The 129,288-nt window shown below is 43.3% G+C and overlaps 6 protein-coding genes and 2 long non-coding RNA genes across 12 annotated transcripts in view; 7 read left to right on the top strand and 1 right to left on the bottom strand.

The window, feature by feature from the left end:
- LOC106584369 (tyrosine-protein kinase ZAP-70) overlaps nt 1-3,793 on the top strand; it is an 8,108-nt gene extending 4,315 nt beyond the window's left edge. For both annotated transcript variants that reach the window (XM_014169597.3, XM_045706107.2), the window contains 12 exons: nt 1-156; nt 303-463; nt 553-691; nt 803-884; nt 995-1,017; nt 1,156-1,195; nt 1,310-1,520; nt 1,768-1,974; nt 2,172-2,364; nt 2,498-2,638; nt 3,034-3,146; nt 3,274-3,793. The exon at nt 1-156 is cut by the window's left edge and continues 330 nt beyond it. In XM_014169597.3, the coding sequence (XP_014025072.1) occupies nt 1-156; nt 303-463; nt 553-691; nt 803-884; nt 995-1,017; nt 1,156-1,195; nt 1,310-1,520; nt 1,768-1,974; nt 2,172-2,364; nt 2,498-2,638; nt 3,034-3,146; nt 3,274-3,391 (1,584 nt within the window). In that variant the 3' untranslated portion in view covers nt 3,392-3,793. The remainder of the gene's footprint in view (nt 157-302; nt 464-552; nt 692-802; nt 885-994; nt 1,018-1,155; nt 1,196-1,309; nt 1,521-1,767; nt 1,975-2,171; nt 2,365-2,497; nt 2,639-3,033; nt 3,147-3,273) is intronic.
- Nucleotides 3,794-9,390: 5,597 nt separating this feature from the next.
- LOC106584370 (MOB kinase activator 3A) lies at nt 9,391-12,798 on the top strand. Its single transcript, XM_014169599.2, has 4 exons — nt 9,391-9,770; nt 10,778-11,318; nt 11,995-12,197; nt 12,407-12,798. Exons 2-4 carry the CDS (start codon nt 10,901-10,903, stop codon nt 12,434-12,436), a joined length of 651 nt encoding a protein of 216 aa, XP_014025074.1. The 5' UTR covers nt 9,391-9,770; nt 10,778-10,900; the 3' UTR covers nt 12,437-12,798.
- A 6,613-nt stretch (nt 12,799-19,411) lies between these two features.
- Nucleotides 19,412-36,672, top strand: LOC106584368 (MAP kinase-interacting serine/threonine-protein kinase 2). Its single transcript, XM_014169596.3, has 14 exons — nt 19,412-19,554; nt 20,132-20,341; nt 20,820-20,904; nt 21,046-21,147; nt 21,252-21,349; nt 23,477-23,556; nt 23,774-23,847; nt 24,178-24,282; nt 24,674-24,729; nt 25,227-25,322; nt 32,619-32,813; nt 33,019-33,183; nt 33,314-33,354; nt 33,498-36,672. Exons 2-14 carry the CDS (start codon nt 20,291-20,293, stop codon nt 33,760-33,762), a joined length of 1,413 nt encoding a protein of 470 aa, XP_014025071.1. The 5' UTR covers nt 19,412-19,554; nt 20,132-20,290; the 3' UTR covers nt 33,763-36,672.
- Nucleotides 36,615-43,499, bottom strand: LOC106584367 (uncharacterized). The gene is made up of 2 exons (XR_014382313.1): nt 41,729-43,499; nt 36,615-39,891 (listed from the first exon to the last, which is right to left on the bottom strand). It is a non-coding gene; the product is annotated as an uncharacterized LOC106584367 (long non-coding RNA).
- Nucleotides 43,500-43,554: 55 nt separating this feature from the next.
- LOC106584366 (RNA exonuclease 1 homolog) lies at nt 43,555-55,992 on the top strand. The gene is made up of 16 exons (XM_014169594.3): nt 43,555-43,931; nt 46,500-48,448; nt 49,435-49,536; nt 49,630-49,840; nt 50,094-50,251; nt 50,340-50,477; nt 50,727-50,850; nt 51,052-51,177; nt 51,275-51,412; nt 51,521-51,634; nt 51,767-51,840; nt 52,077-52,187; nt 52,305-52,420; nt 52,533-52,671; nt 52,775-52,895; nt 54,698-55,992. The coding sequence occupies exons 1-16, from the start codon at nt 43,745-43,747 to the stop codon at nt 54,784-54,786; spliced, it is 3,897 nt and encodes a 1,298-aa protein (XP_014025069.2). The 5' UTR covers nt 43,555-43,744; the 3' UTR covers nt 54,787-55,992.
- A 6,028-nt stretch (nt 55,993-62,020) lies between these two features.
- Nucleotides 62,021-64,398, top strand: dmbx2 (diencephalon/mesencephalon homeobox 2). Its single transcript, XM_014169593.3, has 4 exons — nt 62,021-62,159; nt 62,504-62,685; nt 63,224-63,399; nt 63,603-64,398. The coding sequence occupies exons 2-4, from the start codon at nt 62,511-62,513 to the stop codon at nt 64,059-64,061; spliced, it is 810 nt and encodes a 269-aa protein (XP_014025068.1). The 5' UTR covers nt 62,021-62,159; nt 62,504-62,510; the 3' UTR covers nt 64,062-64,398.
- A 6,044-nt stretch (nt 64,399-70,442) lies between these two features.
- LOC106584364 (casein kinase I) lies at nt 70,443-120,836 on the top strand. Of its 4 annotated transcripts, none has more exons than XM_014169589.3 (12): nt 70,443-70,710; nt 73,478-74,268; nt 98,551-98,620; nt 104,278-104,426; nt 104,688-104,922; nt 105,283-105,368; nt 110,643-110,727; nt 110,849-110,994; nt 111,269-111,349; nt 112,340-112,447; nt 117,576-117,682; nt 117,953-120,836. In XM_014169589.3, exons 2-12 carry the CDS (start codon nt 74,050-74,052, stop codon nt 118,005-118,007), a joined length of 1,341 nt encoding a protein of 446 aa, XP_014025064.1. In that variant the 5' UTR covers nt 70,443-70,710; nt 73,478-74,049; the 3' UTR covers nt 118,008-120,836. The 4 variants fall into 4 exon arrangements, with proteins under 4 accessions (XP_014025064.1, XP_014025063.1, XP_014025067.1 ...); XM_014169588.3 differs by having other exon boundaries at nt 110,846-110,994; XM_014169592.3 differs by lacking the exon at nt 112,340-112,447.
- A 3,627-nt stretch (nt 120,837-124,463) lies between these two features.
- On the top strand, nt 124,464-127,247 carry LOC145862998 (uncharacterized). The gene is made up of 2 exons (XR_014382312.1): nt 124,464-124,827; nt 125,108-127,247. It is a non-coding gene; the product is annotated as an uncharacterized LOC145862998 (long non-coding RNA).
- The last annotated feature ends 2,041 nt before the right edge of the window (nt 127,248-129,288 follow it).

Raw genomic sequence — 129,288 nt, 5'->3', positions numbered from 1 at the left:
CTCTGTGAGTTTTACAGTAAGGATTCAGATGGCCTGGTGTGCACCCTGAGGAAGCCCTGTCTGCGCTCCCCAGACAACCCCATCAGAGCAGGCGTCTTTGATAACCTGAGGGACAACATGCTGAGGGAGTATGTACGACAGACCTGGAACCTGGAGGTGAGGGTTGGGTAAATTACATTTGAGTAATTTCACAGACGCTGTTAACCAGAGCGACTATCACAGGATGAGAGGCAGCAGGGCCTGAAGTCACATAAACACTTTCTCTGATGTAGTTTCCTGTCTGACTTTGTGTCTGTGTTCAGGGGGAGGCCATGGAGCAGGCTATCATCAGCCAGGCTCCACAGCTGGAGAAGCTGATCGCCACCACCGCCCATGAGAGGATGCCCTGGTACCACAGCAAGATACCTCGCCAGGAAGGGGAGAGGCGGCTCTACTCCGGGGCACAGCCAGATGGAAAGTTCCTGTGAGTCATGAAATGCATTTTAGTCAAACACTACGCAAAGGTTCTAAAAACACCCACAACATAGTTTGATTTGGGTTTTTATTCATCAGAGTCAGAGACAGGGAAGAGTCCGGCACCTTTGCCCTTTCTTTGATGTACGGAAAAACGGCCTACCATTACCAGGTCCTCCATGACAAATCAGGGAAGTACTCCATGCCAGAGGGAACCAAATTTGACACTGTGTGGCAGGTAGGCTGTTCTCTCTTCTCCAACAAATGAGTCCAAGTTTATTATGTCTGCTACCTAATGTTTAAGACAAAGATAGTTATCTTTCCCTGCCACTCTCCCTCCCTTCTGCAGCTGGTTGAGTATCTGAAGATGAAACCTGATGGGCTAGTGACAGTTCTGAGAGAACCGTGTGTGAACCGCAACAACACCAAACGTACTTAATCAACATTCTGTTCACAATCATCAAATTCTTCTTATTGTTTCACTAAACTTTGTCCCTCATGCCATTGAATTAATTTTCTTCTTTCTCAAATCCATTTTCAGAGACTCCTGTTGTGCCCTCGGGGGTGAGTATCAAGAACATTTTCTAATTTCTCCATGGTAGATACTTTCTTTCCAATGTATTTATTGAGGCATCTGCTAAATGGCTTATTATTATTATGACTATTATTATATTACTATTAAATACAGTACATTTCTTTCAGAGGCGGCCCAGAACAAATGGATACACACCGCCACCTGGAGGTAGGTCAATAACATTACAACAGACACACATGGCCTTTCCACCAAAACCCACACATACACAAATCACTAAATTAGTCTTTAAGACATTTCCCTGTGGTTGTCCCTTTCTTACAGTACCTCTGGGGGGCTCCAAGGAAATCAATACTTCGCCCCCCACAGACCGTCAGATGCTGCCCATGGACTGCAGTGAATTTGTCAACCCTTACCATGACCCCAATGACCTGAAGAAGTTCTTCATCAATAGGGATCAGCTGATGATTGACGAGGTGGAGCTCGGCTCGGGAAACTTTGGCTGTGTCAAGAAAGGAATCTTCAAGACAAATAAGTGAGAGGGGGGTGACCTGCTTTTTGGATGAATCAAACCAGAACATCAGATCCTGAGTTTAGAACCTATAACATCAGCCTAGAGCCATTTATAACAATTGATAACTACGTTTTAGGTCAGAGGTTTCTCATTATTTTTACTGACAAAATTAGCTGATCAGGAAAAAATCTGGACCCCAGTTACAGGCTATAATTAGGAAAAACATGGGGCCCTATTCATAACACCACTAATTTCTGTGTGGTTCCAGGGGCCACACTGATGTGGCCATCAAGGTGCTGAAGAGTGAGAATGAGAAGCTGGTGAAAGATGAGATGATGAGGGAGGCGGAGATCATGCACCAGCTGAGTAACCCTTACATCGTCCGCATGCTGGGGCTCTGTCAGGCTGAGTGCCTGATGCTGGTGATGGAGATAGCTTCTGCTGGGCCACTCAACAAGTTCCTCTCCACCAATAAGTAAGGTCAATTATTTCACACGTGTACAGTATATACAGTTTCATAAGGCATGTTATTCTCTTAGTAGTGACATTGATCATAGAGAGTTATGGAAATGCCATTAATGATAGCACTACTAATACTCAAACAATACCATGACATACTGTAATTTCCCGAAAGGTTAATTTGAGTTACCTTTCTGTCCTTCTACCTCTCAGGGATAAGGTCACAGTGGAGAACATTGTGGGGCTGATGCACCAGGTGTCTATGGGAATGAAGTACCTGGAGGAGAAGAACTTTGTGCACAGAGACCTGGCAGCTCGCAACGTCCTGCTGGTCAACCGACAGTTTGCCAAGATCAGTGACTTTGGTCTGTCCAAGGCTTTGGGTGCTGATGACAACTATTACAAGGTAGGAGTCTCTTGCACGTGTCATGTGCTATAATCTTGGTCTGTTTTATATAGTCAAATGCTGCAGTTCTTTATATATTATTCATGTGGTATGGTATGTGTGTGTGTGCGGGCGGGCGTGCATGGGTACATAGGCACGCATAGCAGGAAAATGGCCGCTGAAGTGGTATGCTCCAGAATGCATGAACTTCCACAAGTTCTCCAGCAAGAGTGATGTCTGGAGCTTTGGTGTCACCATGTGGGAAGCCTTTTCTTACGGAGGAAAACCATACAAGGTACAATCTGTACAGCACCTGCAAGACATATAACCACAATATAGTTAAATGTTTATACTGTATTATAAACTGGGTGGTTCGAGCCCTGAATGCTGATTGGCTGAAAGCCGTGGTATATCAGACTGTATACCATGGGTATGACAAAACGTTTCTTTATACTGGTCTAATTACATTTGTTACCAGTTTATAATAGCAATAAGGCACCTCGGGGGTTTGTGGTATATGGCCAATATAGCACTGCTAAGGGCTGTATCCAGGCACTCCGTGTTATGTCATGCATAAGAACAGCCCTTGGCCATATACTTCATCCCATCGTGCATTATTGCTTAAATAACAGCCTCCAACACAGTGCTGTCTAGATTAACTTAATCTGCGTCTTTACCAAATATGATCAGAAAATGAAAGGTCCGGAGGTGATCAGTTTCATTGCCAGTGGGAGCCGGATGGAATGTCCGTCTGGATGTCCAGATAGAATGTATGCACTGATGAAGGACTGCTGGACATACAAGTAAGTGAGAAACTAGAGACCTTCTATTCATTTTCACACCACATGGGAAGTAGGCTAATAGGCCACACCACTGCCCATTTAAAAGTAGATGCATCACATCTAAAGTGTCTGACCTTTCTCTTCTCAGACACGAGGACCGGCCAGGCTTTGTGAAGGTGGAGGAGCGCATGCGAGTCTTTTATTACTCCATATCCAACAAAACTCCGCCTGAGGTGACCGCAGACGCTGCTGAGCCTCTCAAGTAGACCAGGGACAACAGACACTCTGTCCCCCTGCCATACAATGCATTCTTTAATATAGACAAAGAGCTTCTTATGAACTAGTCTGGGCACTAGCTGACAGCTTCAGCAACAGGCAGCTACAGTAAACAGCTAAACAAGCCTTATATACACAAATGTGAGTTTGTAATTAAAGTCATTCTTGAGAGGATGCTCCTCTTCTGAAAGGTAGCTCAAGACTGCATCATCTGAGGTTTGGAATAGTTTGAAAGAAACGCTTCATAAAGAATTGTGCATGGTAAAACTGCATTTTGAAAGTGTAATGTTTCCTTGAGAGTACTTATACTATAGGTCTAGTGTGAATTATATTTAAGTGCTCCAGCACTGTATACATTCCTTAATATGTCATGATTAAACATTTTCACAGAATATGGTGTATCTATATCAAGTAATTGTGAAAAGAATTTGTGAATGAATTATGAAAAGTAAAAAGGCCAGAAACATCGGCTCAAACAGGCAATCTGCAGTTGCTACAGTACATCCATTTTTGGACTTATAAATTAATGATATGTACCCTTTGATTCTTGAAGAATATATCTTATAAATTAATTATATATACCCTTTGATTCTTGAAGAATATATCTTATAAATTAATGATATATACCCTTTGATTCTTGAAGAATATATCTTGTAAATTCTTCATGAGCTTAGATCAACTGTCGCACCCCATCAGATCCAAAATATAAGCTTGTTTTACTTCAATGCTTGTAAACAAAGTAAATATAAACAAACACTATATAACCTCAAAACATGATTAAAACTATACTGAACAACAATATAAATGCAACATACAATAGTTTTAAAGATTTTACTGAGTTACAGTTCATATAAGGCAATCAGTCAATTGAAATAAATTCATTAGTCACTGATCTATGGATTCCACATGACTGGGAACACGATATGCATCTGTTGGTCACAGATACTTTGGGGTGTGGATCAGCAAACCAGTCAGTATCTGGCGTGACCACCTCATGCAGCGTGACACATCTCCTTCGCATAGAGTTGATCAGGCTGTTGATTGTGGACTGTGGAATGTTGTTCCATTCCTCTTCAATGGCTGTGCGAAGTTGCTGGATATTGGAACTGCAACACGCAGTAGTACACGTCAATCCAGAGCATCTCAAACATGCTCAATGGGTGACATGTCTGGTGAGTATGCAGGCCATGGAAGAACTGGGGCATTTTCTACTTCCAGGAATTGTGTACAGATCCTTGCGACATGGGGCTGTGCATCACATGAGGTGATTGCGGCGGATGAATGGCATGACAATGGCCCTCAGGACCTCATCCCGGTATCTCTGTGCATTCAAATTGCCATCGATAAAATGCAATTGCGTTCATTGTCCGTAGCTTATGCCTGCCCATACCATAACCCCAACGCCACCATGGGGAACTCTGTTCATAACGTTGGCATCAGCAAACCGCTCACCCACACAACACAATCTGCCCGGCACAGTTGAAACTGGGATTCAACCGGGAAGAGCACACTTCTCCAGCGTGCCAGTGGCCATCGAAGTTGAGCATTTGACCACTGAAGTCGGTTACGACACCGAACTGCAGTCAGGTCAGACGACGAGCACGCAGATGAGCTTCCCTGAGACGGTTTCTGGGCAGAAATTCTTGGGTTGTGCAAACCCACAGTTTCATCAGCTATATGGGTGGCGGGTCTCAGACGATCCTGCAGGTGAAGAAACTGGATAGTCCTGGGCTGGCGGGATTACAAATGGTCTGAGGTTGTAAGGCCTGTTGGACATACTGCCAAATTCTCTTAAACAATATTGGAAGCAGCTTATGGTAGAGAAATTAACATTAATTTCTCTGGCAACAGCTCTGGTGGACATTCCTGCAGTCAGCATGCCAATTACACGCTCCCTCAAAACTTGAGACATCTGTGGCAATGAGTTGTGTGACTAAACTACACATTTTAGTGGCCTTTTATTGTCCCCAGCACAAGGTGCACCTGTGTAATGACCATGCTGTTTAATCAGCTTCTTGATATGCCATAACTGTCAGCTGGGTGAATTATCTTGGCAAAGGAGAAATGCTCACTAACAGGGGTGTAAACAAATTTGTTCACAACGTTTGAGAGAAATACGTTTTTTGCGTGTATGAAACATTTCTGTATATTTTATTTCAGTTCATGAAACATGGGACCAACACTTTACATGTTGCTTTGATATTTTTGTTAAGTGTACTTTCCCCAAGCGAAGGTTCTTCTCTATGAAGTAACGATAGAAGTAGCTGAATACGGGCTACATAGACACTGATAAGACAATTCAAAGGGGGAAACACAGCATGAACAGTCGAAGTCGGAAGTTTACATACACTTAGGTTGGAGTCATTAAAACTCATTAAAACTCACTCCACAAATTTCTTGTTAACAAACTATAGTTTTGGCAAGTCAGTTAGGACATCTATTTTGTGCATGACACAAGTCATTTTTCCAACAATTGTTTACAGACAGATTATTTAACTTATAATTGACTGTATCACAATTCCAGTGGGTCAGAAGTTTACATAAACTAAGTTGACTGTGCCTTTAAACAGCTTGGAAAATTCCAGAAAATGATGTCATGGCTTTAGAAGCTTCTGATAGGCTAATTGACATAACTTGAGTTAATTGGAGGTGTACCTGTGGATGTATTTCAAGGCCTACCTTCAAACTCAGTGCCTCTTTGCTTGACATCATGGGAAAATCAAAATAAATCAGCCAAGACCTCAGAAAAAAAGTAGACTTCCACAAGTCTGGTTCATCCTTGGGAGCAATTTCCAAACGCGTGAGGTGTGAGGGAGGATGAATGTGAATATGTTTAGGAGGGCGGGAGAGAATGGGTGTGTGGATGCATAGGGTAGGGGTTGTATGTGAATGAAGGAGAATGGCTATATGGATGGGTGTAAGGGTGTCTGAGGGGAAGAGGGGGTGGGGGGGGGGGTTCTTGAACATTCAAGAGATTATGAGAGGATGTGGTTTTCACTTCAAAAAGGAGAAGTATCATATTTAAAGAGGAGCTGGGTTAGAGAGGCATATACTGGTGTAGGCATCCTGATAAATAAGTAAATAACAATTTTCCCTTATATCCCAGCACACGGACCAAGAAGGCCATTTTCTAATCTTAAATTGTACCTTACATGGTACAATTCAAGGAACCTCCAAAGAGACTGAAAATGTTCATCTCCACAAATAATTTACAGGAAACCTAGAGATTACTATTCCCAACTACAAAAGACTACTCCTTTTTTTCTCAAAGTAAGAAACGCTATTCAAGAATTGACTAAATTGTAATTCTAAAAATGCACTCAACAATATACTGGGTTAAAAAATACATGACATAGCGATATTTGATCATTCTCCTGTATCATGCTTAATTACACCAATAGAAAATTCATTTAGTGACAGAATATGGAGAATGAACAGAGCACATCTTCAAGACCTGAAATGTATTAAATACAAAAACATAAAGACCTTTACCATTACAAATGTAGACATATAGGACAGAGAATAGCCGACCACCTAAATAATTGTGGATACTTTTAAGGCGTATGTGGTGGCAGGGTAGCCTAGTGGTTAGCGCGTTGGGCTAGTAACCGAAAGGTTGCAAGTTTGAATCCCCGAGCTGACAAGGTACAAATCTGTCGTTCTGCCCCTGAACAAGACAGTTAACCCACTGTTCCTAGGCCGTCATTGAAAATAAGAATTTGTTCTTAACTGACTTGCCTAGTTAAATAAAGGTAAAATGTTAGGGGAATGATAATCTCATACTCGGCATTAGTTAAATCTGAGTTTGAAATTAAAATGAAAGAAACATTTTAAATAAATGACTATCTTAGAAAAATACTATAAAAAATCTTTACAAGGCAAAGAAGAAAATATAATTTCTGAACTTAAGCAGGAGTATGATGTTTTACTTTTGAAGAGAGCCAAAAACTACAGGTTAAACTCAAATGAAGCATACTATTTAATGGCAAATAAACCAGGTAAACATTTTGCAGCAGTCACAAAACGAATAAATGCCAAACCAGTTCTAATTTTAAATGACAAGGACACAAATGCTTTATTTAGAAACAACAACTCTATTAATAACAATTTAAAAGCTTCTATGAAAATCTACATAAATCAGAATTAAACAACAGTTTGACTGATCATGCAGCCTTCTTAGTATTCTTAGACTCAATAACCCTGAACCAACTATCAGCAGACAGAAAATATCATACAAATTTGAAATCACACAGAAATAAATACTAGACACTGTTGAAGCATTCGCACGGAGAAAAGCACCAGGTATGGACGGCTTTCCCATATAATTTTATTTGAGTCAGTTTTTAATTGAGGGTTACTCAAATGATAACACACGTCACTCAATTCAGTGCTTCCAAGTTCCATGTATCATACAGTTATTTCAGTTATATTAAAACCATGAAAATCTGGAGAGTCCCCTGAAGATTACAGACCCATAAATGTAATAAATTATGACAATAAAATAATAACAAAACTCAAAAGCAACAGAATGGCAAAAGTCTTGATACATATTAATCAATCAGGGTTGGTTAAAAATATAAATTTACAAACAAATACAAGAACATGTTTCAGTATAATGCAATACACTAAAAAACAAGATATAGATTTATCAATAATGGCTGTTGATGCCGAAAAGGCTTTCAACCGAATTGAATTACCTTTTCTATTCAAAACCAAGTTTACATCTGAAACAATAGATTTTATAAAAAATATTATATAAATATCCTAAAGCTAAACTATACACAAATAATACATTATCTGATTAATTTGCTTTATAAAGGGGCACAAGACAGGGATGTCCTCTCTCACCCCTCCTGTTTGCAGTGGCAATTGAACTTTTTGCAGAAAGAATTAGACAGGAACCAAACGTAACAGGTATCAGTATTGGTAAACATAAATAAACTAACTTTATTTGCAGACAATCTCCTGATATACCTGACTAATATTGATAACTCAATGCCCCCCTTGTTAAACATATTTTCAGAAGGCTCTAAAATCTCAGCATATAAAATGAAGGTGGAAAAAATGAAATAATGGCAATAGAATTTTTTTAATTATAACTCATGATCATGTAAGTGGAGCACAAAAAAAGATTCAATATTTAGGATGCTTAATAAGTGACAACAAACAAAGATACTTTTATCCCTTTACTCAACAACATGAAAGCAGATCTAATTAAATGGAACAATATTCCCATAAATCTTACAGGTAGAATAAACCTCTTTGGAATGGCATGGCTCCCAAAGTTTCTATATTTATTTTTCGGTAATACCAATTACCCTACCTAAGACATTATTTTAAAAGTGTACTTGACATAACAGACTTTATATGGACAAATAAACCTCACAGAATAAAAAGCAAAGTTTTACATCTGGGTGGTTTTAACTTTCCAAACCTGTGACTTTATCAACTCGCCCCCCAAGGCTTTTACTTGCGACATATTGTTAAATGCACTAAATACGAACAATGGGTACATATTGAAGATGTCATGCACATCCCTAGAACATTTTCACGTGTCTATTTTCAATGGATAAAGCTAAGAACATGAACAACTTCATAACACTATAACAATATGGAAGAAAATGAAACAGATTCTACTAGAACCAATATCACTCCCCTAAAAACACACCCATATGGAACAATCCTTGGATAGCTTTTCAGAATTAACAGATAAATTGGCCCACATGGGAAAACAAAACAAAGGCATAGAAACCGTAAATTACTTGGTAATAGGAAATACATTTAGTCCAATTTGGACTGACCAATGTAGACATTCTCAAATACATGCAACTTAATTAAATACAAAGAAAAACCTGTCAAGCTCACTTAGATCTTGCTGTGAAACTGTGTGTGTGTCTGTGTACTGTGTTTGTATGTCCTGAATGTAAACACATTTTGCTTTAACAATTTAACATTCGTTAAACAGCACCCCCTGTAGGCAACTACAACCAGGAAACTCGGAAATGTCCAACTTGCTAACAGACTGGCCCCAGTTATACTCGTGTCGTGTACACCAGTTATCGAGTAAAAAAGTCCAAGTTTCCGAGGTCAGACTATCCTTGAACGCGTCACTAATATAAAACGAAATACTGTAGCGCCTGCTTGGTTGTGTAAAGTGACGTAAAATCAGAGGAAGTGCTTGTTATTTCTTTTCTTTTTTGGTAGGGAGGGGTTTATTTTAGTTGCCTAAGTAAAGACTTAGCTATGCTCAGAACTACTGTCGTTATACATTAATTAAAATGTAGCCGTTGTAATACATTTAAAAAGGATTAGCAAAGTTTATTATATTCAAGAGAACACAGCAAGGGAAGGAACATTAAAGCGGAACAAGTAAGTGATAACGTTAGCCTATCTAAGTTCGGGGGAAGTGGTTGCGTTTACGGTCAGCTCGTTTGGGAGCAATTTACTCCCATTATTTCTACGTTAAATGATATAATGAATAACATGTTTTGAGGAGTAGTTTGTGGTTACCTTAATCATGCGAAAAGCAAGAAGTGCGATTGTTATCCTTTTTTCTCTCATGAATAAACGTGGCGCCCTCATCTTTGAAGCATCGTAGCATCAGTGCTCCGGCGACCGCTAGGATACATCATGAACTAACGTTAGCTTCTATACTTAGGTTGTTTAACTTTTGCTCCTGACCACTTTATCTGTCTGTTGGCTGGATATAGTCATATAAGTAACCTCAATATATGACATGGCGTTATTGTCTGAGGTCACTTCATAAAGTTGTGCAAGGTTGTACATGCTGTCTCGCTTGCCTGAACCAGGCCATAATGTATTGTGAAAAGTAGGAAATTACTCATATAGCTTGCAACAAATTGTAACTACATTCTAACAACCCTCACTTTTTGCAACGTGGTAACTAACTCTGTGACAATACTCACTTTGCAACGTTGTAACTGATTGGGGTTATTCTTCTCGAAGTTGATGTTCAGGTTATGTTGGAGGACAGACTTCCGTGAATTTACCACTCTTTGGACAGCAGTCATAGATGTGTTATATATTTTGCTTAGTTAAATATGGTTTATTAATTTGATTAACTGATTAATCAATAGATTTTTTTACATTTGTTATTAATTTTCAATAATGGATCAAGACACCACAAACACTTACACTATTATGCATTTGTACCAAACAACAGAACTAATAGTGATGCAGATTTGTGAAATGTTACAGATTTATAAAAGTGCCACCAATAAATACATTGTGGGCCTACGTTGTTGGCATTGCAGCACCAGACTGAATACTGCACGTTACTGCTGAATTGGACAATATGGCATATATGTGAATCTGACAAAAAATATTTTTTCCCCTCTGATTTGACCCTTCATCAGCCTCAGGACCAAAGCCAGCTGCAAGAAAAATACAACCATTGTATAACTGCTCCACTGTTTATATCTCCTCGTTCTAACCAGTAAATCATTCATTAAGACATAAACAAACTGACACATGCAACAATGTCCATGGCCCTGAAGCAAGTCTTCAACAAGGAGAGGACATTCCGTCCGAAGCGTAAGTTTGAGCCCGGGACACAGCGCTTTGAGCTGCACAAGAAGGCCCAGGCGTCTCTGAATGCAGGCCTGGACCTGAAGCAGGCGGTGGCGTTGCCCCATGGAGAGGACCTGAATGACTGGGTGGCTGTTCACGTGGTGGACTTCTTCAACCGCATCAACCTCATCTACGGCACCATCAGTGACTCCTGCACCGACCAGACCTGCCCCGTCATGTCCGGAGGGCCCAAGTACGAGTACCGCTGGCAGGACGAGCACAAGTACAAGAAGCCCACAGCCGTTCCAGCCCCAAAATACATGAGCCTGCTGATGGACTGGATTGAAGTACAGATCAACAACGAGCACATCTTCCCCACCAACGTCGGTATGTGCAAAGAATGATAACTAGGTAGATGGGATCTGTTATTTGGCTATTCATGATGATGATAAATGGGTCTGAATCATCTTGATGGGCTGAATTCCTAGAGTTCTCTGTCATTATAAAGTGCAACAGTTGTATCGGTTAATCTACTATAATTCAGAAATTCTTAATACGTCCTCCCACCACACATAACTTGCTGTCTGACTGGCTGTAGAAACAGCCAAGCAATGGCTTTAGAAATGGTCACATAATCTACAGTAGGGTATAAATAGGAATGCATGTGCAGATGTCCCCAGGAATGCATTTTAAAATGCTATTAGATTAGTGTAAGAGGATAGACTGATAACTTCATCTATTCTTGATGGATGAAGGGAAACATGAATCCTCTGCCCTAGGGGTGGTAATTTCCAAGGCTCACATATCTCAATCAAGTGATACAAGCATGATCCTCCAGTACACAAGAAAATAACAGGCCTCACTTGATTTACAAAAACATTGAATATTTATATAAATTGTATTTGCACCCAATGTAATATTTAAAGTTGAGAATTAATCTGACAATTAAACTGAACCAACCACAGAGATGAGGTTGAGAGAATGACCACATTTGTGTTTACTTTACATGTCCCAGGAGGACACGTCTTAATCTTTTTTGCCATCTTATGTTTGGTTTTTGAAGGTACTCCCTTCCCAAAGACCTTCATGCAGGTAGCTAAGAAGATTTTGTCTCGCCTGTTCCGTGTGTTCGTCCACGTCTACATCCATCACTTTGATCGTGTGAACCAGATGGGTGCAGAGGCCCACGTCAACACCTGTTACAAGCACTTCTATTACTTTGTAACGGAGTTTAACCTCACAGACCACAAGGAGCTCGAGCCACTGGTGAGTGAGAAAAAAGGATTCAATTGTCTATCTTGTGGAAGGCGAGCTGAAATTGTAATTTTCATATTTTCTTACATATTACGTTTGTTTTGCAAAGGAAGCTGCAAAGGAAGTTATGATGCCTGTAATGCACCCTAGAATTGTGATGTTTACAAGCACATTTGTGTACTTTTGTTATCATAATGTTGCCATCACTCCTGCCCCTACAGAAAGAGATGACATCACAGATGTGCCACTAAGGGAGCACCACTGACCACTTGACAAATTCCAGCTTGAAGACTAGTTCCGTCCATATAGAAGACTGAAACAGGAAACCAAATCTAAAATAGTCTTTATTTTTATAAACAAGTATCTTGTAAACATTATCTTTTTTAGCCATGTAGGTTTGTTTAACCAGGAACCTTGTAAGGCATTCTCTTCATTTTAATGTTTAGAAATTGAGCACAGTATTAAGAGATTTTACTTTTTTTTAATTTGAAGTTGAATCAATCCTGTAATTTAGTTATTGGTCTTTTCTCTAAAATGAATATATGTTTGTTTGTACATATCTAAGATTGTAGTATGTGGAGACATTAAATGTACTCAGTGTTCCTGCTCTAAACTCAGTGTCATATGTTTAATTATGAAATGGGTAGTTTTGATCCTGGATGCTGATTAGACGAGCAGCGTTCGAAGCCGCGCAGTATTGTCATACATTGTTGTTTTTCCAGAATATACATTCAAACTGCTATATTGTTTGTGTATTACATCTATTCAATGGTGTTGTTTTGTAAAATAACTGAGAACAAGGCCTGTGGAGTGAGGCCAATCAACGTAGTAAAACAGTCATGCGGTCTTAAGTTAGTCCACAAGGTGGCGAAAGGAGCACACATAAATACGGCTGGTGAAAGGGTTGAGTTTATATTGTGGCAGGAAGTCCATTAAGTGTTAAATACCCCATAACTCAAATGGAAAACATATCTGGCTACCTTAGTACCATGCAAATAAAGTTTTAAGGACACCTTTGGCAATATAAAGTTACTTTTTAAGTTAAGGTTGTCTGTTGGAAGTGATTGATCTGGACTAGCCCTACGTTTGAGTAAAAGCTTCTTCAAATAATATGCCAAACATAGTAGTCTTGAAGTGAACTGAATATGTTTCATCCAGGTGTGCTGATTGTTCACTGATCTCCTTTGTTACTATTGTCCCAGTTTGAATAAGATGAAATGAATGCCATATTGCAGGGTTCCCCAACTGTTGTTGGACCTAAAAGACTTAAAAACACCAACTCAGCTCCTAGTCATTTTAATTCTGGAAATCTTTTCCAAAGTATTCCCACGCACAATAAAGAGAGACCGTTGAAGTCGGAATTTACATACACTTAGGTTGGAGTCACTAAAACCTGTTTTTCAACCACTCCACAAATTTCTTGTTAACAAACGATAGTTTTGGCAAGTCATCTACTTTGTGCATGACACAAGTCATTTTTCCAACAATTGTTTACAGACAGATTATTTCACTTATAATTAATTGACTGTATTACAATCCCAGTGGGTCAGAAGTTGACATACACTAAGTTGACTGTGCCTTTAAACAGCTTGGAAAATTCCAGAAAATGATGTCATGGCTTTAGAAGCTTCTGATAGGCAAATTGACATAATTTGAGTCAATTGGAGGTGTACCAGTGGATGTATTTCAAGGCCTACCTTCAAACTCAGTGCCTCTTTGCTTGACATCGGAAAATCGAATGCAATCAGCCAAGACAGAAATTGTAGACCTCCACAAGTCTGGATCACCCTTGGGAGCAATTTCCAAACGCCTGAAGGTACCACGTTCATCTGTACAAACAATAGTACGCAAGTATAAACACCATGGGACCACGCAGCCATCATACCACTCAGGAAGGAGACACGTTCTGTCTCCTAGAGATGAATGTACTTTGGTGCGAAAAGTGCAAATCAATCCCAGAACAACAGTAAAGGACCTTGTGAAGATGCTGGAGGAAAACGGTACAAAATGATCTATATCCACAGTAAAACGAGTCCTGTATCGACATAACCTGAAATGCCGCTCAGCAAGAAAGAAGACTCTGCTCCAAAACCGCCATAAAAAAGCCAGACTACGGTTTGCAACTGCACATGGAGACAAAGATTAGACTTTTTGGAGGAATGTCCTCTGGTCTGATGAAACAAAAATGGAACTGTTTAGCCATAATGACCATTATGTTTGTAGAGAAAAAAGGGGGAAGTTTGCAAGCCGAAGAACACCATCCCAACCGTGAAGCACAGGGGTGGCAGCATCATGTTGTGGGAGTGCTTTGCTGCACTTCACAAAAGAGATGGCATCATGAGGATGGAAAATTATGTGGATATATTGAAGCAACATCTCAAGACATCAGTCAGGAAGTTAGAGCTTGGTCGCAAATGGGTCTTTCGAATGGACAATGACCCCAAGCATACTTCCAAAATTGTGGCAAAATGGCTTAAGGACAACAAAGTCAAGGTATTGGAGTGGCCATCACAAAGCCCTGACCTCAATCCCATAGAAAATTTGTGGGCAGAACTGAAAAAGCGTGTGCAAGCAAGGAGGCCTATAAACCTGACTCACTTACGCCAGCTCTGTCAGGAGGAATGGCCCAAAATTCACCCAACTTATTGTGGGAAGCTTGTGGAAGGCTACCCAACACGTTTGACCCAAGTTAAACAATTTAAAGGCAACACTACCAAATACTAATTCAGTGTATGTAAACTTTTGACCCACTGGGAATGTGATGAAAGAAATTAAAGCTGAAATAAATCATTCTCTCTACTATTATTCTGACGTTTCACATTCTTAAAATGAAGCGGTGATCCTAACTGACCTAAGGCAGGGAATCTTTACTAGGATTAAATATCTGGATTTGTGAAAAACTGAGTTTAAATGTATTTGGCTAAGGTGTATGTAAACTTCCGACTTCAACTGTATATGTGCAAGATGGCATCGACAGATAGAGCAGCTCTGCTTCTAGCTCCTATATTTCTTACAAGCATTTCGCTACACCCGCAATAACATATGCTAAATGTGTATGTGACCAATAAAATATCATTTTATGTGATCGTATACAAATGTATGCAAGGTTTGGAATTATTATGTTTTAGTCAAATGGTATATCTGTATGATCTTCTTGTGGTCAATTCGCTGTCTACAAATTATTTGTAATTATGTTCCGGACCTCTGACCATCTGCCAAAAATCGGCTTGCGGCTTAATCTTGTTGATGATCCCTGACATGGGGTGGGCTGACCAATAATATACCCATTCAGTGCACATTTGAGCAATTGTACATTTCCCTAGTGGGAATTTCGTGGAGAGGGCATTGGGTCGGCAGGCTGTATCATGTGTTGTCTCTGGTACCTATAACTTACTATAATAACATTTGATTTAGCTTAAAACGTGTAGTTCTTTTCAATAAGCTGTGCACCCGCACCCGCACCCACACCCACGACACATACACACATTAGTGGACATGTAGACCCCCCTGAACAAAACACAAGAGACACACGCAAGAGACAAACAAACATGTTTGTTTTGGTTTTAATTCCTCCACAGTTATTACTGTAGTTGTAGGTCTATATGATGTAAGTACTTACTGCAAGTATGTTGTTTAAATGAATTAGTTATGTCGCTATGTTGTGAGCTACTACACATTAAAAACGGTGTCAGTGTACAGACAGCTGGTTGTTAATGTATAGTGAGTGTTCTGATTCATGTCAGTCATACATCACTCAGGTGATTGGGAGTGAATGATTAGCCTGTTACAAGTGCTTAGCAATCTTTAGGAAAAAACTGTGTTTGATCAAATACAAAGTTATTTTACAGAAAACAAATTAAGAACAGACTTTCAACATGCTTATAGGGAAGGGCACTCAACATGTTCAGCACTGACACAAATGACTGATGACTGATAGAAGATTGTGGGGCCTGTTTTGTTAGACTTCAGTGCAGCTGTTGATGTCATTGATCATTATCCATTGCTGAAAAAACATAGGTGTTATGGATTTGCATCCTCTGCCTTATTATGGATTGAGAGATACCTATCTAATAGATCTCAGAGGGTTTTCATAAATGGAAGCCTCTCATGCAAATTCGGTTGAGTGTGGTGTACCGCAGGGCAGCTGGCTAGGGCCATTATTGTTTTCTGTTTTTACAAATTACCTTCCACTGACCTTGAATAAAGCCTGTGTTTCTATGTATGCTGATGACTCATCAGTATACACGTCCGCTGCAACAGTAACAGTGGTTATTTAACAAGTTGAGGAGACTAAACTTCTGGGTGTAACCCTAGATACAGTAGCAAGCTGTCATGGTCAAAACATTTATACTCAATGGTTGCTAAAATGGGAAGAGTTCTGTTCATAATATGGCACTGCTCTGCCTTCTGGACATCTCAGTCGACCAGACAGGTCCTATAGGCCCTAGTTTTGTTGCACCTGGACTACTTCCCAGCTGTGTGGTCATGTGTGGCAAAGAAGGACATAGGTAAATTTAAGTTGGTCTAGAACAAAGCAGCACGTATCGCACTTAAATGAACACAAAGTGAAAGTGTCAGTAACATGCATGTCAGTCTCTCCTGGCTCAAAGTTGAGGAGAGATTGACTGCATCACTATTGGTATTTGTGCAAGGTATTGATGTGTTGAAGGTACCGAACTGTCTGTTCAAGCAGTTGACACAAAGTTCAGACACTCATTGGTACAACACAAAACATGCAACCGGAAGGTCTCTTCACAGTGCCGAGGTCCAGAACAGAGGCTGGGAAACGCACAGTATTAAATAGAGCTATGACTACGTGGAACTCTCTGCCACCCCAGGTAACTCAAGATAGCAATAAAACAAGTTTTAAAAAAACTGATAAAAGAACACCTTAGTGCACAAAGGGGACTGTAAAGAGACACAGACATTTTATATATATTGTATTGTAATTTGCACTGTATTATATATTAGACCTAAATAGTATGTGTATGTAGTGATATGTAGGCTATGTGTGATGTTTTGAATGTATGTATTTCAGTCTGACTAATAATGTTCTGTACTATGTATTATGTCATGTTTCATGTGGACCACAGGAAGAGTAGCTGATGCTTTTGCAATGGCTAATGGGGATCCTAAAAAATACCAAATTAATTTGTATGACTGTAGAACACAAAGTGCGATATAAATGCAATCCATTGTTATTGTCATCCTGTAAGCCACACCTCCTGAACTCAGCCAATCTGTGAACAGGCAGAAATATCCCCTCTAAAAGAATACCTACACTAGAATGTTGTTATTGATTTTGAAACTCATTCATGTCCACTGAGGAATGAGGCTGCTACTGTTACCCTGTAGAAAAAGTTCCCTCCTCAGCCCCATGGTTTGTTTTCCAACCTAACTTGGGATTGTGTCATGTGGTCCTGGCCCTATTGAGTAGCAGCCAAGCCTTTTGCGTAATGTTCGCTGCAGTTTAAGGCCAAAGTTTATGGGCCAAAATACACTGATGGCCCAGGGAGAGGAAAGAAGAGAGAAAACACAGTCACACAAGATGCTCCTCCCCTCATAAAGAAGCTGTAAAGGGAATTTCAAGGTGAAACAAAAAGGAGAGCAGTCGTTGGTAAAGTCAAACAAAAATCAACCTGGTTTAATACAAGTTGCAACAGGGAGACAACCTCCAGCATGGGAGCATAGAAAAATGTCTAACGAGCCATCTCTGAGCAGGCCATGATATCACATACATTCTGTAAACACATTTCAAAAGACATAACACAAGGAAGTGAACCACAGTCTCACAGAATACAATAATAACACGTGTGTCCTCAGAACTGGTACCTTTAGACTGGCGCCAACACCATCAGCAGATAGAACTGTCCATAACATTCAAGTCTAGTGACCATCAACCTTGCACAAAAAGAATCATGTGTATTACAGAAAGAAAAAGTATATTACAATGTGTTAATAATCACTTAACTGAATATGAACTTCACTCATCTTAAATGTCCCATTACACAAGCCCTACAAGGAAACTAGCACAAAGCATGCTTCTCATGGCAACTTTACAGTTGGTAACAAATAGGTAAACAATAGAAAGAACATGACCTACAAGTATGGGTCATGGCAATAATTCAACATATTTTGCACAACCATTGAATTTGAACATATCAAATATTTTTTGTGTAGTATATGTAATTGATAATTTTTTAGAACTTGCTCAAGCTTGTTTTAAACATTGTGAGACAGCAATCCATTGCACATTACCAAAATAAATGGAATCACTCTTTTACTCATTGTGTCAATGTTGCTTAGGCTTAACTTGCTCTTTAAGCAACAGGAAAGATAACTCATTTGAAAATCCTCATAGAGAGTTATTTCATTATCACTGCTGTGAGAGAACATTGATTGGCTGTGTATCCCCTCCTCAGCAGTTTCTGAAATGTGTCGATACTAAGTCACGACTCACAAGATAGCATTGTACTTGGTGAGGACAAATATCACATGAATACACATTAGACATGGCAAAATGTATAGAATTGCAAGAAAATGAACTTTGAAACTGCTAAACTTTCTTTGCATCTGTGACAAAATGTGTAGAATTGCAGGAAATAAACATGATCGGTGTGAACAGTTTTAATCATGAACAGTTCTTGTGCCCATAAAAACAGAAGTGGGATGTTCCCCAATGCTGGAAGGGGGGGCTTGTGGGAAAATATTTGGGATCCCCTGTTTTAAATAATCCCACTCCTCACCAAAAATTAAAAAACGTTCCTAAACAACACTTGCACTTGAACCCTCCTTCTAGCTCTGACTTTTCTGATAACTACTTTATCGAGGAAATGAGTACTTACTATGCCTGTGATGTGTGGTTGTCCCACCTAGCTATTTTAAGAATAATGTACTAACTGTAAATTGCCCTGGATAAGTGTCTGCTAAATTACTAAAACGTAAAAAATGAAAGCAATCCACTTTCGCCAAGTTCCATTTATGTCCCCTGTCCCTTCTAAAACCAATCACTCAGATTTCATATAACTAGTAATATCAGATCTGTGAAGGGTGAAGAAGACGAGACGGTGTTAGGAATGAAGGAAGCTATATGAACTGAATTTGAATCAGACCTGTAAAATGCACACGTCACCCCAGCCCATGTGATAAACTGTCGGTTGCTGTGTTTCGGGGGCGAGTACTCAAGTGACTGGATTATTCGAGAAATGGGCGGAGACAATGTGAAATTATAAATGCTTGTTGGGCTGCGATTCGTTCCACCTTCCACACACTCACGATCTGGCAAGTCCTCGACCATCGCTGCGGCTTTAATGAAAGCAGTGTGTCAAACAACGGTGTTTACGCTGGAGCTCTGAAAAAAGACAAGGGGGTAAGTTAAACGTAGTTTGTCGATAAGAGGCTAGTTACTTTTGCTTAACGTGCTTTCTGCTCGGCGTTAATCGAAATGAATGCTTCTGGCGGTGGTTTATTGACAGCGTTAGCTTAGCTACAGTAATAGTTAACGTTAGCTATCTGGCTAGCCAAGGCGATTAATTGACTTAAAAATGTCATTCCATATTGCTTCACGCTTATTTTTTTTTTGTCGGTTGACGTTGGTAATTCATTATGGGTAGGATAATGATGTAATTGATTGATTTTTAAGTAGCTAGTTGACTAACTGCGTATTCGCGTTACTGTGCAGTGATCCAGCCGTGTCCAGTGTGCACATACGCAGCCAGTGTTTTCTTCTAGTCTGACTGTGTTCAATTAACGTGTTTTGATGTCAGACAACGGGCCATGCTGCGATACTTGTGAACTATTTTGAAATGTAATATTAAGCTCTTCGGTCAAGTATCGGAGTATTCTTAAATTGTTTCACCGCATATTTATCTTGATGTATGGCCTAGGCTATTATTGACCACTATTCCCGATTGTCTAACGTTATGTTATACATTTTTTTTTAACAGTGCTCCGGTTAAGCGCTGCATCATCTTGACCAGAGAACGCAGGGATCATTTGCTTCAGTCTCTGAAGAAACATTTTGTTTCGGGAGAGGGTACAATTTGATAGTACTTACATGCTGCAGCCGCCATCAGTCCTTCATAATAATCTTTAATCGAAGCAAAATGGTGCAAAATAAGATCACCGAAGTCACTGGATTCCATCGCTCTTTCAAGGTGAGTTAACGTTACGGTCTCTATTAGGTTGCGTTTGTTACAAGAGAGAGAAGTGGAACTAGGCTGCATCTTGCCATATTTAACTACATCCGTCTATATTTAATGACATCAGTCTTCACATTTTGGTGACAAACGTGTGTCCTTGCCACCAATGTTCACAAGTGCAAATATGGGTGATGACAGTTGTCTAGGGAACGGGTCTAATTGGACAACGTTAAATGGCACAACAGATTGAGTGAAATGTGGTTCAGATGCTGTTATTGGATATGAAGCCTTGGTTCAAGTGGGCAGTGCATAGAATTTTTCACTGGACACGTATCAGCTGTGAAATTCTTCAATTGATTCCAATATTGTAGTGGATGCCATGAGACCATGGCCGCTGGAGCTAATGGGTTGATCATTTTATCATACAGTTTTATGGGTCATTTTGAATGCTGAACTGTTATTCGTTGAAATTCACACATCTGTTCTCATCTAGGGCCAAAATCCCTTTGCGGGTGATGAATTCACAAATGGTTCCCTCCTTAATTCAGACTTCAATTTTGATTCGTCAAATAGACATGGTAAGTGTGTTCCTTATTTTTTTTTTACTGTACACTTAATCCAAGAGGCCAATGTCAGCATCCTGGGACACCAACTCAGTAGTAGCATTTCCTATGTTAAGTAGCACCCTAGTATTAATACAGGTTTTTGTGATTGTGTAGATATTACCTCCAGCAAGCCTATTGACATCCCTGATGCCAAGAAGAGAAATAAGAAGAAAAAGCGTTGTAGGGCAACTGACAGCTTCTCTGGCCGATTTGAGGGTGAGCCATTGTCTTATTTCATCTAAAGGACAGATTCTCTAGATTATGGTACAAAATATTTGATCTATCTGGTGAATTGTTTTCATATAAATTTGTCCCACCAGATGTCTACAGCCTGCAGTCAGAGGTTCTTGGAGAGGGGGCTTATGCAAGAGTACAGACCTGCATCAACCTCATCACTAATAAAGAATATGCTGTGAAGGTAAGATGTTTCTCATGCTGCACAAGTTCCCTGAAAAGGAACCCCAATATAATTTGTGTGCCTGAACATGTTATTGTCTTGAGTGGTTTGTTTCAAATTTGGATGAGGATGTTTTTTAGGAATGGTTGAAAGCTCTCCCAGGATATTGTGACCCTCAGAGGATAATGTTTGACGTGTGTCACACTTCTGACAAGGGCCTGTGACTGCTGTCATCTTAAATTTCACTTCCTTGCTGCCTTGGCATGTGATCAATATGGAGATAACTGCACACGGTCACCTGATCATTAGACCCACTGGGAGGAATTGCTATGGAAATGTAGACCCTGAATCAATTTATTGGTTTTAGTGGTATAACCTATAGATACACTTGAGGGTGTGGACTACATCGATGTCCTCTCTGGCATCTAAATTTGTAGCATGTACTCTTGGAAACTTGTTTGGGACATTGTGTTGTTCCCTAGACAGATGTCGTCATGTTTGTTCTGTTCAGCCCTTTGAAACGGATGTCTGAGGCTCTCACTCAGTGTTGTGCTGCTGCTGTAGTTTTATGGGCACTGGGGGCCTAGCTACTGCTAGCACAGAAACTTCCCCCTCACTGTTTTTCTGACTCTGTCAGCCAATCCGAGCCAGCGGAAGGCTACATCCACCCCCTCTTTTCTCTCATTTGTCAGCCAGGCTCCTAGTGGTGAGAACATTGTGTACTGGCAGCAGTGCCAAAACATGTTAAGGGTTATGACCTAGGGTGTTTACTTTTTTTTTTACAAAAAAGGGATGTAGATTGAAAAATGTTTTGCATTCCTGTGTCTTGCTGCTTTTTCTCTTTCTGCCTTGAGCAAGTACATGTTGTGAAATTCAATTTTGGCAGTTTTTCATTTTGCATAAGTGTTGAAAGATTTAGTTTGTTCCATATTTTGTATGGATTCCTTGTATACTGCTGCAAGACTGTTAATTTTGCATCCAGTATATTAATGTTATTTGTTCCCTTTCTAATAAACATACTGGTGTTAAATAGTTTACTATAGAGGAATCCTTTGAGGAGAATTATAGGGTGGGGTGTGGGAGAACCAATGACTCGAGGTCAGTTGGGTCTAGGAGGGGACTTCAACTGCCCAGATGTCCTTGACAGCCACCCCTCCCCCTCTCGACAGCTAGAAGGGGGGCAGGGGCTCCTGGTGTTGCAATCCCAACAAAATCCAAAGCTGCAGGAAAACAAAGGGGCCTGCCTGGCTAACTGCATCCTGGGGTCCTGCATAAGGAGTGCTCCTGGGTGTTCATACATCTGATTTACAAACCTGCAGTATGACTCAATGGGGCCCTCCTAAAGCCATGCTGCAGGGATTTATAGCCCCTGGAGGTGATGGGTGACTGTTTGCAACAGGACAGTAAAACCCCCACCGCCCTCCAAGGACAAAGGGCACCCACCCCCACAGCGTTAGCTCTTCATTTAGCTATCAATTTTTCCATTATGAGTTAATCGATACTGGTGTCTGCTGTGCTACATGTAGGCTACTCGTTGGAGGTTGTGATCAGGAGAAAGTCACTGGTTGGGTGTGGACTCTGTTTAGAGCAGTGCCTAGGCTTTGGGAACACACAGGCCCCTAATCCTAGACACTCATTGTGCTCTGACCCGGTGGGGTTCAATGGCAGCCCTAATCCAGCTAGCAGGAAGAGCATCACGTACACCCTCAGACAATGAGAGGGGGTGGCTGGAAAATTCAGGCCTTTGCTTTTGGTGTCAGCAGTCTCCCTTGGCTGTGCAACAAGCTGGGCTGCCAGGCAGCGACCCATAGCAGCATTAGAACTATATTTAGTCGTTGCTCTATTGTCAATACAACTCTTTCGGAACCCTTTGCCTTGTAATTTCATGGCGCAAGCATGGAAGGTTGGAATATGGTATTCATATGTAAACAACATTTAGAGGTGTGGGGCCTTGGGTGGGTAGGCACTTGGCAGACCCCAGAAGTAGGTAAACTCTTCAGCCTAACTGTGCCTAAAGGTTGGAAGGTGAGAGAAGTGAACCTAAGGGCACAACGGTATATTTACAGTCCTTACACAGTATATTAATAGGATGTTATACATGTGTGATTGTTACCCCAGCGGCCCTTAACCCAGACTTCTCCATTCCAGATCATTGAGAAGAGACCCGGTCACAGCCGCAGTCGCGTCTTCAGGGAGGTGGAGATGCTGTATCAGTGCCAGGGTCACAGGTAAGATGACTGCTTAGACACCCACCCACAGTGACTTCTGAAGAATAGATTTTAGTGGAAAGCAGCTTACCTCATTAGACCTTCATGGCACTGTAAATGAGCAATGCCCTGCGCATAGTCTTATAGTTATTCAATAAATTCCTTGACTGACAAATCTTTTTAAGTAATGACTGTCGTGTGATTAGTTGTGACCAGTGTCCTGTTTCCTTCACTGCAGAAACATCCTAGAGCTGGTGGAGTTCTTTGAGGAGGAAGACAAGTTTTACTTGGTGTTTGAAATGCTGAGAGGAGGTGAGTGCTTCTAACATGGTTTAAAAGCTTTAAAAGTAATATGTACCATTTCCTTCTGCATGCTTCACATATTGAATTTCTTAATGCATCTTAATTAGGGTGGCAAAATTCCTGCAGCTTTCTATAAATTCCCTGGTTTTCCAGAAATCCCGTTTAGAGGATTCCTGGAATAAGGAGGAAATCCGGTATCATGGAACCAGGATTTCTGGAAACCTTGGAATTTATTGAAAGTTACAGGAATTAAGAAACCCTAATCTTAATACAGGTACTCTTAATACAAGCCAATGTGATAGGGTTAAGCAGGGTAATAAGTGTGGTGTTAACCTGCAGGTACAGTCCTGGCTCACATCCACAGGAGACTACACTTCAGCGAGCAGGAAGCCTGCGTTGTGGTGCAGGACATCGCCAGCGCTCTGGATTTCCTGCATAACAAAGGTAAGTCTGCTACAACCGGGTTGAGCCACATACCAGGCTTGCCTGGCAGGCCAAGGGGGTGGATGGGGATTCATATGGGGACTGGGAAGGGCCTGGCGATGGGCTGGCTGGCATTTATCATGAGGGCTTTACAATGCAACTCTAGCTGATCCGGTTTCAGCAGATAAAAGGCCCGGCCCACTTTAATCTACTTCTGGGTAGAATAACAAATGGTTCAAAGGTCTCGCGTGTTCCCTCAACACCTGGGCTGTTAAGTCAAAGCCATGGTTCCCATGTGATCCCTAGCAGTGGCCCAGGCTGGTCATTTGACACATGCTAAAATGCATGCCTACCCCTTCTGTCTATTGTCTAATTATACATGCATCAGAATGACTGCTTTTCATTTTTACAGGAATGGCACATAGAGATCTGAAGCCGGAGAACATCTTATGTGAGCATGCGGACAAAGTACGTTTCCATTTACAGGTGTCTGATTTGTAGATATCTGTAGCCACTGGGGTATTGGCCACTCTAATCTGGAGTTGAAGTATGATTACGCAATAAGGCCTGGGGGGGTGTGGTATATGGCCAATATACCACGGGTAATGGCTGTTCTTAATGCCTGGTGCAACGCAGAGTGCCTGGACACAGCCCTTAGCTGTGGTATATTGGCCATGTATCACAAACCCTCGAGGTGCCTTACTGCTATAAACGGTTTACCAATATAATTAGAGCAGTAAAAAATAACTGGTCATACCGTGGTATATGGTCTGAAATACCACGGCTGTCAGCCAATCAGCATTCAGGGCTCGATCCACCCAGTTTGATTGGCCATAAATCGCCTTCTGTCATCACACTCAATGGAGCCGTAGACCACAACCAGCACCCTAGTCAACAACGTTTTGAGAAACAGCAGAAATGTTTTATAACATTTCTAAAACGTGCCCATTTCCCTTCCTTTGTAGATCTCGCCTGTGAAGATCTGTGACTTTGACCTGGGTAGTGGGATCAAGCTAAACAGCGACAGCTCTCCCATCTCCACCCCAGAGCTCCTCACTCCAGTAAGTCTGTCTACTACACTCTGTTCAGCCAGTCCATTTTTGACTCTATGTAAAAATAGGCCTGTGGCAATGCTTTGGGCAGGTGACATAAATTCTATGAAAAGCAGAGGTGGTGTGAATATTGGCATGTGGCACAGCAAAGCCCCAGTGAGGGCTTTCTTGTGCCCTTGTCTGAGGCAGGGTGGTTTTACAATTCTGCTCCCTATGTAGATTGGCTTGCCTGTACGGTATTGGACAACCCCAGGTGGCGTCACTTGCAGGAAGCCCCCTCATTGGGAACCAGGGAGAAAGTGTGCTGGTATCTAAGGACAAAGTTAACTGTTGGCTGGTTTCATTGTAATGATGGGGATTGACTCTCAGCCCGTGTATAAACACATGCTCCTATCTGGCAGCTCCTATGCTTAGATATCTGAGAAGCACTTATCAGCGCCATTCAGATTCCTAAAAGTCTAATGTCCACATCCTGCTACTTATCAGTGGAAATGGTGAGGCACATGGGGCTAGGCTATGATGGGTTAAGCCAAAGTTTCATTAAAAATAAAAACTGCCTTTAATCCCTGACCGGCACAATGTTACTAGAATGCTTCAAATGTAAAGGGCACCCATCCCATTCTGTGCCTCCTGTCAGGGAGATGTATGTGAGCAGATGACCAGGCTAGTTAGAGGGAGAAATGTAGGAGGTGGGGGATTTTGCACTGTAACCTGACCTAGCTTGGGTAGCCTGTTGGCAGGCCAGCCCTGGCCTAGACTATTTGTGGGTATTCTAGTTTGGCCCATGTTGGAGACAGACAGGGCGGTGTGAGCGCTGAGTGGTCTCCCCCTCTATGATCGTGGGTCTCAGCTCTCAGGGCAGTCTGAGGATAGCCTTGTCTGCATCTCCCCCCGTCCTCAACAGACTGGTATTTGTTATCAGAGATTGACCTGGCCCTGGGTCAGACTGACGGACCTCTTTGAATAAAGGCATTTTGTCATTCCTGTGTAAAGAACTAGATATAATATCCTTGAGGCAAGGCTACAGGGAACAGATTGCACGTTTGTGCAGACCGCGAGGCCAAACCATGCTACAGTATGTGGAAGTGGTTGAATGAGAAGCTTATTTTCCTTAACAGTAATTGGAACGAGACCATGTCTCCCGTCACTGATCCTCTGCTACATTCCCCTGGTAGCACTTGAGCTGTAACATGCAGAAACCAAAATAACATTGCTGCCCACCCTCTGGTCTCTGCTCTTGCACTGTAATCTCCACCCACTTTCTCACCACATTTGTGCAAGCCTGCATTTCTCTTTGTATTCATAACACAAAAGCCCCATGTCTAACGGTTGTACTAGATAAATTGCCCTTGTGCCTACTAGCAACTGTGCTTTGATTGGTTGAGCCAGGGGGAGAGGGAAGGAGTGCGGGGGAGTGGTGTATGTACCCAGCACTGCTCATGCGCCTCTCCCTTGTTTTTCCTAGTCTCTGTTCAATCTTATCTGATTTTCTTTCCTGACAAACTTTTTCCCTTTTCCCCACATGCCTGCACTTAGTGCGTTATTCCCCAATGTTTCATAGTATTTACAGATGTCATGTGCTTGAGTAAACTGAATTTGAAAGAAAGGGCTGCACCCCCCCCCCCCCAGCCTGTGACTGGCACATGTTTAAAGAGATCTGTGTGGATGACGTTGTACTTAAACTACTAGAGGTCAGGAAAAAGGAGGGTAAAGGCTCAGGTGTTGTGAGCATTGTGCCAAACAGTTGCTGTTAGATTACAATATTTTTTTCCTGACCATTTGGAACAATTTAAATACTGAAGTGTACCAGAGTCTGTTCTAACAAATATGTATAAAGCCTATATTACAGCAGACTAAACAGTTTCATGCATTCTTGAATTGTTTTATTTATTGTTTAGACTAATTATTCCAGTCTCCCTTTAGTTTCATTTAAAAAAATGCTTGATTGCATTTCAAAGAATGATTGATTCAGTAGGCTATTTATTTGACAAAAAAAAATGGTCTAAGTTGAGGTATTAAGACTAAACAGGACACACTCTTAGGCCTACAGCTTGATGGTGGTTATAGAAGGATAATACACAGCCTTTTAATGATAACATGATGTATTATAATTGTAACAATAAGGAGATCAAGAGAAAGGGTGGTATAGGAGCAAGCGCTGCATGTATGTGTTATGAGGTGATGTTAGAATATAATATTTTTCTGCCTGTTTGGAACTGGGTTAACACTTAATTATAACTACCATTCTGTTCTAACAAAAAATATATAAGGGAAGGGCTGTTTCCGAATTGTCATCCCAATATCCTGGTTTACTTTGCTATTGTGCACATAGCAACACAGGGAAAGGTGTCAATTTTACGGCGCACTGAAGATTGTTTCAGACCCGGACGGGGAACATATCCAACATTGGAGAGTGCATTTGATATAAAATATTAGATTTGTTGCATCATAATTTGAAATACTATAACCATATAATATTTCAGTATCATGTCTTAGAGTGGACTGTGCCATCCCCTTGGCCTCCGCAATGGAGTAGTCCACTGAGAAAGGCACGAATCAGACAAGTCCTGTGCACCATGGGGTTTATTTTTATAAACGAAAGATTTGACTAACTGGTCAGTCCTATAGAAAGCACACTTAGGCAATGTGGTTACTGTACTTGTAGCGTTTGAGCTTTAAGGGGGTTTACTTTCAGGGAATGGTCTCTGTTCTGAGAATCATGTTCAAGTGGTTTCCTGAAGTTAGTGGTGTAATCAGGTCTGCATGAGGCTGTGTGCAGCAGTGTACATACAGGCATGTGGTGCACCTTGAAGCTTCAATGGAACTTTTTGGGCTTCCTGACAACTCAGACGTGAGTTATAGATGTGTCATTCTCATTGAAAGCAAGTCTTGGAGGCAGTAGATCTGTTCTGTGCTCTATTTCTATGCTCCCTGTTTTCTGTCTTGATTTTGTACACCAGCTGAAATTCAATAGCGCTTTAGCTAGTACAATGATTATTTTGTCAAACTGAAATTAGGGAAACTTATTTTAACAAACTGGAAATGGGGCAGGAATTCTGTTTACTGCAGCTTTAAGGGGAATTCACAGGACTTTCCAGACATTTGTCAGGTGCTGAGGTGCTAATGAAAGACCAGCGCCTCTTTCTGTAAGCTGTCAAGCAAAGGCAGCTGTGTTATGAGTTGACTGGTCATATGGTTAGGAAAGCTCCAGGTTGCGGTGATTTCTGTCAACAAATCCTCAATGACGGCTGATTAGCCACCATCTCTGTCACCACAGGAAGGATTAAAGAGTCGAAGACCGATGCAAGTCTTCAATAGTATTGCACCAGCAGGATGTATCTGCTGTTCTACACATCAGTTGAGCAGAGCTCCCTCACCTTATCCCCTGTTGCTGTCCCATATCCTTGTCATAGGCTGGCTAGCTCAGGCTACTGGGCTTAGCCATGTTTTTGAAGGGTGCTCTGAAACACGAGTACTCTTTTGATTATCATACTCCCATTCCTCCTCCAGCACCTTGGTGGACATATATTTTGTTCCATGTTGCTAGGCAGGGCAAGCCCATTTTGCTGAGTTCTGATATCATCAAAATCAATTGCAGTATGTTTTTGGACTCATTCAGTATTTTCTTTAACTTGATTTAAGTACAATACCATTGGAAATGTTCAATTTATATTCCTAAAACTTAAGTTGAAAATGATGCTGTCACTGCTTCCTTTGATAAATGGCCCAATGTCAGTAACTTTGTCCAATTCAATAACCAATCAACGAGCACCTTGCACACTTACCAAAAACCCTGTTTTGACTAGTGGCAAATCACTAATAAGACATTTTTCAAAATTGTTTTTTTGTGGAAATCGGGTTGTACGCTTTTGAAACTAACGCAACTAAAAAAAACGCATAACTTTTTACATCACTGGTTAGACAACCTACAGGAGATGGTGAGCTACATTTTAGTGATGTATTTTGAATTGGGGTCGCCAGAACACAACACCCAACACTGTCAACTCATTACGATATCGCTTAAATCATTTGCGCGAGGGGATGGACATGAGGTTGCACGTCCTGTTAACTAACGGCTCAAAAACCACAGAATTACCACGTGGGAATGTGTACGTCACGTTAGAGGACAATTTGTAGAAGACTGCTAGCTGCATTTTGAAGTGTTGCATTTTGATTCAAGTGGGTCGCCAATGCGGTAACGCAACACTTTATGTTTTGGCTAAATCACTTCCATCGATCACGCTGAAATCAATAGAACAGGGCATACATTTGGTGTAGCACTGAATCTAACACTTTAAAGGCCACACGGAAACTTGGAATAAACTATACATGGTTGGTTACATAACTTGTAGAAAGCGTATCTATATTTTGTAGGATGTTGATTTCGGGAGGCTGCCGTCACAGTAAAGGTAACAAACCACTTTCTCAACTTAACCAATCACGACACGCCTTAACTTCGAGATCGGTGTCCCTTCCATGGGACAGTTGCGCTAATGTAGGCTAATGCGATTAGCATGAGGTTGTAAGTAACAAGAGAATATCCCAGGACAGACATATCTAATATTGGCAGAAAGTTAAAATTCTTGTTAATCGAACTGCACTGTCCAATTTACAGTAGTTATTACAGTGAAAGAATACCATTTTATTGTTTGAGTGCACAACTTTATACATGAAGTTATTAATAAACAAATTAGCCACTTTTGGTCAGTCAATGCAATGGTTCATTGGCTCAGTCTAAAACTTTGCAAATACACTGATGCACTGATGCCACTAGATGGCATATCTAAATTGCACCTGGGCTGGAATAATACATTACAGCCTTTCTCTTGAATTTCAAAGATGATGGTACAAAGGAACAGTTTATTTTACCAGATCTATTGTTATATTCTCAAAATTCCTTTCACATTTCCACAAACTTCAGTCTTTCCTTTCAAATGGTACCAAGAATATGCATATCCTTGCTTCAGGGCCTGAGTTACAGGCAGTTAGATTTGGGTATGTCATTTTAAGTGAAAATTGAGCCTTAGGTTAAGATATCACTTGACGACTGTTGGCTGTTAAGTGAGTTTAACTGTCAAATCCATGTCTTCCCTGTGGATCAGTTGGTAGAGCATGGTGTGTGCAACGCCAGGGTTGTGGGTTCGATTCCCACGGGGGGCCAGTACAAAAAAATGCATGAAATGTATGCATTCACTACTGTAAGTCGCTCTGGATAAGAGCGTCTGCTAAATGACTAAATTGTAAATGTATTGGCGTGTGTGGCTAGCGACTTATACAGACTACCCTGAATTTTCCATGCCGTTTCATTAAATCCGCATTCTAAGTGGTTCCAAGTCGTGCGCATCCCTGAGCGTGTGACACAATCAACAGTATGAAACCGAAGATGGTAATCTGTTTTGAGCTATCAAACTTATATCCTCATGACTAAACTTTTATACTTTTAACACAGATTGGTGATAGTATGTAATTCCAATGTTATGGGGGGAAAATTCAAGCTTGCGTAAGGTAGTAACACAAACTGTCCACATTAGGAAAATTGGGGGGGTGGCGGCACAATGCAAATGGTCTGGATAATCATTTGTTCAGGAGTCTTAAGGCTTGGGGGTAGAGGCTGTTTAGAAGCCTCGTGGACCTAGACTTTACGCTCAACTACCGCTTGCAGTGTGGTAGCAGAGAAGTCTGACTTGGGTGGCAGGAGTCTTTGACAATTCTTAGGGCCTTCCTCTGACACTGCCTGGTATATAGGTCCTGGATGGCAGGAAGCTTGGCCCCAGTGATTTACTGGGCCGTTCGCACTACCCTCGGTAGTGCCTTGCGGTCGGAGGCCGAGCAGTTGCCATACCAGGCAGTGATGCTCTCGATGGTGCAGCTGTAGAACCTTTTGAGGTTCTGATGACTGTGAATGTTGACCTGTAAAGGTTTTACTCACATTGGCTGCGGTGAGCGTGATCAGTCTTCCGTTACAGCTGGTGCTCTCATGCATGTGTCAGTGTTATTTCCCTCAAAGCGAGCATAGAAGTAGTTTAGCTCGTGCCACTGGGCAGCTCTTGGCTTTGCTACCCTTTGTAGTCTGTAATGGTTTGCAGGCCCTGCCACATCCGAGTGTCGCAGCCGGTGTAGTATGACTCGATTTTAGTCCTGTATTGACGCTTTGCCTGTTGATGGTTCGGAGAGCATAGCGGGATTTCTTATAAGCTTCCGGGTTAGGGTCCCGCTCCTTGAAAGCGGCAGCTCTAGCCTTTAGCTCAGTGTGGATGCTGCCTGTAATCCATGGATTCCTTTTTTTTAAAGTAAAAGGAACACAAGTCTGCTTCAAACCACCCCCACAAAACTGAGCTGTTCAGAGCCCTGGTGCTGTAGCAGGCTCTCATTCATAACATGTTTGATTTTTACCAGAGGCTGCTTGGGTCTCCTTCAACCAGATGCACTTTTCATGATAAAACTAGCCAATCAGGAGTTGTAAGTGCATCCTTGATACCTCTGCTGACCTGAGCTCTGGGTTTAGTTTCTGTGGTCTGGTCATTCTAACACCACAGATTGAATCTGTTTTTTCAGAAATGTTTTTGACTAGTTCCTTAAGATTAAGCAGAGTTTTTTTAGCCTTACTGGAACTAAAACTAGAATCTTTCAAACACCTGCATTTTCCCAGCGGTTGTTCAGTTTCTCTGAATGTAAACTGAAGAGAAGCTCATTTGATGAGTAGGGCAAGCCAGCTCCTAAGGAATGTCTTTGTTCTCCTGTCCTGCAAAAACCAGCAGTGACCCACATCTCTTCACTGTGTTTTGGAAAGTATTAACCCCATTTGGTCATTTGTTTGTTGGTGTTATGCAACTGTGCTTTCTTGGACCCCCCCCCCCCCCCCGGCAATTGTCTTTTCATAGCTCAGTGTCTGACCTAGTTTCACATCCTACGCAGGCAATCATGCTGACCCTGTAGCCTGTTCAGTCAGTCCACTGTGAGCTTTGAGTGCTAAGAACATGCTGTCGCACAGGGCCCTAGTCATCACTCACTGCCCTACCCTACCTAGGTCATTGAACATGTTCTCCATGCCTCCTTAAATTTTCCACAGAACAGATGTTTTGGAAAGCAGGTGCACTTTAAGGACTCCATCAGTGTGGATAATCCTTCCCACTAGTGAAGAATGCCGCTGTCCAAAAAAACAACTTGTTCAGGGACATTGGACAGCATAGACACTTCCTTTCCACTGTTGTACCCACAGCATTACACTTGGCTCTGTTTAACTGCAGCAGTATTGCTCCCAGCCCAGAGCTAACTAACCCCGCTGTGTCGGTCTGTTTCCTGCAGTGTGGCTCGGCAGAGTACATGGCCCCTGAAGTGGTGGAGGCCTTCAGTGAGGAGGCCACCAACTATGACAAGCGCTGTGACCTGTGGAGCCTTGGGGTCATCCTCTACATCCTGCTGAGCGGCTACCCGCCTTTTGTGGGCCGCTGCGGCAGCGACTGTGGCTGGGATATGGGAGAACCCTGCCACACATGCCAGGTAAGAAAGGCAAGGCCACCTCTGGCTGACCTAGATTCTCTCATTTGTTTAATGTGCTTTCCAGAAACTGTCCTGTTTGTTTAGGGGGAAGTGTAAGTAATATTCCTAGGTGCACATTAACAAGACACTGACTTGCACACAATTGTGAAATTCAAGCGTTGAGTTTCCTTACTATGTGATGGTAATGAAAGCTCTTTATCCCTAGAACATGTTGTTTGAGAGTATCCAGGAAGGGAAGTATGAGTTTCCAGAGAAGGACTGGGCTCACATCTCCTCAAGTGCCAAAGACCTGATCTCCAAACTTCTTGTTAGAGATGCCAAGAACCGCCTGAGTGCTGGCCAGGTTTTGCAGCACCCCTGGGTGCAGGGGGTAAGTCGTCGTTGTCCCCCCCCCCCCCCCCCCCCCCAGGCTCCTTTAACTCTACGTACATTTCAGTGGGTAGAATGGGTGGGCTTTCTTTTCGTCTAACCACCTGCTAAAGCATTTAATTTTTTTTTAGGGATTCTCTGACACACTGCCAACATCCATCCTACCTCAAAGGTGAGTTAATCTTTGAGTCCCTGAGGGATATGGGCTATGTTCTTTAGTGTAGTGTATCCTCATCACTTCCATTATAGGAAAGTACAACTAGTGTAACTAATGTCAACTTCTGCATTGTTCGGTTGCTCCTTCTACCCTTTCAGGAACAGTGCCAAGGACCTGACGTTCTTTGCTGGCAAGGCAGTGGCCATGAACCGGCAGCTGGCTGAGCAGGCTGTGATGGCGGAGCAGCAGCAGCTTGACGAGGCTCCCACTGTCATCACAGCCAGCTCCACTTCCATGCACCTCTCCCCTCCATCAAACTCCAAGCTGGCCAAGCGCAGGCAGAGCCTGCTAAAGACGGGGCCTGTCTCTGCCTCTGAGCTCTGCCAGCTCCTCGCCCCCCTCGTCATCACGTCATCTGCCTGAATCACCGCCTTTGACCATCCCCTCCCACTGATTCAGATCTCCAGATGACCGCTCAGCCTGGCCCCTGCCTCGCCCTGGCCCCAACTCAACCACACTTACTGACTGCAGGCATGTCCCCCTCTTTAACAGAAGAGACCGCTGCCATGCCTGGCTCCTAAAGTATATTTCAGAGCGCATTGATGCAGAGCCAGCAGCCCAAACGCAGCGCAGCTCCACGTATGAGTCCTCTATTAATTGAAATGTGATGGCAGTTGGAGAAATGGCTTGAGCTGCGCTGAGAATTAGAAAAGTACAACACTGCTGTGTCCACTTTGGACTCTGTTAAATGCTTCACTGCCTTCTGCCCCATAGCAGCACTTGTAAAGCACATTAGCCAGGGCCTGCATATATGGCATGTCCAGGCTGAGGGGCTGCTGGGCCTTCTAGGGATTTTGGCAGGGGGGGGGCTCTTCAAGCTGTTTTTTTCTTTTGAGTGTATGGCAGAACGGTTGAACCAAGCTCAGACACCAAAGGACTACCTGTTGTGCTGCTTCCACATGTTACAACTGGATCCACTGTGAATGAAGTTTATCTGGAATGTTCTCCATGTCTGTGAATGTCCCATCAGCAGATGCATACACGCTGATACAATGGCCAATATGAAGGGTTTTACATGTGGAGGTATTCAGTGGAAAGAGTTCAGAAGGCTGGAAGCCAATGCTGCCAGTGTCTGGTGCAGTCCATTGTTTGGATAAATTCCTCTTCAACTGAGCCTCCTCTGTACTGTGGGCTTAGACCTTCTACAAAGGTTGTGGCTGTGCCCATGAGCCTCTAGTACCAGAGAATGTATCTATAACCAGCCCTTATTACGCTACAATGCCTACCAATGCAGTTTCATAGATGAAATGAATTATGCCAAACTACCAATTGCCATGCATCATTCAATTTTCATCTACTTTTTCTGATATCGGCGAATTCCTCCTGAATTTCTACAATAATAGGGGTTGAATTAAATGTTGTGCCTGCCTCTGCAAAAGTTGCTTTATGCACTAACCTGAAGTTCTTGGCACATGCAACTCATTTGATACCAGAACATGAACTGGGTTGGCCTGATGCTACCCTCAAACATGGAGCAGAAAAATTGCAAATTTGGTTCCCCATGCCAAAGCTTCCCATGCCACATTGGGTACTAAGTGTTGTTGTCAAACCATAAGATGTATTAATGTAAACATCTTTAAAGTTATTTGACTGCTGTGTAAAGTAATTATGCCATGGCTGTCATAATAATCTGTCTAGTTTAGCGGTGTTAGAAATGCTAATTTTAGCCGATGTGACTTGGCTAATGTATTTGGATTTGTTCAGGGTTTAATCAGGCTTTTCGGTTAAGAGGTTAACATGCTATTGACCTCTATAATGTGACACCCTCAATGATTCCAAACTGCATCACAACTGCAAAACCTCTTGGGAGAAATAATTTGCATTAAATATGGTGAAGGAGACAATGGAACAGTCTAAAAATGGAATGGCATTCCAGAAAAGTCTTCCGAGGACATGTAGCTGTATTAATGACTTATTTAAAAAGTTAGCTATTTTATGTTTAACTCCATGTTATGCTTAACTGTGCCACTTTTTTTTTTTACATCTGTTTTTAAGCTTTTTTTTATGTCAACCTCATGCAGGTGCTGTTCAGGTGGAACACCAGATGTTCCTTTTTTAAGATTCCTTTTTTAAAGTGTGATGGGGAAGTTTATTTTTATCTGGAGCTAAATTAATGCCCAGTGAATGTTCTTTTAATGTTATTTTGTAATGCAAAAGTGTTGGCTACAATCTGTTTAGAAACAAGTTTGGCTGTTAGGAAGTTGACAAATTATATTACAGTGATGGGTTCTCAAGACACTGTAGCCAATGCCAAAGAGGCTAAAAGTCATAAACAAGTGACAATGTGCGTGTTCTCATCACCAAGGAGTACAATGACTAAACTCATGAATGTCAATGTAGTGTTACCACCGCTGCAGTTTGGTAATCTTGGAAGAAATGGCTCCCTTACTGTCAAAAGGCCCATTATGCTGATTCATGGGACACTGATTGTAATCTTTTTAAAAACCTTTCTACCAATGTATGTTTCTGGGGTTTTATGTCTTATAGTAAGACTTACTTGAATTTGTGTATGCAGCTGTTCTTTGTTTGGGGAAACTAACTTGCTATCAAGAATCTGAACAAAAGCATTAAGCTGCGTAAGGCATTTTTTGGGGTTGTGAAAATGCCTATTCAATAGAGTTTCTGCCTTTTTTTAAAAATTTTCCCCAGACAAGTGTCTCCCTATTCTTTTTATTTATTTTATATTTTATAATTCTTTCTTTTAGGATTGTGATTCTCCGAAATGCACATGTTGTACTTACATCTACGGTGTGTTCTTAGTCATAACCATTTCTACTTTTGCCCAATGCAGTAGTTTTGGACTGCCTTTTATTTGGGGAGAATCGATAGGAAGCAATCCCTTAATTTTTGACATTGCAAGATAATTTTGAAACAATGTGTAAAATGAGAGATGTTCAACTGGACAGTCATAATCCACTTCCCCACTATTTGAATGGCTCCCACAGGCAATGCATTAAAGATTTTAACAATAACATTGGAACATTTGTATAACTATTTTAGTTCGAGGGAGGTAACGTAAATGTTTTTCTACGTGGTTCTCTACTCGAGCCTTCTCTTCGGAGTTGTTGCCACTTGTTTTTAATTCTGTATTTTGTCCCAGCCCAAAATATAATTTTTTTTTTTTTTTTTTTAGAATCATACTTCTGAGAAACATTGAATTGAAATAAGCACTTTACTGTAACATGGGACTGATTTGCAGTTCACGCAAAGAAACATGACTTGCAGAATTTTTTTATTGTTTTTTCTAAATACAATAAATTGCTTTGAACATAAGTATTCTCCACTTATTTTTCTGTTATTTGTCTTAGGAATGGTTAGAAGCCTTGGGGCCAGTTCAAGTATGTAACTGCTGAACCATTCCAACATGTTTTCACTTGTTAACTGGCACAATCACCCTAGTTTTACTCTGCCAGTTCATCGCTTGGCCAAGGCTTAAGTCTTGATGATCTATTCTACTGTAAATGGCTCTCGGATACAAAGCTGAGTAAAGGACACAGTCTTTGCTTGGGGGCAGTTAAGTAATATTTATTATCAACCTAGTCACATGTAATTGGTTTGGTCCAGAGTCGGTGTTAAGGATTCATGACTGTCTATACACACACAAGGCAAGTGATGCAACTCGCTGCAACCGTTGCCACTGCGTTTCCCCAGGAGATCTGGTAGTGTTGCTTATCAACCCAGGGGCTGGGGACACAATGCCTGCTAATACTCGGTACACTAGTCATATGCTCAATCTGATACTGTAATTATCCATTTGCTCAACAGAATGTAGAAAAGCAATGTCAACTTGGGTTGTATAAGATCTTATTACATAAGATGCACTACTAACCGATTGCGCAAACATCACCAGGGATTTCAAGGAAATGATGTAATGTTATTTTGCTTGGCGAGGAGTTCTGGCTCGGTACGCCAGTGTCAGAGCATTGCTAAAATCATGAGTCTTCCCCCTACTGTTGACTTTATAAAACAACTCCAGCTCACCTAAAAATATTACACACAATCAAATGGGTATTTATTTGATATGTGGGTCAAACCTAAGAGCAAACCTGTGGTGCAAAATACTTCTCCCTTCAGGACTGTGGTTAGGCTGTGGGAGTTCTGGTGTTAGTTACTCATTTCTGAGGATGTTGATGACACCGGCTCCACAGGGACATCCTTGGAAGCTGCTGGAGGGTGTCTCTTGTCCAGGTTTTTGGCCACATCCTTGAACCTCAAATGCCTACAGAGTCCATTATCAGTTTTGGGTAACCCCAGTTCTTGTGTGCTTTCTTTTTCCTCACATTGCCCTCCAAAGCCTCTTTCTGTCCGTCAGTCAAAAATGGCATGTCGCTCGTCAGTACCTCAATGTCATATTTGGGCTTTGGGAAAACCCTGCTGGGATCCATTTTTGGTGCCTTGGGTATGAGGGCATTAAGAGATTTCTGCACCACCAGAGGCAGACCACAGAGGTGTTGGATTTTTTTGCGTTTGATGTGGAACTCTAGCTTGTCTCTCTTTTCTTTGCTGATAAGTGCCTTCGAACAATTCAATTCAAACTCTACCTCTGACACTTCCTTAGGCTGAGGAGTTTCTTTGGGTGTGATTAGTTCCATGGACTTGCTGAAGATGGTAGGTGCTCCCAATCCATTTGCCAAATGCTTCTGTTTCAGGTTCATCTCAAGAAGTTTTATGGATTCCTTTCTCATGAATAAAATATTTTTCACTTTGGGTTTAGGGATGCGCATACCTTGTCCGACTAGCTTCTTTACCAACCTTTTCGGAGGAACCCTTCCCTGTGGCATAGACAATCTGATTTCCAGGCACTTGCTCTTCAGTTCTATTTCAAATTTGGTCCTGGGATAAGCTGTGCTAACTTCCAACGCATCAGGTTGAGTGGCTGTATCTAAGACAAGAACGCTGGTACATACACTTTCCTCAGTAGAATAATCGTCAGACTCACTTAATGCTGCAGAGAGGGATTTGTCCCCCTCTGTTTCTTGTCCCGGTGATGTTACTGATGTTACTGTTATTGGCCCTATCTCATTCTGAAGTTGTTGGCAGGTGATCAGAGGCTGGGAAATTGTTTCAGCGTTACTGTCTATAATCAGATTTCCGTTGTCCATACTCTTATATCTCTGACAATTAGCGCCTTCTGACCGAAAGGCTTTTATATACTTCAAAGCAAGCTTGGGAAGAGCCCACTGCTTTTTTATCACTTTATGCTTCACATGACACTCAAGTCTGTTTCTTACCTCCTGGGGGAGGAATGGGGTTTCTACACCATGGAAATCCAACTGAACTGGCTGTGGTGTGACCGGAGTGACCTCCTCGGCTGCCGTCTTTTCCAGGGAGTCTGAGTAGAGAGTAGGCACTCCCAGTAGGTGGTGTAGTCGGTTTTGCTTCAGAGTCATCTCAAGGAAATCAGTTGTTTCCTCTCCAATCATACGGATTAAAAATGATCTTGGCTTGGGATATGCAAAAAGATGGACAAAACATTGAGGACGAGGAGTCTCCACCAACCCTGGATATATTTTTGAACCTAAGGGCTTGCTAGATGTTCTAGTCTCCATCTTTTCCCGTTTCAGATCTTTCTGACTATTGATTGCCACCTGGGATATAACAGTAGTGTTGTTTTTTTTAAATGTGGTCTTTGCTTGGTCGTGCTGGTCGGGATCTGTAACTTTGTCACGTACCATTGGTTGATTTTCCTCTTCAACAATGAAAAGAATTTCAGGAACCCTCTTTGTGGCCTGCTTCAGTCTTTCTGGAAGTAGCATCCCAATAACTCGAACCGACAATATGGCACGTCTCCATAACCTGCGTATGATCTTTCGGCGGATGCTGTGCTCTAGATTGTGCTTCCCTTGCATTTTTCCTGACAGTGGGTTATTCAACTCTGACCTGCCAGCAGGACCTTTGTTAGTAGAGGATGGCTCATCCTTAAAAACCACTGGTGGAGCATGGACTGTTTCACTCATCTCAGACACAAGAGTGGATAGATTGGATGTTGAGCTGAAGGAGGACCAGGAGGTAAATGAGCTGATAGAATCAGATGACCCCATAATGTTCAGAGGCCAAAAGCTGTACTCAGTCTCACTGCTGGTGGTGGTATCGTTTCTGGACTCTGGAGTGTCCACTCTGATGTTGACGCACCTGTCACCATCGTTGTTGCACAGGTGCATAGACCTACACTGTTGGCAGTCAGACGGTAACTCGACATGACGTTTGGAGGAAAATAAAAGTTCTCTCTTTGTTTCCAGTTCACTGGCCCTGTCGTAGAAAAAGTCATATTCATTGTCATATTCAGAGTCACATTTAGTAGCAGGGCTATAATCTCGGCTGGAGTCAAGATAGGAATCTGGAGGCTGCCTCCACCGTAGCTTCCTCTGTCTTCTGCTCCCACAGCTGACCTTGTGCACAGTGTTCTCTGGAAGATCATCCAGTTCATTCACATGGTCTAAGCAGATACAGTTTAGAGTGTAGCTCTGGGTGGTCAAATCCTTCAGCATGTCCCTTGTGAGAAAAGATATCACTGATATTAATTTTAAAGACAAATGTATGAAATTCCTCAAGTGTTGGCTAGAGCGCGCACACACACACAAGGCTGGTGGGAGGGGCTATAGGAGGATGGGCCATTGTAATGTCTGGAATAGAATAAATAGAACTGAGCCCAAAGTGTGGTTTCCATACAGTACCAGTCAAAAGTTTGGACACCTACTCATTCAAGGGTTTTTCTTTATTTATACTATTTTCTACATTGTAGAATAATAGTGAAGACATCAAAACTATGAAATAACACATATGGAATCATGTAGTAACCAAAAGTCTAAAACAAATCCAAATTTAATTAAGATTTGAGATTCTTCAAAGTAGCCACCCTTTGCCTTGATGACAGCTTTGCACACCCTTGGCAGTATCTAAACCAGCTTCACCTGGAAAGCTTTTCCAACAGTCTTGAAGGAGTTCCCACATATGCTGAGCACTTGTTGGCTGCTTTTCCTTCACTCTGTGGTCTAACGCATCCCAAACCATCTCAATTGGGTTGATGGTCGGGTGATTGTGAAAGCCATCTGATGCAGCACTCCATCACTCTCCTTCTTGGTCAAATAGCGCTTACACAGTCTGGAGGTGTGTTGGATCATTGTCCTGTTGAAAAACAAATTATAGTCCCACTAAGCTCAAACCAGAAAGGATGGCATATCGCTGCAGAATGCTGTGGCCTTGAATTCTAAATAAATAACCTAGTGTCACCAGCAAAGCACCACTACGCCTCTTCCTCCATGCTTCATGGTGGGAACCATACATGCAGAGATCATCCGTTCACCTATTCTGCGTCTCACAAAGACACGGCAGTTAGAACCAAAAATCTCAAATTTGGACTCATCAGACCAAAGGACAGCTTTCCACCAGTCTAATGTCCATTGCTCATGTTTCTTGGCCCAAGCAAGTCTCTTCTTATTGGTGTCCTTTAGTAGTGGTTTCTTTGCAGCAATTCGACATTGAAGGCCTGATTCACGCAGTCTCCACTGAACAGTTGATGTTGATGTGTCTGTTACTTGAACTCTGTGAAGCATTTATTTGGGCTGCAATTTCTGAGGCTGGTAACTCTAATGAACTTATCCTCTGCAGCAGAGGTAACTCTGGGTCTTCCATTCATGTGGCGGTCCTCATGAGAGCCAGTTTCATCATAGTGCTTGATGATTTTTTGCGACTGCACTTGAAGAAACTTTAAAAGTTCTTGACTGACCTTCATGTCTTAAAGTAATCATGGACTGTCGTTTCTCTTTGCTTATTTTGTCATTTCTCTTGCCATAATATGGACTTGGTATTTTACCAAATAGGGCTATCTTCTGTATACCACCCCTACCTTGTCACAACACAACTGATTGTCTTAAATGCATTAAGAATGAAATAAACTCCAAAAATTAACGTTTAAAAAGGCACACCTGTTAATTGAAATGCATTCAGGGTGACTACCTCATGAACCTGGTTAAGAGAATGCCAAGAGTGTTGCAAAGCTGTCATCACGGCAAAGGGTGGCTAATTTGAAGAATATCAAATATAAACAATATTTTGATTTGTTTACCACTTTTTTGGTTACTACATGATTCCATATGTGTTATTTCATAGTTTTGATGTCTTCACTATTATTTTACAATGTAGAAAATGGTAAAAATTAAGATAATTGGAATGAGTAGATGTGTCCAAACTTCCGAATGGTACTGTATGTATGATGTGTTTGATACCGTTTCATTCATTAAATTCCAGCGACTACAATGAGCTCATCCTCGTATAGCTCCTCCCACCAGCCGCCTCTGTCACTCACACACAAACATGTTTCTAAACTTACAAAAAATCTGTGTCATCATAGTCTTCATCATTTCCTCTCCATAGATCCCATAAGCACCACAGTATGACGCCCGAGCAGAACAAAAACACAACGGTCTTGACAAGGATTGTCACATCAAGACCTAGGAACAAAGGCCGAGAAGAGAAATTCTCACCGTTCCTAAAATAATTCTTTGCTGTAGCAAACATACTGGCGACGGAAGCTATCATCTAGGCCTGCTACATTTAGTGTTCGCCATTTGCCCCGTTAATGGCGCGTTTGAAGGCTGGTTTAACGGCGAGCAAATGTAGCAAGAGCATAAAGTGGACCGCTCTAATCATGATTATTTTCTGTTGTTGTTTTTTTTAGATTATAATGTTACAGTTAAAGCGTCATAAACTATTGCGTAATGCGTTCTAATTTGTGACACAGTTGACACAAACGCCATTTGAAGCAGATCAATTAAGGTCACTAGTTAGTAAGGAACTCCCCTCACCTGGTTGTCTAGGTCTTATTTAATAGGAAAAAACAAAAACCGGCAGACATTCGGCCCTCCGTGTAATGACTTTGACACCCCTGTTCTATCCTAATCCTGACAAACGTATGGGAGGGCTATGTCTATACCAAACAATTAGCTTAATCGATCGGCTTGACGCGCAGGTGAACTGTAGGCTATAATTGGGGAGAGTTTATTTTGTATCAGCGAGTTGGTGACTGAGTTTGAGTTCAGGAAGGTATATATATATTTATTCCCTCCCATAAAAATACTGGTGTCGTCCCCATTATGTAGGCGTATTTTTTTTAACAGAGGGAGCTTTGATTTATTTGTTTCTAGCTCAGGCTCATACAGAGACTCATCCATGCTTTTATTACGAGACTTGACTGCTGTAATACTCCCCTGTCTGGTCTACCCAAGCAAGCCATTGGTCAACTGCAAAACATACAGAATGCTGCAGCATGGGTACTGACCAAGACCTGATGGAGAACAATCATTACACCGGTTTTAATATCTCTGCACTAGTTGCCTGTGAGTTCTAGAATTACTTGTAAGGGTTTTCAATTGTTTTTTAAAATCAATCCACGATTGTGAACCAGAATACATGTCAGACATGCTTTAAAGTGATGTACCCAGTGGGTCCCTCAGGCACTGGCCGTTTAACTATCCCAAAGCCTAGGACCAAGAGGCAATGGAGAGGCTGCCTTTATGCCCCCAACTTCTGAAATAGCTTGCCAGAGAACCCGATGGCTGCCGACACTGGCCATATTTTGAAAAGATCTTAAAACACACTATTTTAGCATTTTCCCCTGTGAAGCGTGTTGCGTTAATGTTTGAAATGTGCTATAAGTAAAGCTTGATTTGATATGGTTAGTCTATACTGATTTTATAGAACCATATCCTACATTGTAGCCCTATTGGGCCTAACTGTTGTGCAAAATCCTGTTGTGCAATTTTGGCTACAAAAACCTGCTTGAATCAGACTAAACGCACAGGTATTTTGATGCGATATGTAATCAGGCCTTTGACAGACGATGGCCCAACAAGTTGGTCTAACCTTGGACCTTGCACATACTACACGTAGTAGAATTCAAAGGCAAATCTAGTGTATGTTACAATATTCTTAGAAGCTTGAGGTAGCAGGGTGACCTAATGGGTTCATTTTCATAATCACTTTTGTAAGTCCTTAGTTACATTTAAAAAATATTAGATAGCACATGTTTTAAAGGTAAGACATTAAACAAACAAGCGCAGACCGCGGGTACCTTACATGCTGATGATCTGGGCTGAATTTACACAGGCAAATATTTAGAGTTCTAAATGACGTAGTTATGTGCGACGTGGGGCTTTTTGCGAGAGTTTCTTTGGCCATCCAACATGGCGTCGTAGGGATTCTGTTGTTGTTGTATTGCACGTAGTTATGTGAAGGAAACCAAGTGGATTCATCTCCATTTACTCAAACTAAAAAACAAACCAACTAACTACTAGATTAAATTGTGTCGGTCTCGATTCGGCGGGTATGAGAGAGGTCTGGGAAGACTATGTTGAGATCCACCGGTTTCTTCCTTGGGATTGATTGCCCGTTTTACACGGATAGTTGCAACGTGAAAAGTGTCAAAGATGGGTGCAAAAGACCGTACTGTCACTTCAGACACAGTCAACAGAGACGGGCGTCTCATGGATCAAATGACATAAGAAAATCAAACGAGTTTTACTCCAAACAAAAGGGTGAGTTGCAATTATATTGTATTAATGTTATATGGCTTACGTTAGCTAGCTAACTAGCGAGTGTACATTATTATACAGTGGCTGCACAGTGTTTAACTTAGTTATATGTGAAAACATTGAGCTAGCTAAATTATTCACTTACTGAAGGGTTGACAACACAATTGCAACTTGCACATTACATGAATCCTCTGAATCAGCTATACTGTGTAATTTCTTAGCTGCATTAACTAGTTAGCTAGCTAACTAGAGTAAAGTCAAAGTGATATACCGGGTTTTATTTATTTTTATTGAACCTTTATTTAACTAGGCAAGTCAGTTAAGAACAAATTCTTATTTACAATGACGGTCTACCAAAAGGCCTCCTGCGGGGACGGGGGCCAGGGATTAAAAATACATATAATATAAATATAGGACAAAACACATCACAACGAGAGACAACACTACATAAAGAGAGACCTAAGGCAGCAACATGACAACACAGCATGGTAGCAACACAACATGGCAGCAGCACAAAACAGGGTACAAACATTATTGGGCACAGACAACATCACAAAGGGAAAGAAGGTAGAGACAACAATACATCACACAAAGCAGCCACAACAGTCAGTAAGAGTGTCCATGATTGAGTCTTTGAATGAAGAGATTGAGATAAAGTTGAACAGTTTGAGTGTTTGTTGCAGCTCGTTCCAGTCGCTGGCTGCAGCAAACTGAAAAGAGGAGCTACCAGGGATGTGTGTGCTTTGGGGACCTTTAACAGAATGTGACTGGCAGAACGGGTGTTGTATGTGGAGGATGAGGGCTACAGTAGATATCTCAGATAGGGGGAGTGAGGCCTAAGAGGGTTTTATAAATAAGCATCAACCAGTGGCTCTTCCGACGGCTATACAGAGATGACCAGTTTACAGAGGAGTATAGAGTGCAGTGATGTGTCCTATAAGGCGCATTGGTGGTAAATCTGATTGCCGAATGGTAAAGAACATCTAGCCGGTCGAGCGCACCCTTACCTGCCGTTCTATAAACAATGTCTCCGTAATCTAGCATTGGTAGGATGGTCATCGGAATCAGGGTTAGTTTGGCTGCTGGGGTGAAAGAGGAGCGATTACGATAGAAGAAACCAAGTCTAGATTTAAATTTAGCCTGCAGCTTTGATATGTGCTGAGAGAAGGACAGTGTACCGTCTAGCCACCCTCCCAAGTACTTGTATGAGGTGACTACCTGAAGCTCTAAACCCTCAGAGGTAGTAATCACACCTGTGGGGAGAGGGGCATTCTTCTTACCAAACCACATGACCTTGTTCAGAACAAGGTTAAGGGTAGAGAAAGCTTGTTGGACACTAAGAAAGCTTTGTTGTAGAGCATTTAACACAATCCGGGGAGGGGCCAGCTGAGTATAAGACTGTATCATCTGCATATAAATGGATGAGAGAGCTTCCAAATGCCTGAGCTATGTTGTTGATATAAATTGAAAAGAGCATGGGGCCTAGGATCGAGTCTTGGGGTACTCCCTTGGTGACAGGCAGTAGCTGAGACAGCAGATTTTCTGACTTTATACATTGCACTCTTCGAGAGAGGTAGTTAGCAAACCAGCCCAAAGACCCCTCAGAGATACCAATACACCTTAGCTGGCCCACAAGAATGGAATGGTCTACCGTAGCAAAAGCTTTGGCCAAATCAATAAAAATAACAGCACAACATTGCTTAGAATCTAGGGCAATGGTGACATCATGGTGACGACCTTTAAGGTTGCAGTGATACATCCATAACCTGAGCGGAAACCAGATTGCATACCCGGGAGAATACTATAGACATCAAGAAAGCCAGTTGATTATCAACAAGTTTTTCCAACACTTTTGATAAACAGAGCAAAATAGAAATAGGCCTATAACAGTTAGGATCAGCTTGATCTCCCCCTTTAAATAAAGGACGAACTGTGGCTGCCTTCCAAGCAATGGGAACCACCCCAGAAAGGAGAGACAGGCTTGGCGATGACAGGGGCAACAACCTTAAAGAAGAAAGGGTCTAAACCATCTGACCCAGATGTTTTTTTGGGGTCAAGTTTAAGGAGCTCCTTTAGCACCTCAGACTCTGTGACTGCCTGCAGGGAGAAACTTTGTAGCGGGGCAGGGGAAAAAGAGGGAGAAGCATCAGGGATAGTTGCATTTAGAAGGGGTGGGAGATGAGGAAATGTTGGACGGGCAAGGAGGCATGGCTAAGTCAAATAGGAATCCTGACTTAATGAAGTGGTGAGCCATGTGCTTGTCAGTAACTACCACGTCATCAACATTAAGGGATGCAGCTGTGTCTCTCTGAGGGGGACGTGTCTCTCTCTGACGGTGGGCGAGTAAGTGGTGTCTGGATGTTAACCCTTTGAATTTGAATATTTCTGCATCTCAAGTCAGGTTGGTTGACAACGGCATTTGAAACCTTATTTCTCTCATCACTCCAAGGCAGACCGACTAGAATGTATTCAACGGAACTGTTACAGTACTGTAAAACTGTACATTATTCTTACAGTTGAAAATTATAGACAATTTGCTCATTCTAATCTGTATCTCATGGCTCTCTCCAGAGCAATGCGCCTATGTCCCATTCAAACCAGAGGTAGTGAGACCTGAGGAGCAACAGAATGGGGAGCCTGCTGCTGCAACAGTGGACATGGGTGCCTTGGAGCTTGAGTTGGTCAATCGTGCCATCGAGGAGGTACGCAGTGAGGTGGAGCGGGAAAAGAAGAAACTCTCACGAATCGGGGATCAGGAATATGACCCTACCAACAGTTCCCCCAAAGTGGTTGCTAAATGGCCAAAACCACTGGCCGTGACATCACACTTGGCGTATGACCCAGGCAGTTATCAGATGACTACAACAGCTGATTACAACCCTACCCCTCGCTCCAGTAAGTACACCTTGGATTCCGACAGCAAAGACAACCATGCCAGCTCCATGGAATATGTGCCCACCTCAGTTACCAAAATAGCTGTGAAAAAGCCTGTTCCTCGAACACAAACTCCTCATCTACACTCTTTGCCTACTAGTCCTAAATACTCCACTATTGCATCCTGCTCCAAGAATAAGTACACAGTGGATAATTCTAAACCGTCCACAGACATGGAATATGACCCTCTCTGCAACTATTCAGCAAAAATAGCTGGCAAGAATAAGAAAGACCAGAGGACAGGGGCTACTAAGGGTGAAGGAAAAAAGAGACCTCACCTGTCAGGGACAGGAAAGCAGTCAACAGATGAGGAATATGTGCCAACCATTAAGAAGCCTTGGCAGGTAATACCAGACCCACTGAAGTACACTGCCAGTTTCTCTGAGTCTGATGAAGAGAGCTCTGGGACAGAGTATCGACCCACCTCTCTCAGCCGTCTGCAGAGGAGGAAAAGCAACAGTGGGTCAGTGGAGGAAGCCTCTGGTCCAGGGAAAGGAGAGAGGACGGAAGGAGCCGTAGGTGGGCTGAAACAACAGAGGAGTCAGGAGTCTAAAAAGCAGCAGGACGCCGCACACTGGGAGTCAGAGGACTTGGAGAACCAGGAAATAGTAGCTAGGCAGAAAGACAAGCCAGAGACTGAAATAGTGGCAGGTAAAACCAGCCAAATGAAGAGCAGCAAAGTAAAGAAGGTGCATAAATCTGAAAAGGAGTCTAGTAAAAAGAGTGGTGCTGGTGGTAGTAGTAAAAAAGGAGCAGGGGACGGTGAGAAAATAAGTGATTCAAAGAAATCAAGCCACGAAACTGCAAAGAAAGACCGCAAGAACCAGGGAAAGAACGAAGAAAAAGGCAAGATAAAGCATACATCCATAGACATAGGCAAGAAGGAGGGAAAGGGAGAAGAAAAAGGCAAGATAAAGCATACATCCATAGACATAGGCAAGAAGGAGGGAAAGGGAGAAAAGAGAAGTGATGGAAAGAGTAAGGTAAGGACAGACAAAGTTAAAGAGGAGTCAAGCAAGAGGGAGAATGAGAGAGAAAATGGAGGTGGGGATAGTAAAAAACTGCAGACTTCAGACAAGGAAAAGGACTCTAAGTTTAAAGAACACAAGAATGGTAAATATGACAGCAATGAAAAAGATTCAAAGAAAGTTAGCAAAGGGAGTTCTAAAAGCGGTAAAGACAAGGTGAAGAAAACCAGCAGTAGCTCCTCTGATGGCAAAACAGGAAAGTTGGAACAAAGATCTCTGAGTCACGTAGATCTGTTTGGTGATGAGAGTGTAGAGGAGGAAAGTGAGGAGGATGAAGACGATGAGGAAGAGGAGACAATTGTGAGGAAGTCAACTGCTCCTTTCAAGAGGGGGAGTTTGACTCGGAGGAATGTCTCAGAGCTCACCCCCTCATCCTCAGAGGATGAAGATGTTGGTGCAGAAGATAACGGAGGCTATGATGACATGGATGGGGTGGATTACTCCAGTCTGCAGGTGGACATGGACTTTGACCTGGATAATGACCCAATGGAGGAGTGCTTACGGATCTTCAATGAATCCAAGGATGTGAAGACTGAGGACAAGGGAAGGCAAGCCAAGGTACCCATAGATTGCCATGTCCCTTCATTGTTGCTTGTTTTGTATAATATTTCCTTGGTTTAGCATTCACTGCTCTTTATCCTGTTCGTTCAGGTCAGTAATGGTGTCATTATTTTAAGAATGGGACTGAATGTAATGTTTTTGTCTCCAATATCATACTGAACAAAAAAAATAATTTTACTCCATTACAGTTCATATAAGGAATCTGGCAATTGAATTAAATTCATTAAATTCATTCATTCATCACATGACTGGGCAAGGGCGCAGCCATGGGTTGGCCTGTGAGGGCATAGGCCCACCCACTGAGTAGCCAGGCCCAGCCAATCAGAGTTTTCCCCACAAAAGGGCCTTATTAAAGACAGAAATACTCCTCAGTTTCATCAGCTGTCTGGGGGGCTGGTCTCAGACGATCCCGCAGGTGAAGAAGCTGGATGTGGAGGTTTACACGTGGTCTCCGGTTGTGAGTGAGGCCGGTTGGACGTACTGCCAAATTCTCTAAAACGACGTTGGAAGTGGCTTGTGGTAGAGAAATGAACATCAAATTATCTGGGAACAGCTCTGGTGGATATTCCTGCAGTCAGCATGCAAATTGCGCACTCCCTCAAAATTTGAGATATCTGTGGCTTTGCGTTTTGTGTCAAAACTGCCCATTTGTAATGGATTTTTATTGTCCCCAGCACAAGGTGCACCTGAGTAATAACAATGCTGTTTAATCAGCTTCTTGATATGCTACACCTGTCAGGTGGAAGGATTAACTTGGCCAAAGAGAGATGCTCACCAACATGGATGTTAACACATTTATGCACAAAATTTGAAAGGAATAAGCTTTTTGTGCCTATGGAAAATGTCTGGGCTCTTTTATTTCAGCTCATGAAACTTGGGACCAGCACTTTACATGTTGCGTTAATATTTTTATTCAGTATGTATTTGTAGAATATTGTATGAAATGTACTGTACATTTTCTCAAAGTTTCTCTCCCTTCCCAGCCCTCTAAAGTTTCAGAGGATGAGGATTCCACAGAGAGCAATCAAACCACTCTTTTCCCCGGTCAGAGGAAAAGGGTTTCACATTTCTCAGCCAAAGGAAGTGTGAGTTTGTTCCCTGGTATTTACCCACCTCTCTATGGTAACTCAAGTAGCAAAAAGCCTTTCATTGATTACAAACTGGATTCTGTGTTTCAGACTGAGGCAACCCCGAAGCCTCCACCATACAGGAGACTGACTGCCCAGGAGATCTGTTACCAGCGTATGCAGATAGCACAGCAGCAGGCTGCCCAGCTGGCTGCAGCTGTGAAGACTGCCTCCACACCCAGGCCTAACCCCAGCCCTTTCCCTGGGGAGAGGAAGAGATTAGCCCACCGCCCCACCCCTTTACCATCCTCTTCCAAATCTGGTAGGAAAGCTTGTCCATTCTTATTTATTTCTTATTGTCGAGAAGGAACCTGCAAGTAAGCATTTCTTGGATGGTGTATACCATGTGTGTTCCGTACATATGACTAATAGAAGTTTCAAGTTTTATCTTCCACACCATGTAGGTCATGTCATCTAACACAGTTTACATACATTACGATTGCACAAACAATATGAGACCAGAGAAGTGTAATTTAAGGTGTGTTGTTGAGAAACCTTTCTGTATCTGACTGAAGGGCTTGCCGCGGCGAAGTCGGCGGGCAGCAGAGTGTTGTCGCTCACCAGTACCCTCCCAGCAGGTCTCTCTGTGAAGGCCCAAACATCAGCCGGCATCCTGTCAAAGACCACCACCACTATTGTACAGAAGAGGGTGGCACACACTCCCACAATGAAGGTAACGCCAGACATTTATATTATGCCACAACAACCCATAAAATGGATCTTAACGTCCATTGTAATTGACATGATTTTTCTTTTCTCAGAGCTCTGCAATGAAGCGGCCAGTTATTCCCACCGCGTTTGGGGCCAAAGTACCCACCAACGTCCGCCAGCGATACCTCAACACATTTATAGACGAGTGTATGAAGTTCTGCCCCTCAGAAAACATGGCCTTCCAAATGGTATGAGACCACACAGGGTTGAACTGATTCATCATCAAATCCATCCATGTCTACAGTAAAGTATGTGTGCTCATAGCACAGCTAGTGGTATCCCATTTCAGAGAAGGGTGGATGAGTTATGTTTGTGAAATCTTTGATGTGGGTTCAGTTGGTTTATCCTTACACAGTTTTAGGTGCTTATTCATAGTGTGCCACTCTCTTTACTTGTATATATGGGTTGATGGTTGTAACAGCTGACGGTCTCTCTAGGCCCTGGAGGAGGAGAAGGTGGTGTATGACCGGAGCAGCAGTAAGAACATCTACCTCAACGTGGCAGTCAACTCACTGAAGAAGTTACGCAGCAAGAGCAGCTCCCCCAACTCACTCGTTGCCAGTATGTCACTGATACATACAGTATCCATGTAGCAATTCCAAACAGATGGTGTTTGGTGTCGTTGCAATGCTCATGTTAGTCATTGCCGTTTGGCACAGATCTAGGAGAAACATTACCCCCCAAAATTCACATTTTTACCATTAGGTGAAAAACACCAAACTAACTGTATATCAGAGTCTTATCAGCTTGCTTGTCTTTCAGTGAACCCTGCAGTGGTGGGGAACAGGAAGTCCCAGTCCCATGAAGAAGTGCTGGGGGGGCGCCTCGCTGCCAAGACCAGCTTCACGATAAACAGGACGGGCAAGCAACAGGCAGAGAAACTCAGTGGTGAGTAGCTAGTCCTCATCTGGTTGGAGCTGGTTTTACTGGTGGCAGAGGCAGTGGGGGTTTGTATTCCAGCTATGTGTTATCTGGTCTGCTGTAGGCGCTACTCTGTACCGGAAGCTGAGGGACTATCTGATGACGGAGGAACGGCTGCAGGAGCATGGATACCCTAGGCCACACCCTGAGCGCTCAGGTCGAGCCGTGGTCCACAACATCCCAGAGAAGAACAATGTTGACCGTAAGTCTTTACAAAGCACCTACAAACCCTCCTCAGTCTGGGGGTGGATCCTTCTCGACCAGACACATACAAAAAAATGTTCTTCCACTAATCTCTTCTCGTTTCAAGCGTTTGCTAAGGTGTGCTGTCGATGTGGGGCCGAGTATAAGATCACTGCCAACGGCAACTGTGTTCGCAAGGAAGAGTGTAATCACCACTGGGGCCGTCTGCGCAGACATAAAGGTCTGTTATTCTGTCTAATAACTTGTACGTTGTTTTCATTTTTGCATGCTGTAAAGGGCAAGATGTTAGGATTTGAATGTAGTTGCCCATTTTGGATGGAACTAGTAAGGGCTTCTGTCCGTCTATGAATAGTGTCGGGAGGCTGGGAAACCAACTACAACTGCTGCTCAGGAGCTGTGGGCTCTCCTGGTTGCTCCGTGTCTAAGGTAACACCTCGCAGTTCCTCTGCATTGCATTTATGCAAACAGAACCCAGTAATAATGTGAATACTGAACTGTTATGGGAACAGAAGGGGGCAGTGTTGTCCATGGCACATCGTGACTGCTACTTCATTAGACCTGATGCCTCCTCAGAATCCCATCTCTGTGCTTATATTTAAGAATGAGTAAATTCCACCATTATTTTTAAAAGGTGGTCCACCTTGCGTCTTCTCTGTTCATAGCAACACGTTCAGGACGGACGCAAAGAGTCTTTGGGTGGCTACGTTCAGACCTTTGAGAAACAGCTGCCCCCGGACGGCAACTGTGGAGTCTATGCCCTGGACTGTGAGATGGTGAGCTGGCTGCTGCGCTGCTTTCCTTCGGGCACAATTAGCTGTTTGAGTGCTGAGAGTGGCTCTCAATACCCTATATAATGTGTCCTCTCTCTTTCTCTCTCTCCTCGGTAACAGTGCTACACAAAGCAGGGTCTGGAGCTGACCAGGGTGACTGTTATCAACTCTGAGCTGAAAGTCATCTATGACACATTTGTTAAACCTGAAAGCAAAGTGGTAGACTACAACACACGGTAATGGATACAGAAGATCTTTGTTCAGTCTTTAGTGTGGAGATATAGCTAGCATGCGCGCACACGCGCACACACAAGGACAAAATGACAATGTTCATCATGTTTTGCACAGGTTTTCGGGTGTAACGGAGGAGGACCTGGAGAATGCCAGCATCACCCTGAGAGATGTGCAGGCGGTGATGCTCAACATGTTCAGCGCTGAATCCATCCTCATAGGACACAGCCTGGAGAGTGACCTTTTTGCCCTCAAGGTAAACATACACATTCCCCTAATCTGATTGCCCTCTGGTCGTTATGCGTGTGTGGTTGTGATGTGGCCCACTCACTCTGTACCTCTCTCTGCTGTCTTCGTAGGTCATACACAGCACTGTAGTGGACACAGCCATCGTGTTCCCCCATCGCCTGGGCTTACCCTATAAGCGGGCCCTGAGGAACCTCATGGCAGACCACCTCAAACGCATTATACAGGACAGCGGTGAGCAGCGAAACCCTCATTACCGTGTTTATTATTGTTTTTATGATATACAGTTGAAGTCGGAAGTTTACATACACCTTTTCACAATTCCTGACATTTAATCCTAGTAACAATTCCCTGTCTTAGGTCAGTTGGGATCACCACTTTATTTTAAGAATGTGAAATGTCAGAATAATAGTAGAGAGAGTAATTTATTTCAGCTTTTGTTTCATCACATTCCCAGTGGGTCAGAAGTTTACATACACTCAATTAGTGTTTGGTAGCATTGCTTTTAAATTGTTTAACTTGGGTCAAACGTTTCGGGTAGCCTTCCACAAGCTTCCCACAATGAGAGTTGGGTGAATTTTGGCCCATTCCTCCAGACAGAGATGGTGTAACTGAGTCAGGTTTGTAGGCCTCCTTGCTCGCACACGCTTTTTCAGTTCTGCCCACAAATTTTCTATGGGATTGAGGTCAGGGCTTTGTGATGGCCACTCCAATACCTTGACTTTGTTGTCCTTAAGCCAATTTGCCACAACTTTGGAAGCATGCTTGGGGTCATTGTCCATTTAGAAGACCCATTTGTGACCAAGCTTTAACTTCCTGACTGATGTCTTGAGATGTTGCTTCAATATATCCACATAATTTTCCTCCCTCATGATGCCATCTATTTTGTGAAGTGCACCAGTCCCTCCTGCAGCAAAGCACCCCCACAACATGATGCTGCTAATTTCTCTACCATAAGCTGTCTCCAACGTCGTTTTAGAGATTTTAGAAAGTATTTTCTAACCGGCCTCACAACCGCAGACCACGTGTAACCACACCAGCCCAGGACATCCACATCCGGCTTCTTTACCTGCAGGATCGTCTGAGACCAGCGACCCCGGACTGTTTGCACAACTGAAGAATTTCTGCACAAATTGTCAGAAACAGTCTCAGAGAAGCTCATCTGTATGCTCGTCGTCCTCACCAGGGTCGTAGCAGACTTCAGTGGGCAATTTCTCACTTTCAATGGCCACTGACGCTGAAGATATGGGCTCTTCACGGATGAATCCTGGTTTCAACTGTACCGAGCAGATGAAAGACAGCGTGTGAGCAAGCGGTTTGCTGATGCCAACGTTGTGAACAGAGTGCCCCATGGTGGCGTTGGGGTTATGGTATGGGCAGGCATAAGCTACGGACAATGAACGCAATTGCATTTTATCGATGTAAATTTGAATGCACAGAGATACCGTGATGAAATCCTGAGGCCCATTGTCGTGCCATTCATCCGCCGCCATCACCTCATGTTTCAGCATGATAATGGACGGCCCCATGTTGCAAGGATCTGTACACAATTCCTGTAAGCTGAAAATGTTCCAGTTCTTCCATGGCCTGCATACTTATCAAACATGTCACTAATTGAGCATGTTTGGGATGATCTGGATCGACGTGTACGACAGTGTGTTCCAGTTCCCGCCAATATCCAGTAACTTCACACAGCCATTGAAGAAGAGTGGGACAACATTCACAGGCCACAATCAACAGCCTGATCAACTCTGTGAAGGAGATGTGTTGCGCTGCATGAGGCAAATGGTGGTCACACCAGATTCTGACTGGTTTTCTGAACCATGCCCCTACTTTTTTTGGTACATTTTCTGTGACCAACAGATGCATATCTGTATTTCCAGTCGGTCATGTGAAATCCATAGATTAGGGCCTAATGAATTTACAGTATTTCAATTGACTGATTTCCTTTATATGAACTGTAATTCAGTAAAATCTTTGAGATTGTTGCATGTCAACAAATCCTTAGTAGGTCATTTCCCTCTCTCTGGTTTCAGTTGAAGGTCATGACTCCAGTGAGGACGCCTGCGCCTGCATGGAGCTTATGATGTGGAAGATCCGAGAAGACGCCAAGGTGAAGAGGTGACCTCTGCCTTCTCTTATCTGCCCACCTCCCCTCTAACCGGACTGCTGCAGACAGACAGGGAGGGAGAGAGAGAGGCAGGGCGCTGGAGGCCCGGAGAAAGAACTGTCAGTCTGAGAAGCCATCAGCCCAGCACTTGACAAGAAAGAAGTAGCGGAACGCTTCAGGTATTCCAAAACAGCCACAGCACTTGAGTTCCACTGACTGGGATAGGACCTTGACAGAGGGTGAGAATAGGCTCCTCTGCAGAGATCTGCACAGACAGCCAATTCACTACCTTGCCTGGACAGGTGGGCCATTGTGAACAGGTGCTGCTCCGGCCTTGTTGGAATACAGCAGAGCCAGAGCCCTCGATGGAGCAAGCAGGGAAAGAGCAGAAATCAGCAGTGTTTTAATTTACTGTTTACTCATTTCAGTTATAAGATCTATGATCATGATTGTCACCAGTTTTTGTTGGTATCTATTATTCTCCTCCCGCCATCTATTTCTGAAAGACGGGGGGTTACATCGATGGCTCCCATCAAATATAACCTTTCTGTCAAATGAAAATGACAGACTTGTCAGGGCATTGGATTTGTTCACATTGTTAGGGTGAAAATGACAGACTTGTTCACATTGTTAGGGTGAAAATGACAGACTTGTTCACATTGTTAGGGTGAAAATGACAGACTTGTTCACATTGTTAGGGTGAAAATGACAGACTTGTTCACATTGTTAGGGTGAAAATGACAGACTTGTTCACATTGTTACGGTGAAAATGCAATTGCTGCCGAGTTGCATCCTTGGCCCAACTTGCACTCTCTGTTCTCACGTTACATTAAATGTGGTCAGTCTCTTAGTATTTTGGTGGCTCTCAAACGTCATTCATCATGACGGACTTGGTCAGAACCCAAACCAGAAATATGAATGTCTAAAATTGTCCTGGAATGGATGATAAGAGATATTGTGTTGAATAGCTTGACCGTGAAATCTCACCATCTCGGTTCTGTACACGGCATTAAAGTAACTTAGTTTCTATCTTTGCCTATGTCCACATTATGCAGCGATTTAGTTATTCAGTGTAGACCGATATGAAACCGTTTATATTAACAAACGCCTATCAATTTTTATATGGTATAACATATACTGGTAAAAAAAAAATTGTGCTGTAAATATGCTGTAAATTGTTTCCTTTTGTATTATCTTTTTGTATTAAAAAGATTGAAAAGATCTGGTTTACTTAATCATTTCAAAGTAAACCTTTTTTTCTGCCAATGTCAAAGCAGGATAAACATAACATCACTAACGAGAAGTGCCTTCTTCACTGAGTGTACAAAACATTAAGAACACCATGACACAGACTGACCAGGTGAAAGAGTTGATCCCTTATTGATGTCACCTGTTAAATTCACTCCAATCAGTGTAGCTGAAGGGGAGGAGACGGGTTAAAGAAGTATTTTTAAGCCTTGAGACATGGGGTATGTATGTGTGCCGTTCAGAGGGTGAATGGACATGACAAAATACTTAAGTTCCTTTGAACAGGGTGCCAGGCACACCGGTTTGTGTCAAGAACTGCAACGCTGCTGGGTTTTTCATGCTCAACAGTTTCCCCATGCGTATCAAGAATGGTCCACCACCCAAAGGACATCCAGCCAACTTGACACAACTGTGGGAAGCATTGTAGTCTACATGGGCCAGCATCCCTGTGGAACGTTTTCGACACCTTATAGAGTCCATGTCCCAACGAATTGAGGCTGTTCTGAGGGCAAAAGGGAGGTGGGGGGGACTCAATATTAGTAAGGTGCCCTTAAAGTTTTGTACACAGTGTGTAATGTATAGTTTTCCAAATGTAGGTTGTTTATTTATGTTAGTGCATATCATGTGTGTTTATAGTACAGTACATTCTTGCTATTGCAGCTGTCATATCTCTACCCTGTGTGTGTACTCTGACGGAAGGTGCGTTGGTATTGTCTTTTCTTCGCAGATGTGTTAGGGATACAAAACGGGACAGAAATGCTAAATGGAGAGGCCCATTCTTTATTTTTCACCAGGCTCCACATTTTTGCCTCTTGAGCTCCTCCCGTCACATGTCACCATGCATTTCCCCAACTGAGGCCAGAGATCTCTTGACCTCAGGTATTAAAGACCCAGTTAGCACAGATCAATAACCACACAGTGTTCTACTGACAGGGAGGGGGATACCTAGTGTTTGAATGCAGCAGAGATTTGAGCATGTGGGGAGAAGCATCTCTAAGAGCGTCTAGAGAGGTCTTCATTATCAAAATCGATCAGTGTGCTCCCTCTGTTCACCTTTGACTGCTGGGGGTCGGTTGGTGCTGGCTCTGTGCAGGCGGGAGCACTCACGCTGACCCCATGCTGGGAGAAGTCTGGTTTATCCCTCAAAACACTGAACAGAAGTTACCCACTAACCACATCCCTATCAAACTTATTGAGAGAATTTGTTTTATGACCTTTGGTTTCTTTTGAACGTTTTCTACTTTGGTGAGGTTTCTTAAAAATGTACCTTTTAACTTATTATTGTATGATTCCAGTTGTACTATGCATCAATGGCATATTGTGACAGGACAGCATAGTGTTTGTTGCTTAGGACTGAAAAGTGCTCAACCTTTCCTGAATAAACGTTTCATATTGACCTGAAAGCGAGCAAGTTTTTTTTCATGAGTTGAAATGTAAATGATTTTCTGCAGTTACCTTAACAAATCTGTGTGAATCATAGCGGCTGCTTGCAATTTGACTAAGGCCTTTGTTTTGACTTTGGATTATGGCCCATAATAGGCGAGTCTATTTGAAAGATCATCTGTGTGTGCTCTCTTTGGTCCTCGCCAGCCTCTACCCCGGCCCTGCGCTGCTTCCCTTGACTCCCCAGGCGGGCCTCGCAGCCACCTGTCCTTCTCTCTGTCATTAACTCAGACTCATGCTGCCCAATTAAGTGACTGATCTTTACTCAGTTCCTCATATTGATCTGCCAGAGGAGCTGCCTGTGGCAAATCTCCTTGGGGGTTGGGTGGAGATCATATGAAGTTAATGCCTCTAGGCCTCATACGAATGGAATTACTAATGCCCAGTTAACCAAAATCAATGAGTTTCAGAGATCCCAACGCTCCACTTCAGATCTATTAGATGAGCTTGATAGATTGGTTTGAGGCTGGTTGGACAATTTTAATGGCTGATAGTTACGAGAGCAACTGGTAGGGATCAGTTAAACATTTTTTCAAATTAAGAACTGTATGCAGAGATATTAAGATATGCTGTTCAGGTTCTATGTCCTTAGCATTCAGTATTACTCAACATGTTTAATTCTATTTTTTTTAAATTCTAAAGCAGTTATTCAATGGAAAAGGAACAACACAGATACCCCTATAGCTCCCATTTATTATTTGTCTGTCATAGCTAGTGTCAGGGCTCACGGCGTGATCCTGGCACACACTGGGGCTTAAGAAGAGCTCCTGACCTGCCGCTCGCTATCCCTGTCCCCGATGGGTGAAAGGGCAGCCGGTCCCATCGATTTCCCCCAATGAAGAAGTCTTCAGCCCCTTACCCGCTTTCTTCTGGTCCCCATGCCCCAGTCCTGACTGGGCAGGCCTGAAGGCCTCTATTGTGTTAGCGTGCCGATCGATCCAGTTGGTGTCCAAGGGGCCTCTCCTTTGAGATGCTCTCCCGCTGTTAACTGACAACTACAAAGCTCCTGTCTTGATAGCCACTTGTCAATACAAATTTCCACTATTGATAAGTAATTGAAGAGAGAGGTGCTTTAGGGGGTGTTCCTCGGACTGCTGCTCTCAAACGGAAACATCTGCTAAACAGGAGACATTAACAAAAACACTTTTAGAATACAAAACCAGCCCCCTCTGCCCTCTCTCTCCCCTCTTTTCTTTTACCAATCTGAATATTATTAAAACAACGTTCAGTGGATGGGCAGGATGGAACACATTGGAGAATCTGGTAGCTTTTTGTTCTTCAAACTGTTCCTACTCCAAAGTGTTTGATAGTGGGAGTATGAACTTGCTCTGTCTTGTTTCATTCATAACATTAGAATTTTAGCTTTTACCAAACAATCATTTCTTGTTATCTATTACACACAATGTTGCTGTCAGGATTGCTTTCTCCTTGTGCAACATTCCATGCAACAGGAAAATGTTTTCATGTTTTGTCCGTGATTATATTTTTCACCTTTCCAACAGTATTTTTATTTTACATATAGGCCCAATAATACGCTCACTGCAGTTAGACCTGCATGCTCCTAGCTGCTAGATGGCAAGACCATTGTGACGTGACTAACTAAGGATAACCTTTGTCTTTTAGTTCCAGTAATCCGTGCCTGTGTAAGTGGATCCACCAGGAAGAGGATAACTCCCTTAAGATCTTTTAAACACTACGGGAGGGACTACAAGCCAGTAACTTATTTTTGCCTCTGTTCTCACAGTAATCCAGGTTATTTGCAGAAATGATATTCTCAACTGTGTTGAAAAGACATAGCATGTGAATCATAATGCCTGCTGATAGATCCAACTGTGTTGAAAAGACATAGCATGTGAATCATAATGCCTGCTGATAGATCCAACTGTGTTGAAAAGACATAGCATGTGAATCATAATGCCTGCTGATAGATCCAACTGTGTTGAAAAGACAGCATGTGAATCATAATGCCTGCTGATAGATCCAACTGTGTTGAAAAGACATAGCATGTGAATCATAATGCCTGCTGATAGATCCAGTTTCAAATTGTGAATTTTGAGACATTGCTTACAGACACATATCATTCCACATCCGTACTGTGTATTCTTCCAGGTCTATCACCTACTACTTAATGGATGGTGTCTGGGGTTTAAAACAAACAAAGCAATCAGTGAGGAGCCCTTTGGATGACTTGGAACAGTGGGAGAAATCAGTAATGACAACCCTTATTTAGAGTGGAACCCAGTTCTGTGGGGATGGGGAGGAGGTGGGCCTTTTGGAGGAGAAGGTTTCCAGGAGGGCAGTGGGTTGGGGTGGTGGCTATGGGGAGGGGGTTGCACACAACCAGAGTCTTTGTGTCTTTAATCCCCCCAGCCAACACAGCTTTGGCCAGGTTTCATCATGAAAGTGCCATGAAATAACTACTTTTTTTTCCCTTAGCAGTAAATCTCCCCTAATCCTGCAGGCTGAGTAGACAAAGGCCTCTGGGACCTAATCCTGGACCGTTTAGTGAGGTTCCGGGGCTGGCCTACAGAGCCTCTTCTAAATGACTTCTTTTTATCAGACACTAATATAGCTTGACAGCCAAGAACAGCGGAAAAAAGCAAAGAAAACATATATCCACATATTTTAGGAATCTAAATGTATGAACAAGTACTGTACAAGTATGAACAAAAATGTTACCTTTTATGCCAAATGTTCAGTTCCTATTGGGCAAAACAACTACAAAATATATATATATATATAATGTATCCAACAAGTGTTGAACGAGTTTGTAGTCACAAGCTTTATAAAGTCATTATTCAAATGGGGGACTAGATACATGAAGTGCTTTCATTTCTAAACGTAAAACAAATATATGAAAATATACTCTCAAAATAAAAGGTTTACTGTCACCTAATATTAAACATTTGATCTCAAATCCAAATTGCTGGGGTATAGAGCCAAATTAAAAAATGTAGCTTCACTGTACAAATACATATGGTGGTGAGTGTAAAAGTCATGGGATTGTGAGACCCCTGAGACTGACTGTGTGGGTCACTGATAGAATGCAGCAGACATTTGAACAGAAATATGCCTGATAGTGAGGGAACCACCCAAGAGGTCTAAGAAATATATTTGCTACACCCACAATAACATCTGCTAATCACGCCTATGTGACCAGTAACATTTGATTTGATTTGACCTTTAGTCATGGTATTAGGCAATTAGATTCCTACAGAAATAGCGGAATCGAGGGCAAAAATTAAAACATCTTAATTTATCAACCAGCCAGACTTTTGCCTTGAGTTTCAGAGTAACAGGGAAGAATGAACGTTTCAGTAACAAATGGAAGATGAGGACACGGAGGGCTGTTAAAAACATTGAGGTGGCTGGTTTTCGCTCCAGTTGTGGTAATGGCCCCTCCTCTCCTGACTGTATGGCTGGTGTACTTGGTGTGTGTTTTACTCTGGGACACAACTGATACTCGTGGGAAGCATAATCTGTCACTGAATGCTTTGCCTTTCCACCCTTCGCACCTCCGCTAAGGCCTTAGTGGAATTTACATGTCTAAACCCTTCAGCCTAAAGCTAGAGCTGGGTTATTGGAGATGATCTTATTGGAGTGCTACAATTTGAAATGTGTCACAATGCACAGGTGTGCCAGGACTTTGGGGCGAGGAGAAATAGATTTTGTTAGATGGACTGTGATATCCATACTAGTAATTGGGTTTTCATATTTTCATTCCACAAGATACAGATTTCATTGCACCAATAGTAACATTTGGATATCATATTTTTATTCTGATACACATTTAATTCCAACGTACTACTTTACATGACAATATATTGTACACACCATTGGCTTAGAGCATGATTTAGTCATGGACACTGAAGTTCTGAACGTTTCTCAGGGTGTGCAGGGCAGCAGCCTACTTTCACAAAGTGTAATGTCATGTTTACTGCATTTGTGAAAAAAAGTAGAGTTTTATGCAAGTGCTACTGAAAAACACACTCCACCTAACCTATTTGCAAATTAGGAAAAACCATTTGCATGTTGTGTTTTATCATTATTTTCCTTATTTTAGTGGGATAATAGTTCTCTTTCAGGAGATCTTGAATCTGGCTCAGTTGAACCTTAGGAAATTGGTCTCAATGGCCAATGTCCAAATTGTATTTCACAGGCTGACAGTTTATGGGCAAAATATGTAGCCTGTTAGCAAAACAAACTGCAAAGCAAACCCCATCCAAGTGGAGATTGACAAAGCAGGGAGTTTAAGAGAAAGGAGGCTGAGAACAGGGAACAATCAACGGATCTTATTTGAATCTGGCCCTCCACTGAGATTAGCAGACCACATTGTTTTAATTGTTTTAACAGGAGGGAATGAAACGCTCGTTTATTGAGGAGGGATCCTTTGTGTAAATCTCCCCAAATTCAATAGTTTAAAAAACTTGAGCCCTTGGACCCCCTCTTTTCCCTCATCCCACCTAATCCAGGGTAATACCTTTCTTTCTATTGGCTAATGGTTGAGGGGAGCTGGAGTAAATGGTTCTTTAAATAGTCGTGGGTGAGAATGGTCTTCAGATAATTAGATCCATGCCATGACAAAGGGTAGCGGCGTAGGAGGATAAGGCCTGCATTTCGAACTATTGGACTGTATACTTGGACTTCTGAAAGCTCACGAGAATAGGTTCATTTCTGCTGTTTTGTGTGCTTCTCAGGTAAAATAAAGAATACTGCAGAAGTTATACTTTTTTTGTCTGATCTTTGTTTTGGAAATTGTTTTCTGGATGTTGGTAGCCAACTGAAGTAAAGTGGCAATGGTTTATGCGTAAAGAATAATTACTTTCAATTACTTTTAATGATCAAGAAAGTTGCTTATGTTTACCATTTGTTCTGTTTTTATTTAAGTGAGTTAAGACTGTAGCCTAAATACAAATTGCACAGTGCAAGCGTCCTACATACATTGTACAGTAAGCTATAGGCTATATACTTTTTTTTCTCCATTGTATGCCTAGTTAGTATGGTGTAAGTCCCATATAACTTAAACAGTTTTACCCTTTAGGTCCGCTATGAATGCCTTAAATTTCTGCGGGGGATCCGACAGTGGCAACGGACTCTATCCTCTGCACAGCGTCAACTCCGTATTTTTCAACCCCCACCACCAGATGGCAGACCAGTACCCGGTTTATCCATCAGCCAATCCCTCCTCGGTTCACACGTTCTCTGTTGCTGAAAGACTTGCAGGTATTTAGAAAAGACTACTGTCATTTATGACTGTGTCTGTAATCGATGCATGCAATCAAACAAATGCAGGTGGAAAAATAAAGAGTGTTATAATTTTAGGGCTCCCGAGTAGCGTTGCCACTGTCGGATCCCCCGCAGGCACTGCAGCTCAGTGCTAGAGGCGTCACTACAGACACCCTGGTTCATATCCAGGCTGTATCACAGTGCGCAGCCCTATGGGAGTCCCATAGAGCTGCGCACAATTGGCCCAGCGTCGTCGAGGGTTTGGCCAGTGTAGACCGTCATTGTAAATAAGAATGTGTTCTTGACTGACTTGCCTAGTTAAATAAAGGTTATATTTAAAATTAAATAATTTGCCATTCAAAAGCATTGCAGCTAAACTGGTATTCTATTGTCAAAAGATCCGTTTCCCACCTGAAAAAGTTGTTGAAATTGTTAATTGCCATGCTGGTATTTTCAGTGTAGCCTGATATCTCACATGCCCTCCTAATGTTTCACCACCTCTAATCTTGTTGTGGCTTGTCTTCTGTCCCCACAGAGTTGATACTGGAGGCCCGTTATGGGAATCAGCAGAAGCAGCGTCGGAGCCGCACAGCCTTCACTGTGTCTCAGTTACAGGCTCTAGAGAAAGCCTTCCAGCAGACCCAGTACCCTGATGTAGGTATGAGAGAGAGACTGGCTGTCTGCATCAATCTGCCTGAGGCTCGCATTCAGGTCAGTAAAGGTCGCTCTTCAAAGAGGACCAGCCTGTGCGCATGCTTTCATTCATGATATTTATTTGAACTGCTGCTTTTAGTAACTTTATTCTTGTGATATATATAACAGCTGTGGTGCTATTACCTTTTTAAACTTTTGATCAATATTACTGTTATAAATACGTCAACCCTTCACCAATAACTCAATTATATGCTCTCCAGGTGTGGTTTAAGAACAGAAGAGCAAAGCTCCGTAAGGGACAGAGATGCTCCCCTCTTCCCAGAGAGCAAAGCCTGGAGGAACCACATCAAACCAAGGCAGGAGGGGAAGAGAGGAGTACCAAGGATTCAAAAACACAAAGTGAAATAGCTCCTCTCTGGGAAGTCAGTGATGCTCCCACCATTTCTTGTCCTGGAGACTCCATTGTATCTCAGAACCACTCAAGATTACATTCTCCTCCCGTTTTTCCCTTTGTGGGTGGAGAGCGGTACCACCTTCCACATCATCAGGCTTTAGGGATGTTATCAGCTGGCCTACATTTCACCCCCACATTCTGGCCCATTCTACAGCAACACAGCCCGGCTATAGGAGTTGCCCCACTGGTTGGTAAAAACTGCAGCCTTTCCCTTCAGACTTCCTGTCCCAGTAATGCTGTACCCATCCCCAACCTGGGTCTATAACTGCACTACCAACAACAACAACGTCTCTTCAGTGTGTGTTGGCAAAAAGGGACTAAAAGGAGAAAATCGTACACTGCTGCACTGGTATCAACATGGACACAGATAAACTACTGATTTTATACTTTGACTCTGTACAACTTTGTGAGTACAAGGAGCCTTTGCTAATTGTCCTGGTAGAGTGCATCTGACAAGTGAATATGTCTGTAGATAAGTTTGATTAAGAAACACTCAAAGGGGCTAGTATGTTGTGTTGTTGTGAGCATTTGGGATTGCAACCTGGAGTGGATTGGTACATGCTTCATTTGCATAAAGATGTTACTTTCAGTTTTTACTCACTTATCATAAGCACTTAGGAGAATAGAGAATTGTGATGTGGTTTGGGGCACTTTTCTTTTCACTTTCAAATCGAATATCCATTTGTTCAAGACAATTTTCTGTAATGTCTCACAGTAGGAATCTTTATTCCTATCCTATGTTAATTTTATGGTTATACACAACAAAACCGTAATTCAACTGTATGTGAATTTAAAAAAATGTTTTACGAATAAAATTATTTAGAATGTCTTTTTAGTTTACATTTGTTTATTCTGCAAATAGGCAATTTCCTGGTAACAGAATAATGCTGAAGTAGCAGTGTTGATTCCGTCCGTCTCCACGCCCCTACCTGGGCTCGAACCAGGGACCCTCTGCACACATCAACAACTGCCTCCCATGAAGCATCATTACCCATCACTCCACAAAAACCGCAGCCCTTACAGAGCAAGAGAAACAACTACTTCAGTGACGTCAACGATTGAAACTCTATTAGCTCACACCCTGCTAACTAGCTATCCATTTCACACCGGTCACACTAAGACGCAGATATATATAAAAACGTTTCAACAACATAGCTCAGGCAGTAGGATCTATTTATATGCAGATGATCCAGTTTTATACTCTGCTGGCCGCTCCCTGGATTGTGTTAAACGCTCTACAACAAAGCTTTTTTAGTGTCCAACAAGTTTTTTCTGCCTTAACCTTGTTCTGAACATCTCCAAAACAAAGGTCTTGTGGTTTGGTAAGAAGAATGCCCCTCTCCCCACAGGTGTGATTACTACCTCTGAGGGTTTAGAGCTTCAGGTAATCACCTCATACAAGTACTTGGGAGGGTGGCTAGACGGTACACTGTCCTTCTCTCAGCACATATCAAAGCTGCAGGCTAAATTTAAATCTAGACTTGGTTTCTTCTATCGTAATCGCTCCTCTTTCACCCCAGCAGCCAAACTAACCCTGATTCCGATGACCATCCTACCAATGCTAGATTACGGAGACATAATTTATAGAACGGCAGGTAAGGGTGCTCTCGACCGGCTAGATGTTCTTTACCATTCGGCAATCAGATTTGCCACCAATGATCCTTATAGGACACATCACTGCACTCTATACTCCTCTGTAAACTGGTCATCTCTGTATACCCGTCGGAAGAGCCACTGGTTGATGCTTATTTATAAAACCCTCTTAGGCCTCACTCCCACCTATCTGAGATATCTACTGCAGCCCTCATCCTCCACATACAACACCCGTTCTGCCAGTCACATTCTGTTAAAGGTCCCCAAAGCACACACATCCCTGGGTAGCTCCTCTTTTCAGTTCGCTGCAGCTAGCGACTGGAACGAGCTGCAACAAACACTCAAACTGGACAGTTTTCTCTCCATCTCTTCATTCAAAGACTCAATTATGGACACTCTTACTGACAGTTGTGGCTGCTTCGTGTGATGTATTGTTGTCTCTACCTTCTTGCCCTTTGTGATGTTGTCTATGCCCAATAATGCTTGTACCATGTTTTGTGCTGCTACAATGTTGGTGTGCTGCCATGTTTGTGTTGCTACCACATTGTTGTCATGTTGTGTTGCTACCATGCTGTGTTGCCATGTGTTGGTGCCATGCTATGTTGTTGTCTTAGGTCTCTCTTTATGTAGTGTTATGGTGTCTCTCTTGTCGTGATGTGTGTTTTGTCCTATATTTATATATATTTTTTTTTTATCCCTCGTTGCCTTTTGGTAGGCCGTCATTGTAAATAAGAATTTGTACTTAACTGAGTTGCCTAGTTAAAAAAGGTAAAAAAATAAACTTTGCATCTGCACTGTTCTTCAAATACATGTGTTTTTGTAAAATTGTTGTGGATAGAGTTGTATGGTTTGTTTAACTTTACAATGTTCGGTTTTTGTTTGGCATACATTTGAACCAGTTACGCCTGTGGGAATTGGCCTATATGGATAGGGCTAAATTTAAATGTGTCTTACAGAAGAAATATGGAAAGAATATGCATAACCATGGTAGCAATTGAAAGGGAACCATTTGGAAATGATGGGGAAATTATTAGACTAAAAGGTGAGGACACAACAGTTCACCTGACAAGACTGAATCCAAACATTACATTGTTGATTTTGCGATTTTACATTTACTGTACTTTTCACGGCATTTGTTGATAACGAAATCTGAGAATACTCTGGATACATTAAGTATATGATCAGAATATTATTTGAAAATGTGGGGTAGGTGCAACATAAGACAAAACAATTCCAAGGGTTTGAGAGAAAGGTCAAACTGTTGTCTCCTAGTGGTCATACACCTCTCCAATATGTGCACAGTTCCTAAGTAATTTCAATGCACTTTTATGACTCAAAGAAGAGTCTTCAAATATAAGGTGCTTTTTGAGCTCTCCTAGATGTGCAGTCGAGGAACTAGAGCAAGAACACTTGTAGTTGTTTTGTTTGGAACACAGCCCTACATCCCCGCCATCAAACAATTATTGTTGTTGTTTATGCAATCCAAAAATGGTCCATTATAAATCGCAATCTGGGCCGGGTGGGCATAATTTGAAAGCTTGTTCTAATGTCAACATGACTAGCTAAATTACCAAATACGATTTTACAGTGTTAGGCTTTCACAATGCAATTCAGGGAAGCAGATTGTAATTTTGGTGAGCATAGAATGGAGTCATGGACTGCATTCAAATGTGTGGTCCGCAGCAAATTAGGGTCATTCTGTTCAGGACAACCCAGGGTATAACGCCATGTCATCTTGTAACTGTACATCAAACATAGTGATCATAAACGTTGACACTGTGTATAGCACGAGTTTTATCATATGGGGTAAAGCAAACATTTTGACGATATTAGCCCACACAGCTACAAGGATGCATTTTCATACTAGGTTTAGGACCTCATATTGAAGCTTATAGAGACCCCAACTGATGTATAGAACAATCTTAAAATGATCTACTTTGGTTTAGATTCAAGCATCATGTAACCTCTAACACAGTAAATTCATTTGACTTTGTGAAATTAATTTTTTGGGACCTAACCACTTTTTACATGTGGTTTCTTCCTTCATATCCCATCTTACATCACTTGTTAACGGAAGCCAGACCTGATGCTAATTAGCTATCAAGCATGCACCAAACACCTGTGTGTAAAAGCCAAGTTATGCTTGATCCAATAAGGTCGAGAGGCTCTAAAAAGGAGGGTGTGACGCAATTGCGGAGGCCAAATCGAGCTACATACAGCAATGCCATGCGCCTCACACAAACTTACTACCTTGACAATAAACATGGAAAACTTTGACAAAAGACTACCAGAACAAGTTCATGAGTAAAATGTATCTTTATGATACCTCATGTAGGGATTTCTAAGATGTGAAAATTAAATAGAACTCCTGGAAAGAGATTGGGGAGGTAATGGAGATAGATTCGGTAAAGAAGTAATTGGAATGCAGACCATGGGCGATGGAAGGACACTGGATTGGTGCACAATCAACAAATCTGATCTAACAAAGTGGATATTTGTAAAATCCGTCATGATTGATGATTTGTAACCGGCCCACAACGTTGTTACTAAAATCCGATTAGGATATACAATTGAAGACAGGAGTTCACGTACACCTTAGCCAAATACATTTAAACTTAGTTTTTCACAATTCCTGACATTTAATCCTAGTAAAAATTCCCTGTCTTAGCTCAGTTAGGATCACCACTTTATTTTCAGAATGTGAAATGTCAGAATAATAGTAGAGAGAATTATTTATTTCAGCTTGTACTTCTTTCATCACAATTCCAGTGGGTCAGAAGTTTACATACACTCAATTCGTTTTTGGTAGCATTGTCTTTACATTGTACAACTTGGGTCAAATGTTTCAGGTAGCCTTCCACAAGCTTCCCACAATAAGTTGGGTGAATGTTGGCTCATTCCTCCTGACAGAGCTGGTGTAATTGAGTCAGGTTTGTAGGCCTCCTTGCTCGCACATGCTTTTTCAGTTCTGCCCACACATTTTCTATAGGATTGAGGTCAGGGCTTTGTGAGGGCCACTCCAATACCTTGACTTTGTTATCCTTACGCCATTTTGCCATTTTGCTCGGGGTCATTGTCCATTTGCGACCAAGCTTTAACTTCCTGACTGATGTCTTGAGATGTTGCTTCAATATATCCACATCATTTTCTTTCCTCATGATGCCATCTAGTTTGTGAAGTGCACCAGTCCCTCCTGCAGCAAAGCACCCCCACAACATGATGCTGCCACCCCCGTGCTTCACAGTTGGGATGGTGTTCTTCGGCTTGCAAGCCTCCCCCTTTTTACTCCAAACATAACAATGGTCGTTATGGCCAAACAGTTCTATTTTTGTTTCATCAGACCAGAGGACATTTCTTTGTCCCCATGTGCAGTTGCAAACCGTAGTCTGGCTTTTTAAAGGCGGTTTTGGAACAGTGGCTTCTTCCTTGCTGAGCAGCCTTTCAGATTATGTCAAAATAGGACTCTTTACTGTGAATATAGATACTTTTGTACCGATTTCCTCCAGCATCTTCACAAGGTCATTTGCTGTTGTTCTGGGATTGAGTTGCACTTTTCGCACCAAAGTACATTCATCTCTAGGAGACAGAACGCGTCTCCTTCCTGAGCGGTATGATGGCTGCGTGGTCCCATGGTGTTTATACTTGCATACTATTGTTTGTACAGATGAACGTGGTACCTTCAGGCGTTTGGAAATTGCTCCCAATGATGAACCAGACTTGTGGAGAGCTACAATTTATTTTCTGAGGTCTTGGCTGATTTATTTAGATTTTTCCCATGATGTCAAGCAAAGAGGCACTGGGTTTGAAGGTAGGCATTGAAATACATCCACAGGTACACCTCCAATTGACTCAAATGATGTCAATTAGCCTATCAGGTGCTTCTAAAGCCATGCCATAATTTTCTGGAATTTTCCAAGCTGTTAAAGGCACAGTCAACTTAGTTTATGTAAACTTCTGACCCACTGGGATTGTGATACAGTGAATTATAAGTGAAGTAATCAGTCTGTAAACAATTGTTGGAAAAATGACTTGTGTCATGCACAAAGTAGATGTCCTAACCGACTTGCCAAAACTATAGTTTGTTAACAAGAAACTTGTGGAGTGGTTGAAAAACTAGTTTTAATGACTCCAACCTAAGTTTATGTAAACCCGACTTCAACTGTATTTGACTGTTTTTGCTGCATAACATTTCAAAGTTGTCACTTTCAGGTTTAGAAAAAGTGACTGCTAAATTTGAACTCCCACTCGTATAAACTGGTAGCATAGTTAGCATACAGAAATCGATGGTGGCAGTCAGTCGTTTTTAACTGTAATGCAGTTGATTGATCACGATGATATGAACATGAATTGGGGTTGACATCCATACAAAGCATTATACTTATATTTATTTGAACATAGTGTGAAATACAAATATAAACAATAGCCTAAATATAGACACATTTTGCTGTGGGGGGCAATGGGGAGATTCGGGATGGAGATGCAGGTGGGAAAACTGTGCTGCCTTTTTATTTCATGCTATGTTGGCTGAGCTCCAATGTCAGCACCGGGAAACGGACTCCAACATCTCAGAAGAGGTAAGGTCTTTTCGTTTAGCCAGTCGCTTGTAATTAGCTGGATGGCTATAGAAATTAGCCCTGAATCACAATGAGTGGTGCGGTGCAGACCAGTTTATTGGATGCATATGATAGCTCCCTGAAGCACAAGAAGTTTGAATGTTCGGACTTCTAAAGAGGCCGCAAATGCTGTAAACCAATGCAGACATCAGACTGACTATAAATATGTTTTTAGCTGACTGGGGAGGTTGTGTAGGTCGTCAACTGGAGGCACTAAACTGTGGTTTTCAAGAGAACGTGTTAATGGTTTCCTAGAAACAAGGGCTACTCAATTTGCCCCACTCTCACCTACTTTTATGTCTAGTGGTAGTGGGTTATATAGAAAGCACCCTCAAGACACCAAAGTTAAACAAATAAATACTGGTATGCGTTACCAAATTACAGACCAGTATTTCACAACAACTCAACATTTGCATCTCCGTAAATTGTACGGCTGGAAACTGACCCAGCATCTACGCACGAATATTTCATGGTAGGCTTGATCTGTAGTACGGATTTAGTCATATTCTCCAAGTGAGGTGCGCTAGTTAACCAGCGCCGATGGGAGAGGAAGAAGGTGACGCTGAATTATCGAATGCTTACTTAGTTATCGGCTGGGGAGGCTTAAATCGAGACAACAACATCAAGCCCTAGCTAGCGAGGGGCGAAGATATAACATCTCATAAATACGTGAACATGTTGATGCATCCACTTTGAACATACAGGGAGGTAAATATGTTCTTTGTTGATACTATACACGTTTAAATAGGGGTGCTTTTTTTCCGAAGGCATTTACCCGTATATTAACTAGCTAACGTTAGCTAGCTGCAAATGGATTTCGGTTGTGAAGATTAAGGAGTTGCCCGCTGATATATTTGGGAACTGAATAAAACGCAGTTTTTTTGTTGGTGAAATGCACTTTATTTTACGTACGGCTACAAGCCTCGTATAATGTTATCTAGCTATGTCTGCTAGCTACCAAACTATATTAGAAGGGTGTGTCTTGATTGATATGAAATGAAGGTTATGTAATTAATATTAGATGTTCTGCCCAGTTTTAGCTTGTTCTACTCGGCGCCATTAGCTTGCTTAGCTGTACGGGACTGATCGCTGTGTTTTGGGAGTAATCAGTAACATTAACCTATGGCATTTTCAATTATTGCCCGATGAGTATACTAACTACAGTAGCTAACACTTCTCATAGTTTGCAAAGTGGTAACCTAGCAAAGAAAGACGACAAACTGTTGATAAGTCACTATCTCAGAGACTGTTGGCCACTTCCCAAATGACCTGCAGTGCTAGCAGCAGCTCAGCTGCGATACTAGTAGCTAGTTTGCAACTATAGCTAGTTTGCAAGTCTGAAACGATTTGATACATTTTCCACGGTTGAAGCGACTCACGTTTTCACTATCACGAAGTATTTACGGAGTTGACAAGTAGAAAAAGATTAAAACCACAGATGGATCATAAGTATTGTCCTCTTCGTACAGGTAGCGGTTGTATAGGTAGCTAACTGGATGCCTTTCCCACACAACTTGACAGCAGGTGCCGCCCATAGAACCGCTAGCACGACGAGAAAGAGCTAAATTAGCGCGCTACAGCAGTAGCTTGATGTGAGGCCTTCTTTAGCCTGTGCCAGTTGCCTTCGTCGCAGAAGCTAGTTTTAGGTTGTCACTTTATGCTTACTTGTTAGCTAGCTAACTCATTACAGACGCAATCGTCTAGTTGGTCTGTGTCACTGTTATCGAGCTAACGACTCAACTGTCTGGATATAAATTGAGAATAGCAGGTTAGGCCAGTAGCTAGCTAGTTAACAAGCAACATTGCGTAAAAATTCGTCTAGCTAACATGCCCAGCATTCATTGTCTATTTTCCTTGTCCAATGCCTACCAAATGGTTCAATCACTATGTTGTCATTTGCAGCGATAATATTTATTTATAGCTAGCTAGTATCTTTAGCTTGCTTGAAGGATAACTATATTGTAAACAAAGACAGTTGCTACTCATAACACCACATGTTGTTGGCAACTTGTCAGGTGAAAACTAAGGTGACAATATAATATTTGGTAACTGTTTGGTCATAACAGAGTGGTATTTAGTGACTAGTCGTTGTAGTATAATGTTCTGTTTCTGTGGCTTCTCAATTTCTCCAAGTTGATTGGATAGAGACTCAAATAAAGTTATTTTTACTTTCAGATTGAAATTTGGTTTCCCAATTAAAACTAGCCACACTTGCTACCCCACTCCAAACAAAACTCCCTCTTTTTTTTTTTTTTTTTTTTAATCTGTGTTTACATGACTGAGATGGAAGAATTTATTATATTCAGTACTCTATTTCATAATTTGTGGTGGTGGATATAAGTGAAGGGGCTTCCATTTCATTCATTGACCTGTAAGTAGACAATGATTGAACACTTGCTTATTGTTTCACTCTTTGCACAGGTGAAGAAACACACACATTCAGCCTATTCTACACGTAGAATAAACTAGGCTAACTTAGACTACTACTGTAAGAAGCTTTCTGGGCATTGGGAAAGTTGTTTTACTTTTTCTTTACATCTAATACTTTTTCATAATTTGAATGATGATTAACATGGATATTATAGGTAAGCCATGTGGTTTCAGTTGAAGTTATTCAGTTGTACAACTGACTAGGTATCCCCATTTCCCCACCTCTATTTCAATGCATCTCCTTTACTCTATGACATGAATCAGTTTCCCAAGCTACATGGATTAGGAGAGGCATTTTGGCAATCATTGATCAGTTTAAATGCATTGCCTGAGGACAGAATAGCTGCCTGACAATATTGCTGGCATTACCTGCTCTCCACGAGTATCCACAACATCACAGGTCCCAAGGGGAGGAGAGGGAGGAAAGCTGGGCCTCAGGGTTATACAGAAACCTTCATTCATGCTATGAACTATTCAAATGCTACCAGTGAATACTGATATGATGATGAACTTGTACAAAGCTCAGGTTATGTAGCACACTACAGTTGAATTTGTCCATTCAAAAAGCCCTATGAATCGGTCACGGTTTAGCCTTTACAGCTAATAGGCAAGGACCACATTTTGTCCAAAGCCATGGCCCAATAGTGTGTTTAGATGCAGGTTTTTCGGGCATTCGAAGATGGTACAACATGGAAAGATGTGTTGTTCTCATCTTAAAACTCCATCTAGTATGTGATGTTTCCACCCGTATTGATTGTTTTATTAAATTCACTGCATGTGCTACTCTGAAAATGGATCCCATTTCTACTTCAGGCTGGAAATGTATGAAAGATGAGTAGCCTACTAACCTTTATAAGATCTTATCTCAGACTTGTTTGGAGATGTCATGCAGATTTCTCTAGTCTTTTAGGCTTATCATAAAAAAATACATGTAATTGATAACTGATCACGGCAAATGTGTTTTCAAAAGTATTTGGCAAGATGTTCTGGAATGGATTCAGTTACACCTAATGGCTAATTTAGTGTGTGTTTGCATGTCTTTCAGATATCCAACTAAACCCAACAGGACTACTGCAGTACCTCATCATTGTTGACACTGCCTCCACCATTGCCTCTTCTGCCGTGGCACTGGAACATGAAGAATGTCTGCTGTATTACCAAAGACTGACCAGAAGGAAGCAATGAGGGGCTTTGGGGGAAGTTGCCAAGCTGCGTCGTGGATCCAGTAGCTGGGATTCAGAGTGCTTGTTGTGTATGAGTGTGTGTTTGTGTGTGCGTGGGTGCATGCTAGCACAACCTGCCCCCTTCAGGCAGGGACATGCTACTCTGATATTGGAGTTGGAGAAACGGAGAAGAAAGGAGTCGACCTCCATAAACGAGGAGAAGAAAGAAGAGAAGAGCGCATGCAGTACAACTTTGCCAGATATAAATACTGTGTGTTTTGGCTGCAGTTTAACCCAGTGGAAGTGGCTTTTAATACACTGCACATTTCTATACAACACCTTTCCTCTGTCTTTGTATTGCCTCCCTCCCCCCTAAGAGTCCTTGTTGTTTTGGCCCCTCTGTGATTTGCATGGCCGGGGAGTAATCGTGGAGAGGCCAGGGTATCACAAGCTTATGGATTTTGACAAGAAGGTGGGTAAGGGAGAGACGGAGGAAGGGAAAAATATGTCTAAGGCGGCTGGCAGCAGGACTGTCCGAGGTACAGGGACCAACTCTGGGGTTCTTATGGTTGGCCCAAACTTCCGCGTCGGAAAGAAAATCGGCTGTGGCAATTTTGGAGAGCTGCGGCTGGGGAAGAACCTCTACACCAACGAATATGTGGCCATCAAATTGGTAAGGCCAACATGCTTGACTAAACAGCATGGCTGTGATGTGTTTCTGTTTGGATGCACTCCTACATTAATCATCCTCACCACTATTTTTTGTAAATGATACTGTAGGTCAATATTTTGCCACACTCGCCCATTTAACATTTCTCTTCACTACAATAACTAGTGCAGTTTGCCATTGGTTTTCTGATTTGTGGAAAATGTTTTAGTATTACTGTAGTTTGGCCAAGGTAATTAAATCCAGTTTCCTAATAGCAGCAGAACACCCCATCCCTGATGACTTGGTGACCTTTAAGAGACAGGAAACATTTGAGTGCTGACAATGTTTCTTCCCCCAACAGGCAAATATTTACATATCTGTAGCTTGGACCCATGCACTGTTAATGAGTCAACCATGCTCAGTTTGTATTATATTAAAAAGAAGGAAGAAGGATCAACTGCCCAGGTCATGATATACTGTACACATCATGACCTGGGAAGTTGATTCTCCTTCTCTTAAATATAATACAAACTGAGCCACTAGATCTCCTTCAGGGAGCTAACAGAGTTGTTGCACAATATCACTATGTGAACAAGTCAACTACAGTACCATCCATCTCAAGGTGATGTGTACACATACACACAAACCCACGCAGAGCTCTTGCCTTTTTTTTTTAGCTCAAAAGTGAAATAGAAACTCGAGGTTGCAAGTCAAGATTTTAGTTCTGAAGCACGCAGAGGGTTGGTCTGGGAAACCACATGAAACGGCAAGGCTTGTTTATTTTCAGATTGGTGAAGGGAGGCCCAGACAGAAACTGAGCTTCCTCTGCAACATACTTAAGTTTCTGTTTTCCTCCTCCAGTCATGTGTCAGTCCTACACAGAGGATCAGTGCAAGCTTGAATGTCACCATAAACACTGGTATCTGTATGTTTTATTGGGGTCATTTGAAGTTGCCAATTAGAAATCTCCTGGAGGAAGGCCTTGGTGTAACTCTGCACCCTACGAGGGAAGGTTGTCGTAGATAGCGTCTGAACGCTGCACTCGAGTGTGGGCTTGACGTCACCACCTACACAGCCACACTGGACCATGTATGATTATCTTTACATTGGATCTCCCGGGGAGGTCATGACCTCTGACTAGGCATATTGACGGGTTTGCTAACCTCATTGAAAGCAGAGGTTAGCGCTGAAATTTCATCTCTACTCCTGAAGTCCTCTGTTATGCTGCTTCTCTTCTGTCTGTGAGGCATCCCATCAGTTTGGGTATTTTTGGGCTATTCTGCATAATGTACAGTCATATCCAGCTCTGGCATTATTTCTGTAACATCACTGGATCTTTTGGCCCTGTTGCTCCTGGAGTATATTTTAAATGAACCAAAGAATTTGTTTCAATTGTAGTAGTTACTAGCTAACTACTCCCTCAACTCTTATAATTAGGGCAATGGCATGGTGCCCTGTCGATTTGATCTCATCAGCTAGCTAGCAACCTGGACCTGTTCAGCCAGGCAACACTTAAAGGCATTACTGGGCATCTTAACTAGGACCGACACAATTACCATATAACAGTGTTAGTGACAGTTCTGGATGAAGACCGTTAAGAACATTTAATAACCGTTCTTTTTTTCTTCTTCTGTGTAACGAATAGCTGGCAGAAGACGGGACGGCCGGGCATTTGTGCAGTTGAATCCGTTTCTGCAATTAACATGGACTCTAAACAACGGGATAACTTTATTGCCCCTTGCTAGAAGAAACAAGGTCTTGCAGCAAACAATGAATAGAATGGGCTTGGAACCTTTAAAACCATTTTCTCACATCAGATAGCACGCGGCTGTCTTCACTGATCTGTCTGATAACAGTCATGGGATAGCTAAAAATGCGTTTGGTTACAATATGCTGTCCTAACATTTGAACATGTTACCAAGGTGACATCGTCCACTGAACATCCTTTCATCCTCAAAACATGCGAGTTAAATCTTACCATAAACTGTAATATTGATGGGGTTTTTTTCATGAGCAATTCTTCACTACCTAATTCTACACCTAGCTAAGTTGTTTTGTGGTGGTAGAATGAGAATCAGTATTTATGAAATTTGAAATGTGCACGAAAAGTAGCTAGTTAGTGTCTGCCTGCTGGCTGAGCCAATCAATCCATATGAAATGCAAGGCAGGGACGCTAACATCGACAGTTCACACATTCAATGCTGAATACTCCCTCTAACTAGTTAGTGTAGTAAAATTCTAGCTAATGCACAAATGAGTTTTCATTAGTGATGGGGGGGATCGATAGTTCCATATCGGGATATTATTTGACGATGCGTCGTATTGACTATCGCAATGTTTTTGCGCTAGTTGGCTGTACCTGCACCCAAAACTCCAGTATTTTTACATCATAGCTTTTTCTCCATCTCCTTTTTTAAATAGGGAGCCAATTTGCTTTCAGCACTTTTATTTCCATGACTGATCAAAACTTGTTTTCTCATGGCTATCTCCTGTCCCTCTGCAGCAGACATATGGTGAGCAATGTTTGGAATAAAGAATTGCAATAAAATCACATGATCCTATCGCCACCAAAGTATTGTGTTAATATCGTATCTTGAGGTCCCTGGAAATTCCCAGCCCTTGTTTTCATGATATCTTTACTGCCTTTATTAGTGTGCAGATTTCTAGCATTACAGCACTGCTTTTTGCGACATCGGGTTGGCCAAATGTTACAAAGTAGTGAGGCACAGTGCCAGCAGTCAGTGAGATACATGCGGATTTCTGAGTACAGTCCCCTAACTTTGGTGCCGTACAACTTAATCAACAAGCTAGTAGCTAGCTACCATATGGCCATTCAAACAAGCTTGCACTAGGCTGCTAGCTGTTGCAAGTTTGCTCAGCTGATCAAGCATGGTTTGCTTTGGTAGCCAATGCGTCATAGCCCACAAGAGAGGAGTAATTTTCAGAATTAGGAACTAGTGTTAGGCGGATGAGCAAAATCTACATTTTTAGAGATGTTCAACAAGACAGATCGGTTGAGGGATGAGTGTTGCATAGGAGTGACACCATCTGAAGTGAGACAACCCTGGCAATTTGACTGGTAAACTCGTGGGTACACTCGCAATGGCTGCCTGGTATTGATGCAATCATTTCCATGTTAATGTAGAATGTTCATTGAAATGACGTTGGAATGTATTTTTTTGTAATGTCAGTTGAATCAACATTTCAAAGCACATATTGATGGGTACACTTCCTGCTTTGCTCCAAGGTCGAAAAATATACAGGTTAAGACAATGTTGTCACAAATCTGGTACCAGCACAGTCCCATTGTTGTGAAGACTTATGGGATATTAGAATCCCTTGTTTTAAACTGTTGCGAGATGCGGGGGCGCACTGGGTGGTGGGGATTTAGGACTTCTAACCCCTTTTAAACATTACGTGAGCTACTGACTTCTGGGATGTACCATTTTGGATTCATCTATTTCTACTTTGTTGGTTGGTACCAATGTGATTAACAGGGACTGAGCTAGAGCTATGTTTGTGAGACAAGGGCGGGGCCCGGGGCCAGGAGCTGCAAACACTTTAGTGTAGCTTTTGATTATGTGGACACCCCTTCAAATTAGTGGATTCAGTGACTTTCAACGTAGTACCATCATAGGATGCCACCTTTCCAACAAGTCAGTTTGTCAAATGTCTGCTCTGCTAGAGCTGCCCCGGTCAACTGTAAGTTCTGTTATTGTGAAGTGGAAACTTCTAGGAGCAACAACGGCTCGGCCGCACAAGCTTACAGAACGGGACTGCCGATTGCTGAGGCGCGTAATAATAGTTTCATTGGGTGCAACACTCACTACCGAGTTCCAAACTGCCTCTGGAAGCAACGTCAGCATAAGAACTGTTTGTCAGGAGCTTCATAAAATGGGTTTCCATTGCCGAGCAGCCACGCACAAGCCTAAGATCACCATGCGCAATGCCAAGCATCAGCTGGAGTGGTGTAAAGCTCGCCGCCATTGGACTCTGGAGCAGTAGCATGATGAATCGCGCTTCACCATCTGGTAGTCCGACGGACAAATCTGGGTTTGGCGGATGCCAGGAGAACGCTACCTGCCTCAATTCATAGTGCCAACTAAAGTTTGGACGAGGAATAATGGTCTGGGGCTGTTTTTCGTGGTCCAGTGAAGGGAAACTAACGCTACAGCATACAATGACGTGCTTCCAACTTTGTGGAAACATTTTTGGCGAAGGCCCTTTCCTGTTTCAGCATGACAATGCCCCTTTGTACAAAGTGAGGTCCATACAGAAATGGTTTGTTGAGATCAGTGTGGAAGAACTTGACTGGCCTGCACAGAGCCCTGACCTCAACACCATCAAACACCTTTTGGGATGAATTGGAACGCCAACTGCGAGCCAGGCCTAATCACCCAACGTCAGTACCCGACGTCATTAATGCTCTTGTGGATGCAAATACCCGCAGCGATGTTCCAACATCTAGTGGAAAGCCTTCCCAGAAGAGTGAAGGCTGTTACAGCAGCAAAGGGGGGACCAACTCGACAAGCAGGTGTCCACATAGTGTATCATTTAAAAGCTGAGACTCCCACGAGCATGTATTATGTTTTGCTTTATGACACTCACAAGCTACACCAGTGGTTAGAAGGTAAGGGGTTCTACATATAAGAGCATAGGGAATCCCAGGACGTAGTGTCTATAATACTGTAAGGGGTTCTACATATAAGAGCATAGGGAATCCCAGGACGTAGTGTCTATAATACTGTAAGGGGTTCTACATAGATGAGCATAGGGAATCCCAGGACGTAGTGTCTATAATACTGTAAGGGGTTCTACATATAAGAGCATAGGGAATCCCAGGACGTAGTGTCTATAATACTGTAAGGGGTTCTACATATAAGAGCATAGGGAATCCCAGGACGTAATGTCTATAATACTGTAAGGGGTTCTACATATAAGAGCATAGGGAATCCCAGGACGTAGTGTCTATAATACTGTAAGGGGTTCTACATAGATGAGCATAGGGAATCCCAGGACGTAGTGTCTATAATACTGTAAGGGGTTCTACATATAAGAGCATAGGGGATCCCAGGACGTAGTGTCTATAATACTGTAAGGGGTTCTACATATAAGAGCATAGGGAATCCCAGGACGTAGTGTCTATAATACTGTAAGGGGTTCTACATATAAGAGCATAGGGAATCCCAGGACGTAGTGTCTATAATACTGTAAGGGGTTCTACATATAAGAGCATAGGGAATCCCAGGCCGTAGTGTCTATAATACTGTAAGGGGTTCTACATATAAGAGCATAGGGAATCCCAGGACGTAGTGTCTATAATACTGTAAGGGGTTCTACATATAAGAGCATAGGGAATCCCAGGACGTAGTGTCTATAATACTGTAAGGGGTTCTACATATAAGAGCATAGGGAATCCCAGGACGTAGTGTCTATAATACTGTAAGGGGTTCTACATATAAGAGCATAGGGGATCCCAGGACGTAGTGTCTATAATACTGTAAGGGGTTCTACATAGATGAGCATAGGGAATCCCAGGACGTAGTGTCTATAATACTGTAAGGGGTTCTACATATAAGACCATAGGGAATCCCAGGACGTAGTGTCTATAATACTGTAAGGGGTTCTACATATAAGAGCATAGGGGATCCCAGGACGTAGTGTCTATAATACTGTAAGGGGTTCTACATAGATGAGCATAGGGAATCCCAGGACGTATGTCTATAATACTGTAAGGGGTTCTACATATAAGAGCATAGGGAATCCCAGGACGTAGTGTCTATAATACTGTAAGGGGTTCTACATATAAGAGCATAGGGAATCCCAGGACGTAGTGTCTATAATACTGTAAGGGGTTCTACATATAAGAGCATAGGGGATCCCAGGACGTAGTGTCTATAATACTGTAAGGGGTTCTACATATAAGAGCATAGGGAATCCCAGGACGTAGTGTCTATAATACTGTAAGGGGTTCTACATATAAGAGCATAGGGGATCCCAGGACGTAGTGTCTATAATACTGTAAGGGGTTCTACATATAAGAGCATAGGGAATCCCAGGCCGTAGTGTCTATAATACTGTAAGGGGTTCTACATAGATGAGCATAGGGAATCCCAGGACGTAGTGTCTATAATACTGTAAGGGGTTTCTACATATAAGAGCATAGGGAATCCCAGGACGTAGTGTCTATAATACTGTAAGGGGTTCTACATATAAGAGCATAGGGGATCCCAGGACGTAGTGTCTAATAATACTGTAAGGGGTTCTACATAGATGAGCATAGGGAATCCCAGGCCGTAGTGTCTATAATACTGTAAGGGGTTCTACATATAAGAGCATAGGGAATCCCAGGACGTAGTGTCTATAATACTGTAAGGGGTTCTACATAGATGAGCATAGGGGATCCCAGGACGTAGTGTCTATAATACTGTAAGGGGTTCTACATATAAGAGCATAGGGAATCCCAGGACGTAGTGTCTATAATACTGTAAGGGGTTCTACATAGAAGAGCATAGGGAATCCCAGGCCGTAGTGTCTATAATACTGTAAGGGGTTCTACATATAAGAGCATAGGGGATCCCAGGACGTAGTGTCTATAATACTGTAAGGGGTTCTACATAGATGAGCATAGGGAATCCCAGGACAGTGTCTATAATGTAATAAGCTCACATAGTTGTCACTGACTAGTTGGATATTACATTTCCCACTAAGCAAGCAATTTATGTACTTACAGCGTTCATCTAAATTCATTTTTTATCAGGTTTTTGCTATTGGCGGACCTTTGTTTGTCAATAAAACTCATGAATGCAACTGTTTTATTTCATATTGTTTCTACTAGTAGCCCTGGTTGTCCTGAAAAGAAAATTGTAAAACACTTAATTGTGAGGCTAAATATAAGGGCTGGACATGCAGATAAATGAAAAGCAGATTATTATAATTTTTTTTGCTGGGGTCTCGGGACTGATTAGGTTAACACTGCCAGGACTGATTAGGTTAACACTGCCAGGACTGATTGGGTTAACACTGCCAGGACTGATTAGGTTAACACTGCCAGGACTGATTAGGTTAACACTGCCAGGACTGATTGGGTTAACACTGCCAGGACTGATTGGGTTAACACTGCCAGGACTGATTGGGTTAACACTGCCAGGACTGATTAGGTTAACACTGCCAGGACTGATTGGGTTAACACTGCCAGGACTGATTGGGTTAACACTGCCAGGACTGATTAGGTTAACACTGCCAGGACTGATTGGGTTAACACTGCCAGGACTGATTGGGTTAACACTGCCAGGACTGATTGGGTTAACACTGCCAGGACTGATTGGGTTAACACTGCCAGGACTGATTGGGTTAACACTGCCAGGACTGATTGGGTTAACACTGCCAGGACTGATTGGGTTAACACTGCCAGGAATATGTTGTTTTCTCCTGTGAAATGTAGGCTTTTATGTGCTGCTGGTTTGACTTGTGTCCTCTCCTCTGAGGCCCTGACCTCAGTTTGGGCATGAGTGGCGAGTGCTGCTTTAACTCTGCTGGCTGACCTCCAGTCTAGTGCAGCTGCCCACAGGTTTGTGCCTTCACCTCCCTGGTCACTCACTCAGGCAGGCCCTGGATACCCAGTGAATGTTACAGCCCAGTCTAATATGGTTCCTTTAGTGTCAGGATTAATTCGCCTCTGTTCATTATGGACTGACAAGTGTCTTGTGTATTTTCTCTGCCTCGTACCAAGTTGCACGAGCAGGGTGCGTGCTGTTGGGCGACGCCTGCACCTGGGACAAAGGTGAAGGCCAGTGTCACCCTTCCCAGACTTGTGAGAACAGAAAAAGGCGTATTAGTCACAGCCCTCTGTCAGAGTATCTGGAACTGCACTGCACGTTCATGGACAGAAGGAAAAAAAGCAGAGCGAAAAATTGCTGAGCGCTGAAAGGTCGTCTTTGTTAGCCAGCCTTGTCCACACACAGTGGTCTAGTCTTTAGTTCAGCTGTGCGCTCTCTCACACTGACAAACCCCTCAGTGATGGAAGCAGGAGCCCGCTCCTGTAAGTACACTGCAGGCTTACACTCTGGGGGGGGATCCCGAGCGTTAAAGAAACAAATCCTAACAGCTTTACAGTAATGGCAGCTCATAATTCCCATTCAAGCCATTTACTTGAAATATAGCCATACCATGTTTCCTCTGCTCTCCCGTGGACTAGGGACCTGGCAGTCAAGGTCATCAATGCCCTGGTGCCCCCTCAATAACACTGCCATGAATGTAGAGATGAGGGACCCCTGCTCCCCGTCATGCGCACACACACTCATGCTTAGGGCGAGGACAGTTCATTGAAATCGGGCCTCTATCCTTCTATAAGGAAGGGTAGTTGGTCTTTCATTTCTCTCCGTCATGTACAGTCATTTATTGACAGCTGGAGGTACAGTGGATGGTGGTTAAACGTACCACCTATGATGCTTACACAGCATTGTGTTCTACTACACAGCATTGTGTTCTACTACACAGCATTGTGCAGTGTTGGAAAAAGTACTCAATTGTCATACTTGAGTAAAAGTAAATATACTTTAATAGAAAATGACTCAAGTGAAAGTCACCCTGTAAAATACTACTTGAGTAAAGGTCAAAGTATTTTGGTTTTAAATATACTTACCTAAAAGTAAATGGAATTGCTAAAATGTACTTAAGTATCAAAAGTAAAAGTATAAACCATTTCAAATTCCTTATTTAGCAAACCAGACAGCATAATTATTTTAGTTTTTTTTTTACAGTTAGCCAGGGGCACACTCCAACATAATTTACAAACAAAGTGTTTGTGTTTGGTGAGTCCGCCAGATCATAGGCAGTAGGGATGACCAGGGATGTTCTCTTGATAAGTGTGTGTGTGACTTAGACCATTTTCCTGTCAAAATACAACGAGTACTTTTATGTGTCAGGGAAAATGTATGGAGTAAAAAATATATATTTTCTTTAGGAATGTAGTAGAGTTACTGCAAAAGTTGTCAAAAATATAAATAGTAAAGTACAGATCCCCCCCCCCCCAAAAAAAACGACTTAAGTAGTACTTTAAAGTATTTTTACTCAAGTACTTTACACCACTGGCATTGTGTTCTACTACTAGTGGGCTGGACCTGCTGTTGACTGATGGACAGCTTCTGTTTTCACTAGCAATAACTAGGGATGTAATCATTCACTGATACAAATTGGTCACCGGTTCAATTGTTTAAGATATGAGTTCATTGGTCCATGAGACCCCAAACCAATCCAAATGTAGCATGCATCGGTCAGGAAATAGATTTCAACTTTACGAATCGCCGGTTTACTAATATTTGTTGTTCAAATGACTTTCTTTCTACCTTCCCGAAAATACCTAATATTTTGTGATAACTGATTCCTCTCCTTCAGTGTCGAATTAAGCATGTAATTGTGTTGACAGTCATTGATCTACAAGTCATTTAGCCTAGTCAAACTGCACACTGACCAACGACAGGTAGGCCTATTCCTGATCTTCCACATCTGCCTGTCACCTTCAGCATTCAAATACTCAATATTAGTTGAGTGACCACCAATATAATTTGCAAGGTGATTTTGATCAAATGCACTGTTAAATTGTTTTACCGGAATAAAAGCAGCCCAAGCTACTGCCGGAGGCACCACTCATCTGGCTAGACATGCTGATCATGGCTTACATTACATTTTATTTTGATTGTTCAGGTTTACCATCAGTGACAGTTTTGGTTAACTTTACAGGATAAAGCAGATCATTTCATAACGAGGACAGCGGGAGAAGAAGGGAAGCTCACTCCCAAGTCAGTCAACTTCCAGACAGTCTAAACCATTAAATTATGAGATTGGATGAAATCCAAAGTTTTGCTCTATGTTCAAGTTTTGTCACATGTACAGTGAAATTCCTTTTTTGCAAGCCCTTCCAACAATGCAGTAATCAATGCACTCTGTCAGAGCTAATTTTAAAGATATATATATATTATTAGGTCTAACACTTTTAATCTGCAAAAATGACAAACAGATAATTTCCCCTTATGGTTTAGCTCAGGTGCCTACATACAGAGAGCGCCAAAAGTATAGGGGTAGTGTAATTTTTTGATTTGGTTCTGTACCCTCAGCACTTTGGATTTGAAATGATACAATGACTATGAGGTTAAAGTGCAGACGGTCGGCTTTAATTTGAGGGTATTTTAATCCATTTCAGGTGAACCGTTTTTAGAAATTACAGCATTTGTACATAAGTCTCTCCATTTTAGGGGACCAAAAGTATTGGGACAAGTTCACTTGTTTTAAAGTAGTAAAAAGTGTAGTATTTGGTCCCATATTCCTACTGTATCATGTAACGATTACATCAAGCTTGCGACTCCACACATTTGTTGGATGCATTTGCTGTTTGTTTTTGGTTGTTTCAGATTATTTTGTGCCCAATAGAAATGAATGGTAAATAGTGTATCCAACAAATGTGCAGTCACAAGCTTGATGTAGTCATTGCGTGCTATGAATATGGGACCAAAAATACATAAGTGAATTTGTCCTAATGCTTTTGGTCCCCAGAAATGGGGGGGGGGGACTATGTACAAAAAGTCTTGTAATTTCGGAACGGTTCACCCGAAATGAATGGAAATACCCTCTATCATTTCAACTTCAAAGTGCTGGAGTACAGAGCCAAAACAACAAAATGTCACTGTTCCAATACTTTTGGAGCTCACTGTACTACACCATAGACGTGTACATCATTTACACACACACACACACGTCTCACACACATACAAGCACACAAGTCCGCTCCGAGAGCCCAGCTCATGAGCTCCATCAGCAGCAGATTTTTTATTTAGAATGGAAAATGAATTTTTATGCAACAAATGTTAGTGCATCGAACCTAATCGCACAGACTCTTTCGTCTAATCCAACCGAATCACACTGAATCGTTTCAAACTAAAGCGTATTGTTCCTGTATCGTATCGGAGCCCATGTATTGAATCGTCTTCAAAGGGAAAGATACACATCCCCTAGTAATAACTCACTGCTGTTGGAGAGTGTTACAGATGTGGGATCTTAATTTGATCACCCTGTTGCAGGAGAACTTTCCTTCAATGCAGGACATTTGAGGTTTTAAAAGGCTTCTGAAGTTTTGTAATTTACATTTGACTTGATTTTACCTTATGAAAAATGTGACAAACCCTACAAAAATGTCAATTTATTATCCACATAATTCACATTTCCTGTTGCAGGATTATTTTCCTGCTGTAGCAAACTGGCTAAAATTTAAGATCCTACATCTGTAAGTGAAATACTCTATACAAGTCCTCACTGCTGAATGACTGATATTGGAATGACCTTGTAGTGCTCATTACTACTTAGTGGATATGATATGTAGCTATGTGAAAACAGATAGTTGTTCGACACAGAGGACATGCTGTGTCATGTGAAGAGACAGAATTGTGGTCACCCATAACAAGGACACCAGAGTTGCAGTATCCTATTCCACATTTTACTGTATCACTCTTTTTGCAGCTTGTGGTGATGGTTGAAGTGTGTTAAAGTACAATCGCTTGATCAGCATGCCAACCAAGTAACCCTGTGATGTAAAAAGTCTGCTGTTAGTGTACAGGCTACTGGCTTAATTAACCGATATGACATTTTTGGCCAATAACCTTATCTGATATTTTCCTTGCCAAGAAAATATACTGATATTCAACATTCTAGCAGCCTTTTAAGCATTCTAGTAAAGTTAACACACACACATGGATGCAGCATCTCAGTGCGAGGTGTTACTACAATCCCTGGTTCGAATCCAGGCTGTATCACATCCAGCTGTGATTGGGAGTCCCATAGGGCGGAGCACAATTGGCCCAGCGTCGCCCGGGGTAGGCCGTCATTGTAAATGTATTTATTTATTTAACCTTTATTTAACCAGGTAGGCAAGTTGAGAACAAGTTCTCATTTACAATTGCGACCTGTCCAAGATAAAGCAAAGCAGTTTGACACATACAACAACACAGTTACACATGGAGGAAAACAAACATACAGTCAATAATATAGTAGAAAAATAAGTCTATATATATATATATAAAGTGAGCAAATGAGGTCAGATAAGGGAGGTAAAGGCAAAAAAAGTCCATGGTGGCAAAGTAAATACAATATAGCAAGTAAAACACTGGAATAGTAGGTTTGCAGTGGAAGAAAGTGCAAAGTAGAAATAATGGGGTGCAAAGGAGCAAAATAAATAAATACAGTAGGGGAAGAGGTAGTTGTTTGGGCTAAATTATAGATGGGCTATGTACAGGTGCAGTAATCTGTGAGCTGCTCTGACAGCTGGTGCTTAAAGCTAGTAAGGGAGATAAGTGTTTCCAGTTTGAGATTTTTGTAGTTCGTTCCAGTCATTGGCAGCAGAGAACTGGAAGGAGAAGCGGCCGAAGGAGGAATTGGCTTTGGGGGTGACCAGAGAGATATACCTGCTGGAGCGCGTGCTACAGGTGGGTGCTGCTATGGGGACCAGCGAGCTGAGATGAGGAGGAACTTTACCTAGCAGGGTCTTGTAGATGACCTGGAGCCAGTGGGTTTGGCGACGAGTATGAAGCGAGGGCCAGCCAACGAGAGTGTACAGGTCGCAGTGGTGGGTAGTATATGGGGCTTTGGTGACAAAACGGATGGCACTGTGATAGACTGCATCCAATTTATTGAGTAGGGTATTGGAGGCTATTTTGTAAATGACATCGCTGAAGTCGAGGATCGGTAGGAGGGTCAGTTTTACGAGGGTATGTTTGGCAGCGTGAGTGAAAGATGCTTTGTTGCGAAATATGAAGCCAATTCTAGATTTAACTTTGGATTGGAGATGTTTGATGTGAGTCTGGAAGGAGAGCTTACAGTCTAAACCAGACACCTAGAATATGTGGACAACTACAAATGCTTAAGTCAGAACCGTCCAGAGTAGTGATGCTGGACGGGCGGGCAGGTGCAGACAGCAATCGGTTGAAAAGCATGCATTTAGTTTTACTTGTATTTAAGAGCAGTTGGAGGCCTCAGAAGGAGAGTTGTATGGCATAGAAGCTCGTCTGGAGGGTAGTTAACACAGTGTCCAAAGAAGGGCCAGAAGTATACAGAATGGTGTCGTCTGTGTAGAGGTGGATCACCAGCAGCAAGAGCGACATCATTGATGTATACAGAGAAAAGAGTCGGCCCAAGAATTGAACCCTGTGGCACCCCCATAGAGACTGCCAGAGGCCTGGACAACAGGCCCTCCAATTTGACACACTGAACTCTATCAGAGAAGTAGTTGGTGAACCAGGCGAGGCAATCATTTGAGAAACCAAGGCTATTGAGTCTGCCAATAAGAATGTGGTGATTGACAGAGTCGAAAGCCTTGGCCAGGTCAATGAATACGGCTGCACAGTATTGTTTCTTATCGATGGCGGTTAAGGTATCGTTTAGGACCTTGAGCATGGCTGAGGTGCACCCATGACCAGCTCTAAAACCAGATTGCATAGTGGAGAAGGTGCGGTGGGATTTGAAATGGTCGGTTATCTGTTTGTTGACTTGGCTTTCGAAGACTTTAGAAAGGCAGGGTTGGATAGATATAGGTCTGTAGCAGTTTGGGTCAAGAGTGTTCCCCCCCTTTGAATTGGGGGATGACCGCAGCTGCTTTCCAGTCTTTGGGAATCTCAGACGACACGAAAGAGAGGTTGAACAGGCTAGTAATAGGGGTTGCAACAATTTCGGCAGATCATTTTAGAAAGAAAGGGTTTGTCTAGCCCGGCTGATTTGTAGGGGTCCAGATTTTGCAGCTCTTTCAGAACATCAGCTGACTGGATTTGGGAGAAGGAGAAATGGGGATGGCTTGGGCGAGTTGCTGTGGGGGGTGCAGTGCTGTTGACCGGGGTAGGGGTAGCCAGGTGGAAAGCGTGGCCAGCCGTAGAAAAATGCTTATTGAAATTCTCAATTATAGTGGATTTGTCGGTGGTGACAGAGTTTCCTATTCTCAGTGCAGTGGGCAGCTGGGAGGAGGTGCTCTTATTCTCCAAGGACTTTACATTGTCCCGGAACTTCTTTGAGTTTGTGTTGCAGGAAGTACATTTCTGCTTGAAAAAGCTAGCCTTTGCTTTTCTAACTGCCTGTGTATATTGGTTTCTAACTTCCCTGAAAAGTTGCATATCACGGGGGCTGTTCGACGCTAATGCAGAACGCCACAGGATGTTTTAGTGTTGGTTAAGGGCAGTCAGGTCTGGAGAGAACCAAGGGCTATATCTGTTCCTGGTTCTAAATTTCTTGAATGGGGCATGCTTATTTAAGATGGTGAGGAAGGCATTTAAAAATATAACCAGGCATCCGCTACTGAAGGGATGAGGTCAATATCCTTCCAGGATACCTGGGCCAGGAGAATTAGAAAGGTCTGCTCGCTGAAGTGTTTCAGGGGCGGACTATGATGAGTGGAGGTCGTTTGACCGCTGACCCATTACGGATGCAGGCAATGAGGCAGTGATCGCTGCCTCAGAGATGTATTTAGAGGGCAAGTTGGTTAGGATGATATCTATGAGAGTGCCCGTGTTTATGGCTTTGGGGTGGTACCTGGTAGGTTCATTGATAGTTTGTGTGAGATTGAGGGCATCAAGCTTAGATTGTAGGATGGCTGGGATGTTAAGCATGTCCCAGTTTAGGTCACCTAGCAGCACGATCTCTGAAGATAGATGGGGGCAGTCAGTTCACATATGGTGTCCAGAGCACAGTTGGGGGCAGAGGGTGGTCTATAGCAGGAGCCAACTGTGAGAGACTTGTTTTTGGAGAGGTGGATTTTTAAAAGTAGGAGTTCAAATTGTTTGGGTACAGACCTGGATAGTAGCACAGAACTATGCAGGCTATCTCTGCAGTAGATTGCAACACCACCCCCTTTGGCAGTTCTATCTTGTCTGAAAATGTAGTTAGGGATGGAGATTTCAGAGTTTTTGGTGGTCTTCCTAAGCCAGGATTCAGACACGGCTAGGATATCCGGGTTGGCATAGTGTGCTAAACAGTGAATAAAACAAACTTAGGGAGGAGGCTTCTAATGTTAACATGCATGAAACCAAGGCTATTACGGTTACAGAAGTCATCAAAAGAGAGCGCCTGGGGAATAGGAGTGGAGCTAGGCACTGCAGGGCCTGGATTCACCTCTACATCGCCAGAGGAGGAGTAGGATAAGGGTACGGATAAAAGCTATGAGAATTGGTCGTCTAGGACATCCAGAACAGAGAGTAAAAGGAGCAGGTTTCTGGGGGTGATAAAATAGCTTCAAGGTATAATGTACAGACAAAGGTATGGTAGGATGTGAATACAGTGGAGGTAAACCTAGGCATTGAGTGATGAGAGATATTGTCTCTAGAAACATAATTGAAACAAGGTGATGTCATCGCATGTGTGGGTGGTGGAACTGAGAGGTTGGATAAGGTATAATGAGCAGGGCTAGAGGCTCTACAGTGAAATAAGCCAATAAACACTAACCAGAACAGCAATGGACAAGGCATATTGACATTAAGGAGAGGCATGCTTAGCCAAGTGATCAAAAGGGTCCAGTGAGTAGTGAGGTTGGTTGCGGTCACGGCGATTCAGACAGCTAGCCGGGCCATGGGTAGCAAGTTGGCAGAAGATGGTCTGTTTTTAGCCACCTTGTGCGTTTCCGTCGCTAGATTAGTGGGGTTCTGTGTGGTAGAGGGGACCAATCCAATTGGCAAAAATAGTTAGTTATAGTGGCCCAACAAAATTGGCCGATAGAACTATTCAGATAGCAGCCGATAAGACGGCTAACGACTAGCTGGTCGCAGATGGGCGTTCAGGTTACGTCGCGACGGAGGGGCCAGTTGGATAACTCCCTCGGGCAGATAACGTCGGTAGTCCAGTCATGAAGGCCCGATGGGGCTCCACATCGGCAGTAAAACGGGTCCGGATTGGTGATTGTAGCCCAGGAGTGGCTGATGGAACTCTTCAGCTGATTAGCTGCTGAATAAATGATATTAGCTCCGGGGTCGACGTTAGCCAATAGTCACTCGGATAGCAGCTAGCTAGCTGCAAGATCCAGGTGTAAATGTCCAGAGCTTGCGGTAGAAATCCGGGGATATGGAGAGAAAATAGGTCCGGTATGCTCTGGTCTGAGTCGCGTTGTACAAAACTGGTGATAGCTTTTCGAGCTAAGGGATAGCTGATGACCGCCAACCGTAGTTAGCTTGAATTCTAACGTTAGCTAGTGAACTGGCTAACTTCTGGCTAGCTTCTGTTGTGGATTTCAGATTTGAGGTAAATAATACTTTTTTTTTTTTTAATTGGTGAGGCGGGTTGCAGGAGAGTGTTTTGAAGTTGAGTTTTCAGAAAAAAAAATATAAAAAGATATGCGAAGAAAAGATGTGTGTGTGTGTATATATATATGTATATGTATGTGTGTGTGTGTGTGTGTGTGTGTGTGTGTGTGTGTGTGTGTGTGTGTGTATATGTATATGGGACAAGACAAGGACAAAGGACGTCTGACTGCTATGCCATATTGGATGATCATCGTAAATAAGAATTTGTTCTTAATTGACTTGCCTAGTTAAATAAAGGTTATACACACACACACTGACCAAAAGGTTATTTTGTTGGCATTTACGTACGTCTCCATGACCAGTAAAACATAATCGAAACCTATTTCTTTCACTTACTTGCTGTGCTGTTTCATTGTTCATTTGTTCAGTCGTTTCATTCTCAACCAGGATTTCTTATGCTATGGAACGCCGTTTGGGTCTTTGCGTGTCAAACAACACTATTTGATGTGCCAAATAAGCTTGTTGACCAATCAGGACTTGAATATGACTGCACATCACATTATAATTTAACACGTTCATACATTTTTTTACGTAGTTATTACACATTGATTACACTCACTCGTATTTGATGTGTCACAACGATTCATCGATACGTATGCGATGATGTTGGTAAAGTTGTCTCGCGCACCTACAGTGCTGGTCATAGGATTCCTAAATCATTGCTAAGAATAATGAAAATGACTGCAGTTTTTACTGGTCTTTGTTTTCAGGCTGGTTGTATTGGTGCTAGCTAGGTACCAAGCTAAAGCTAGCTAGCTACCCCAGAAGTTGCGGTTTAACAAATAATGCTTTATTACCACACATTATTGTAAACACATCATTCATGGCCGGTGTTTGCTTGTTTGCAGACTTTTTTGTACAGCTTTGACAGTGCTACTGATAGTAGTGGTAGCGCTTGGCTTGCACGTGCAAATTCAGAACACACAACATTCTATAATAGAACTGTTATTTGACGCGTCAAATAGTGTTGTTGGATGTATCTTTTATGACACGCAAAGACCCAAACGGCGTTCCATAGTATGTCATGAAGCTAATAGCAGTGACACTATTACTGTGTAACTCCGGTAGGGCAACGTGTACCGGTGCTCGACCAGTTGGTGAAAGCCAACATCACCCATGACAGAGAACGGTTGATTGTCAAGGGCAATGAATTCCATTATCTTGGTGTTAATGTATTTTGTCTTTGAGTTCTCGCTGAAATTTTCTTACTCTTTCAAATAGAGGTCGACCGATTTATGATTTTTCAACACCGATACCGATTATTGGAGGACCAAAAAAGCATAACCGATTTAATCAGCCTATTTTTAAAAAAATGTATTTTATTTATTTGTTATAATGACAATTACAATACTGAATGAACACTTATTTTAACTTAATATAATACATCAATAAAATCAATTTAGCCTCAAATAAATAATGAAACATGTTCAATTTGGTTTAAATATTGCAAAAAAAAGTGTTGGAGAAGAAAGTAAAAGTGCAATATGTGCCATGTAAGAAAGCTAACGTTTAAGTTCCTTGCTCAGAACATGAGAACATATGAAAGCTGGTGGTTCCTTTTAACATGAGTCTTCAATATTCCCAGGTAAGAAGTTTTAGGTTGTAGTTATTATAGGAATTATAGGACTATTTCTCTCTCTACGATTTGTATTTCATATACCTTTGACTATTGGATGTTCTTATAGGCACTTTAGTATTGCCAGTGTAACAATATAGCTTCCGTCCCTCTCCTCGCTCCAACCAGGAACACATTGACAACAGCCACCCTCGAAGCAGCGTTACCCATGCAGAGCAAGGGGAACAACTACTCCAAGTCTCAGAGTGAGTGACGTTTGAAACGCTATTAGCGCGCACCCCGCTAACTAGCTAGCCATTTCACATCGGTTACACCAGCCTAATCTTGGGAGTTGATAGGCTTGAAGTCATAAACAGCGCAATGCTTGAAGCACAGCGAAGAGCTGCTGGCAAAACGCACAAAAGTGCTGTTTGAATGAATGCTTACGAGCCTGCTACTACCGCTCAGTCAGACTGCTCTATCAAATCATAGACTTAATTATAATATAATAAACACACAGAAAAACAAGCCTTAGGTCATTAATATGGTCGAATCCGGAAACTATCATCTCGAAAACAAAAAAGTTTTTCCTTTCAGTGAAATACGGAACCGTTCTGTATTTTATCTAAATCGGGTACGTTTTTTTATCCGGCCGTGAAAATACTGCCCCCTATCCTAAACAGGCTAACAGGTGGCATCCCTAAGTCTAAATATTCCTGTTACATTGCACAACCTTCAATGTTATGTCATAATTACGTAAAAATCTGGCAAATAGGTTCGCAACGAGCCAGGCGCCCAAACTTGCATATACCCTGACTCTGCGTGCAATGAACGCAAGAGAAGTGACACAATTTCACCTGGTTAATATTGCCTGCTAACCTGGATTTATTTTAGCTAAATATGCAGGTTTAAAAATATATACTTCTGTGTATTGATTTTAACAAAGGCATTGATGTTTATGGTTAGGTACACGTTGGAGCAATGTGTACCTAAGCTATTATATGCAACGCAGGACAGGCTAGATAAACTAGTAATATCATCAACCATGTGTAGTTAACTAGTGATTATGATTGATTGTTTTTTATAAGATAAGTTTAATGCTTGCTAGCAACTTACCTTGGCTTCTTACTGCATTCGCGTAACAGACAGGCTCCTCGTGGAGTGCAATGTAAAGCAGGTGGTTAGAGCGTTGGACAAGTTAACCGTAAGGTTGCAAGATTGAATCCCCGAACTGACAAGGTAAAAATCTGTCATTCTGCCCCTGAACAAGGCAGTTAACCCACCGTTCCTAGACCGTCATTGAAAATAAGAATGTGTTCTTAATTGACTTGCCTAGTTAAATAAAGGTGTTTCATTTTTGGGGGGTAAAAATCGGGGTCCAAAAATACCGATTTCCGATTGTTATGAAAACGTGTAATCGGCCCTAATGAATCGGCCATTCCGATTGATCGGTCGACCTCTACTTTCAAATGACTGCTTGACTTGTTGACTGTTCGATCCACACAGTAGACATTGTGGGCTAAGTTAGGAAGGCTGTGTTGCACATGTAGCGCAAAATTTTACATAGCGTCATTACGTCATGTACCTACGTTTTATATAGGTATGCATGTCAGCTTTGACATCGGTTTTGCACATCGGCGTTAAACTAGACATCGGGCCGATACCGATGTTGGCATTTTAAGCTAATATCGTCCGATTCCGATATGTTCACCAATATATTGTGCATCCCTACTAGAAAGTATTTGTTATGAACTATAAAACCCAGTGCTATGATGTGGGGAGAGAGCTGTGTCGTAGCAGGGGGACTGGGTGCAGCAGTAGTAGTAGTCGTCCCATTAGCTATGGAGGTCCACTCCTCTATCTCATGTCATAGCGGAGCTGCCTGAGTAACTGGTACCAGTGTTCTGTGTCTCATCAGCTGTCGCAGACATGTTTGAAGTGCTGCTATCACGTGGGGGCAGCTGCTGGCTCCATCTGGGTCCTGAAACCTGATCTGAAACGGGAGAAGGGCTGGTCACAGGCCAGCTGTTGCTCTCTTGCCTCTTCCACACCTCTGGCCATAAAGGCTGATGGACCCGCCCCTTGCACCCTGTTTATTATTTTAGCGTCACTCATTTCCTTATGCAGGTTTGGCCAAAGTGACGATAGCTGGGCTTCTGCGCTGTTTGACTGTTCAGTCTGCTCTCTGAATGAGATAAATATCATATTCCCATTTGTATGGTTTAATATTTAACTGTAGGTTATAATCAGGGATGCCCACTTCTCTGAACTCCGCACTACTTACAGTGCCAGCACAGGGATTTTTTTCTGCCATTGAAATCCTTTTCTGGCCAACACTAACTAGACCCCTAGTTAGTGTTTGTCAGAACATTGGGGTTGGTGAGCTTCCATTTTACTATGTAAAGCGCTTTGGGTGTCTCGAGAAGCGCTATATAAGTCAAATTAATTTATGATTATATATTTTTAAATATAATCTTTGAGGACTAACAGTCACCAAAATAAAAGCTAGACAGTCAGGGTGAATTGAAAATTCCAAAAACAATGAATTTGGCAGTATTGACTTTATGTTCGAGCAGAATAACAACATTAGCCATGTCAAAATGCATGGCATTGCAGAAAATTAGCTTTAAAGCGGCAATATTTTCTCTCTGCTTCGTGGCAGAATAAGTAGAATCGCTGGAAATTTTCTTTAAACTGTGAAATGTCTCTCTGCTTCATAGAGGAATGTGTAGAATTGCAGGAAATTTGCTTAAAAATGCTAAGATTTCTCTTCACCGCCAAGATGGGGAGGCCTCTAAAATGTTCTCTCAAATACAGCTGCGCCAACAAGCCGACCACTCCCATTGCCACACCCACCACCTAAGCCCCTTTTTGATCCAGAAAACTCTGCAGCAGTGCCTGATTGACAGCCAGGATGGGAATACACAATTGTCTATTTGTCTCCCATGTCTTACATGATGACTGTTTCAGTAACATGCTCTATTACGCTGAGGTACTTCCCGGAGAGGGGTCAAGGGGCAATCTCCTGGGAGCTGTGGCAATATTGTCCTTTGTGCCCAGGAAGGCGTGTCCATTGGCAGGGTGGTACAGGCCTCGTCTGATCTCTCTCTCTCTCTCTCTCTCTCTCTCTCTCTCTCTTTCTCTCTCTGTCTGTCAGCTGTGATGGAGCTTGATGATCAGCTGCAACCGTAATCCACCCAGAGCTCCGTTGGTAGCACAGTGTTCAGATGAGCTCAGGAAAACATTAATGGTTCAAATTAAAACCCGCCATTGATCATGAGATCTGTGACATAACAAGATGTTGACGAGCCTTAAGCATCTTTCTTGGAATGAACATGCTAATAGGGCAAGCTTGACAGGGAAATGATATCTCCCTTACTACAACTACTAGGCTACTTCAGGCTTGGCTGTGAAACTAATTGGCTGATCCTTTTGTTGGAGAGAGGTGTGGCGGTGGCAGCTGAGGAGGAGAGAGGCTGCAGCAGCAGGTCTGACACTGAAGTGCCCTTTAGCCCTGCAGGTCAGCTGCCCTGGACACCAGCCCTGCCTCGTCACACTCCAACATTTGTAAAACACACAAAAAAACAATATCTGCTATACTATAATGTTTAAAAAAAATCACAATTCATGAAAAGGATATAACCTTTCATTACACATAATCTGCTTTTGGCCTGCTAATTTCCTGAAAAGAGCAGCTGTAGGGACATCCTTAAATGCTTCAGGTTCTGAGCGTTGGTGCATAAGCACTTTATTCCAGTGTTTTCTTTTAAAAGTCTGGGTGTGGTGACTGGGCATCGAGAGGGTCACTATAATTTTGGAGAGGCAATGAAAAGGAAGTTAATGAACCCTTTAACCCGGGAAGTTACCAACCGGTGCTGTAGATATTATTTCCTGGGTTGGTTTGGTTATTTGCAGTTATCTGCAGGGATGAGTCTGAATCTCAGCGCGTAAAGCCGCCATAAGCCTCCGTTTTCCACTGTAAGCATTTTAGAGGGTCCTGTGGTTTTGTGCCATCTGTTTTTTATTTACATATTGTTCCCACATTCTCCCTCGTAGAGAGGCTGAGCTTTCCTCTACTGATGTCACAGACAGTACCTCGCCCTGACCTTCCTCCCTGCCCAGTCATGTTCAGCTTCACTCAACCAGTCTCTCTCCTCAGATATCCACTTAAGATGGATGACATGTGCCAAAGATGATCTATTATATTAACAACATAGCCAAGTGACCGCTCTAACAGTGGAAATACATGTCCTCAATGATTGAAGGCAGGCGAGATCAGGTGGGACCATTCTAGCCAACGTGTGTGAACAACAGGCGCAACTAAGTCGTTTTTCTCAAAGTTGCAACGTGCATCCACTTATATTAGTACGTTTGTAACAGCCTAAACATTACGATTTCTTTTTTTTTTTTTTGTATTTTACCCCATCTGCCAAATTTCGATCTTGTTTCATTGCTGCAACTCCCCACTGGGAGGGGAAGGTCGAGTCATGCGTCCTCCGAAACATGACCCACCAAACCGCGCTTCTTAACACCCGCCCGCTTAACCCGGAAGCCAGCTGCACCAATGTGTCGGAGGATACACCGTTCAACTGACGACCGAGGTCAGCCTGCAGGCACCTGGCCCGCCACAAGGAGTCGCTAGAGTGCGATGAGCAAAGTAACCCCCCCCCCGACCCTCCCCTAACCCGGACGACGCTGGGACAATGGTGCGCCACCCTATGGGACTCCCTATCACGGCCGGTTGTGATACAGCCCGGGATCGGACCCGGGTCAGTAGTGACGCCTCTAGCACTGCGATGCAGTTCCTTAGAGTGCTGCGCCACTCGGGAGGCCACATTACGAAACTTCTAGTCAATCCAATAAGCCTCGTGTAATTCGAGACACTCTCATAGACCTCCATACAAAAAAGGGCTTATCTCACAGGGACAGATTTTGGGTGGAGTAAATCCTCTCGCTTCGCCTCTTCCTCTCTGGATGTGCACAATGTTCAGACTAATCTGAAAACAGGATAGGTGGAAGCGAAGCAGTACGCCAGGGGCCAACAGGGAATTTGCATTTATTCTTTCTACTCAGTTTGGAGGAAGGAGTGGAGATGTGCTTTAGACTATTGATACGCATCGCCACCCTGATAGCTGTTTGTCTGGGAGTAGGCTGGTGCTGGGTGGATGAGAGGTGTTGAGTAGGCTGGTGCTGGCCTGAGTGTCTGACGTGTAGCCTAGACTGATCGCAGGGTTTAGGGCTGGGCGATATGACCTAAAACTCATCTCTATTTTTTTCAAACTTATGGGCGATTCATGATATACACTACCGGTCAAAAGTTTTAGAACACCTACATATTCAAGGGTTTTTCTGGACTTGGTCTTTTACCAAATAGGGCTATATTTTGTATACCACCCCTACTTTGTCACAACACAACTGATTTGCTCAAACGCATTAAGAAGGAAAGACATTTCACAAATGAACTTTTAAGAAGGCACACCTGTTAATTGAAATGCATTCCAGGTGACTACCTCATGAAGCTGGTTGTTGCACATTTATAAAACACAGACTAAACAGCTGGTATAACAATCTTTATTTGACTAAAATGCTGGTAGCGATATGTGGGACTGTAATGTGTGCACGATGAACTGAGTATACATTTTCCAGAATGAATTTTCATTGGTACTTCTGTTTTGGTAGTGTCTGCTCTGCTCGGAATTTGAGGACTTGAAACATAAACAGGGTTCAAAAGGTTAACTTGTCTAGTACAGTAAAATAAAAACCTCAAATGCAAATAGTGAATTGAAACCATTTGTCAGTGAGGAAGAAGTGATCTCTCATCTTTGAGTGGGAGGGGCTTGGGGGAAAGAGGCGACGCGAGAGGTTTTACTCTCGCCAAAATAAGCCCACTGCTTTTCTATGTGCTTATTTTGAACCTAAGCTCCCCCCCCCCCCCCCCCTTGGGACAACGACTCCCATTGTTAGGGCGGAGACATGAGCATCTCGTCATTATATACAGATCTCTGGTGTAAATGGGAAGACGCACAGCACAGAAGGTGCGAACGAGATGAGACAAAAAAGACAACACGAGAACAAGTGGACATAAACGCTCATAAAAACAGAAACCTATTTCTACGATACAGGCATTCTAAATATCGTGCAGAACTATACATTGTAATGAATTTGATGTCGCCCAGCCCTGTAGTTATTCCTGTAATGTGATGAGCAGCTGATTGAAGCGAGGCCCTCTATCTCTGGCCGTGTGTTCCGCACTCACAAACCAGCTTAACCTGCTATTACGGCAGGGGAGGGAACAAGACCGGGAGTATGAGTGTGGTTTAGCTCACAGTACAGAATGCTCTCCATCCAATCATGGGAAATGGCTAAGTCCCAGACTTCAAACGTGCATTTCAAGATCTTGCCCTGGTTTCTCTTTCTCTTCTTTTTCAGGAACCAATAAAGTCCCGGGCGCCACAGCTTCATTTGGAATATAGATTTTATAAACAGTTGGGAAGTTCAGGTAAGCACATATAACTGTTGTTGTTGATACTTTATAACTGTTTTAATAACACTGCGTTAGCTAGTAGAATCAGCTGGGTGGATGGAGCTCTTCTCTGTGGCTAGAAGATGTGATGGTCTGCCCCCTCTGTGTAGTTGGTTGATCCCTAGCAGGCGCAGGCCCGACATGGCTGTGTGCTCACTCTGTGCTGTGGTCCATGGGGCTGTGCTGTGCCTCCAGCCCTTTGATGTGGCCGCTTGGCTTCAGAGGCGAGAGGTGGGGCAGTAAGATCAGATGGTGGGGAGGGACAGGGACTTGGAACAGCCCACAGCACAGCTCGGCCAGCCTTCGTTTTTTCATCCTCTCACTAGAACCTTGCAGCTTCATTTTTCATTGATAATCTCTGACATTGGACTGCTGCTTTTTTTAGCCAAAGATGATACTTTCCATCATTAGTTAGTCACTTTCTATGAGCATCTGATCTGTCAAGAAAGTGAATATTTACGGTACGTAAATAGATTGTATTGTATTTGATCGCAGGTAGGGATAAGCTGAATGTTTGTATTCTAATTAGGCCTACCCTGACTGACTGAGGACACTGGTCGTTGATCCTTTTAGCCTTTGTAAAGGAAAAGGATGAACAGCTTGGGCAAAGCCTGACTGCACCCATTTTGTTCAGTGGAGTGGAAGGCAGAACACACACCCAGACACACACCCAGACACACACACACACGCTTGTCTTATAGAGAGTGCATGTCACTGCGCCCAGTGGTCTTCTCTGTCACAAGTGTCTCTCTTTTTCTCTCGTAGTGAGCTGATCACCTGCCAGCTGTCTGTCTGTGCCAGGGCAGCAGCTCCACTGTGTTAGTAGGAAGTTGGAGTGCAGGGCATTAGGGGTGTTCTAGGCTAGTCTATTTATAGATGGCCGTCTCTGTGCAGTAGGGCCATTATTAGAGTATTTCTGCTTCTATGTCTGGTCTCAGCACTGTCTCCGGCCTGCCTGGAGAAGAAAGCCCAGGGAAACTCTCCCATGATGCAAAGGGAATAGGTCTGGCCTATCTCTCTGTCAGCTGTCCTTCGTGTGATCTGTCTGACTGGACCAGAAGTTGTATTTCCAATCCCAGGCAGCACTACAGCACACTAGTATTTAGCTGCCTTACGCCTATTTGGGAACAGAGTCACTCGAAGTTGCTTGTTGATCCTGGTCCGTTCATTGGATAGTGAGTCTTTATCCCCAACCCTTGGGCCGAACGATTGGACGAGTTCAGCCAGCAGCCCCTCTGGCGTTTGCACTGGTGCGTTAAACACATCCTGACTTCCTCTCCCCTCTCCTCCCCCGGCCACTGTGGCAGAGGGACCACCAGAGGGCTGCTACCATCTCATAGGCTGAGCTAAAGATGGAACCACTGATTATGGTGCTTCAGCTTCCCCCACATTATAGAATAGAGGGAAGTGTTCCTCCAACTGGTGGCTACATTCATTCAAAAATGCACGTGAGGAATTATGAAAGTCTTCTTCAAGCCACTGGCTTCTGCTGATCCTTCTGTAAACCCTATGGTACAGATGGATACAGGCATGTAGTTGTTTTTACAATATGAATGTGGCAACATAAGGGTCAAGTCCTGGTCTTAGCGATGTCAGCTCTACATGGTGCTTAAAGCTGAAGAGCTTATCTAGTGTTAATTCTCTCTTGCCCTGGAAAGAACCCAAACACGAGAAGAACACGTTCAGTTACACACACTAGCTGGTCTAGCCTGGCCACGCCCCAACTCCACCATTAACCACTGAGCATGGGGCGTCGGAAGTGAGACCTCATCCACTTTTTATGTCGCTATCAATAATTGAACTGGATGACTGGTTGACTGAGCTCCCAGTCCGGATACGCCTGGATGGTCTTCTCTCAGTGTACGAGACCCGTCTCCTTATGAGATGATTAACATTTCGCTGATAACAGTACGTGTGAGTATTTAGTGAACCATCAAGGCTCTGCTTAAAAGCATTGTGAGAGACTGGTGGTCAGATGGCCGTGTGTCCTTCTGCCATGCCTACTGCCCAGGTGTCTTGGGAGTGATAAATCAGTGCCATTTTGAGTGTGAGGTTGCAGTGATGTTCTGTGGTCCACCCTGTTCATCCAGTCCAGAGCAGTCTGGATATTTGATGTACTGCCTGCCTGGTGATGGATAACGGGATCTAACACTGAGTCACACAGGCTCTCTGCAGGAGAGGCAGGCTGGCCGGACGATCACGTTTCAGCCTGGCTACATCTCCACAGCGTCACCCACTCGGCCTAATGGAATCAGCGCCTCCTCTTCTCTCCCCAATGCACTCAGCATTGTAAATGTTTAATAGAGACCGCCTCCCTGTCGGGCTCGGCCTGAACTTTGACATTTCATTGTAGGGCAGCGCTTCCTAACTCTCCTCGGAAACCCAAGGGGTGCACGTTTTGTTTTTTTCCTGAACGCTACACAGCTGATTCAAATGATCAAAGCTTGATGATTAGTTGATTATTTAAATTAGCTGTGTAGTGTTAGGGCAAAAACCAAAACGTGCACCCCTTGGGGTCCCAAGGACCGAGTTTGGGAAACGCTGTTGTAGGGTGACGTTGTCTGCCACAGTGCTCAGACTGAGAGGGGCCCCTGTCTGAGACAATACACTGGATTGTTCCCGACACGTTTCACTCGTGTTTGGAGAGAGTGGGTTATGAGCGGTGCACAGAATGGCACTGGGAGGCAGCAGAATAGACTTTGAAGCTTTGTGGTGTTATAACGGACCGGAGAGCAGACAATTATATCTGTCATGAATCACAATGAAGAATGGCTTCTAGGAAACCACTCGTTCCTTGCATAAGTGCTTTTATAACAGGCATGATTGGCCCGGGTTATTTTTACACTGGAATAACACATCCACATGATTAGGTCTAGCTTTTGTAAAGAATAAAATCATTCTCTTTTTGAATGGTTTCTCTGAAATGGTCATTTTGTTCTAGGCCTATTCCATGTCAGTTAGTCTTTTCCCCAGCAGTTGTTCTTGCTGTGTTTACAGCTCTCTAATTGGGAGACGGGTTGTTCTGGCGTAGGCACTTTCCTGTTGATGAGTGCATTGGCAGGGCTGAATGCCCTCACTCCAGATGTGGGCGGGCTTTGATGAGTCAGCTTCCTGGTTGGTCGCTTCCGCCTTATCCATCATCGCCATTATTACCAGGCAAATCCTGCTGTCTAACGAGGCCCAGGACAGGTGTGTGGCTGTGTGAGATCTGCGTTGCTTCTCTGTGGGAGTGACGTGAGGGGTGATCAGGTAAATTCTGCTCTAGTCACCCCCCGTCCCCATCCCCTCCTCCCCACATTCACACACCCCAAAGGCCAGCCTGCAGTACTACTAAAGCTGCCGTACCTTTCCTCTCTCTGGCGGGATCGGGGGCCGCCTGCCGGGAAAGGAGCATGCAGTCACAACTGCCGGCCAAGGAATGGAATGAAGGCCCCTGGCGTCGGGTACTGGTCTGGACTGGGGAGGCATAACCTGGAACTGTATGTGACCTTAGAGGCTGGTCCATAAGGCCATGGGGGTCATAAATGGCCATTAACCTTTGTTCTATTCCGCATAGGGAACAGAGTCACTGTTCCACTAGAAGTCTCCTCTTCAGAATGGCATTTTACTGTGATGATAAACCCTAAATTCCTCCCAGGTCACACATGAGACCACATGACAGGGTGTGTTGGCAAAAAAAATGTTTTGCCGGCACAATGCATCATCAACTTTGACAAGTTTGTTTTGTTTAGCCTTCTTGTTGTTCTTATCGAAACCGCCTCCTGGGCTGTCATGGTGGCCATAGCGCCTGTGTTGACTTCCCACACACGTAGGCTGCTCTACAGTATACAGTGCATTCGGAAAGTATTCAGACCCCTTCCCTTTTTCCACATTTTGTTCCGTTACAGCCTTATTCAAAAATGGATTAAAAAACATCCTCATCAATCTACACACAATACCCCATAAGGACAAAGCAAAAACAGGTTTTTAGACATTTTTGCAAATGTATATAACCCCCAAAATTGAGCTCTGGTGCATTCCATTGATCATCCTTGAGATGTTTCTACAACATGAAGTCCACCTGTGGTAAATTCAGTTGATTGGACATGATTTGGAAAGGCACACACCCACGCCTGTCTATATAAGATCCCACAGTTGACAGTTCATGTCAGAGCAAAAACCAAGCCATTAGGTCAAAGTAATTGTCCATAGATCTCCGAGACAGGATTGTGTCAAAACATTTCTGCAGCATTGAAGGTCCCCAAGAACATAGTGGCCTCCATCATTCATAAATGGAAGAAGTTTGGAACCACCAAGACTCTTCCTAGAGCTGGTTGCCCGGACAAACTGAGTAATTGGGGGAGAAGGGCCTTGGTCAGGGAGGTGACCAATAACCCGATGGTCACTCTGACAGAGATCCAGAGTTCCTCTGTGGAGATGGGAGAACCTTCCAGAAAGACAACCATCTCTGCAGCACTCCACCAATCAGGCCTTTATGGTAGAGAGGCCAGACGGAAGCCACTCCTCAGTAAAAGGCACATGACAGCCCGCTTGGAGTTTGCCAAAAGGCACCTAAAGGACTCTCAGACCATAAGGAACAAGATTCTCTGGTCTGATGAAACCAAGATTGAACTCTTTGGCCTGAATGCCAAGCGTCATGTCTCGATTAAACCTGGCACCATCCCTACGGTGAAGCATGGTGGTAGCAGCGTCATGCTGTGGGGATGTTTTTCAGCGGCAGGAACTGGGAGACAAGTTTGGATCGAGGGAAAGATGAACCGAACAAAGTACAGAGAGATCCTTGATAAAAACCTGCTCCAGAGTGCTCAGGACCTCAGACTGGGGTGAAGGTTCACCTTCCCAACAGCTCAACAACCCTAAGCACACAGCCAAGACAACACAGGAGTGGCTTCGGGACAAGTCTCTGAATGTCCTTGAATGGCGCAGCCAGAGCCAGGACTTGAACCCGATCAAACATCTCTGGAGAGACCTAAAAATAGCTGTGCAGCGACGTTCTCCATCCAACCTGACAGAGCTTGAGAGGATCTGCAGATGAGAATGGGAGAAACTCCCCAAATACAGGTGTCAAGCTTGTAATGTCATACCCAAGAAGACTCAAGGATGTAATCGCTTCCAAAGGAGCTTCAACAAAGTACTGAGTGTAAAGGGTCTGATTTACTTATGTAAATGTGATATTTCTGGGGGGGGGGGGGGGGGGTTTATACATTTGCAAAAATTTCTAGAAACCAGTATTTGCTTTGTCATTATGGGGTATTGTGTGGAGATTAATGAAAAAATACAATTTAATCCATTTTAGAATAAGGCTGTATCGTAACAAAATGTGGAAGAAGTCAAGGGGTCTGAATACTTTCCGATTGCACTGTATCACCATGCCTCTAGGCTCTTTCATGTCAGCAAATCAAAGCCCAATGCTTTCCTTTAACTACGACCTACATGCCATCCATAGGCCCTCTGCCTCAAACTTCTTTAGCTGGGGCCTAATGCTTTTGAAATATCTGTCGCTCTTATGATGCTAAAACAGATGGTTAGTAATGAAAGCCTTTTTTAAACCTTTAGGATGCTAGCATGCCCCCTGTAAGCTGTGTGGTCCTGTTCATATATAACATGTGTCCCTGCCTGTCTCTGTGTTGCAGAGGGTATTCCTCAGGTGTACTACTTTGGGCCATGTGGGAAGTACAATGCCATGGTGCTGGAGCTGCTGGGGCCCAGCCTGGAAGACCTGTTTGATCTCTGTGACCGCACCTTCTCCCTCAAGACCGTCCTCATGATAGCCATACAGCTGGTAAGAATGTAATAGTTGTTTACTTGAGTGTCCTACTGGTGCCCAACCCATAGCTTATAAGACTACTTTCAGTGAATATTCACAGTATGTCAGGCACATAATTAGATAGTGAATGATGGGATCACTACGATGTCAGCCATCTTTATTCCTATCGCTGTGTTGTCATTCTCTTGGCTCTCAGAGGTTTACAGCATTTGAAAAGTGTCCTGAAAGAGTTTGAGATCCTATCTTGTCTAAATGCTCTTGTGTTCTGCCTCCCAGATAACGCGGATGGAATTTGTCCATACAAAAAGCTTGATATACAGAGACGTCAAGCCGGAGAACTTTTTGGTGGGGCGGCCGGGCAGCAAGAGGCAGCACACAATCCACATTATCGACTTCGGGCTGGCCAAAGAATACATCGACCCCGAGACCAAAAAACACATCCCGTACCGGGAGCACAAGAGCCTTACGGGAACGGCGCGCTACATGAGCATCAACACACACCTGGGGAAAGGTGAGAAATTATCATGATCACACATGCTGCTGTGTTATTGGAAATAAGCTGTTTTTTAAACCCTAAAGACATACATTTTCTTTCCTAATCCTGTAAATTTGTCCTGGGCTGTTGATTATCAAGTTCTCCGTTATGTTCAGGAAGGGCCACATCTTAACTTGAGAACTGTACGCATATCTGTAAAACATTACTTCCATGTGGATCTTGCATTCATTGATTGAATTTGAGATTTTCACATTAGGACTTAAGCCTAGAAGTATATATAGTTGACAGGGTGGATAATTGAGAGATTATAGTTTTTTTTTAATTTGTGTGCTGTTTCTGCGTGTGTCGTTAATGAACTCTTCTCCTCTCCTCCAGAGCAAAGCAGGCGGGATGACCTGGAGGCTCTGGGTCACATGTTCATGTACTTCCTGCGAGGCAGTCTTCCCTGGCAAGGCCTGAAGGTATACAGTTTCATGATATCTACATGACTTCAGGCACATTCACCCTGCTGCTAAATAACCGATGTCACTGAAAACACATGTTCCTCTATATCTGTTTATCTACAAAATATAGAAACGTATTATTTTCACATATGTTGATGCTGAGGTGGTGCTTGAGATGATGAGTATGAAGTTGAACATTTTTGAAATTTCCTTTTAAGGAAGAGGAAAAGCTTAGGAAAAATGCCATATCAATAGTGCTTTTGTAACCATACACTGAAAGGATTTTAACCTCCTGAGATTTAAATGTCATCATATTATAACATAAGTCACTTCCACATTTTCCCCTGTGAGGTCCTCTCCACCCAGGCTAGTGTCAGGAAGAGGACCTGCATGGCAGTATATACAGTGCCTTCAGAAACCTTTTATTTTTCCACATTTTGTTGTGTTACAAAGTGGGATTAAAATGGATTTAATTGTCCTTTTCTGTCAACGATCTACACAAAATACTCTGTAGGGGAAGAAAAATTTGAACATTTGTTAAACATTTATGAAAAATAAAGCACTAATATATCTTCATTAGATAGGTATTCAACCCCCTGAGTCAATACATGTTAGAATCACCTTTTGGCAGCGATTACAGCTGTGAATCTTTCTGGGTAAGAGCTTTGCACACATGGATTGTACAATATTTGCACATGCTTCTTTTTAGAATTCTTCAACCTCTGTTAAGTTGATCGTTGCTCGACAGCCATTTTCAAGTCTTGCCATAGATTTTCAAGCCGATTTAAGTCAAAAATGTAACTAGGCCACTCGGGAACATTAAATGTCGTCTTGGTAAGCAACTCCAGTGTATATTTGGCCTTGTGTTTTAGGTTATTGTCCTGCTGAAAGGTGGATTTGTCTCCCAGTGTCTGTTGGAAAGCAGATTAAGCCAGGTTGTCCTCTAATATTTTGCGTGTGGTTAGCTCTATTCCGTTTCTTTTTATCATAAACTCCCTAGTTCTTGCCGATGACAAGCATACCAATAACATGATGCAGCCACCACCATGCTTAAAAATATGAAGTGGTACTCAGTGATGTGTTGGATTTGACATAAAGTTAATTTCTTTCCCAAATGTTTTGCTGTTTTACTTTAGTGCTTTATTGCAAACGGGAGGCATGTTTTGGAATATTTTATTCTGTACAGACGTCTTTCTTTTGACTCTGTCAATTAGGTTAGTATTGTGGAGTAACTATAATGTTGTTGATCCATCCTCAGTTTTCTCATCAAACACTAACTATTTTAAAGTCACCATTGGCCTCATAGTGAAATCCCAGAGCGGATTCCTTCCTCTCTTGATACACCATCTAAAGTGTGATTAATAACTTCACCGTGCTCAGAGGGATCTTCAATTATTTATTTTTTTGCCCCTATACCAATAGGAGGTGTTCTTCTTTGCGAGGCATTGGAAAACCTCCCTGGTCTTTGTGGTTAAATCCATTTTAAATTCACTGCTCGACTGAGGGACCTTGCAGATAATTGTAGGTGTGGGGTACAGAAATTAGGTAGTTGTTCAAAAATCATGTTAAACACTATTATTGCACACAGAGTGAGTCTATGCAAAGTATTATGTGACTTGTGAAGCACATTTTTACTCCTGAACTTTAGGCTTGCCATAACAAAGGGGTTGAATACTTATTGATTTAAATGTTTAATTAATTTGTAAAAAATGTCTAAAAACATAATTCCATTTTGACATTCCAGTGATAAAGAAAATCTCAATTGAATCCATTTTAAATTCAGGCTGTAACACAACAAAATGTGGAAAAAGTCAAGGGGTGTAAAACGGCTTCATATCCAATGCTCCTTATAGGACACATCACTGCACTCTATACTCCTCTGTAAACTGGTCATCTCTGTATACCCGTCGCAAGACCCACCGGTTGATGCTTATTTATAAAACCCTCTTAGGCCTCACTCCCACCTATCTGAGATACCTACTGCAACCTTCATCCTCCACATACAACACCCGTTCTGCCAGTCACATTCTGTTAAAGGTCCCCAAAGCACACACATCCCTGGTCGCTCCTCTTTTCAGTTCGCTGCAGCTAGCGACTGGAACGAGCTGCAAAAAACACTCAAACTGGACAGTTTTATCTCCATCTCTTCATTCAAAGACTCAATCATGGACACTCTTACTGACAGTTGTGGCTGCTTTGTGTGATGTAGTGTTGTCTCTACCTTCTTGCCCTTTGTGATGTTGTCTGTGCCCAATAATGTTTGTGCTGCTTCCATGTTGTGTTGCTACCGTGTTGTCAGGTGTTGCTGCCATGCTGTGTTGTTGTCTTAGGTCTCTAGGTAGTGTTGTGGTGTCTCTCTCTCTCTCTCTCTCTCTCTAGGTAGTGTTGTGGTGTCTCTCTCTCTCTCTCTAGGTAGTGTTGTGGTGTGTCTCTCTCTCTCTCTCTCTCTCTCTCTAGGTAGTGTTGTGGTGTCTCTCTCTCTCTCTCTCTCTCTAGGTAGTGTTGTGGTGTCTCTCTCTCTCTCTCTCTAGGTAGTGTTGAAGTGTGCTCTCTCTCTCTCTCTCTAGGTAGTGTTGTGGTGTCTCTCTCTCTCTCTAGGTAGTGTTGTGGTGTCTCTCTCTCTCTCTCTCTCTCTCGGTAGTGTTGTGGTGTGTCTCTCTCTCTCTCTCTCTCTCTAGGTAGTGTTGTGGTGTCTCTCTCTCTCTCTCTCTCTCTCTCTCTAGGTAGTGTTGTGGTGTGTCTCTCTCTCTCTCTCTCTAGGTAGTGTTGTGGTGTCTCTCTCTCTCTCTCTCTCTAGGTAGTGTTGTGGTGTCTCTCTCTCTCTCTCCTCTAGGTAGTGTTGTGGTGTCTCTCTCTCTCTCTCTCTAGGTCTAGTGTTGAAGTGTGTGTGGTGTCTCTCTAGTAGGTTGGGGTCTCTCTCTCTCTAGGTAGTGTTGTGGTGTCTCTCTCTCTCTCTCTCTCTAGGTAGTGTTGAAGTGTGCTCTCTCTCTCTCTCTCGGTAGTGTTGTGGTGTCTCTCTCTCTCTCTAGGTAGTGTTGTGGTGTCTCTCTCTCTCTCTCTAGGTAGTGTTGTGGTGTCTCTCTCTCTCTCTCTCTAGGTAGTGTTGTGGTGTCTCTCTCTCTCTCTCTCTCTAGGTAGTGTTGTGGTGTCTCTCTCTCTCTCTAGGTAGTGTTGTGGTGTGTCTCTCTCTCTCTCTCTCTCTCTCTCTCTCTCTCTCTCTCTAGGTAGCGTTGTGGTCTCTCTCTCTCTCTCTCTCTCTCAGGTAGTGTTGTGGTGTCTCTCTCTCTCTCTAGGTAGTGTTGTGGTGCTCTCTCTCTCTCTCTCAGGTAGTGTTGTGGTGTCTCTCTCTCTCTCCCCAGGTAGTGTTGTGGTGTCTCTCTCTCTCTAGGTAGTGTTGTGGTGTCTCTCTCTCTCTCTAGGTAGTGTTGTGGTGTGTCTCTCTCTCTCTCTAGGTAGTGTTGTGGTGTGTCTCTCTCTCTCTCTCTCTCTCTCTCTAGGTAGTGTTGTGGTCTCTCTCTCTCTCTAGGTAGTGTTGTGGTCTCTCTCTCTCTCTAGGTAGCGTTGTGGTCTCTCTCTCTCTCTCTCTCAGGTAGTGTTGTGGTGTCTCTCTCTCTCTCTCTCTAGGTAGTGTTGTGTGTGTCTCTCTCTCTCTCTCTCTAGGTAGTGTTGTGGTGTGTCTCTCTCTCTCTCTCTCTAGGTAGTGTTGTGGTGTGTCTCTCTCTCTCTCTCTAGGTAGTGTTGTGGTGTGTCTCTCTCTCTCTCTCTAGGTAGTGTTGTGGTGTCTCTCTCTCTCTCTCTCTAGGTAGTGTTGTGGTGTCTCTCTCTCTCTCTCTCTCAGGTGTGTGGGCTCTCTCTCTCTCTCTCTCTCTAGGTAGTGTTGTGGTGTCTCTCTCTCTCTCTCTCTCTCTAGGTAGTGTTGTGGTGTCTCTCTCTCTCTCTCTCTCTAGGTAGTGTTGTGGTGTCTCTCTCTCTCTCTCTCTAGGTAGTGTTGTGGTGTCTCTCTCTCTCTCTCTCTCTAGGTAGTGTTGTGGTGTCTCTCTCTCTCTCTCTCTCTAGGTAGTGTTGTGGTGTCTCTCTCTCTCTCTAGGTAGTGTTGTGGTGTCTCTCTCTCTCTCTCTCTCTAGGTAGTGTTGTGGTGTCTCTCTCTCTCTCTCTCTCTCTCTAGGTAGTGTTGTGGTGTCTCTCTCTCTCTCTCTCTCTCTAGGTAGTGTTGTGGTGTGTCTCTCTCTCTCTCTCTCTCTAGGTAGTGTTGTGGTGTCTCTCTCTCTCTCTCTCTCTCTAGGTAGTGTTGTGGTGTCTCTCTCTCTCTCTCTCTCTCTAGGTAGTGTTGTGGTGTCTCTCTCTCTCTCTCTCTAGGTAGTGTTGTGGTGTCTCTCTCTCTCTCTCTAGGTAGTGTTGTGGTGTGTCTCTCTCTCTCTAGGTAGTGTTGTGGTGTTCTCTCTCTCTCTCTAGGTAGCGTTGTGGTGTCTCTCTCTCGTTCTCTCTCTCTCTCTAGGTAGCGTTGTGGTGTCTCTCTCTCTAGGTAGTGTGGTGTCTCTCTCTCTCTCTCTCTCTAGGTAGTGTTGTGGTGTCTCTCTCTCTAGGTAGCGTTGTGGTGTCTCTCTCTCTCTCTCTCTAGGTAGTGTTGTGGTGTGTGTCTCTCTCTCTCTCTCTCTCTCTCTAGGTAGTGTTGTGGTGTCTCTCTCTCTCTCTCTCTAGGTAGCGTTGTGGTGTCTCTCTCTCTCTCTCTCTCTCTCTCTCTCTCTAGGTAGTGTTGTGGTGTCTCTCTCTCTCTCTCTCTCTAGGTAGCGTTGTGGTGTCTCTCTCTCTCTCTCTCTCTAGGTAGCGTTGTGGTGTCTCTCTCTCTCTCTCTCTCTAGGTAGTGTTGTGGTGTCTCTCTCTCTAGGTAGCGTTGTGGTGTCTCTCTCTCTCTAGGTAGCGTTGTGGTGTCTCTCTCTCTCTCTAGGTAGCGTTGTCTCTTTTGTCATGATGTGTTTTGTCCTACATTTTTTATTTTAATCCCAGCCCCCATCCCCACAGGAGGCCTTTTGCCTCTTGGTATGCAGTTATTCTGAGTAAGAGTTTGTTTTTTAAGAGAGGATATGCATGTGGAGGCAAACTAAGACACCTTAAATATTCTACATGTGAACATTATGCTCATTCAGTCATGCTGCCTCCAGCTGTGTATTGCCCCAGATGTGGCTGTGATATTGTGCATTCTGCAAAGCTGTAGTTTTTCAACTCTACTGTGCTTTGTGGTAATTAAAGCTAAACACATGGGAGGATAATTGTTTCACTGTCTGTTGATTCCAGGCGGACACGTTGAAGGAGAGGTATCAGAAGATTGGAGATACCAAGCGAGCTACCCCAATTGAAGTGCTTTGTGAAAGCTTCCCGGGTCAGTACTGCCATTTTGGTTTGATTGGTTTCATTTGGAATCTTCATAACGCTTTAGGCCACGATCTAGTTCAGTTTATGCAAATGAAATGATTGTGTGCCTCTGTCCTTTGCTGCAGAAGAGATGGCCACATATCTGCGTTACGTGAGGAGGCTGGACTTCTTTGAGAAACCTGATTATGACTACTTACGGAAACTCTTCACTGAACTGTTTGACAGGAACGGCTACGTCTTTGATTATGAATACGACTGGGTCGGCAAGCCACTTGTGAGTCTCCATCATCTTGCTTTTTCTTCCTATTCAACGTTTTGAGTGGAGCACTTGACCCCTTTATCTGCAGACTTTCATTAGTCTTTTTCTGTAAATAATCACAAAAGGATCAAAATGGAGATTTCCTGTGACGTCTCAGTGATTCAAGGGCCTTTTCTTTTTTTATTATATAATATATGAATATATTCAGCTTGTGGTGAGTGTAAAGTATTCTCAGCCACGATTTGGATGTCCTAGGTAAAATGCTGTCATTTTGTCCCCCCCACCATAGCCTACACCGGTAGGTCCCTTCCCCAGTGACACGCCCGCTCAGCCCAGCAGAGACAAAGCACAACAGCAGACCAAAAACCAGGTGAGCCCGCCGCACCAGCCCACCTCGTCAGTCGAGTTCCCCGTGTCTCAGAGGCAGCCGCCAAGCCTCCTATCTTAATCTCCGCCTCCTCAACAATATGGCCTCTTTTTTTTTTTACAATGTCACCTTTTGTCTAATCCAACCTCTTCAATTTCCTCTTTACTCTGTTGTGGCGATTGAGCAAGAAAGATGGGGAGCTGATGAAATGATTAGAATTGTCTTTGAAAGGTGGAGCTGTTTTAGCATTGGACGGTTTTGTCTTCAGCCTGCCTCCTGAAGAACTAGTTATTTCATGCATGTGTTGAAACTGCGTTGCTCACATCAGCAATGACAAAGCAGTTTGCTTAGTGTGTGGCGAAATAGTTTTCTTTTCCTTGTTCTATCAGCATGCTATTTCAGCCTTGGTCCCACTACACTGTCACCAACGTGACACATTGTTTACATTTTTGCCAATACACGATGATTAATTGAACTTTATTAGTCATAATCTTTTCCTCTAAGGCAAAGTGCATCCGGTTTTCTGATTGCTGTGGACTCTGGTGGTTATGTATGGTGGTTATGTATGGTGGTTATGTATGGCTCTCCAGAGTAGGACATATCATTTATGAATATAAACATGCAACACGTTGCATAGCACAAACAGTTAGATTTTTGTTGTTGTTGCAGAAACCAGGAATAGAATCAGAACAATTATTAGCTAATTCAGTCAGATCAATAGAAAATATAGATGTTGGAATAGAAGTCAAGATGCTTTGTTTTTTCCGATCAAGGCTGTTTTTACTCTTGCATCAGTCAGTGGGCTCTGCTTTATGTTTTGCTCTATTTTTCTTCTGTTAACATAGTTTTAACAAGCCTGCCTTCTGTATTTATTTCCATTTGTTTCTTTGTTTTTGTTCATTCACTTCCCCATCCCACTCTCCCACCACCACCACCACCACATTACCTCCCACCTCTTTACTCCCGCCCCCATACACCCTGCCCCCCTGTCAGTTGCCTGAGGCCAAAGGAGATGAGGCTCAGCGTCAGCTGTCTCCAATGACCAATACGGAGACACTGGGGTCACATCTTGTGGCCGAAAGGCTGGGGGGCTCTGTCCAGGTACTGCTTGCTGCGCATGGTGCTGCGCATGGTGCTGCGCATGGTGCTGCATGGCTGTGTCTGTCCACTCCAGCTTTCTCTGTCTGTGTCTCTGTCTGTGTCTCTGTCTGTGTCTCTGTCTGTGTCTCTGTCTCTGTCTGTCTCTGTCTGTATCTGTCTGTCTGTGTCTCTGTCTCTGTCTGTCTGTGTCTCTGTCTGTCTGTGTCTCTGTCTCTGTGTCTCTGTCTGTCTCTGTCTGTCTCTGTCTGTCGCTGTCTGTCTGTCTCTGTGTGTCGCTGTCTGTGTCTCTGTGTGTGTGTCTCTGTCTGTCTGTGTCGCTGTCTGTCTGTCTGTCTGTGTCGCTGTCTGTCTGTCTGTCTGTGTCGCTGTCTGTCTGTCTGTGTGTGTCGCTGTCTGTCTGTCTGTGTCGCTGTCTGTCTGTCTGTGTCGCTGTCTGTCTGTCTGTGTCGCTGTCTGTCTGTCTGTGTCGCTGTCTGTCTGTCTGTGTCGCTGTCTGTCTGTCTGTGTCGCTGTCTGTCTGTCTGTGTCGCTGTCTGTCTGTCTGTGTCGCTGTCTGTCTGTGTCGCTGTCTGTCTGTGTCTGTGTGTCTGTGTGTCTGTCTGTGATTCTGTCTGTGTCACTGTCTGTCTGTCTGTGACTCTGTCTGTCTGTGACTCTGTCTGTCTGTGACTCTGTCTGTCTGTGACTCTGTCTGTCTGTGTCTCTGTCTGTCTGTGTCTCTGTCTGTCTGTGTCTCTGTCTGTCTGTGTCGCTGTCTGTCTGTGACTCTGTCTGTCTGTGTCTGTCTGTGTGTCTGTCTGTGATTCTGTCTGTGTCACTGTCTGTCTGTCTGTGACTCTGTCTGTCTGTGACTCTGTCTGTCTGTGACTCTGTCTGTCTGTGACTCTGTCTGTCTGTGACTCTGTCTGTCTGTGTCTCTGTCTGTCTGTGTCGCTGTCTGTCTGTGTCGCTGTCTGTTTTTGTCCTTCTGTCGCTGTCTGTCTGTCGCTGTCTGTCTGTCGCTGTCTGTCTGCCTGTGTCGCTGTCTGTCTGCCTGTGTCGCTGTCCGTCTGGCGCTGTCTGTCTGTTTCGCTGTCTGTCGCTGTCCGTCTGGCGCTGTCTGTCTGTTTCGCTGTCTGTCGCTGTCGTGTGGCGCTGTCTGTCTGTCTGTCGCTGTCTGTCTGTCTGCCTGTGTCGCTGTCTGTCTGCCTGTGTCGCTGTCTGTCTGCCTGTGTCGCTGTCTGTCTCTGTCTGTCTGTTTCGCTGTCTGTCGCTGTCTGTCTGTCGCTGTCTGTCTCTGTCTGTCGCTGTCTGCCTGTGTCGCTGTCTGTCTGCCTGTGTCGCTGTCTGTCTGCCTGTGTCGCTGTCTGTCTCTGTCTGTCTGTCTGTCGCTGTCCGTCTGGCGCTGTCTGTCTGTCGCTGTCTGTCTGTCGCTGTCTGTCTGCCTGTGTCGCTGTCTGTCTGCCTGTGTCGCTGTCTGTCTGCCTGTGTCGCTGTCTGTCTGTGTCGCTGTCTGTCTGCCTGTGTCGCTGTCTGTCTCTGTCTGTCTGTTTCGCTGTCTGTCGCTGTCCGTCTGGCGCTGTCTGTCTGTCGCTGTCTGTCTGCCTGTGTCGCTGTCTGTCTGCCTGTGTCGCTGTCTGTGTGCCTGTGTCGCTGTCTGTGTCGCTGTGTCGCTGTCTGTGTCGCTGTCTGTCTGTCTGTGTCGCTGTCTGTCTGTCTGTGACGCTGTCTGTCTGTGACGCTGTCTGTCTGTGTCGCTGTCTGTCTGTCTGTGACGCTGTCTGTGTCTGTCTGTCTGTGTCGCTGTCTGTCTCTGTGTCGCTTTCTGTCTGTCTGTGTCGCTGTCTGTCGCTGTCTGTCTGCCTGTGTCGCTGTCTGTCTGTCGCTGTGTCTGTCTGACGCTGTCTGTGACGCTGTGTCTGTCTGCCTGTGTCGCTGTGTCTGTCTGCCTGTGTCGCTGTCTGCCTGTGTCGCTGTCTGCCTGTGTCGCTGTCTGCCTGTGTCGCTGTCTGTCGCTGTCTGTCTGTGTCGCTGTCTGTCTGTGTCGCTGTCTGTTGCTGTCTGTCGCTGTCTGTCTGCCTGTGTCGCTGTCTGTCTGCCTGTGTCGCTGTCTGTCTGCCTGTGTCGCTGTCTGTCTGCCTGTGTCGCTGTCTGTCTGTCGCTGTGTCTGTCTGTGTCGCTGTCTGTCTGTGTCGCTCTGTCAGTCTGACGCTGTCTGTGACGCTGTCTGTGACGCTGTCTGTGTCGCTGTGTCTGTCTGTCTGTGTGTGTCGCTCTGTCTGTGTGTGTCGCTCTGTCTGTGTGTGTCGCTCTGTCTGTGTGTGTCGCTGTCTGTCTGTGTGTGTCTCTGTCTGTGTGTGTCGCTGTCTGTCTGTGTGTGTCGCTGTCTGTCTGTGTGTGTCGCTGTCTGTCTGTCTGTGTCGCTGTCTGTGTGTCGCTGTCGCTGTCTGTGTGTCGCTGTCGCTGTCTGTGTCGCTGTCTGTCTGTGTCGCTGTCTGTCTGTGTGTCGCTGTCTGTCTGTCTGTGTCGCTGTCTGTCTGTCTGTGTCGCTGTCTGTCTGTCTGTGTCTCTGTCTGTGTCGCTGTCTGTCTGTCTGTGTCGCTGTCTGTCTGTCTGTCTGTCTGTCTGTGTCGCTGTCTGTCTGTCTGTGTCGCTGTCTGTCTGTCTGTTTCTGTCTGTGTCGCTGTCTGTCTGTGTCTGTCGCTGTCTGTCTGTGTCTGTCGCTGTCTGTGTCGCTGTCGGTCTGTCTGTGTCGCTGTCTGTCGCTGTCTGTGTCTCTGTGTGTGTGTCGCTGTCTGTCTGTCTGTGTGTGTCGCTGTCTGTCTGTGTGTCTGTCTGTGTCGCTGTCTGTCTGTCTGTGTCTCTGTCTGTCTGTGTCGCTGTCTGTCTGTCTGTGTCGCTGTCTGTCTGTCTGTGTCGCTGTCTGTCTGTCTGTGTCGCTGTCTGTCTGTCTGTGTCGCTGTGTCGCTGTCTGTCTCTCTGTCTGTCTGTCTGTCTCTCTGTGTCGCTGTCTGTGTGTGTCTGTCTGTGTGTGTCGCTGTGTGTGTCGCTGTGTGTGTCGCTGTCTGTGTCGCTGTCTGTGTCGCTGTCTGTGTCGCTGTCTGTGTCGCTGTCTGTGTCGCTGTCTGTCTGTGTGTCGCTGTCTGTCTGTCTGTGTCTCTGTCTCTGTGTCTCTGTGTCTGTCTGTCTGTGTCGCTGTCTGTCTGTCTGTCTGTGTCTGTCTGTTTCTGTCTGTGTCGCTGACTGTCTGTGTCTGTCGCTGTCTGTGTCGCTGTCGGTCTGTCTGTGTCTCTGTGTGTGTGTCGCTGTCTGTCTGTGTGTGTCGCTGTGTGTCTGTCTGTGTCGCTGTCTGTCTGTCTGTGTCGCTGTCTGTCTGTCTGTGTCGCTGTCTGTCTGTCTGTGTGTCGCTGTCTGTCTGTGTCGCTGTGTCTCTGTCTGTGTCGCTGTCTGTCTCTCTCTCTCTCTGTCTGTCTGTCTGTCTGTCTGTGTCGCTGTCTGTCTGTGTCGCTGTCTGTCTGTGTCGCTGTCTGTCTGTGTCGCTGTCTGTCTGTGTGGCTGTCTGTGTGTGTCTGTCTGTGATTCTGTCTGTGTCGCTGTCTGTCTGCCTGTGTCGCTGTCTGTCTGCCTGTGTCGCTGTCTGTCTACCTGCCTGTGTCGCTGTCTGTCTGCCTGTCTGTGACGCTGTCTGTCTGCCTGTCTGTGACGCTGTCTGTCTGCCTGTCTGTGACGCTGTCTGTCTGCCTGTCTGTGTCGCTGTCTGTCTGTGTCGCTGTCTGTCTGTGTCGCTGTCTGTCTGTGTCGCTGTCTGTCTGTCGCTGTCTGTCTGTCGCTGTCTGTCTGTGTCGCTTTCTGTCTGTTTGTGTCGCTTTCTGTCTGCCTGTGTCGCTGTGTCTGTCTGTGTCGCTGTCTGTCTGTGTCGCTCTGTCTGTCTGACGCTGTCTGTGACGCTGTCTGTGTCGCTGTGTCTGTCTGTCTGTGTCGCTGTCTGTGTCGCTCTGTCTGTGACGCTGTCTGTGTCGCTCTGTCTGTCTGTGACGCAGTCTGTGTCGCTGTGTCTGTCTGTCTGTGTCGCTGTGTCTGTCTGTGTCACTGTGTCTGTCTGTCTGTGTCACTGTGTCTGTCTGTCTGTGTCGCTGTGTGTGTGTGTCGCTGTCTGTCTGTGACGCTGTCTGTCTGTCTGTGACGCTGTCTGTCTGTCTGTGTCGCTGTCTGTCTGTCTGTGTCGCTGTCTGTCTGTCGCTGTCTGTCTGTGTCGCTGTCTGTGTTTCTGTCGCTGTCTGTCTGTGTCGCTGTCTGTGTTGCTGTCTGTCTGTCTGTGTCGCTCTGTGTCGCTGTCTGTGTTGCTGTCTGTCTGTCTGTGTCGCTGTGTGTCTGTCTTTCTGTCTGTGTCGCTGTGTCTCAGTCTTTCTGTCTGTGTCGCTGTGTCTCGGTCTTTCTGTCTGTGTCGCTGTGTCTCAGTCTTTCTGTCTGTGTCGCTGTGTCTCGGTCTTTCTGTCTGTGTCGCTGTCTGTCTATCTTCTCTGTCTGCCTGCTCTGCTTCACTCATCCAGGCTGATAACAGGGGAGGGAAGCACAGTCGGGAACCCTGCGGCCGTTGAAGCCATTATCAGGACAGGAACCCCCTCCCCTCTCCCTGGAAAAGGGTGTGATATAGGATCTGATTGAGCATGCACTGTCTCAGCACAGACTCAACCTTTAAAGGGATGAAGGGGCAACAGCATCTCAGGAGATGCCTGTTAGCTACACCCTTCACATGAAAACATGACAATTTGGAAGTGGAGATTTCACATCTAGAGTCCTTTATGGCGCAATTATGACTCGCTTAAAGTGATGTACAGTCTGCCGTCTCAGATGATTACATTTTGAAGATGATTTTTTTGAGCAAATGTGCCATCTAGGGTTTTGGAAGGGAATTGCATCCTTTGAAATAATGACCTCTTTTTACCAACGAGTAAATCCATTTTAAGTTTAAATGTCACGTGCACAAGTACAGTGAAATGCCTTTCTTGCCAGCTCTTTTACATTGTAATGTCGTCAAAGGTAAGAGTCATAAGCTAATGCTCACTCTCACTTCATATGAAGGATAAATGACAAGATAATTAGTCATGCACAGACATCCTGTCTGAATTCCTTGTCTTCACCTGTACAGGTGATGAGCTCGACGAATGGAGAGCTGAACACTGACGACCCGACGGCGGGACACTCCAACGCTCCCATCACTGCTCCCACCGAGGTGGAGGTGGCTGATGATACAAAGTAAGACAGCTCTGTCCCTGGCGTTGACTGCAGTGGCTCACCATGCTCTGCTCGGTCGCACTACCTCTGGCAGTCGTGGCCAGAAACACAGTCAAATTATATCTGAACCCAGTCATTCAAAATCCTGTTACAACAAAACATTTAACAGATTCCACGTTTACGGCCTCTAATGTTCAGTTTCGCTTTTTTTTAGCTTTAAAACATTGCATTTTTTGATATGCAACATTCATTTCCTTTTGAAACTAAATGAGTGTGTCCCCTTGCCTGCAGGTGCTGCTGTTTCTTCAAAATGAGAAAGAGGAAAACTCTCCAGCGGCACAAGTGAAGAGAAGACCTCGGCGGGAACTTGAAACATTCTGCTCACTTTCAAGTTTCAAATGGAAGAAACCACACCGATCACCCATCCTATCTCCCTTCCCCAGTCTCTCTCTCTCTCTCCCTCTCCCTCTCGCTCTTCTCCATCTTCCTCAGCGCTCTTCTGCTACAGGCGTGTAAAGCAATGTTGTCCTACAGACTTTGTGGGCTTCACAACAGACACTGGCTTCCAAAAGAAAGAAACCGTTAAAGTACCTGCATAATAAAGAGAGAACGTTTTAAAAGCTGTAACAAAGAAACGCGAATATCGTGGCGTGAATAGAAGATAATGATACTGTTTGAAACAGTTCTTGTATTCTAGATTCCATACATAGCATTTACTGTTCAACAGCCATTGATCTGAGGGAACTGTCAATGAGTCGAGGGAAAGAAATCTGTTCCATAGAAATAGTCCTTTATTTGTGGGATCAAGGTAAGAAGCAAGACTGAACTATACTAATGATAACTCTGGAATCACTGAGCGCAACAGGAAACACCATCTAAATCACAATTGGAGGATTTTTATGTTGTTGAGTTTTTTTATTTAATCCTCTGTTGTTTTCAAAGTCAACTCCCTGGATTGAAAACAAATGTCTGTTTTAGTGTACTGGAATTCATTTTGTATTCTTTTTTTCTTCTCTGGCTTTCATTCTGTCAATGTGGACTTTGTAGCACAGTCACTGGCCTCAGGTACTGTGGAAGACTGAGAGTAACTGATATTAAGCTCTCTTCTTCTTGTTGCACTTTTGGAAACAAAAAGAAAGTACAATGGAATTCTAGGTTTGAAATTAACAAACAAGAAAACAACTGAAGACTGATCTAGGAAGAGTCCTATACAAGGCTAACACTGACTGTACAAAACATTAAGAACACCTTCCCAATATTGAGTTGCGCCTCCCCCCCTCCTTTTGCCATCAGAACAGCCTCAATTCATCGGGGAATGGACTCTACAAGGTGTTGAAAGTGTTCCACAGGGATGCTGGCCCATGTTGACTCCAATGCTTCCCACAGTTGTCAAGTTGGCTGGTTGTCCTTTGGGTGGTGGACCATTCTTGATACACACAGGAAACTGTTGAGTGTGAAAAACCCAGCAGCGTTGCTGTTTTTGACACCAACTGGTGCGCCTGCCACCTACAAAACCCTGTTCAAAGACACTTCAATATTTTGTCTTACCCATTCACCCTGGCACACACAATCCATGTCTCAATTCTCAATTCTTCTCAAGGCTTAAAAATCCTTCTTTAACCAGTCTCCTCCCTTTCATCTACACTGATTTGAAGTGGATTTAACAAGTGACATTAATAAGGGATAATAGCATTCACCTGGTAAGTTTGTCATGGAAAGAGCAGGTGTACATAATGTTTTGTACACTCAGTGCATATCTGAGTACGGGCCGAAATGTCAATTTACATGAAAAAAGATATCTTTCAGTTTTATTTCTACATCAGAATAATTTACCAGGAAATCATAGTTTGTGCCTTTCCAAGTAAAATGTTTAAAGCTCAAGTAAGTGTCCTGCAATGACATTTTATCTGAACTGTTCCAAATGTTACTCATTAACTGTGTGCGCGCGTGTATCTCTGAAAGCATCGTCTTTCTGACATGCTCAGTAAAGAGGTCCTACTGTCTCACAACCACCGTGTCCATCTCCTCTGCTAGGACAATCAAAGGATCTTTACAGTTTAACTCTCTAGATTCACTCGACAACAACAAAATAGGAAAGATTTGATAGCTTGTGCATTGTGAGCTAAGCAATTCTAGTCATTGATGGTGGCTGATCAACGTTAGGGGTAGCATGCAAATACGTCATGTTTATGTTTGAAGACGAAAATGAAGCAATTTTCCCATCGATGACTGAAGTTGCCACAAGACTTGAATTGGATACAAAACCGTTTTTCTTTTGAAGTTCCTCGCTGCAGTAGTTTTGTGAATCTTTGTTTGAAAGTTGTAATGGTCTATGATTTTCATGGCTTAACATGAGATGTGTGTTCGGCCACAACAACGTGCTCCGTCATCTCAAATGTGTATATAATATATATATATTATATATATATATATATATATATATATAGTGTAGGTACAGCGGTCCCAAATCGTTTTTTTTTTAATCAAAGATGGCCGCCGTGTGTGGTCTCAAACATTAGTTCACAAGCGAAGCCCCCCAAACCCCCTTGATTGTTATACTGTAAATATCCCCTTCTACGAAAGACATCACTATGCCCTTTTAAAATAGCATTCCATATGCTAGTGTCATCATTGTGCTTATGAGTCAACGCCATGTGACCCAGAATGTATTGTTGTCATGAGATCAGTCATACATGTTATGTTTTTATTTTTATTTTTTTCTGGAGAAGTTAACATGAGGGCATTGGGGTAGTAGGGTTGCTAAAAAAAATGGAAATATCAATAGCAGCTATGTACATTTTTATAAACGTCTCAAACTAAGAAGAGCAGGGGAGACATATTGGGCTAAAAATGTGATGGAGTTAAATTAAGGAAATAATTAGTCTCTTTTGTAAATAGCAATACCCATGAGTTTTAAATTGGGATTTTAACATGTAGTGGAACTGTTTCCAGTTTGGTTGTTTTCCCATAACTTTAAAAAAAAATCTGAAATCTATTTGATTCCCACTATTTGCTGTTTGCCACCATGCTGGTAGAACTCTTTTCCAATTCCTTTCCTCCTAGTTTAACCCCTGGCTATACTGTGAGTGCTCTGGTGATACAATATTCAAGTGATACAATATTCAATGCAACAGAATGGATATGAGTTTCACCAATACAAGAAGCTTTATACTTATGGTCATTCTGATTCTTAACAGGGCAAATCTCCATTATGATTGTGCAGTGTCTCCATTATGATTGTGCAGTGTGAGCTCTGGTGCAGTATTTGTCACGATGCTTTACTCAAATTATGCTCAACTTTTTCAATATGAAAATATCACTGATTGTAATCACGATGCTGTTGATCAACCTGTATGGTATTGGTCATGTCTTGTTTGGAGTTTGAACTAACCTCCTGTTCTTGACGTGTTATGTGAGCGAAGTGAGATGGGGAAGTGAAACATACTGTAGAAGGCTTAGCCTGTTCAACTGCCATTAGTATTAGGCTAGAACTGGGCTACATATACCTGACTCACCATGTGGGTAATAAAAGATCAAAAAGCCCTTTTGGTAACATACATTTACCACCCACACAAGCAGCCTGGTCTCATAGACTAGATGTAACATAGTAAATGTAAAACCAGGACACTCAAATTAGTATGGTAGGGTTACATAAGACAGGTTACTTTAGACAAAAACAAACTTACTACTTTTTAGCTACTTTGCTACTACTTAGCATGTTAGCTAACCTTGTAATTCGTTACATACCCTGCCTACATGGCCAAAAGTGGTTTTGGCTATTTCAGCCACACCCGCTGCTGACAGGTGTAAAAATATCAAGCACACAGCCATGCAATCTCTACAGGAAAACATTGACAGTACGGAAGAGCTCAGGGACTTTCAACTTGGCACTGTCATAGGATGCCACCTTTCCAAAAAGTCAGTTCGTAAAATGTCTTCCCTGCTATAGCTGCCCAGGTCAAATGTAAGTGCTGTTATTGTGAAGTGGAAACATCTAGGAGCAACAACGGCTCAGCCGCGAAGTGGTAGGCCACACAAGCTCACAGAATGAGACCGCTGAAGCGCACAGCGGATAAACATTGTTTGTCCTCGGTTGCAACGCTCACTACCGAGTTCCAAACTGCCTCTGGAAGCAACGTCAGCACAATAACTGTTTGTCGGGAGCTTCATGAAATGGGTTTTCATGGCCGAGCAGCTGCATGCAAGCCTAAGATAACAATGCTCAATGCCAAGCATCCATTGGACTGGAGCAGTGGAAATGCATTTTCTTGGAGTGACGAATCAGTCTTCATCTCAGTCCAACGGACAAATCTGGTTTTGGCAGATGCCAGGAGAATGCTACCTGCCCCAATGCATGGTGCCTACTGTATAGTGCCAAGTATGGTTTGGTGGAGGAGGAACAATGGTCTGGGGCTGTTTGTCATGGTACGGGCTAGGCCCCTTAATTCCAGTGAAGGGAGATCTTAACGCTACAGCATATAATTACATTCTAGACGATTCTGTGCTTCCAACTTCGTGGCAACAGTTTGGGGAAGGCCCTTTCCTGTTTCAGTATGACAATGCCCCGTGCACAAAGCGAGGTCCATACAGAAATGGTTTGTCGAGATCAGTGTGGATGAATTTGACTGGCCTGCACAGAGCCCTGACCTCAACCCCATTGAACACCTTTGGGATGACTTGGAACGCCAACTGCGAGCCAGGCCTAATCGCCAACATCAGTGCCCAACCTCACTAATGCTCTTGTGGCTGATTGGATGCAAATCCCCGCAGCGATGTTCCAACATCTAGTGGAAAGCCTTCCCAGAAGAGTGGAGGCTATTATAGCATCAAAGGGGGGACCAACTCCATATTAATGCCCAGGATTTTGGAATATGTTCAATGAGCAGGGGTCCACATACTTGTGGCCATGCACTGTATCATATGAGTTAGAGCAGTGGTCACCAACCGGTTGATCGCGATCACCTGGTCCATCTCCAAGGCGTTCCTAGTCGATCACCAAACATTTCTGGAGAAAAAAAAAGATAAAGCCTTCCCTTTTTATTTATTTTTATTCATTTATTCACCATGTTGGCGGTAGGTGCACTTGATTCAGCAGCCCTAACGCCGGGAAGGCAAAGTGTTCCCATTTTTATCTATTTCATCTGTCTGAAGGTAGAACAAGCCCAGAGAGCAAATTCGAGTGCACCTATAGGCCTACTGGCCAATCAGATAGCTCAGATCACTGTGTCTGCACAGTTTCCTCGAGCCAAATCAAATTTTATTGGTCACATACACATGGTTAGCAGATGTTAATGGGAGTGTAGCAAAATGCTTGTGCTTCTAGTTCCGACAGTGCAGCAATATCTAACAAGTAATCTAACAATTCCCCAACAACTACCTAATACACACAAATCTAAAGGGATGGAATAAGAATATGTACATATAGATATATGGATTAGCGATGGCCGAGCGTCGTAGGCAAGATGCAATAGATGGTATAAGATGCAGTTTGTACATATGAGATGAGTAATGTAAGATATGTGAACATTCTTATTAAAGTGGCATTGTTTAAAGTGATTAGTGAGTGTCTATGTAGGCAGCAGCCTCTCTGAGTTAGTGATTGCTGTTTAGCAGTCTGATGGCCTTGAGATAGAAGTTGTTTTTCAGTCTCTCAGTCCCAGCTTTGATGCACCTGTACTGACCTCGCCTTCTGGATGGTAACGGGGTGAACAGGCAGTGGCTCGGGTGGTTGATGTCTTTGATGATCTTTTTGGCCTCCCTGTGACATCGGGTCCTGGAGGGCAGGTAATTTGCCCCCGGTAATGCATTGGGCAGACCGCACCACCCTCTGGAGAGCCATGCGGTTGCGGGTGGTGCAGTTGCCGTACCAGGCGGTGATACAGCCCGACAGGATGCTCTCAGTTTTGCATCTGTAAAAGTTTGTCAGGGTTTTAGGTGACAAGCCACATTTCTTAAGCCTCCTGAGGTTGAAGAGGCGCTGTTGCACCTTCTTCACCACACTGTCTGTGTGGGTGGACCACTTCAGTTTGTCTGTGACGTGTACGCTGAGAAACGTAACTTTCCTCCTTCTCCACTACTGTCCCTTTGTTGTGGATAGGGCAGTACTCCCTCTACTGTTTCCTGAAGTCCACGATCATCTCCTTTGTTTTGTTGACATTGCGTGAGAGGTTGTTTTCCTGACACCACACTCCGAGTGCCCTCACGTCCTCCCTGTAGACTGTCACGTCATTGGCAAACTTGATGATTGAGGTTGGAGGCGTGCATGTCCACGCAGTCATGGGTGAACAGGGTGTACAGGAGGGGGCTGAGCACGCACCCTTATGGGGCCCCAGTCTTGAGGGTCAGCGAAGTGGAGATGTTGTTTCCTACCTTCACCACCTGGGGACGGCCCTTCAAAGTCCAGGACCGGGGTTGAGACCCAGGGCCTCCAGCTTGGAGGGTACTATGGTGTTTGAATACTGAGCTGTAGTCAATGAACAGCATTCTTACATAGGTATTCCTCTTGTCCGGATGGGATAGGGCAGTGTGTTGGCGATTGCATCGTCTGTGGACCTGTTGGTGCGGTATGCAAACTGAAATGAGTCTATAGTGGCAGGTAAGGTGGAGGTGATATGATCCTTGACAAGTCTCTCAAAGCACTTCATGATGACAGAAGTGAGTGCTACGGGGCGATAGCCATTTAGTTCGGTTATCTTAGCCACCATTGCCTTCTTTGGGTACAGGAACAATCTTGAAGCATGTGGGGACATCGGACTGGGATAGGGACTGATTGAATATGTCCGTAAACACACCAGCCAGCTGGTCTGCGCATGCTCTGAGGACGTGGCTAGGGATGCCGTCTGGCCCAGCAGCCTTGCAAGGGTTAACACGTTTAAGTGTTTTACTCATGTCAGCCACGGTAAAGGAGTGGGGTGGGGGCGCAGTCCTTGTTAGTGGGCCGTGTCGGTGGCACTGTATTATCCACAAATATCCTCAAAGCGGGCGAAGGTGTTTAGTTTGTCTGGAAGCAATATGTCGGTGTCCGCGACGTGGCTGGTTTTCTTTTTGGAGTCCGTAATCGCCTCTAAAAAGAAGCCTTGAATGCCTTGGTACTATGAGATTTTAAAACGTTAAAACTATGACTAGAGAGATCCAACGAATAGAGCTAAGAGTTGCTGTTTCTATGTGTAAGTCAATGTTTAAGTTGTTATTCATTACTGTCAACACTTTTATAAGCCATAAAATGCACGTTCTCCCTAACTCCACACGCTACAACCAGCACTGCAATGAATGAGTATAGCAAAGTGTTCCGATAAGCTTGTTATTAATATCGGCTTGTCTTTTTTTTTATATAGAGGAATATTTCACTTTCTCTGGTCATAGGAGTAACAACATGAATTGGTGCAGGAGGCAGAAATAATGCAGTGCGACTTGTCTTTTTTTTTCTTCTCCCCCTCCAATTTGTAGTCTCATCGCTGCAACTCCCGTATGGACTCGGGAGAGGCGAAGGTCGAGAGCCATGCGTCCTCCGAAACACAACCCAACCAAGCTGCACTGCTTCTTGACACAATGCACATCCATCCCGGAAGCCAGCCGCACCAATGTGTCGGCTGGCGACCTGGTCACGGTGCACTGTGCCCGGCCCGCCACGGGAGTTGCTAGTGCGCGATGAGACAAGGACATCCCTGCCGCCAAACCCTCCCTAACCCAGACGACGCTGGGCCAATTGTGCGCCGCCCCATGGGCCTCCCGGGCGCGGCCGGCAGCGACAGAACCTGGGCTCGAACCCAGAATCTCTAGTGGCACAGCTAGCACTGCAATGCCGTGCCTTAGACCACCGCGCCACCCGGGAGGCCGACTTGAGTTTCTCCATCAGCTGGAAGACTGTCCCTTTTTCTCAATAGAGGGACGGTGAGTCTGGTAAGACTCATCGCTGCTCCCTCAGACTGACCATCAGACGCAGGCCATCAGTCAAGTTAAACCAAAACAATAAGCTAATTATGCTCACTTAGCTGTGCCTCACAAGTAATACAGAAAATGATCTACTACCTGTGTTCATGTTCCTAATTTAAAAATATATAATTTTGAAATGGTCTGAAAAGAACAACATTGGCAGAGCAATTCAAGAATAGCCAATAGGCAGTGATAATGTATTGGGTCTAGAGCCTACTGCACAAACCTCATTGCTACATAACTGTTTTTAATTGGTTAAGTTTGCAGAGGCTTACGTTTTTTAAGTCATGTTTTTAACAAATCTGAGTGATAGATCTCGGCTTGCATTTTGATGCAGAAAGTGATCTTGACTCAAAGATTGGTGACCACTGAGTTAGAGGAACAGGAATTGTGACCTTGTTGGGCAGCAAAGTGGGGCTTTTGTATATGTCGAGATGAGCTTCGCCGATAAAGTGGCCAATGGCATTGGTGTCATCATAATCCAGATCCTGCATCCCTACAAGTGAGTCTGGACCAGACTGATCTGTTCCTCTACCTATCCCCACTGGCGCTGTCTTGCAGAAACCAGGGTACTTACAAAATGGATGGACATCAAATTAATACATACCATAACAAAAGTAACATATATCATACTCATTGGCATGTCCCGGATTTACATTTACAATGTTAGTCCAGGTTGACGCAAGGATTCAAGTATTTTAACACTAGATTACTATGAGTATCCTAGTCTGCACTTGGATGGTATGATATTGGTTTCTACAGGCCTGGAAATGAAAGTGGAGAACCATCACATTCATGGGTTTCATTTTGACAAGTGGCATTGAAGACATGTGCACTCACTGAAAATGTAATTTTCCTGTGGATAGGAGTCTCTGGCTTGTGCGTGCAGGTTGAGACTCATAGCCTGCGTAAAGTATATTTCGTTTTAGGATTAGGTCACACTACCTCCAAGCTAGGTCCTATTTTAAATCGTTTCAGCTGATCAAGCAGGGGAACAGCTTGATGTAGGCTAATCCTAATTTTGCTGGTTTCATCATTCTAGGAATGTTGTGTGTTTTTGGAGTAGCCTAGTGCAACGGAGAAAATTATCCTTAGCTCTATTGACAGGATATTCGATTGACCGCACTAACAATGGAAATGCATGTCTTCAAAGATGGAATTTGGACGCTTACGTTGGCGGATCGGGTGGGACCATTCTAGTCAATGAGAGGGCAGATAGCGTGTGAACAACAAGCCATAGAGATAGAGGCGCATATGTGTCATTATAGCATCCGTAACAGAATGGCCATTTTAAAGTACCGGTAGTACATTTTCTTCTTCATTGGCTGATTGCTCCCAACTCATAGGAATCACCACCCTGGTGACTACTTTAAAATGATGGAAGCCCTCAATAGTAATGGCCAAGCTAAAACGGGTTATATCTATAATGAGTCCTCTATCTAATTATTACAAGCAATAGTGTGCAACTGCAGCCCACAATGTGGGGCAATCTGCAGGAACGCCCCCCTCGAATATCCCATTGGTTCCTTCATGAACATCCCCCACCCCTTCAGCATCCCATTGGTTACTGCTTGAACGCCCCCTCTATAGCACTTCCCATTGGTTCGTACACGAACATCTCCCCGTGTCGAAAAATATATATATATCAACATTCCAACCTCGTTTAGTGTGATCTGTTCAATTGTTGCACTATTTGTATTCATTTGCATCACTGTCAATGATAATTTTATTTTGAAGGCGTACCGCAAATTCCACTATTGTGACTAATCCTTATTGTGTCTAGTTTCACATAGGTGGGTCCGACCATCATTAATCAAATAAGAACTGTCATATAAATTAGGGGAATGTTAGATTATGACACCTAGCTAAATGGCTAGCTTGCTAAATATACCTACTGAAACAGATTTTCGTTTTTCTAGAACATTGTTTGCATCCATCAGTTAACTAGCTGTTTTTTTTATGACGAGTATTTTCCCAGAGTTTGGGGAAGTGTGTCTGCGCTGAAGTGCGGCAGTTGCAGGTGCGGGACACAACACTTTACCAGCATCATAGCGTACGTATCCGTGAATCGCTGAAACATGAAATACAAGTGATAGTGTAATTTATGTGTAAAAACTACGTAAAAAAAAATAATGAACGTGTTAAATTATTATCTGGTGTGCATTCATATTTAGGTCCTGATTGGTCAACAAGCTTATTTGACTTGTATCTTTTTTGACACACAAAGACACGCGCTCCATAAAAACCAGGGTACAACTTTGAGTAATTGTATTACAGTGTTGTATACGTTCACAAGACAGCTGTCGCGTTCCTATGCCCAACGCCTGGATAGGTATTTTAAGTATCAGCTAACCACATATGTAAAATAAATCTGGTACCAGACGGCAACAGTCGATGACGTGACAACGGTTGGTTGATGCATGCAACGTCTGTGCAGGGGTGGTTCTACCGTGGTGATTGTGACCGGTGGTGTGTCCTTAGCAGCAGCAATTTCCCTTTGCACCCTCCTTATCTGGCCTATTAGTATCCGCCAACGTAAACCTCCAAATAAATTGTTGGCCGTGTTCCCCTGTTTAGAAGTTGCTGACGCATGCCAGATCTTTACAACGCCTGGATAGTTATTTTAAGTATCAATGAACGACGTCATATGTTAATGAAAACTGGTGCCTTGACAGAACAGTCGATGACGTGGCACACAACAATTGATTGATAAATGCAACGTCTGAGCAGAGGATTGCGACTTTTATTTGAGTGTTGCAGTATCTGGTTATTGGGTTGTGTTGGAGGGTATGGTGGTGGTGTTGTAATTTACTGCTCTTTATTCCAGTCTCACTGGAATATAATTTAAACAGTGGGAGATCTGCTCTATAGACAGGTGAAGTATTTGGTCTTTGCCACACAAAATGTTTTACGCCATAAAATAAAGCCACGCCTCCCTCTAGTGTCAACATGCTGAACTACACCTCAGTTTGATATGGGCCTTCCGCACAACAGCACTCAAACATGGGCATACTGGTTGAATATCTGAGTTTTCTATCCCCTTCCTATAATCGTTCTCTCCTCATAGGTTTCCCCAGTGCTTCTGTCCAGATCAATAGTGTGCAACTGCAGCCTGCAGGAACACCCCCCTTTCACTCTCCACCCTCAAACATGACACCGCCATGCTTGTGACACTTTGAATGTGGTCAAAAGGGAAATAAAAGTATTGTCTGAGTTTTTTCCGACCCCACCTCCCAGAGTCCTACTTGCTAGCTAGCTGGAGCGAACACCTGCCCTGTCGAACACCTGCCCTCACCGTCATTAACAGAACTGCGGGAAAACAGTGCCAACAGGGGGCATTGTTTACCGGTATACGGCAAGCTAGATACCGTTGTCTCCCCCGCCCCTTCTTCTGTTGGGTTTATCGGCGGCTGGCATCCAACGTTGTTCTAGCTTAAAATTGACCAATATAAGTATAAAGAGGGGTTCCTGCAGATGCAGAAATGCTGCAAAAGCACCCTTCTCGTCCAGATGGAGGCAGAAGTTAGAGAATGAGACTACACAGCAGTCAACTGAAGTACAGAGATTCATCATTACACTGACTCATCTGTGGGGAAAACATTGTGCCTGTTCACAGGACAAATCAAATCAAATCAAATTTATTTTTATATAGCCCTTCGTACATCAGCTGATATTCTCAAAGTGCTGTACAGAAA

The sequence above is a fragment of the Salmo salar genome, chromosome 23 (assembly GCF_965601325.2).
Source record: "Salmo salar chromosome 23, fSalSal1, whole genome shotgun sequence".
Lineage (NCBI taxonomy): Eukaryota > Metazoa > Chordata > Actinopteri > Salmoniformes > Salmonidae > Salmo > Salmo salar.
The sequence above is the reverse complement of the archived record's forward strand: the minus strand, read 5'-3'. Positions and strand labels throughout refer to the sequence as shown.

Bases quoted from the DNA above. Each gene is read 5' to 3' on its own strand.
- LOC106584370 (XM_014169599.2), top strand. From the start codon at position 10,901: ATGTCCATGGCCCTGAAGCAAGTCTTCAACAAGGAGAGGACATTCCGT. The intron at 11,319-11,994 runs GTATGTGCAAAG...TGGTTTTTGAAG, and splicing joins CATCTTCCCCACCAACGTCG to GTACTCCCTTCCCAAAGACC. The intron at 12,198-12,406 runs GTGAGTGAGAAA...CTGCCCCTACAG, and splicing joins ACAAGGAGCTCGAGCCACTG to AAAGAGATGACATCACAGAT.
- LOC106584368 (XM_014169596.3), top strand. From the start codon at position 20,291: ATGGTGCAAAATAAGATCACCGAAGTCACTGGATTCCATCGCTCTTTC. The intron at 21,148-21,251 runs GTGAGCCATTGT...TTGTCCCACCAG, and splicing joins CTTCTCTGGCCGATTTGAGG to ATGTCTACAGCCTGCAGTCA. The intron at 33,355-33,497 runs GTGAGTTAATCT...CTACCCTTTCAG, and splicing joins ACATCCATCCTACCTCAAAG to GAACAGTGCCAAGGACCTGA.
- LOC106584366 (XM_014169594.3), top strand. From the start codon at position 43,745: ATGTTGAGATCCACCGGTTTCTTCCTTGGGATTGATTGCCCGTTTTAC. The intron at 43,932-46,499 runs GTGAGTTGCAAT...GGCTCTCTCCAG, and splicing joins GTTTTACTCCAAACAAAAGG to AGCAATGCGCCTATGTCCCA. The intron at 49,841-50,093 runs GTAGGAAAGCTT...ATCTGACTGAAG, and splicing joins ACCATCCTCTTCCAAATCTG to GGCTTGCCGCGGCGAAGTCG.
- dmbx2 (XM_014169593.3), top strand. From the start codon at position 62,511: ATGAATGCCTTAAATTTCTGCGGGGGATCCGACAGTGGCAACGGACTC. The intron at 62,686-63,223 runs GTATTTAGAAAA...CTGTCCCCACAG, and splicing joins TGTTGCTGAAAGACTTGCAG to AGTTGATACTGGAGGCCCGT. The intron at 63,400-63,602 runs GTCAGTAAAGGT...TATGCTCTCCAG, and splicing joins TGCCTGAGGCTCGCATTCAG to GTGTGGTTTAAGAACAGAAG.
- LOC106584364 (XM_014169588.3), top strand. From the start codon at position 74,050: ATGGATTTTGACAAGAAGGTGGGTAAGGGAGAGACGGAGGAAGGGAAA. The intron at 98,621-104,277 runs GTAAGCACATAT...TCTGTGTTGCAG, and splicing joins TAAACAGTTGGGAAGTTCAG to AGGGTATTCCTCAGGTGTAC. The intron at 111,350-112,339 runs GTGAGCCCGCCG...CCCCCCTGTCAG, and splicing joins AACAGCAGACCAAAAACCAG to TTGCCTGAGGCCAAAGGAGA.